Here is a 144,179-nt window from a genome sequence, read left to right as displayed (position 1 = left end):
ACATCGGAATTAAATATAAGAGACACAACGTTGAGTTAAGTACAAGAAAACTGAGTCTTCTTACGGTCTATGTTTTGAGCGTTTCCTGTGTCACCAGTTTTACATTCCGATGCACCTCTGCAGGTTTACTGTATCCATTGGACCTTCCCATGGACGACGAAACACAGAAATTGCGTCGGAATTAAATATAAGAGACACAATGCTGACTTAGGTACAGCAAGGCTGAGTCTTCCTACTGTCTATGTTTTGAGCGTGTCCTGTGTCACCAGTTTTATATTCCGATGCACCTCTGCAGGTTTACTGTATCCCTTGGACCTTCACAGTGGCGATGAAATACAGAAATTGCATCGGAATTAAATATAAAAGACACAATGCCTACTTAAGTACAAGAAAACTGAGTCTTCTTAGGGTCTATGTTATGAACGCTTCCTGTGTCACCAGTTTTACATTCCGATGCACCTCTGCAGGGTTACTCTATCCCTTGGACCTTCCCATTGACAAAAAAACACAGAAATTGCATCGGAATTAAATATATGACACAATGCTGACTTCAGTACAGGAAGACTGAGTCTTCCTACTGTCAATGTTTGAGCGTTTCCTGTGTCAACAGTTTTACATTCCGATGCACCTCTGCAGGTTTACTGTATCCATTGGACCTTACCATTGACGATGAAACACAGAAAATGCATCGAAATGAAATATAAGAGACACAATGCCGACTGAAGTACAGGAAGGCTGAGTCTTCCTACTGTCTATGTTTTGAGCGTTTCCTGTGTCACCAGTTTTACATTCCGATGCACCTCTGCATGTTTACTGTATCCCTTGGATCTTCGCATTGACGATGAACCACAGAAATAGCATCGGAATTAAATATAAGAGACACAATGCCGACTTAAGTACAGGAACATTGAGTCTTCCTACTGTCTATGTTTTGAGCGTTTCCTGCGTCACCAGTTTTACATTCCGATGCACCTCTGCAGGGTTACTGTATCCCTTGGACCTTCCCATTGACGATGAAACACAGAAATTGCATCGGAATTAAATATAAGAGACACAATGCCGACTTAAGTACAGAAAGACTGAGTCTTCCTACTGTCTATGTTTTGAACGTTTCCTGAGTCACCAGGTTTACATTCCGATGCACCTCTGCAGGTTTACTGCACCCTTTGGATTTTCACATTGACGATGAAACACAGAAATTGCATCGGAATTAAATATAACAGACACAACGCCTACTTAAGAACAGGAAGGCTGAGTCTTCCTACTGTCTATGTTTTGAGCGTCTCCTGTGTCACCACTTTTACATTCCGATGCACCTCTGCAGGTTTACTGTATCACTTGGATCTTCCCATTGACGATGAACCACAGAAATTACATCGGAATTAAATATAACAGACACAATGCCGACTTAAGTAATGGAACATTGAATCTTCCTACTGTCTATGTTTTGAGCGTTTGCTGCGTCACCAGTTTTACATTCCGATGCACCTCTGCAGGTTTACTGTATCCATTGGACCTTCCCATTGACGATGAAACACAGAAATTACATCGGAATTAAATATAAGAGACACAACGTTGACTCAGGTACAAGAAAACTGAGACTTCTTACGGTCTATGTTTTGAGCGTTTCCAGTGTCACCAGTTTTACATTCCGATGCACCTCTGCAGGTTTACTGTATCCATTGGACCTTCCCATTGATGATGAAACACAGAAATTGCATCGGAATTAAATACAAGAGACACAATTCCGACTTAGGTACAGGAAGACTGAGTCTTCCTACTGTCTATGTTTTGAGCGTGTCCTGTGTCACCAGTTTTACATTCCGATGCACCTCTGCAGTTTTACTGTATCACTTGCACCTTCACAGTGACGATGAAAGACAGAAATTGCATAGGAATTAAATATAAAAGACACAATGCCGACTTAAGTACAAGAAAACTGAGTCTTCTTAGGGTCTATGCTATGAGCGCTTCCTGTGTCACCAGTTTTACATTCCGATGCACCTCTGCAGGGTTACTGTATCCCTTGGACCTTCCCATTGACGAAAAAACACAGAAATTGCATCGGAATTAAATATATGACACAATGCCGACTTCAGTACAGGAAGACTGAGTCTTCCTACTGTCAATGTTTGAGCGTTTCCTGTGTCAACAGTTTTACATTCCGATGCACCTCTGCAGGTTTACTGCATCCATTGGACCTTGCTATTGACGATGAAACACAGAAAATGCATCGGAATTAAATATAAGAGACACAATGCCGACTGAAGTTCAGGAAGACTGAGTCTTCCTACTGTCTATGTTTTGAGCGTTTCCTGTGTCACCAGTTTTACATTCCGATCCACCTCTGCAGGTTTACTGTATCCATTGGACCTTCCCATTGACGATGAAACACAGAAATATCATCGGAATTAAATATAAGAGACACAATGCCGACTAAGTACAGGAAGACTGAGCCTTCCTACTGTCTATGTTTTGTGCGTTTCCTGTGTCACCAGTTTTACATTCCGATGCACGTCTGCAGGTTTACTGTATCCATTGGACCTTCCCATGGACGATGAAACACAGAAATTGCATCGGAATTAAATATAAAAGACACAATGCCGACTTAAGTACAGGAAGACTGAGCCTGCCTACTGTCTATGCTTTGTGCGTTTCCTGTGTCACCAGTTTTACATTCCGATGCACGTCTGCAGGTTTCCTGTATGCCTTGGACCTTCAAAGTGACGATGAAACACAGAAATTGAATCGGAATTAAATATAAGAGACACAATGCCGACTTAAGTACAGGAAGACTGAGCCTTCCTACTGTCTATGTTTTGTGCGTTTCCTGTGTCACCAGTTTTACATTCCGATGCACCTCTGCAGGTATGCTGTTTCCCTTCGACTTTCCCATTGACGATGAAACACAGAAATTGCATCGGAATGAAATATAAGAGACACAATGCCGACTTAAGAACAGGAAGACTGAGCCTTCCTACTGTCTATGTTTTGTGCGTTTCCTGTGTCACCAGTTTTACATTCCGATGCACCTCTGCAGGTATACTGTTTCACTTCGACTTTCCCATTGACGATGAAACACAGAAATTGCATCGGAATTAAATATAAGAGACACAATGCCGACTTAAGTACAGGAAGACTGAGTCTTTCTACTGTCTATGTTTTGAGCGTTTCCTGTGTCACCAGTTTTACTTTCCGATGCACCTCTGCAGCTTTACTGTATCCATTGGACCTTCCCATGGACGATGAAACACAGAAATTGCATCGGATTTAAATGTAAGAGTCACAATTCTGACTTAGGTACAGGAAGACTGAGTGTTCCTACTGTCTATGTTTTGAGCGTGTCCTGTGTCACCAGTTTTACATTCCGACGCACCTCTGCAGGGTTACTGTATCCCTTGGACCTTCACAGTGACGATGAAACACAGATATTGCATCGGAATAAATATAAAAGACACAATGCCGACTTAAGTACAAGAAAACTGAGTCTTCTTAGGGTCTATGTTATGAGCGGTTCCTGTGTCACCAGCTTTACATTCCGATGCACCTCTGCAGGGTTACTGTATCCATTGGACCTTCCCATTGACAATGAAACACAGAAATTGCATTGGAATTAAATATAAGAGACACAATGCCGACTTAAGTACAGAAAGACTGAGTCTTCCTACTGTCTATGTTAGAGCGTGTCCTGAGTCACCAGGTTTACATTCCGATGCACCTCTGCATGTTTACTGTATCCCTTGGATGTTCGCATTGACGATGAACCACAGAAATTGCATCGGAATTAAATATAAGAGACACAATGCCGACTTAAGTACAGGAACATTGAGTCTTAATACTGTCTATGTTTTGAGCGTTTCCTGCGTCACCAGTTTTACATTCCGATGCACCTCTGCAGGGTTACTGTATCCCTTGGACCTTCCCATTGACGATGAAACACAGAAATTGCATCGGAATTAAATATAAGAGACATAATGCCGACTTAAGTACAGAAAGACTGAGTCTTCCTACTGTCTATGTTTTGAACGTTTCCTGAGTCACCAGGTTTACATTCCGATGCACCTCTGCAGGTTTACTGCACCCATTGGATTTTCACATTGACGATGAAACACAGAAATTGCATCGGAATTAAATATAACAGACACAACGCCTACTTAAGAACAGGAAGGCTGAGTCTTCCTACTGTCTATGTTTTGAGCGTCTCCTGTGTCACCACTTTTACATTCCGATGCACCTCTGCAGGTTTACTGTATCCCTTGGATCTTCCCATTGACGATGAACCACAGAAATTGCATCGGAATTAAATATAACAGACACAATGCCGACTTAAGTAATGGAACATTGAATCTTCCTACTGTCTATGTTTTGAGCGTTTGCTGCGTCACCAGTTTTACATTCCGATGCACCTCTGCAGGTTTACTGTATCCATTGGACCTTCCCATTGACGATGAAACACAGAAATTACATCGGAATTAAATATAAGAGACACAACGTTGACTCAAGTACAAGAAAACTGAGACTTCTTACGGTCTATGTTTTGAGCGTTTCCAGTGTCACCAGTTTTACATTCCGATGCACCTCTGCAGGTTTACTGTATCCATTGGACCTTCCCATTGATGATGAAACACAGAAATTGCATCGGAATTAAATACAAGAGACACAATTCCGACTTAGGTACAGGAAGACTGAGTCTTCCTACTGTCTATGTTTTGAGCGTGTCCTGTGTCACCAGTTTTACATTCCGATGCACCTCTGCAGTTTTACTGTATCACTTGCACCTTCACAGTGACGATGAAAGACAGAAATTGCATAGGAATTAAATATAAAAGACACAATGCCGACTTAAGTACAAGAAAACTGAGTCTTCTTAGGGTCTATGCTATGAGCGCTTCCTGTGTCACCAGTTTTACATTCCGATGCACCTCTGCAGGGTTACTGTATCCCTTGGACCTTCCCATTGACGAAAAAACACAGAAATTGCATCGGAATTAAATATATGACACAATGCCGACTTCAGTACAGGAAGACTGAGTCTTCCTACTGTCAATGTTTGAGCGTTTCCTGTGTCAACAGTTCTACATTCCGATCCACCTCTGCAGGTTTACTGTATCCATTGGACCTTCCCATTGACGATGAAACACAGAAATAGCATCGGAATTAAATATAAGAGACACAATGCCGACTTAAGTACAGGAAGACTGAGACTTCCTACTGTCTATGTTTTGTGCGTTTCCTGTGTCACCAGTTTTACATTCCGATGCACCTCTGCAGGTATACTGTTTCCCTTCGACTTTCCCATTGACGATGAAACACAGAAATTGCATCGGAATGAAATATAAGAGACACAATGCCGACTTAAGAACAGGAAGACTGAGCCTTCCTACTGTCTATGTTTTGTGCGTTTCCTGTGTCACCAGTTTTACATTCCGATGCACCTCTGCAGGTATACTGTTTCACTTCGACTTTCCCATTGACGATGAAACACAGAAATTGCATCGGAATTAAATATAAGAGACACAATGCCGACTTAAGTACAGGAAGACTGAGTCTTTCTACTGTCTATGTTTTGAGCGTTTCCTGTGTCACCAGTTTTACTTTCCGATGCACCTCTGCAGCTTTACTGTATCCATTGGACCTTCCCATGGACGATGAAACACAGAAATTGCATCGGAATTAAATGTAAGAGACACAATTCTGACTTAGGTACAGGAAGACTGAGTGTTCCTACTGTCTATGATTTGAGCGTGTCCTGTGTCACCAGTTTTACATTCCGACGCACCTCTGCAGGGTTACTGTATCCCTTGGACCTTCACAGTGACGATGAAACACAGATATTGCATCGGAATAAATATAAAAGACACAATGCCGACTTAAGTACAAGAAAACTGAGTCTTCTTAGGGTCTATGTTATGAGCGCTTCCTGTGTCACCAGCTTTACATTCCGATGCACCTCTGCAGGGTTACTGTATCCATTGGACCTTCCCATTGACAATGAAACACAGAAATTGCATTGGAATTAAATATAAGAGACACAATGCCGACTTAAGTACAGAAAGACTGAGTCTTCCTACTGTCTATGTTAGAGCGTGTCCTGAGTCACCAGGTTTACATTCCGATGCACCTCTGCAGGTTTACTGTATCCCTTGGATCTTCGCATTGACGATGAACCACAGAAATTGCATCGGAATTAAATATAAGAGACACAATGCCGACTTAAGTAATAGAACATTGAGTCTTGCTACTGTCTATGTTTTGAGCGTTTCCTGCGTCACCAGTTTTACATTCCGATGCACCTCTGCAGGTTTACTGTATACATTGGACCTTCCCATTGACAATGAAACACAGAAATTACATCGGAATTAAATATAAGAGGCACAACGTTCACTTAAGTACTAGAAAACTGAGTCTTCTTAAGGTCTATGTTTTGAGCGTTTCCAGTGTCACCAGTTTTACATTCCGATGCACCTCTGCAGTTTTACTGTATCACTTGCACCTTCACAGTGACTATGAAACACAGTAATTGCATCGGAATTAAATATAAGAGACACTATTCACTCTTAGGTACAGGAAGACTGAGTCTTCCTACTGTCTATGCTTTGAGCTTGTCCTGTGTCACCAGTTTTACATTCCGATGCACCTCTGCAGGTTTACTGTATGCCTTGGACCTTCACAGTGACGATGAAACACAGAAATTGCATCTAAATTAAATATAAGAGACACAATGCCGACTTCAGTACAATGAAACTGAGTCTTCTTAGTGTCTATCTTTTGACCGCTTCCTGTGTCACCAGTTTTACATTCCAATGCACCTCTGCAGGTACACACTATCCCTTGGACCCTCCCATTGACGATGAAACACAGAAATTGCATCGGATTTAAATATAAGAGACACAATGCCGACTTAAGTACAGGAAGACTGAGCCTTCCTACTGTCTATGTTTTGAGCGGTTCCTGTGTCACCAGTTTTATATTCTGATGCACCTCTGCAGGTATACTGTTTCCCTTCGACTTTCCCATTGACGATGAAACACAGAAATTGCATCGGAATTAAATATAAGAGACACAATGCCGACTTAAGTACAGGAAGACTGAGCCTTCCTACTGTCTATGTTTTGAGCGTTTCCTGTGTCACCAGTTTTATATTCCGATGCACCTCTGCAGGTTTACTGTATCCATTGGACCTTCCCATTGACGATGAAACACAGAAAATGCATCGGAATTAAATATAAGAGACCCAATGCCGACTGAAGTACAGGAAGACTGAGTCTTCCTACTGTCTATGTTTTGGGCGTTTCCTGTGTCACCAGTTTTACATTCCGATCCACCTCTGCAGGTTTACTGTATCCATTGGATTTTCACATTGACGATGAAACACAGAAATTGCATCGGAATTAAATATAAGAGACACAATGCCGACTTAAGTACAGGAAGATTGAGTCTTCCTACTGTGTATGTTTTGAGCGTTTCCTGCGTCACCAATTTTACATTCCGATGCACTTCTGCAGGTTTACTGTATCCATTGGACCTTCCCATTGACGATGAATCACAGAAATAGCATCGGAATTAAATATTAGAGACACAACGCCTACTTAAGAACAGGAAGGCAGAGTCTTCCTACTGTCTATGTTTTGAGCGTCTCCTGTGTCACCACTTTTACATTCCGATGCACCTCTGCAGGTTTACTGTATCCCTTCATTCTTCCCATTGACGATGACCCACAGAAATTGCATCGGAATTAAATATAAGAGACACAATGCCGACTTGAGTAATGGAACATTGAGTCTTCCTACTGTCTATGTTTTGAGCGTTTCCTGCGTCAGCAGTTTTACATTCCGATGCACCTCTGCAGGTTCTCTATATCCATTGGACCTTCCCATTGACGATGAAACACAGAAATTACATCGGAACTAAATATAAGTGACACAACGTTCACTTAAGTACAAGAAAACTAAGTCTTCTTACGGTCTATGTTTTGAGCGTTTCCAGTGTCACCAGTTTTACATTCCGATGCACCTCTGCAGGCTTACTGTATCCATTGGACCTTCCCATTGACGATGAAACACAGAAATTACATCGGAATTAAATATAAGAGACACAACTTTGACATAAGTACAAGAAAACTGAGTCTTCTTACGATCTATGTTTTGAGCTTTTCCGGTGTCACCAGTTTTACATTCCGATGCACCTCTGCAGGTTTTCTGTATCCCTTGGACCTTCCCATTGACGATGAAACACAGAAATTGCATCGGAATTAAATATAAGAGACACAACGTTGAGTTAAGTACAAGAAAACTGAGTCTTCTTACGGTCTATGTTTGAGCGTTTCCTGCGTCACCAGTTTTACATTCCGATGCACCTCTGCAGGTTTACTGTATCCATTGGACCTTCCCATGGACGACGAAACACAGAAATTGCGTCGGAATTAAATATAAGAGACACAATGCTGACTTAGGTACAGGAAGTCTGAGTCTTCCTACTGTCTATGTTTTGAGCGTGTCCTGTGTCACCAGTTTTACATTCTGATGCACCTCAGCAGTTTTACTGTATCCCTTGCTCCTTCACAGTGACGATGAAACACAGAAATTGCATCGGAATTAAATATAAAAGACACAATGCCGACTTAATTATAAGAAAACTGAGTCTTCTTAGGGTCTATGTTATGAGCGCTTCCTGTGTCACCAGTTTTACATTCCGATGCACCTCTGCAGGTTACTGTATCCCTTGGACCTTCCCATTGACAAAAAAACACAGAAATTGCATCGGAATTAAATATATGACACAATGCTGACTTCAGTACAGGAAGACTGAGTCTTCCTACTGTCTATGTTTTGAGCGTTTCCTGTGTCACCAGTTTTACATTCCGATCCACGTCTGCAGGTTTACTGTATCCATTGGACCCTCCCATTGACGATGAAACACAGAAATACCATCGGAATTAAATATAAGAGACACAATGCCGACTTAAGTACAGGAAGGCTGAGTCTTCCTACTGTCTATGTTTTGAGCGTTTCCTGTGTCACCAGTTTTACATTCCGATGCACCTCTGCATGTTTACTGTATCCCTTGGATCTTCGCATTGACGATGAACCACAGAAATTGCATCGGAATTAAATATAAGAGACACAATGCCGACTTAAGTACAGGAACATTGAGTCTTCCTACTGTCAATGTTTGAGCGTTTCCTGTGTCAACAGTTTTACATTCCGATGCACCTCTGCTGGTTTACTGCATCCATTGGACCTTGCCATTGACGATGAAACACAGAAAATGCATCGGAATTAAATATAAGAGACACAATGCCGACTGAAGTACAGGAAGACTGAGTCTTCCTACTGTCTATGTTTTGAGCGTTTCCTGTGTCACCAGTTTTACATTCCGATGCACCTCTGCAGGTATACTGTTTCACTTCGACTTTCCCATTGACGATGAAACACAGAAATTGCATCGGAATTAAATATAAGAGACACAATGCCGACTTAAGTACAGGAAGACTGAATCTTTCTACTGTCTATGTTTTGAGCGTTTCCTGTGTCACCAGTTTTACTTTCCGATGCACCTCTGCAGCTTTACTGTATCCATTGGACCTTCCCATGGACGATGAAACACAGAAATTGCATCGGAATTAAATATAAGAGACACAATTCTGACTTAGGTACAGGAAGACTGAGTGTTCCTACTGTCTATGTTTTGAGCGAGTCCTGTGTCACCAGTTTTACATTCCGATGCACCTCTGCAGGTTTACTGTATCCCTTGGACCTTTACAGTGACGATGAAACACAGAAATTGCATCGGAATTAAATATAAAAGACATAATGCGACTTAAGTACAAGAAAACTGAGTCTTCTTAGGGTCTATGTTATGAGCGTTTCCTGTGTCACCAGTTTTACATTCCGATGCACCTCTGCAGGTTTACTGTATCCATTGGACCTTCCCATGGACGACGAAACACAGAAATTGCGTCGGAATTAAATATAAGAGACACAATGCTGACTTAGGTACAGCAAGGCTGAGTCTTCCTACTGTCTATGTTTTGAGCGTGTCCTGTGTCACCAGTTTTATATTCCGATGCACCTCTGCAGGTTTACTGTATCCCTTGGACCTTCACAGTGGCGATGAAATACAGAAATTGCATCGGAATTAAATATAAAAGACACAATGCCTACTTAAGTACAAGAAAACTGAGTCTTCTTAGGGTCTATGTTATGAGCGCTTCCTGTGTCACCAGTTTTACATTCCGATGCACCTCTGCAGGGTTACTCTATCCCTTGGACCTTCCCATTGACAAAAAAACACAGAAATTGCATCGGAATTAAATATATGACACAATGCTGACTTCAGTACAGGAAGACTGAGTCTTCCTACTGTCAATGTTTGAGCGTTTCCTGTGTCAACAGTTTTACATTCCGATGCACCTCTGCAGGTTTACTGTATCCATTGGACCTTACCATTGACGATGAAACACAGAAAATGCATCGAAATGAAATATAAGAGACACAATGCCGACTGAAGTACAGGAAGGCTGAGTCTTCCTACTGTCTATGTTTTGAGCGTTTCCTGTGTCACCAGTTTTACATTCCGATGCACCTCTGCATGTTTACTGTATCCCTTGGATCTTCGCATTGACGATGAACCACAGAAATTGCATCGGAATTAAATATAAGAGACACAATGCCGACTTAAGTACAGGAACATTGAGTCTTCCTACTGTCTATGTTTTGAGCGTTTCCTGCGTCACCAGTTTTACATTCCGATGCACCTCTGCAGGGTTACTGTATCCCTTGGACCTTCCCATTGACGATGAAACACAGAAATTGCATCGGAATTAAATATAAGAGACACAATGCCGACTTAAGTACAGAAAGACTGAGTCTTCCTACTGTCTATGTTTTGAACGTTTCCTGAGTCACCAGGTTTACATTCCGATGCACCTCTGCAGGTTTGCTGCACCCTTTGGATTTTCACATTGACGATGAAACACAGAAATTGCATCGGAATTAAATATAACAGACACAACGCCTACTTAAGAACAGGAAGGCTGAGTCTTCCTACTGTCTATGTTTTGAGCGTCTCCTGTGTCACCACTTTTACATTCCGATGCACCTCTGCAGGTTTACTGTATCCCTTGGATCTTCCCATTGACGATGAACCACAGAAATTGCATCGGAATTAAATATAACAGACACAATGCCGACTTAAGTAATGGAACATTGAATCTTCCTACTGTCTATGTTTTGAGCGTTTGCTGCGTCACCAGTTTTACATTCCGATGCACCTCTGCAGGTTTACTGTATCCATTGGACCTTCCCATTGACGATGAAACACAGAAATTACATCGGAATTAAATATAAGAGACACAACGTTGACTCAAGTACAAGAAAACTGAGACTTCTTACGGTCTATGTTTTGAGCGTTTCCAGTGTCACCAGTTTTACATTCCGATGCACCTCTGCAGGTTTACTGTATCCATTGGACCTTCCCATTGATGATGAAACACAGAAATTGCATCGGAATTAAATACAAGAGACACAATTCCGACTTAGGTACAGGAAGACTGAGTCTTCCTACTGTCTATGTTTTGAGCGTGTCCTGTGTCACCAGTTTTACATTCCGATGCACCTCTGCAGTTTTACTGTATCACTTGCACCTTCACAGTGACGATGAAAGACAGAAATTGCATAGAAATTAAATATAAAAGACACAATGCCGACTTAAGTACAAGAAAACTGAGTCTTCTTAGGGTCTATGCTATGAGCGCTTCCTGTGTCACCAGTTTTACATTCCGATGCACCTCTGCAGGGTTACTGTATCCCTTGGACCTTCCCATTGACGAGAAAACACAGAAATTGCATCGGAATTAAATATATGACACAATGCCGACTTCAGTACAGCAAGACTGAGTCTTCCTACTGTCAATGTTTGAGTGTTTCCTGTGTCAACAGTTTTACATTCCGATGCACCTCTGCAGGTTTACTGCATCCATTGGACCTTGCTATTGACGATGAAACACAGAAAATGCATCGGAATTAAATATAAGAGACACAATGCCGACTGAAGTTCAGGAAGACTGAGTCTTCCTACTGTCTATGTTTTGAGCGTTTCCTGTGTCACCAGTTTTACATTCCGATCCACCTCTGCAGGTTTACTGTATCCATTGGACCTTCCCATTGACGATGAAACACAGAAATATCATCGGAATTAAATATAAGAGACACAATGCCGACTAAGTACAGGAAGACTGAGCCTTCCTACTGTCTATGTTTTGTGCGTTTCCTGTGTCACCAGTTTTACATTCCGATGCACGTCTGCAGGTTTACTGTATCCATTGGACCTTCCCATGGACGATGAAACACAGAAATTGCATTGGAATTAAATATAAGAGACACTATTCACTCTTAGGTACAGGAAGACTGAGTCCTCCTACTGTCTATGTTTTGAGCGTTTCCTGTGTCACCAGTTTTACATTCTGATCCACCTCTGCAGGTTTACTGTATCCATTGGACCTTCCCATTGACGATGAAACACAGAAATAGCATCGGAATTAAATATAAGAGACACAATGCCGACTTAAGTACAGGAAGACTGAGCCTTCCTACTGTCTATGTTTTGTGCGTTTCCTGTGTCACCAGTTTTACATTCCGATGCACCTCTGCAGGTATACTGTTTCACTTCGACTTTCCCATTGACGATGAAACACAGAAATTGCATCGGAATTAAATATAAGAGACAGAATGCCGACTTAAGTACAGGAAGACTGAGCCTTCCTACTGTCTATGTTTTGTGCGTTTCCTGTGTCACCAGTTTTACATTCCGATGCACCTCTGCAGGTATACTGTTTCCCTTCGACTTTCCCATTGACGATGAAACACAGAAATTGCATCGGAATGAAATATAAGAGACACAATGCCGACTTAAGAACAGGAAGACTGAGCCTTCCTACTGTCTATGTTTTGTGCGTTTCCTGTGTCACCAGTTTTACATTCCGATGCACCTCTGCAGGTATACTGTTTCACTTCGACTTTCCCATTGACGATGAAACACAGAAATTGCATCGGAATTAAATATAAGAGACACAATGCCGACTTAAGTACAGGAAGACTGAGTCTTTCTACTGTCTATGTTTTGAGCGTTTCCTGTGTCACCAGTTTTACTTTCCGATGCACCTCTGCAGCTTTACTGTATCCATTGGACCTTCCCATGGACGATGAAACACAGAAATTGCATCGGAATTAAATGTAAGAGACACAATTCTGACTTAGGTACAGGAAGACTGAGTGTTCCTACTGTCTATGATTTGAGCGTGTCCTGTGTCACCAGTTTTACATTCCGACGCACCTCTGCAGGGTTGCTGTATCCCTTGGACCTTCACAGTGACGATGAAACACAGATATTGCATCGGAATAAATATAAAAGACACAATGCCGACTTAAGTACAAGAAAACTGAGTCTTCTTAGGGTCTATGTTATGAGCGCTTCCTGTGTCACCAGCTTTACATTCCGATGCACCTCTGCAGGGTTACTGTATCCATTGGACCTTCCCATTGACAATGAAACACAGAAATTGCATTGGAATTAAATATAAGAGACACAATGCCGACTTAAGTACAGAAAGACTGAGTCTTCCTACTGTCTATGTTAGAGCGTGTCCTGAGTCACCAGGTTTACATTCCGATGCACCTCTGCAGGTTTACTGTATCCCTTGGATCTTCGCATTGACGATGAACCACAGAAATTGCATCGGAATTAAATATAAGAGACACAATGCCGACTTAAGTAATAGAACATTGAGTCTTGCTACTGTCTATGTTTTGAGCGTTTCCTTCGTGACCAGTTTTACATTCCGATGCACCTCTGCAGGTTTACTGTATACATTGGACCTTCCCATTGACGATGAAACACAGAAATTACATCGGAATTAAATATAAGAGGCACAACGTTCACTTAAGTACAAGAAAACTGAGTCTTCTTAAGGTCTATGTTTTGAGCGTTTCCAGTGTCACCAGTTTTACATTCCGATGCACCTCTGCAGTTTTACTGTATCACTTGCACCTTCACAGTGACTATGAAACACAGTAATTGCATCGGAATTAAATATAAGAGACACTATTCACTCTTAGGTACAGGAAGACTGAGTCTTCCTACTGTCTATGCTTTGAGCTTGTCCTGTGTCACCAGTTTTACATTCCGATGCACCACTGCAGGTTTACTGTATGCCTTGGACCTTCACAGTGACGATGAAACACAGAAATTGCATCTAAATTAAATATAAGAGACACAATGCCGACTTCAGTACAATGAAACTGAGTCTTCTTAGTGTCTATCTTTTGACCGCTTCCTGTGTCACCAGTTTTACATTCCAATGCACCTCTGCAGGTACACACTATCCCTTGGACCCTCCCATTGACGATGAAACACAGAAATTGCATCGGATTTAAATATAAGAGACACAATGCCGACTTAAGTACAGGAAGACTGAGCCTTCCTACTGTCTATGTTTTGAGCGGTTCCTGTGTCACCAGTTTTATATTCTGATGCACCTCTGCAGGTATACTGTTTCCCTTCGACTTTCCCATTGACGATGAAACACAGAAATTGCATCGGAATTAAATATAAGAGACACAATGCCGACTTAAGTACAGGAAGACTGAGTCTTTCTACTGTCCATGTTTTGAGCGTTTCCTGTGTCACCAGTTTTATATTCCGATGCACCTCTGCAGGTTTACTGTATCCATTGGACCTTCCCATTGACGATGAAACACAGAAAATGCATCGGAATTAAATATAAGAGACCCAATGCCGACTGAAGTACAGGAAGACTGAGTCTTCCTACTGTCTATGTTTTGGGCGTTTCCTGTGTCACCAGTTTTACATTCCGATCCACCTCTGCAGGGTTACTGTATCCATTGGATTTTCACATTGACGATGAAACACAGAAATTGCATGGGAATTAAATATAAGAGACACAATGCCGACTTAAGTACAGGAAGATTGAGTCTTCCTACTGTGTATGTTTTGAGCGTTTCCTGCGTCACCAATTTTACATTCCGATGCACCTCTGCAGGTTTACTGTATCCATTGGACCTTCCCATTGACGATGAATCACAGAAATAGCATCGGAATTAAATATTAGAGACACAACGCCTACTTAAGAACAGGAAGGCAGAGTCTTCCTACTGTCTATGTTTTGAGCGTCTCCTGTGTCACCACTTTTACATTCCGATGCACCTCTGCAGGTTTACTGTATCCCTTCATTCTTCCCATTGACGATGACCCACAGAAATTGCATCGGAATTAAATATAAGAGACACAATGCCGACTTGAGTAATGGAACATTGAGTCTTCCTACTGTCTATGTTTTGAGCGTTTCCTGCGTCACCAGTTTTACATTCCGATGCACCTCTGCAGGTTCACTATATCCATTGGACCTTCCCATTGACGATGAAACACAGAAATTACATCGGAACTAAATATAAGTGACACAACGTTCACTTAAGTACAAGAAAACTAAGTCTTCTTACGGTCTATGTTTTGAGCGTTTCCAGTGTCACCAGTTTTACATTCCGATGCACCTCTGCAGGCTTACTGTATCCATTGGACCTTCCCATTGACGATGAAACACAGAAATTACATCGGAATTAAATATAAGAGACACAACTTTGACATAAGTACAAGAAAACTGAGTCTTCTTACGATCTATGTTTTGAGCTTTTCCAGTGTCACCAGTTTTACATTCCGATGCACCTCTGCAGGTTTACTGTATCCATTGGACCTTCCCATTGACGATGAAACACAGAAATTGCATCGGAATTAAATATAAGAGACACAACGTTGAGTTAAGTACAAGAAAACTGAGTCTTCTTACGGTCTATGTTTGAGCGTTTCCTGCGTCACCAGTTTTACATTCCGATGCACCTCTGCAGGTTTACTGTATCCATTGGACCTTCCCATGGACGACGAAACACGGAAATTGCGTCGGAATTAAATATAAGAGACACAATGCTGACTTAGGTACAGGAAGTCTGAGTCTTCCTACTGTCTATGTTTTGAGCGTGTCCTGTGTCACCAGTTTTACATTCTGATGCACCTCAGCAGTTTTACTGTATCCCTTGCTCCTTCACAGTGACGATGAAACACAGAAATTGCATCGGAATTAAATATAAAAGACACAATGCCGACTTAATTACAATAAAACTGAGTCTTCTTAGGGTCTATGTTATGAGCGCTTCCTGTGTCACCAGTTTTACATTCCGATGCACCTCCACAGGTTACTGTATCCCTTGGACCTTCCCATTGACAAAAAAACACAGAAATTGCATCGGAATTAAATATATGACACAATGCTGACTTCAGTACAGGAAGACTGAGTCTTCCTACTGTCTATGTTTTGAGCGTTTCCTGTGTCACCAGTTTTACATTCCGATCCACGTCTGCAGGTTTACTGTATCCATTGGACCCTCCCATTGACGATGAAACACAGAAATACCATCGGAATTAAATATAAGAGACACAATGCCGACTTAAGTACAGGAAGGCTGAGTCTTCCTACTGTCTATGTTTTGAGCGTTTCCTGTGTCACCAGTTTTACATTCCGATGCACCTCTGCATGTTTACTGTATCCCTTGGATCTTCGCATTGACGATGAACCACAGAAATTGCATCGGAATTAAATATAAGAGACACAATGCCGACTTAAGTACAGGAACATTGAGTCTTCCTACTGTCAATGTTTGAGCGTTTCCTGTGTCAACAGTTTTACATTCCGATGCACCTCTGCTGGTTTACTGCATCCATTGGACCTTGCCATTGACGATGAAACACAGAAAATGCATCGGAATTAAATATAAGAGACACAATGCCGACTGAAGTACAGGAAGACTGAGTCTTCCTACTGTCTATGTTTTGAGCGTTTCCTGTGTCACCAGTTTTACATTCCGATCCACCTCTGCAGGTTTACTGTATCCATTGGACCTTCCCATTGACGATGAAACACAGAAATAGCATCGGAATTAAATATAAGAGACACAATGCCGACTTAAGTACAGGAAGACTGAGCCTTCCTACTGTCTATGCTTTGTGCGTTTCCTGTGTCACCAGTTTTACATTCCGATGCACGTCTGCAGGTTTCCTGTATGCCTTGGACCTTCAAAGTGACGATGAAACACAGAAATTGCATCGGAATTAAATATAAGAGACACAATGCCGACTTAAGTACAGGAAGACTGAGCCTTCCTACAGTCTATGTTTTGTGCGTTTCCTGTGTCACCAGTTTTACATTCCGATGCACCTCTGCAGGTATACTGTTTCCCTTCGACTTTCCCATTGACGATGAAACACAGAAATTGCATCGGAATTAAATATAAGAGACACAACGTTGAGTTAAGTACAAGAAAACTGAGTCTTCTTACGGTCTATGTTTGAGCGTTTCCTGCGTCACCAGTTTTACATTCCGATGCACCTCTGCAGGTTTACTGTATCCATTGGACCTTCCCATGGACGACGAAACACGGAAATTGCGTCGGAATTAAATATAAGAGACACAATGCTGACTTAGGTACAGGAAGTCTGAGTCTTCCTACTGTCTATGTTTTGAGCGTGTCCTGTGTCACCAGTTTTACATTCTGATGCACCTCAGCAGTTTTACTGTATCCCTTGCTCCTTCACAGTGACGATGAAACACAGAAATTGCATCGGAATTAAATATAAAAGACACAATGCCGACTTAATTACAATAAAACTGAGTCTTCTTAGGGTCTATGTTATGAGCGCTTCCTGTGTCACCAGTTTTACATTCCGATGCACCTCCACAGGTTACTGTATCCCTTGGACCTTCCCATTGACAAAAAAACACAGAAATTGCATCGGAATTAAATATATGACACAATGCTGACTTCAGTACAGGAAGACTGAGTCTTCCTACTGTCTATGTTTTGAGCGTTTCCTGTGTCACCAGTTTTACATTCCGATCCACGTCTGCAGGTTTACTGTATCCATTGGACCCTCCCATTGACGATGAAACACAGAAATACCATCGGAATTAAATATAAGAGACACAATGCCGACTTAAGTACAGGAAGGCTGAGTCTTCCTACTGTCTATGTTTTGAGCGTTTCCTGTGTCACCAGTTTTACTTTCCGATGCACCTCTGCAGCTTTACTGTATCCATTGGACCTTCCCATGGACGATGAAACACAGAAATTGCATCGGAATTAAATGTAAGAGACACAATTCTGACTTAGGTACAGGAAGACTGAGTGTTCCTACTGTCTATGATTTGAGCGTGTCCTGTGTCACCAGTTTTACATTCCGACGCACCTCTGCAGGGTTGCTGTATCCCTTGGACCTTCACAGTGACGATGAAACACAGATATTGCATCGGAATAAATATAAAAGACACAATGCCGACTTAAGTACAAGAAAACTGAGTCTTCTTAGGGTCTATGTTATGAGCGCTTCCTGTGTCACCAGCTTTACATTCCGATGCACCTCTGCAGGGTTACTGTATCCATTGGACCTTCCCATTGACAATGAAACACAGAAATTGCATTGGAATTAAATATAAGAGACACAATGCCGACTTAAGTACAGAAAGACTGAGTCTTCCTACTGTCTATGTTAGAGCGTGTCCTGAGTCACCAGGTTTACATTCCGATGCACCTCTGCAGGTTTACTGTATCCCTTGGATCTTCGCATTGACGATGAACCACAGAAATTGCATCGGAATTAAATATAAGAGACACAATGCCGACTTAAGTAATAGAACATTGAGTCTTGCTACTGTCTATGTTTTGAGCGTTTCCTTCGTGACCAGTTTTACATTCCGATGCACCTCTGCAGGTTTACTGTATACATTGGACCTTCCCATTGACGATGAAACACAGAAATTACATCGGAATTAAATATAAGAGGCACAACGTTCACTTAAGTACAAGAAAACTGAGTCTTCTTAAGGTCTATGTTTTGAGCGTTTCCAGTGTCACCAGTTTTACATTCCGATGCACCTCTGCAGTTTTACTGTATCACTTGCACCTTCACAGTGACTATGAAACACAGTAATTGCATCGGAATTAAATATAAGAGACACTATTCACTCTTAGGTACAGGAAGACTGAGTCTTCCTACTGTCTATGCTTTGAGCTTGTCCTGTGTCACCAGTTTTACATTCCGATGCACCACTGCAGGTTTACTGTATGCCTTGGACCTTCACAGTGACGATGAAACACAGAAATTGCATCTAAATTAAATATAAGAGACACAATGCCGACTTCAGTACAATGAAACTGAGTCTTCTTAGTGTCTATCTTTTGACCGCTTCCTGTGTCACCAGTTTTACATTCCAATGCACCTCTGCAGGTACACACTATCCCTTGGACCCTCCCATTGACGATGAAACACAGAAATTGCATCGGATTTAAATATAAGAGACACAATGCCGACTTAAGTACAGGAAGACTGAGCCTTCCTACTGTCTATGTTTTGAGCGGTTCCTGTGTCACCAGTTTTATATTCTGATGCACCTCTGCAGGTATACTGTTTCCCTTCGACTTTCCCATTGACGATGAAACACAGAAATTGCATCGGAATTAAATATAAGAGACACAATGCCGACTTAAGTACAGGAAGACTGAGTCTTTCTACTGTCCATGTTTTGAGCGTTTCCTGTGTCACCAGTTTTATATTCCGATGCACCTCTGCAGGTTTACTGTATCCATTGGACCTTCCCATTGACGATGAAACACAGAAAATGCATCGGAATTAAATATAAGAGACCCAATGCCGACTGAAGTACAGGAAGACTGAGTCTTCCTACTGTCTATGTTTTGGGCGTTTCCTGTGTCACCAGTTTTACATTCCGATCCACCTCTGCAGGGTTACTGTATCCATTGGATTTTCACATTGACGATGAAACACAGAAATTGCATGGGAATTAAATATAAGAGACACAATGCCGACTTAAGTACAGGAAGATTGAGTCTTCCTACTGTGTATGTTTTGAGCGTTTCCTGCGTCACCAATTTTACATTCCGATGCACCTCTGCAGGTTTACTGTATCCATTGGACCTTCCCATTGACGATGAATCACAGAAATAGCATCGGAATTAAATATTAGAGACACAACGCCTACTTAAGAACAGGAAGGCAGAGTCTTCCTACTGTCTATGTTTTGAGCGTCTCCTGTGTCACCACTTTTACATTCCGATGCACCTCTGCAGGTTTACTGTATCCCTTCATTCTTCCCATTGACGATGACCCACAGAAATTGCATCGGAATTAAATATAAGAGACACAATGCCGACTTGAGTAATGGAACATTGAGTCTTCCTACTGTCTATGTTTTGAGCGTTTCCTGCGTCACCAGTTTTACATTCCGATGCACCTCTGCAGGTTCACTATATCCATTGGACCTTCCCATTGACGATGAAACACAGAAATTACATCGGAACTAAATATAAGTGACACAACGTTCACTTAAGTACAAGAAAACTAAGTCTTCTTACGGTCTATGTTTTGAGCGTTTCCAGTGTCACCAGTTTTACATTCCGATGCACCTCTGCAGGCTTACTGTATCCATTGGACCTTCCCATTGACGATGAAACACAGAAATTACATCGGAATTAAATATAAGAGACACAACTTTGACATAAGTACAAGAAAACTGAGTCTTCTTACGATCTATGTTTTGAGCTTTTCCAGTGTCACCAGTTTTACATTCCGATGCACCTCTGCAGGTTTACTGTATCCATTGGACCTTCCCATTGACGATGAAACACAGAAATTGCATCGGAATTAAATATAAGAGACACAACGTTGAGTTAAGTACAAGAAAACTGAGTCTTCTTACGGTCTATGTTTGAGCGTTTCCTGCGTCACCAGTTTTACATTCCGATGCACCTCTGCAGGTTTACTGTATCCATTGGACCTTCCCATGGACGACGAAACACGGAAATTGCGTCGGAATTAAATATAAGAGACACAATGCTGACTTAGGTACAGGAAGTCTGAGTCTTCCTACTGTCTATGTTTTGAGCGTGTCCTGTGTCACCAGTTTTACATTCTGATGCACCTCAGCAGTTTTACTGTATCCCTTGCTCCTTCACAGTGACGATGAAACACAGAAATTGCATCGGAATTAAATATAAAAGACACAATGCCGACTTAATTACAATAAAACTGAGTCTTCTTAGGGTCTATGTTATGAGCGCTTCCTGTGTCACCAGTTTTACATTCCGATGCACCTCCACAGGTTACTGTATCCCTTGGACCTTCCCATTGACAAAAAAACACAGAAATTGCATCGGAATTAAATATATGACACAATGCTGACTTCAGTACAGGAAGACTGAGTCTTCCTACTGTCTATGTTTTGAGCGTTTCCTGTGTCACCAGTTTTACATTCCGATCCACGTCTGCAGGTTTACTGTATCCATTGGACCCTCCCATTGACGATGAAACACAGAAATACCATCGGAATTAAATATAAGAGACACAATGCCGACTTAAGTACAGGAAGGCTGAGTCTTCCTACTGTCTATGTTTTGAGCGTTTCCTGTGTCACCAGTTTTACATTCCGATGCACCTCTGCATGTTTACTGTATCCCTTGGATCTTCGCATTGACGATGAACCACAGAAATTGCATCGGAATTAAATATAAGAGACACAATGCCGACTTAAGTACAGGAACATTGAGTCTTCCTACTGTCAATGTTTGAGCGTTTCCTGTGTCAACAGTTTTACATTCCGATGCACCTCTGCTGGTTTACTGCATCCATTGGACCTTGCCATTGACGATGAAACACAGAAAATGCATCGGAATTAAATATAAGAGACACAATGCCGACTGAAGTACAGGAAGACTGAGTCTTCCTACTGTCTATGTTTTGAGCGTTTCCTGTGTCACCAGTTTTACATTCCGATCCACCTCTGCAGGTTTACTGTATCCATTGGACCTTCCCATTGACGATGAAACACAGAAATAGCATCGGAATTAAATATAAGAGACACAATGCCGACTTAAGTACAGGAAGACTGAGCCTTCCTACTGTCTATGCTTTGTGCGTTTCCTGTGTCACCAGTTTTACATTCCGATGCACGTCTGCAGGTTTCCTGTATGCCTTGGACCTTCAAAGTGACGATGAAACACAGAAATTGCATCGGAATTAAATATAAGAGACACAATGCCGACTTAAGTACAGGAAGACTGAGCCTTCCTACAGTCTATGTTTTGTGCGTTTCCTGTGTCACCAGTTTTACATTCCGATGCACCTCTGCAGGTATACTGTTTCCCTTCGACTTTCCCATTGACGATGAAACACAGAAATTGCATCGGAATTAAATATAAGAGACACAACGTTGAGTTAAGTACAAGAAAACTGAGTCTTCTTACGGTCTATGTTTGAGCGTTTCCTGCGTCACCAGTTTTACATTCCGATGCACCTCTGCAGGTTTACTGTATCCATTGGACCTTCCCATGGACGACGAAACACGGAAATTGCGTCGGAATTAAATATAAGAGACACAATGCTGACTTAGGTACAGGAAGTCTGAGTCTTCCTACTGTCTATGTTTTGAGCGTGTCCTGTGTCACCAGTTTTACATTCTGATGCACCTCAGCAGTTTTACTGTATCCCTTGCTCCTTCACAGTGACGATGAAACACAGAAATTGCATCGGAATTAAATATAAAAGACACAATGCCGACTTAATTACAATAAAACTGAGTCTTCTTAGGGTCTATGTTATGAGCGCTTCCTGTGTCACCAGTTTTACATTCCGATGCACCTCCACAGGTTACTGTATCCCTTGGACCTTCCCATTGACAAAAAAACACAGAAATTGCATCGGAATTAAATATATGACACAATGCTGACTTCAGTACAGGAAGACTGAGTCTTCCTACTGTCTATGTTTTGAGCGTTTCCTGTGTCACCAGTTTTACATTCCGATCCACGTCTGCAGGTTTACTGTATCCATTGGACCCTCCCATTGACGATGAAACACAGAAATACCATCGGAATTAAATATAAGAGACACAATGCCGACTTAAGTACAGGAAGGCTGAGTCTTCCTACTGTCTATGTTTTGAGCGTTTCCTGTGTCACCAGTTTTACATTCCGATGCACCTCTGCATGTTTACTGTATCCCTTGGATCTTCGCATTGACGATGAACCACAGAAATTGCATCGGAATTAAATATAAGAGACACAATGCCGACTTAAGTACAGGAACATTGAGTCTTCCTACTGTCAATGTTTGAGCGTTTCCTGTGTCAACAGTTTTACATTCCGATGCACCTCTGCTGGTTTACTGCATCCATTGGACCTTGCCATTGACGATGAAACACAGAAAATGCATCGGAATTAAATATAAGAGACACAATGCCGACTGAAGTACAGGAAGACTGAGTCTTCCTACTGTCTATGTTTTGAGCGTTTCCTGTGTCACCAGTTTTACATTCCGATCCACCTCTGCAGGTTTACTGTATCCATTGGACCTTCCCATTGACGATGAAACACAGAAATAGCATCGGAATTAAATATAAGAGACACAATGCCGACTTAAGTACAGGAAGACTGAGCCTTCCTACTGTCTATGCTTTGTGCGTTTCCTGTGTCACCAGTTTTACATTCCGATGCACGTCTGCAGGTTTCCTGTATGCCTTGGACCTTCAAAGTGACGATGAAACACAGAAATTGCATCGGAATTAAATATAAGAGACACAATGCCGACTTAAGTACAGGAAGACTGAGCCTTCCTACAGTCTATGTTTTGTGCGTTTCCTGTGTCACCAGTTTTACATTCCGATGCACCTCTGCAGGTATACTGTTTCCCTTCGACTTTCCCATTGACGATGAAACACAGAAATTGCATCGGAATTAAATATAAGAGACACAATGCCGACTTAAGAACAGGAAGACTGAGCCTTCCTACTGTCTATGTTTTGTACGTTTCCTGTGTCACCAGTTTCACATTCCGATGCACCTCTGCAGGTATACTGTTTCACTTCGACTTTCCCATTGACGATGAAACACAGAAATTGCATCGGAATTAAATATAAGAGACACAATGCCGACTTAAGTACAGGAAGACTGAGTCTTTCTACTGTCTATGTTTTGAGCGTTTCCTGTGTCACCAGTTTTACTTTCCGATGCACCTCTGCAGCTTTACTGTATCCATTGGACCTTCCCATGGACGATGAAACACAGAAATTGCATCGGAATTAAATATAAGAGACACAATTCTGACTTAGGTACAGGAAGACTGAGTGTTCCTACTGTCTATGTTTTGAGCGAGTCCTGTGTCACCAGTTTTACATTCCGATGCACCTCTGCAGGTTTAGTGTATCCCTTGGACCTTCACAGTGACGATGAAACACAGAAATTGCATCGGAATTAAATATAAAAGACACAATGCGACTTAAGTACAAGAAAACTGAGTCTTCTTAGGGTCTATGTTATGAGCGCTTCCTGTGTCACCAGCTTTACATTCCGATGCACCTGTGCAGGGTTACTGTATCCATTGGACCTTCCCATTGACAATGAAACACAGAAATTGCATCGGAATTAAATATAAGAGACACAATGCCGACTTAAGTACAGAAAGACTGAGTCTTCCTACTGTCTATGTTTGAGCGTTAACTGAGTCACCAGGTTTACATTCCGATGCACCTCTGCAGGTTTACTGTATCCCTTGGAACTTCGCATTGACGAGGAACCACAGAAATTGCATCGGAATTAAATATAAGAGACACAATGCCGACTTAAGTAATAGAACATTGAGTCTTCCTACTGTCTATGTTTTGAGCGTTTCCTGCGTCACCAGTTTTACATTCCGATGCACCTCTGCAGGTTTACTGTATACATTGGACCTTCCCATTGACGATGAAACACAGAAATTACATCGGAATTAAATATAAGAGACACAACGTTCACTTAAGTACAAGAAAACTGAGTCTTCTTAAGGTCTATAATTTGAGCGTTTCCAGTGTCACCAGTTTTACATTCCGATGCACCTCTGCAGTTTTACTGTATCACTTGCACCTTCACAGTGACGATGAAACACAGAAATTGCATAGGAATTAAATATAAAAGACACAATGCCGACTTAAGTACAAGAAAACTGAGTCTTCTTAGGGTGTATGTTATGAGCGCTTCCTGTGTCACCAGTTTTACATTCCGATGCACCTCTGCAGGGTTACTGTATCCCTTGGACCTTCCAATTGACGAAAAAACACAGAAATTGCATCGGAATTAAATATATGACACAATGCCGACTTCAGTACAGGAAGACTGAGTCTTCCTACTGTCAATGTTTGAGCGTTTCCTGAGTCAACAGTTTTACATTCCGATGCACCTCTGCAGGTTTACTGTATCCATTGGACCTTCCCATTGACGATGAAACACAGAAAATGCAGCGGAATTAAATATAAGAGACACAATGCCGACTGAAGTACAGGAAGACTGAGTCTTCCTACTGTCTATGTTTTGAGCTGTTTCCTGTGTCACCAGTTTTACATTCTGATCCACCTCTGCAGGTTTACTGTATCCATCGGACCTTCCCATTGACATTGAAACACAGAAATAGCATCGGAATTAAATGTAAGAGACACAATGCCGACTTAAGTACAAGAAGGCTGAGTCTTCCTACTGTCTATGTTTTGAGCGTTTCCTGTGTCACCAGTTTTACATTCCGATGCACCTCTGCAGGTTTACTGTATCCCTTGGATCTTCGCATTGACGATGAACCACAGAAATTGCATCGCAATTAAATATAAGAGACACAATGCCGACTTAAGTACAGGAACATTGAGTCTTCCTACTGTCTATGTTTTGAGCGTTTCCTGCGTCACCAGTTTTACATTCCGATGCACCTCTGCAGGTTTACTCTATCCATTGGACCTTATCATGGACGATGAAACACAGAAATTACATCGGAATTAAATATAAGAGACACAACGTTGAGTTATGTACAAGAAAACTGAGTCTTCTTACGGTCTATGTTTTGAGCGTTTCCTGTGTCACCAGTTTTACATTCCGATGCACCTCCGCAGGTTTACTGTATCCATTGGACCTTCCCATGGACGATGAAACACAGAAATTGCATCGGAATTAAATATAAGAGACACTATTCACTCTTAGGTACAGGAAGACTGAGTCTTCCTACTGTCTATGTTTTGAGCGTGTCCTGTGTCACCATTTTTACATTCCGATGCACCTCTGCAGGTTTACTGTAACCCCTGGACCTTCACAGTGGCGATGAAACACAGAAATTGCATCGGAATTACATATAAAAGACACAATGCCGACTTACGTACAAGAAAACAGATTTTTCTTAGGGTCTATGTTATGAGCTCTTCCTGTGTCACCTGTTTTACATTCCGATGCACCTCTGCAGGGTTACTGTATCCCTTAGACGTTCCCATTGGCGATGAAACACAGAAATTGCATCGGAATTAAATTTAAGAGACGCAATGACGTCTTAAGTACAGGAAGACAAAGTCTTCCAACTGTCTATGTTTTGAGCGTTTCCTGTGTCACCAGTTTTACATTCCCATGCACCTCTGCAGGTTTCCTGTATGCCTTGGACCTTCACAGTGACGATGAATCACAGAAATTGCATCTAAATTAAATATAAGAGACACAATGCCGACATCAGTACAAGAAAACTGAGTCTTCTTAGGGTCTATCTTTTGACCGCTTCCTGTGTCACCAGTTTTACATTCCAATGCACCTCTGCAGGTACACACTATCCCTTGGACCCTCCCATTGACGATGAAACACAGAAATTGCATCGGATTTAAATATAACAGACACAATGCCGACTTAAGTACAGGAAGACTGAGCCTTCCTACTGTCTATGTTATGAGCGCTTCCTGTGTCACCAGCTTTACATTCCGATGCACCTGTGCAGGGTTACTGTATCCATTGGACCTTCCCATTGACAATGAAACACAGAAATTGCATCGGAATTAAATATAAGAGACACAATGCCGACTTAAGTACAGAAAGACTGAGTCTTCCTACTGTCTATGTTTGAGCGTTTCCTGAGTCACCAGGTTTACATTCCGATGCACCTCTGCAGGTTTACTGTATCCCTTGGATCTTCGCATTGACGATGAACCACAGAAATATCATCGGAATTAAATATAAGAGACACAATGCCGACTTAAGTAATAGAACATTGAGTCTTCCTACTGTCTATGTTTTGAGCGTTTCCTGCGTCACCAGTTTTACATTCCGATGCACCTCTGCAGGTTTACTGTATACATTGGACCTTCCCATTGACGATGAAACACAGAAATTACATCGGAATTAAATATAAGAGACACAACGTTCACTTAAGTACAAGAAAACTGAGTCTTCTTAAGGTCTATGTTTTGAGCGTTTCAAGTGTCACCAGTTTTACATTCCGATGCACCTCTGCAGTTTTACTGTATCACTTGCACCTTCACAGTGACGATGAAACACAGAAATTGCATAGGAATTAAATATAAAAGACACAATGCCGACTTAAGTACAAGAAAACTGAGTCTTCTTAGGGTCTATGTTATGAGCGCTTCCTGTGTCACCAGTTTTACATTCCGATGCACCTCTGCAGGGTTACTGTATCCCTTGGACCTTCCCATTGACGAAAAAACACAGAAATTGCATCGGAATTAAATATATGACACAATGCTGACTTCAGTACAGGAAGACTGAGTCTTCCTACTGTCAATGTTTGAGCGTTTCCTGAGTCAACAGTTTTACATTCCGATGCACCTCTGCAGGTTTACTGTATCCATTGGACCTTCCCATTGACGATGAAACACAGAAAATGCAGCGGAATTAAATATAAGAGACACAATGCCGACTGAAGTACAGGAAGACTGAGTCTTCCTACTGTCTATGTTTTGAGCTGTTTCCTGTGTCACCAGTTTTACATTCTGATCCACCTCTGCAGGTTTACTGTATCCATCGGACCTTCCCATTGACATTGAAACACAGAAATAGCATCGGAATTAAATGTAAGAGACACAATGCCGACTTAAGTACAAGAAGGCTGAGTCTTCCTACTGTCTATGTTTTGAGCGTTTCCTGTGTCACCAGTTTTACATTCCGATGCACCTCTGCAGGTTTACTGTATCCCTTGGATCTTCGCATTGACGATGAACCACAGAAATTGCATCGCAATTAAATATAAGAGACACAATGCCGACTTAAGTACAGGAACATTGAGTCTTCCTACTGTCTATGTTTTGAGCGTTTCCTGCGTCACCAGTTTTACATTCCGATGCACCTCTGCAGGTTTACTCTATCCATTGGACCTTATCATGGACGATGAAACACAGAAATTACATCGGAATTAAATATAAGAGACACAACGTTGAGTTATGTACAAGAAAACTGAGTCTTCTTACGGTCTATGTTTTGAGCGTTTCCTGTGTCACCAGTTTTACATTCCGATGCACCTCCGCAGGTTTACTGTATCCATTGGACCTTCCCATGGACGATGAAACACAGAAATTGCATCGGAATTAAATATAAGAGACACTATTCACTCTTAGGTACAGGAAGACTGAGTCTTCCTACTGTCTATGTTTTGAGCGTGTCCTGTGTCACCATTTTTACATTCCGATGCACCTCTGCAGGTTTACTGTAACCCCTGGACCTTCACAGTGGCGATGAAACACAGAAATTGCATCGGAATTACATATAAAAGACACAATGCCGACTTACGTACAAGAAAACAGATTTTTCTTAGGGTCTATGTTATGAGCTCTTCCTGTGTCACCTGTTTTACATTCCGATGCACCTCTGCAGGGTTACTGTATCCCTTAGACGTTCCCATTGGCGATGAAACACAGAAATTGCATCGGAATTAAATTTAAGAGACGCAATGACGTCTTAAGTACAGGAAGACAAAGTCTTCCAACTGTCTATGTTTTGAGCGTTTCCTGTGTCACCAGTTTTACATTCCCATGCACCTCTGCAGGTTTCCTGTATGCCTTGGACCTTCACAGTGACGATGAATCACAGAAATTGCATCTAAATTAAATATAAGAGACACAATGCCGACATCAGTACAAGAAAACTGAGTCTTCTTAGGGTCTATCTTTTGACCGCTTCCTGTGTCACCAGTTTTACATTCCAATGCACCTCTGCAGGTACACACTATCCCTTGGACCCTCCCATTGACGATGAAACACAGAAATTGCATCGGATTTAAATATAACAGACACAATGCCGACTTAAGTACAGGAAGACTGAGCCTTCCTACTGTCTATGTTATGAGCGCTTCCTGTGTCACCAGCTTTACATTCCGATGCACCTGTGCAGGGTTACTGTATCCATTGGACCTTCCCATTGACAATGAAACACAGAAATTGCATCGGAATTAAATATAAGAGACACAATGCCGACTTAAGTACAGAAAGACTGAGTCTTCCTACTGTCTATGTTTGAGCGTTAACTGAGTCACCAGGTTTACATTCCGATGCACCTCTGCAGGTTTACTGTATCCCTTGGAACTTCGCATTGACGAGGAACCACAGAAATTGCATCGGAATTAAATATAAGAGACACAATGCCGACTTAAGTAATAGAACATTGAGTCTTCCTACTGTCTATGTTTTGAGCGTTTCCTGCGTCACCAGTTTTACATTCCGATGCACCTCTGCAGGTTTACTGTATACATTGGACCTTCCCATTGACGATGAAACACAGAAATTACATCGGAATTAAATATAAGAGACACAACGTTCACTTAAGTACAAGAAAACTGAGTCTTCTTAAGGTCTATAATTTGAGCGTTTCCAGTGTCACCAGTTTTACATTCCGATGCACCTCTGCAGTTTTACTGTATCACTTGCACCTTCACAGTGACGATGAAACACAGAAATTGCATAGGAATTAAATATAAAAGACACAATGCCGACTTAAGTACAAGAAAACTGAGTCTTCTTAGGGTGTATGTTATGAGCGCTTCCTGTGTCACCAGTTTTACATTCCGATGCACCTCTGCAGGGTTACTGTATCCCTTGGACCTTCCAATTGACGAAAAAACACAGAAATTGCATCGGAATTAAATATATGACACAATGCCGACTTCAGTACAGGAAGACTGAGTCTTCCTACTGTCAATGTTTGAGCGTTTCCTGAGTCAACAGTTTTACATTCCGATGCACCTCTGCAGGTTTACTGTATCCATTGGACCTTCCCATTGACGATGAAACACAGAAATTACATCGGAATTAAATATAAGAGACACAACGTTGAGTTAAGTACAAGAAAACTGAGTCTTCTTACGGTCTATGTTTTGAGCGTTTCCTGTGTCACCAGTTTTACATTCCGATGCACCTCTGCAGGTTTACTGTATCCATTGGACCTTCCCATGGACGATGAAGCACAGAAATTGCATCGGAATTAAATATAAGAGACACTATTCACTCTTAGGTACAGGAAGACTGAGTCTTCCTACTGTCTATGTTTTGAGCGTGTCCTGTGTCACCAGTTTTACATTCCGATGCAACTCTGCAGGTTTACTGTAACCCTTGGACCTTCACAGTGGCGATGAAACACAGAAATTGCATCGGAATTAAATATAAAAGACACAATGCCGACTTACGTACAAGAAAACAGATTTTTCTTAGGGTCTATGTTATGAGCTCTTCCTGTGTCACCTGTTTTACATTCCGATGCACATCTGCAGGGTTACTGTATCCCTTAGACGTTCCCATTGGCGATGAAACACAGAAATTGCATCTAAATTAAATATAAGAGACACAATGCTGACTTCAGTACAAGAAAACTGAGTTTTCTTAGGGTCTATCTTTTGACCGCTTCCTGTGTCACCAGTTTTACATTCCAATGCACCTCTGCAGGTACCCACTATCCCTTGGACCCTCCCATTGACGATGAAACACAGAAATTGCATCGGTTTTAAATATAAGAGACACAATGCCGACTTAAGTACAGGAAGACTGAGCCTTCCTACTGTCTATGTTTTGAGCGTTTCCTGTGTCACCAGTTTTATATTCCGATCCACCTCTGCAGGTTTACTGTATCCATCGGACCTTCCCATTGACGATGAAACACAGAAATAGCATCGGAATTAAATTTAAGAGACACAATGCCGACTTAAGTACAAGAAGGCTGAGTCTTCCTACTGTCTATGTTTTGAGCGTTTCCTGTGTCACCAGTTTTACATTCCGATGCACCTCTGCAGGTTTACTGTATCCCTTGGATCTTCGCATTGACGATGAACCACAGAATTTGCCTCGGAATTAAATATAAGAGACACAATGCCGACTTAAGTACAGGAACATTGAATCTTCCTACTGTCTATGTTTTGAGCGTTTCCTGCGTCACCAGTTTTACATTCCGATGCACCTCTGCAGGTTTACTGTATCCATTGGACCTTATCATGAACGATGAAACACAGAAATTACATCGGAATTAAATATAAGAGACACAACGTTGAGTTATGTACAAGAAAACTGAGTCTTCTTACGGTCTATGTTTTGAGCGTTTCCTGTGTCACCAGTTTTACATTCCGTTGCACCTCCGCAGGTTTACTGTATCCATTGGACCTTCCCATGGACGATGAAACACAGAAATTGCATCGGAATTAAATATAAGAGACACTATTCACTCTTAGGTACAGGAAGACTGAGTCTTCGTACTGTCTATGTTTTGAGCGTGTCCTGTGTCACCATTTTTACATTCCGATGAACCTCTGCAGGTTTACTGTAACCCTTGGACCTTCACAGTGGCGATGAAACACAGAAATTGCATCGGAATTACATATAAAAGACACAATGCCGACTTCAGTACAAGAAAACTGAGTCTTCTTAGGGTCTATCTTTTGACCGCTTCCTGTGTCACCAGTTTTACATTCCAATGCACCTCTGCAGGTACACACTATCCCTTGGACCCTCCCATTGACGATGAAACACAGAAATTGCATCGGATTTAAATATAAGAGACACAATGCCGACTTAAGTACAGGAAGACTGAGCCTTCTTACTGTCTATGTTTTGAGCGTTTCCTGTGTCACCAGTTTTATATTCCGATGCACCTCTGCAGGTATACTGTTTCCCTTCGACTTTCCCATTGACGATGAAACACAGAAAATGCATCGGAATTAAATATATAGACACACTGCCGACTGAAGTACAGGAAGACTGAGTCTTCCTACTGTCTATGTTTTGAGCGTTTCCTGTGTCACCAGTTTTACATTCCGATCCACCTCTGCAGGTTTACTGTATCCATTGGATTTTCACATTGACGATGAAACACAGAAATTGCATCGGAATTAAATATAAGAGACACAATGCCGACTTAAGTACAGGAAGATTGAGTCTTCCTACTGTGTATGATTTGAGCGTTTTCTGCGTCACCAATTTTACATTCCGATGCACCTCTGGAGGTTTACTGTATCCATTGGACCTTCGCATTGACGATGAAACACAGAAATAGCATCGGAATTAAATATTAGAGACACAACGCCTACTTAAGTACAGGAAGGCTGTGTCTTCCTACTGTCTATGTTTTGAGCGTCTCCTGTGTCACCACTTTTACATTCCGATGCACCTCTGCAGGTTTACTGTATCCCTTCATTCTTCCCATTGACGATGAACCACAGAAATTGCATCGGAATTAAATATAAGAGACACAATGCCGACTTGAGTAATGGAACATTGAGTCTTCCTACTGTCTATGTTTTGAGCGTTTCCTGCGTCACCAGTTTTACATTCCGATGCACCTCTGCAGGTTTACTGTAACCCTTGGACCTTCACAGTGACGATGAAACATAGAAATTGCATCGGAATTAAATATAAAAGACACAATGCCGACTTAAGTACAAGAAAACTGATTCTTCTTAGTGTCTATGTTATGAGCGCTTCCTGTGTCACCTGTTTTACATTCCGATGCACCTCTGCAGGGTTACTGTATACCTTGGACCTTCCCATTGGCGATGAAACACAGAAATTGCATCGGAATTAAATATAAGAGACGCAATGACGTCTTAAGTACAGGAAGACAAAGTCTTCCAACTGGCTATGTTTTGAGCGATTCCTGTGTCACCAGTTTTACATTCCCATGCACCTCTGCAGGTTTCCTGTATGCCTTGGACCTTCAAAGTGACGATGAAACACAGAAATTGCATCGGAATTAAATATAAGAGACACAATGCCGACTTAAGTACTGGAAGACTGAGCCTTCCTACTGTCTATGCTTTGAGAGTTTCCTGTGTCACCAGTTTTACATTCCGATGCACCTCTGCAGGTATACTGTTTCCCTTCGACTTCCCCATTGACGATGAAACACAGAAATTGCATCGGAATTAAATATAAGAGACACAACGCCTACTTAAGAACAGGAAGGCTGAGTCTTCCTACTGTCTATGTTTTGAGCGTCTCCTGTGTCACCACTTTTACATTCCGATGCACCTCTGCAGGTTTACTGTATCCCTTCGTTCTTCCCATTGACGATGAACCACAGAAATTGCATCGGAATTAAATATAAGAGACACAATGCTGACTTGAGTAATGGAACATTGAGTCTTCCTACTGTCTATGTTTTGAGCGTTTCCTGCGTCACCAGTTTTACAGTCCGATGCACCTCTGCAGGTTTACTGTTTCAATTGGACCTTCCCATTGACGATGAAACACAGATATTACATCGGAATTAAATATAAGTGACACAACGTTCACTTCAAGAAAACTGAGTCTTCTTACGGTCTATGTTTTGAGCGTTTCAAGTGTCACGAGTTTTACATTCCGATGCACCTCTGCAGGCTTACTGTATCCATTGGACCTTCCCATTGACGATGAAACACAGAAATTACATCGGAATTAAATATAAGAGACACAACGTTGACATAAGTACAAGAAAACTGAGTCTTCTTACGGTCTATGTTTTGAGCGTTTCCAGTGTCACCAGTTTTACGTTCCGATGCACCTCTGCAGGTTTACTGTATCCATTGGACCTTCCTATTGACGAAAAAACACAGAAATTGCATCGGAATTAAATATATGACACAATGCCGACTTCAGTACAGGAAGACTGAGTCTTCCTACTGTCTATGTTTGAGCGTTTCCTGTGTCAACAGTTTTACATTCCGATGCACCTCTGCAGGTTTACTGTATTCATTGGACCTTCCCATTGACGATGAAACACAGAAATAGCATCGGAATTAAATATAAGAGACACAACGCCTACTTAAGAACAGGAAGGCTGAGTCTTCCTACTGTCTATGTTTTGAGCGTCTCCTGTGTGACCACTTTTACTTTCCGATGCACCTCTGCAGGTTTACTGTATCCCTTTATTCTTCCCATTGACGATGAACCACAGAAATTGCATCGGAATTAAATATAAGAGACACAATGCCGACTTGAGTAATGGAACATTGAGTCTTCCTACTGTCTATGTTTTGGGCGTTTCCTGCGTCACCAGTTTTACATTCCGATGCACCTCTGTAGGCTTACTGTATCCATTGGACCTTCCCATTGACGATGAAACACAGATATTACATCGGAATTAAATATAAGAGACACAACGTTGACATAAGTACAAGAAAACTGAGTCTTCTTACGGTCTATGTTTTGAGCGTTTCCAGTGTCACCAGTTTTACATTCCGATGCACCTCTGCGGGTTTACTGTATCCATTGGACCTTCCCATTGACGAAAAAAGCACAGAAATTGCATCGGAATTAAATATATGACACAATGCCGACATCAGTACAGGAAGACTGAGTCTTCCTACTGTCAATGTTTGAGTGTTTCCTGTGTCAACAGTTTTACATTCCGATGCACCTCTGCAGGTTTACTGTATCCATTGGACCTTCCCATTGACGATGAAACACAGAAATAGCATCGGAATTAAATATAAGAGACACAATGCCGACTGAAGTACAGTAAGACTGAGTCTTCCTACTGTCTATGTTTTGAGCGTTTCCTGTGTCACTAGTTTTACATTCCGATCCACCTCTGCAGGTTTACTGTATCCCTTGGATTTTCACATTGACGATGAAACACAGAAATTGCATCGGAATTAAATATAAGAGACACAATGCCGACTTAAGTACAGGAAGATTGAGTCTTCCTACTGTGTATGTTTTGAGCTTTTCCTGCGTCACCAATTTTACATTCCGATGCACCTCTGCAGGTTTACTGTATCCATTGGACCTTCCCATTGACGATGAAACACAGAAATAGCATCGGAATTAAATATAAGAGACACAACGCCTACTTAAGAACAGTAAGGCTGAGTCTTCCTACTGTCTATGTTTTGAGCGTCTCCTGTGTCACCACTTTAACATTCCGATGCTCCTCTGCAGGTTTACTGTATCCCTTGGATCTTCCCATTGACGATGAACCACAGAAATTGTATCGGAATTAAATATAAGATACACAATTCCGACTTAGGTACAGGAAGACTGAGTCTTCCTACTGTCTATCTTTTGAGCGTGTCCTGTGTCACCAGTTTTACATTCCGATGCACCTCTGCAGTTTTACTGTATCACTTGCACCTTCACAGTGACGATGAAACACAGAAATTGCATAGGAATTAAATATAATAGACACAATGCCGACTTAAGTACAAGAAAACTGAGTCTTCTTAGGGTCTATGTTATGAGCGCTACCTGTGTCACCAGTTTTACATTCCGATGCACCTCTGCAGGGTTACTGTATCCCTTGGACCTTCCCATTGACGAAAAAACACAGAAATTGCATCGGAATTAAATATAAGACACAATGCCGACTTCAGTACAGAAAGACTGAGTCTATCTACTGTCAATGTTTGAGCGTTTCCTGTGTCAACAGTTTTACATTCGGATGCACCTCTGCAGGTTTACTGTATCCATTGGACCTTCCCATTGACGATGAAACACAGAAAATGCATCGGAATTAAATATAAGAGACACAATGCCGACTGAAGTACAGGAAGACTGAGTCTTCCTACTGTCTATGTTTTGAGCGTTTCCTGTGTCACCAGTTTTACATTCCGATGCACCTCTGCAGGTTTACTGTATCCATAGGACCTTCCCATTGACGATGAAACACAGAAATAGCATTGGAATTAAATATAAGAGACACAATGCCGACTTAAGTACAGGAAGGCTGAGTCTTCCTACTGTCTAAGGTTTGAGCGTTTCCTGCGTCACCAGTTTTACATTCCGATGCACCTCTGCAGGTTTACTGTATCCCTTGGATCTTCGCATTGACGATGAACCACAGAAATTGCATCGGAATTAAATATAAGAGACACAATGCTAACTTAAGTACAGGAAGACTGAGTCTTCCTACTGTCTATGTTTTGAGCGTTTCCTGTGTCATCAGTTCTACATTCCGATGCACCTCTGCAGGTTTACTTTATAAATTGGACCTTCACAGTGACGATGAAACACAGAAATTGCATCGGAATTAAATATAAGAGACACAATGCCGACTTAGGTACAGGAAGACTGAGTCTTCCTACTGTCTATGTTTTGAGCGTGTCCTGTGTCACCAGTTTTACATTCCGATGCACCTCTGCAGAATTAATGTAACCCTAGGACCTTCACAGTGCCGATGAAACACAGAAATTGCATCGGAATTAAATATAAAAGGCACAATGCCGACTTAAGTACAAGAAAACTGATTCTTCTTAGGGTCAATGTTATGAGCGCTTCCTGTGTCACCTATTTTACATTCCGATGCACCTCTGCAGGGTTACTGTATCCCTTGGACCTTCCCATTGACAATGAAACACAGAAAATGCATCGGAATTAAATATAAGAGACCCAATGCCGGCTGAAGTACAGGAAGACTGAGTCTTCCTACTGACTATGTTTTGAGCGTTTCCTGTGTCACCAGTTTCACATTCCGATCCACCTCTGCAGGTTTACTGTATCCATTGGATTTTCACATTGACGATGAAACACAGAAATTGCATCGGAATTAAATATAAGAGACACAATGCCGACTTAAGTACAGGAAGATTGAGTCTTCCTACTGTGTATGTTTTGAGCGTTTCCTGCGTCACCAATTTTACATTCCGATGCACCTCTGGAGGATTACTGTATCCATTGGACCTTCCCATTGACGATGAAACACAGAAATTGCATCGGAATGAAATATAACAGACACAATGCCGACTTAAGTACAGGAAGACTGAGTCTTTCTACTGTCTATGTTTTGAGCGTTTCCTGTGTCACCAGTTTTACTTTCCGATGCACCTCTGCAGCTTTACTGTATCCATTGGACCTTCCCATTGACGATGAAACACAGAAATTGCATCGGAATTAAATATAAGAGACACAATTCTGACTTACATACAGGAAGACTGAGTGTTCCTACTGTCTATGTTTTGAGCGTGTCCTGTGTCACCAGTTTTACATTCCGATGCACCTCTGCAGGTTTACTGTATCCCTTGGACCTTCACAGTGACGATGAAACACAGAAATTGCGTCGGAATTAAATATAAAAGACACAATGCCGACTTAAGTACAAGAAAACTGAGTCTTCTTAGGGTCTATGTTATGAGCGCTTCCTGTGTCACCAGCTTTACATTCCGATGCACCTCTGCAGGGTTACTGTATCCATTGGACCTTCCCATTGACAATGAAACACAGAAATTGCATCGGAATTAAATATAAGAGACACAATGCCGACTTAAGTACAGAAAGACTGAGTCTTCCTACTGTCTATGTTTGAGCGTTTCCTGAGTCACCAGGTTTACATTCCGATGCACCTCTGCAGGTTTACTGAATCCCTTGGATCTTCGCATTGACGATGAACCACAGAAATTGCATCGGAATTAAATATAAGAGACACAATGCCGACTTAAGTAATAGAACATTGAGTCTTCCTACTGTCTATGTTTTGAGCGTTTCCTGCGTCACCAGTTTTACATTCCGATGCACCTCTGCAGGTTTACTGTATACATTGGACCTTCCCATTGACGATGAAACACAGAAATTACATCGGAATTAAAAATAAGAGACACAACGTTCACTTAAGTACAAGAAAACTGAGTCTTCTTAAGGTCTATGTTTTGAGCGTTTCCAGTGTCACCAGTTTTACATTCCGATGCACCTCTGCAGTTTTACTGTATCACTTGCACCTTCACAGTGACGATGAAACACAGAAATTGCATAGGAATTAAATATAAAAGACACAATGCCGACTTAAGTACAAGAAAACTGAGTCTTCTTAGGGTCTATGTTATGAGCGCTTCCTGTGTCACCAGTTTTACATTCCGATGCACCTCTGCAGGGTTACTGTATCCCTTGGACCTTCCAATTGACGAAAAAACACAGAAATTGCATCGGAATTAAATATATGACACAATGCCGACTTCAGTACAGGAAGACTGAGTCTTCCTACTGTCAATGTTTGAGCGTTTCCTGAGTCAACAGTTTTACATTACGATGCACCTCTGCAGGTTTACTGTATCCATTGGACCTTCCCATTGACGATGAAACACAGAAAATGCATCGGAATTATATATAAGAGACACAATGTCGTCTTAAGTACAGGAAGACAAAGTCATCCAACTGTCTATGTTTTGAGCGTTTCCAGTGTCACCAGTTTTACATTCCGATGCACCTCTGCAGGTTTACTGTATCCATTGGACCTTCCCATGGACGATGAAACACAGAAATTACATCGGAATTAAATATAAGAGACACAACGTTGAGTTAAGTACAAGAAAACTGAGTCTTCTTACGGTCTAAGTTTTGAGCGTTTCCTGTGTCACCAGTTTTACATTCCGATGCACCTCAGCAGGTTTACTGTATCCATTGGACCTTCCCATGGACGATGAAACACAGAAATTGCATCGGAATTAAATATAAGAGACACTATTCACTCTTAGGTACAGGAAGACTGAGTCTTCCTACTGTCTATGTTTTGAGCGTGTCCTGTGTCACCAGTTTTACATTCCGATGCAACTCTGCAGGTTTACTGTAACTCTTGGACCTTCACAGTGCCGATGAAACACAGAAATTGCATCGGAATTAAATATAAAAGGCACAATGCCGACTTAAGTACAAGAAAACTGATTCTTCTTAGGGTCTATGATATGAGCGCTTCCTGTGTCACCTATTTTACATTCCGATGCACCTCTGCAGGGTTACTGTATCCCTTGGACCTTCCCATTGACGATGAAACACAGAAAATGCATCGGAATTAAATATAAGAGACTCAATGCCGACTGAAGTACAGGAAGACTGAGTCTTCCTACTGTCTATGTTTTGAGCGTTTCCTGTGTCACCAGTTTTACATTCCGATCCACCTCTGCAGGTTTACTGTATCCATTGGATTTTCACATTGACGATGAAACACAGAAATTGCATCGGAATTAAATATAAGAGACACAATGCCGACTTAAGTACAGGAAGATTGAGTCTTCCTACTGTGTATGTTTTGAGCGTTTCCTGCGTCACCAATTTTACATTCCGATGCACCTCTGGAGGTTTACTGTATCCATTGGACCTTCCCATTGACGGTGAAACACAGAAATTGCATCGGAATGAAATATAAGAGACACAATGCCGACTTAAGTACAGGAAGACTGAGTCTTTCTACTGTCTATGTTTTGAGCGTTTCCTGTGTCACCAGTTTTACTTTCCGATGCACCTCTGCAGCTTTACTGTATCCATTGGACCTTCCCATTGACGATGAAACACAGAAATTGCATCGGATTTAAATATAAGAGACACAATTCTGACTTAGATACAGGAAGACTGAGTGTTCCTACTGTCTATGTTTTGAGCGTGTCCTGTGTCACCAGATTTACATTCCGATGCACCTCCGCATGTTTACTGTATCCCTTGGACCTTCACAGTGACGATGAAACACAGAAATTGCATCGGAATTAAATATAAAAGACACAATGCCGACTTAAGTACAAGAAAACTGAGTCTTCTTAGGGTCTATGTTATGAGCGCTTCCTGTGTCACCAGTTTTACATTCCGATGCACCTCTGCAGGGTTACTGTATCCCTTGGACCTTCCAATTGACGAAAAAACACAGAAATTGCATCGGAATTAAATATATGACACAATGCCGACTTAAGTACAGAAAGACTGAGTCTTCCTACTGTCTATGTTTGAGCGTTTCCTGAGTCACCAGGTTTACATTCCGATGCACCTCTGCAGGTTTACTGTATCCCTTGGATCTTCGCATTGACGATGAACCACAGAAATTGCATCGGAATTAAATATAAGAGACACAATGCCGACTTAAGTAATAGAACATTGAGTCTTCCTACTGTCTATGTTTTGAGCGTTTCCTGCGTCACCAGTTTTACATTCCGATGCACCTCTGCAGGTTTACTGTATACATTGGACCTTCCCATTGACGATGAAACACAGAAATTACATCGGAATTAAATATAAGAGACACAACGTTCACTTAAGTACAAGAAAACTGAGTCTTCTTAAGGTCTATGTTTTGAGCGTTTCCAGTGTCACCAGTTTTACATTCCGATGCACCTCTCCAGTTTTACTGTATCACTTGCACCTTCACAGTGACGATGAAACACAGAAATTGCATAGGAATTAAATATAAAAGACACAATGCCGACTTAAGTACAAGAAAACTGAGTCTTCTTAGGGTCTATGTTATGAGCGCTTCCTGTGTCACCAGTTTTACATTCCGATGCACCTCTGCAGGGTACTGTATCCCTTGGACCTTCCAATTGACGAAAAAACACAGAAATTGCATCGGAATTAAATATATGACACAATGCCGGCTTCAGTACAGGAAGACTGAGTCTTCCTACTGTCAATGTTTGAGCGTTTCCTGAGTCAACAGTTTTACATTACGATGCACCTCTGCAGGTTTACTGTATCCATTGGACCTTCCCATTGACGATGAAACACAGAAAATGCATCGGAATTATATATAAGAGACACAATGTCGTCTTAAGTACAGGAAGACAAAGTCATCCAACTGTCTATGTTTTGAGCGTTTCCAGTGTCACCAGTTTTACATTCCGATGCACCTCTGCAGGTTTACTGTATCCATTGGACCTTCCCATGGACGATGAAACACAGAAATTACATCGGAATTAAATATAAGAGACACAACGTTGAGTTAAGTACAAGAAAACTGAGTCTTCTTACGGTCTAAGTTTTGAGCGTTTCCTGTGTCACCAGTTTTACATTCCGATGCACCTCTGCAGGTTTACTGTATCCATTGGACCTTCCCATGGACGATGAAACACAGAAATTGCATCGGAATTAAATATAAGAGACACTATTCACTCTTAGGTACAGTAAGACTGAGTCTTCCTACTGTCTATGTTTTGAGCGTGTCCTGTGTCACCAGTTTTACATTCCGATGCAACTCTGCACGTTTACTGTAACCCTTGGACCTTCACAGTGGCGATGAAACACAGAAATTGCATCGGAATTAAAGATAAAAGACACAATGCCGACTTACGTACAAGAAAACAGATTTTTCTTAGGGTCTATGTTATGAGCTCTTCCTGTAACACCTGTTTTACATTCCGATGCACCTCTGCAGGGTTACTGTATCCCTTAGACGTTCCCATTGGCGATGAAACACAGAAATTGCATCTAAATTAAATATAAGAGACACAATGCCGACTTCAGTACAAGAAAACTGAGTTTTCTTAGGGTCTATCTTTTGACCGCTTCCTGTGTCACCAGTTTTACATTCCAATGCACCTCTGCAGGTACACACTATCCCTTGGACCCTCCCATTGACGATGAAACACAGAGATTGCATCGGATTTAAATATAAGAGACACAATGCCGACTTAAGTACAGGAAGACTGAGCCTTCCTACTGTCTATGTTTTGAGCGTTTCCTGTGTCACCAGTTTTATATTCCGATGCACCTCTGCAGGTATACTGTTTCCCTTCGACTTTCCCATTGACGATGAAACACAGAAAATGCATCGGAATTAAATATAAGAGACCCAATGCCGACTGAAGTACAGGAAGACTGAGTCTTCCTACAGTCTATGTTTTGAGCGTTTCCTGTGTCACCAGTTTTACATTCCGATCCACCTCTGCAGGTTTACTGTATCCATTGGATTTTCACATTGACGATGAAACACAGAAATTGCATCGGAATTAAATATAAGAGACACAATGCCGACTTAAGTACAGGAAGATTGAGTCTTCCTACTGTGTATGTTTTGAGCGTTTCCTGCGTCACCAATTTTACATTCCCATGCACCTCTGGAGGTTTACTGTATCCATTGGACCTTCGCATTGACGATGAAACACAGAAATAGCATCGGAATTAAATATTAGAGACACAACGACTACTCAAGTACAGGAAGGCTGAGTCTTCCTACTGTCTATGTTTTGAGCGTCTCCTGTGTCACCACTTTTACATTCCGATGCACCTCTGCAGGTTTACTGTATCCCTTCATTCTTCCCATTGACGATGAACCACAGAAATTGCATCGGAATTAAATATAAGAGACACAATGCCGACTTGAGTAATGGAACTTTGAGTCTTCCTACTGTCTATGTTTTGAGCGTTTCCTGCGTCACCAGTTTTACATTCCGATGCACCTCTGCAGGTTCACTGTATCCATTGTACCTTCCCATTGACGATGAAACACAGAAATTACATCGGAATTAAATATAAGTGACACAACGTTCACTTAAGTAGAAGAAAACTAAGTCTTCTTACGGGCTATGTTTTGAGCGTTTCAAGTGTCACGAGTTTTACATTCCGATGCACCTCTGCAGGCTTACTGTATCCATTGGACCTTCCCATTGACGATGAAACACAGAAATTACATCGGAATTAAATATGAGAGACACAACGTTGACATAAGTACAAGAAAACTGAGTCTTCTTACGGTCTATGTTTTGAGCGTTTCCAGTGTCACCAGTTTTACGTTCCGATGCACCTCTGCAGGTTTACTGTATCCATTGGACCTTCCTATTGACGAAAAAACACAGAAATTGCATCGGAATTAAATATATGACACAATGCCGACTTCAGTACAGGAAGACTGAGTCTTCCTACTGTCTATGTTTGAGCGTTTCCTGTGTCAACAGTTTTACATTCCGATGCACCTCTGCAGGTTTACTGTATTCATTGGACCTTCCCATTGACGATGAAACACAGAAATAGCATCGGAATTAAATATAAGAGACACAACGCCTACTTAAGAACAGGAAGGCTGAGTCTTCCTACTGTCTATGTTTTGAGCGTCTCCTGTGTGACCACTTTTACTTTCCGATGCACCTCTGCAGGTTTACTGTATCCCTTTAGTCTTCCCATTGACGATGAACCACAGAAATTGCATCGGAATTAAATATAAGAGACACAATGCCGTCTTCGGTAATGGAACATTGAGTCTTCCTACTGTCTATGTTTTGAGCGTTTCCTGCGTCACCAGTTTTACATTCCGATGCACCTCTGTAGGCTTACTGTATCCATTGGACCTTCCCATTGACGATGAAACATAGAAATTGCATCGGAATTAAATATAAGAGACACTATTCACTCTTAGGTACAGGAAGACTGAGTCTTCCTACTGTCTATGTTTTGAGCGTGTCCTGTGTCACCAGTTTTACATTCCGATGCTCCTCTGCAGGTTTACTGTAACCCTTGGACCTTCACAGTGACGATGAAACATAGAAATTGCATCGGAATTAAATATAAAAGACACAATGCCGACTTAAGTACAAGAAAACTGATTCTTCTTAGTGTCTATGTTATGAGCGCTTCCTGTGTCACCTGTTTTACATTCCGATGCACCTCTGCAGGGTTACTGTATCCCTTGGACCTTCCCATTGGCGATGAAACACAGAAATTGCATCGGAATTAAATATAAGAGACGCAATGACGTCTTAAGTACAGGAAGACAAAGTCTTCCAACTGGCTATGTTTTGAGCGATTCCTGTGTCACCAGTTTTACATTCCCATGCACCTCTGCAGGTTTCCTGTATGCCTTGGACCTTCAAAGTGACGATGAAACACAGAAACTGCATCGGAATTAAATATAAGAGACACAATGCCGACTTAAGTACAGGAAGACTGAGCCTTCCTACTGTCTATGCTTTGAGAGTTTCCTGTGTCACCAGTTTTACATTCCGATGCACCTCTGCAGGTATACTGTTTCCCTTCGACTTCCCCATTGACGATGAAACACAGAAATTGCATCGGAATTAAATATAAGAGACACAACGCCTACTTAAGAACAGGAAGGCTGAGTCTTCCTACTGTCTATGTTTGAGCGTCTCCTGTGTCACCACTTTTACATTCCGATGCACCTCTGCAGGTTTACTGTATCCCTTCATTCTTCCCATTGACGATGAACCACAGAAATTGCATCGTAATTAAATATAAGAGACACAATGCCGACTTAAGTACAGGAAAATTGAGTCTTCCTACTCTGTATGTTTTGAGCTTTTCCTGTGTCACCAATTTTACATTCCGATGCACCTCTGCAGGTTTACTGTATCCATTGGACCTTCCCATTGACGATGAAACACAGAAATAGCATCGGAATTAAATATAAGAGACACAACGCCTACTTAAGAACAGTAAGGCTGAGTCTTCCTACTGTCTACGTTTTGAGCGTCTCCTGTGTCACCACTTTTACATTCCGATGCACCTCTGCATGTTTACTGTATCCCTTGGATCTTCCCATTGACGATGAACCACAGAAATTGCATCGGAATTAAATATAAGAGACACAATGCCGACTTAAGTAATGGAACATTGAGTCTTCCTACTGTCTATGTTTTGAGCGTTTCCTGCGTCACCAGTTTTACATTCCGATGCACCTCTGCAGGTTTACTGTATCCATTGGACCTTCCCATTGACGATGAAACACATAAATTACATCGGAATTAAATATAAGAGACACTATTCACTCTTAGGTACAGGAAGACTGAGTCTTCCTACTGTCTATGTTTTGAGCGTGTCCTGTGTCACCAGTTTTACATTCCGATGCACCTCTGCAGGTTTACTGTAACCCTTGCACCTTCACAGTGACGATGAAACATAGAAATTGCATCGGAATTAAATATAAAAGACACAATGCCGACTTAAGTACAAGAAAACTGATTCTTCTTAGTGTCTATGTTATGAGCGCTTCCTGTGTCACCTGTTTTACATTCCGATGCACCTCTGCAGGGTTACTGTATCCCTTGGACCTTCCCATTGGCGATGAAACACAGAAATTGCATCGGAATTAAATATAAGAGACGCAATGACGTCTTAAGTACAGGAAGACAAAGTCTTCCAACTGGCTATGTTTTGAGCGATTCCTGTGTCACCAGTTTTACATTCCCATGCACCTCTGCAGGTTTCCTGTATGCCTTGGACCTTCAAAGTGACGATGAAACACAGAAATTGCATCGGAATTAAATATATGAGACACAATGCCGACTTAAGTACAGGAAGACTGAGCCTTCCTACTGTCTATGCTTTGAGAGTTTCCTGTGTCACCAGTTTTACATTCCGATGCACCTCTGCAGGTATACTGTTTCCCTTCGACTTCCCCATTGACGATGAAACACAGAAATTGCATCGGAATTAAATATAAGAGACACAACGCCTACTTAAGAACAGGAAGGCTGAGTCTTCCTACTGTCTATGTTTTGAGCGTCTCCTGTGTCACCACTTTTACATTCCGATGCACCTCTGCAGGTTTACTGTATCCCTTCATTCTTCCCATTGACGATGAACCACAGAAATTGCATCGTAATTAAATATAAGAGACACAATGCCGACTTGAGTAATGGAACATTGAGTCTTCCTACTGTCTATGTTTTGAGCGTTTCCTGCGTCACCAGTTTTACAGTCCGATGCACCTCTGCAGGTTTACTGTATCAATTGGACCTTCCCATTGACGATGAACCACAGATATTACATCGGAATTAAATATAAGTGACACAACGTTCACTTAAGTACAAGAAAACTGAGTCTTCTTACGGTCTATGTTTTGAGCGTTTCAAGTGTCACGAGTTTAACATTCCGATGCACCTCTGCAGGCTTACCGTATCCATTGGACCTTCCCATTGACGATGAAACACAGAAATTACATCGGAATTAAATATAAGAGACACAACGTTGACATAAGTACAAGAAAACTGAGTCTTCTTACGGTCTATGTTTTGAGCGTTTCCAGTGTCACCAGTTTTACGTTCCCATGCACCTCTGCAGGTTTACTGTATCCATTGGACCTTCCTATTGACGAAAAAACACAGAAATTGCATCGGAATTAAATATATGACACAATGCCGAATTCAGTACAGGAAGACTGAGTCTTCCTACTGTCAATGTTTGAGCGTTTCCTGTGTCATCAGTTTTACATTCCGATGCACCTCTGCAGGTTTACTGTATTCATTGGACCTTCCCATTGACGATGAAACACAGAAATAGCATCGGAATTAAATATAAGAGACACAACGCCTACTTAAGAACAGGAAGGCTGAGTCTTCCTACTGTCTATGTTTTTAGCGTCTCCTGTGTGACCACTTTTACTTTCCGATGCACCTCTGCAGGTTTACTGTATCCCTTTATTCTTCCCATTGACGATGAACCACAGAAATTGCATCGGAATTAAATATAAGAGACACAATGCCGACTTGGGTAATGGAACATTGAGTCTTCCTACTGTCTATGTTTTGAGCATTTCCTGCGTCACCAGTTTTACATTCCGATGCACCTCTGCAGGTTTAATGTATCCATTGGACCTTCCCATTGACGATGAAATACAGAAATTACATCGGAATTAAATATAAGTGACACAACGTTCACTTAAGTACAAGAAAACTGAGTCTTCTTACGGTCTATGTTTTGAGCGTTTCCAGTGTCACCAGTTTTACATTCCGATGCACCTCTGCAGGCTTACTGTATCCATTGGACCTTCCCATTGACGATGAAACACAGAAATTACATCGGAATTAAATATAAGAGACACAACGTTGACATAAGTACAAGAAAACTGAGTCTTCTTACGGTCTATGTTTTGAGCGTTTCCAGTGTCACCAGTTTTACATTCCGATGCACCTCTGCAGGTTTACTGTATCCATTGGACCTTCCCATTGACGAAAAAACACAGAAATTGCATCGGAATTAAATATATGACACAATGCCGACTTCAGTACAGGAAGACTGAGTCTTCCTACTGTCAATGTTTGAGCGTTTCCTGTGTCAACAGTTTTACATTCCGATGCACCTCTGCAGGTTTACTGTATCCATTGGACCTTCCCATTGACGATGAAACACAGAAATAGCATCGGAATTCAATGTAAGAGACACAATGCCGACTGAAGTACAGTAAGACTGAGTCTTCCTACTGTCTATGTTTTGAGCGTTTCCTGTGTCACCAGTTTTACATTCCGATCCACCTCTGCAGGTTTACTGTATCCCTTGGATTTTCACATTGACAATGAAACACAGAAATTGCATCGGAATTAAATATAAGAGACACAATGCCGACTTAAGTACAGGAAGATTGAGGCTTCCTACTGTGTATGTTTTGAGCTTTTCCTGCGTCACCAATTTTACATTCCGATGCACCTCTGCAGGTTTACTGTATCCATTGGACCTTCCCATTGAAGATGAAACACAGAAATAGCATCGGAATTAAATATAAGAGACACAACGCCTACTTAAGAACAGTAAGGCTGAGTCTTCCTACTGTCTATGTTTTGAGCGTCTCCTGTGTCACTACTTTTACATTCCGATGCACCTCTGCAGGGTTACTGTATCCCTTGGATCTTCCCATTGACGATGAACCACAGAAATTGCATCGGAATTAAATATAAGAGACACAATGCCGACTTAAGTAATGGAACATTGAGTCTTCCTACTGTCTATGTTTTGAGCGTTTTCTGCGTCACCAGTTTTACATTCCGATGCACCTCTGCAGGTTTACTGTATCCATTGGACCTTCCCATTGACGATGAAACACATAAATTACATCGGAATTAAATATAAGAGACACAACGTTCACTTAAGTACAAGAAAACTGAGTCTTCTTACGGTCTATGTTTTGAGCGTTTCCAGTGTCACCAGTTTTACATTCCGATGCACCTCTGCAGTTTTACTGTATCACTTGCACCTTCACAGTGACGATGAAACACAGAAATTGCATAGGAATTATATATAAAAGACACAATGCCGACTTAAGTACAAGAAAACTGAGTCTTCTTAGGGTCTATGTTATGAGCGCTTCCTGTGTCACCAGTTTTACATTCGGATGCACCTCTGCAGGGTTACTGTATCCCTTGGACCTTCTCATTGACGAAAAAACACAGAAATTGCATCGGAATTAAATATAAGACACAATGCCGACTTCAGTACAGAAAGACTGAGTCTTCCTACTGTCAATGTTTGAGCGTTTCCTGTGTCAACAGTTTTACATTCGGATGCACCTCTGCAGGTTTACTGTATCCATTGGACCTTCCCATTGACGATGAAACACAGAAAATGCATCAGAATTAAATGTAAGAGACACAATGCCGACTGAAGTACAGGAAGACTGAGTCTTCCTACTGCCTATGTTTGGAGCGTTTCCTGTGTCACCAGTTTTACATTCCGATCCACCTCTGCAGGTTTACTGTATCCATTGGACCTTCCCATTGACGATGAAACACACAAATAGCATCGGAATTAAATATAAGAATCACAATGCCGACTTAAGTACAGGAAGGCTAAGTCTTCCTACTGGCTAAGGTTTGAGCGTTTCCTGTGTCACCAGTTTTACATTCCGATGCACCTCTGCAGGTTTAGTGTATCCCTTGGATCTTCGCATTGACGATGAACCACAGAAATTGCATCGGAATTAAATATAAGAGACACAATGCCGACTTAAGTACAGGAACATTGAGTCTTCCTACTGTCTATGTTTTGAGCGTTTCCTGCGTCACCAGTTTTACATTCCGATGCACCTCTGCAGGTTTACTGTATCCATTGGACCTTCCCATGGACGATGAAACACAGAAATTGCATCGTAATTAAATATAAGAGACACTATTCACTCTTAGGTACAGGAAGACTGAGTCTTCCTACTGTCTATGTTTTGAGCGTGTCCTGTATCACCAGTTTTACATTCCGATGCACCTCTGCAGGTTTACTGTAACCCTTGGACCTTCACAGTGACGATGAAACACAGAAATTGCATCGGAATTAAATATAAGTGTCACAATGCCGACTTAGGTACAAGAAAACTGTTTCTTCTTGGGGTCTATGTTATGAGCGCTTCCTGTGTCAGCTGTTTTACATTCCGATGCACCTCTGCAGGGTACTGTATCCCTTGGATCTTCCCATTGGCGATGAAACACAGAAATTGCATCGGAATTAAATATAAGAGACGCAATGACGTCTTAAGTACAGGAAGACAACGTCTTCCAACTGTCTATGTTTTGAGCGTTTCCTGTGTCACCAGTTTTACATTCCGATGCACCTCTGCAGGTATACTATTTCCCTTCGACTTTCCCATTGACGATGTAAGGCAGAAATTGCATCGGAATTAAATATAAGAGACACAATGCCGACTTAAGTACAGGAAGACTGAGTCTTTCTACTGTCTATGTTTTGAGCGTTTCCTGAGTCACCACTTTTACATTCCGATGTACCTCTGCAGGTTTACTGTATCCCTTGGATCTTCCCATTGACGATGAACCACAGAAATTGCATCGGAATTAAATATAAGAGACACAATGTCGACTTAAGTAATGGAACATTGAGTCTTCCTACTGTCTTTGCTTTGAGCGTTTCCTGCGTCACCAGTTTTACATTCCGATGTACCTCTGCTGGTTTACTGTATCCATTGGACCTTCCCATTGACGATGAAACACAGAAATTACATCGGAATTAAATATAAGGGACACAACGTTGACTTAAGAACAAGAAAACTGAGTCTTCCTAGGGTCTATGTTATGAGCGCTTCCTGTGTCACCAGTTTCACATTCCGATGCACCTCTGCAGGGTTACTGTATCCCTTGACCTTCCCATTGATGAAAAAACACAGAAATTGCATCGGAATTAAATATATGAGACAATGCCGACTTCAGTACAGGAAGACTGAGTCTTCCTACTGTCAATGTTTGAGCGTTTCTTGTGTCACCAGTTTTACATTCCGATGCACCTCTGCAGGTTTACTGTATCCATTGGACCTTCCCATTGACGATGAAACACAGAAAATGCATCGGAATTAAATATAAGAGAAACAATGCCGACAGAAGTACAGGAAGACTGAGTCTTCCTACTGTCTATGTTTTGAGCGTTTCCTGTGTCACCAGTATTTCTTTCCGATCCACCTCTGCAGGTTTACTGTATCCATTGGACCTTCCCATTGACGATGAAACACAGAAATAGCATCGGAATTAAATATAAGAGACACAATGCCGTCTTAAGTACGGGAAGGCTGAGTCTTCTTACTGTCTATGTTTTGAGCGTTTCCTGTGTCACCAGTTTTACATTCCGATGCACATCTGCAGGTTTACTGTATCCCTTGGATCTTCGCATTGACGATGAACCACAGAAATTGCATCGGAATTAAATATAAGAGACACAATGCCGACTTAAGTACAGGAACATTGAGTCTTCCTACTGTCTATGTTTTGCGCGTTTCCTGCGTCACCAGTTTAGCATTCCGATGCACCTCTGCAGGTTTACTGTATCCATTGGACCTTCCCATTGACGATCAAACACAGAAATTACATCGGAATTAAATATAAGCGACACGACGTTGAGTTAAGTAGAAGAAAACTGAGTCTTCTTATGGTCTATGTTTTGAGCGTTTCCTGTGTCACCAGTTTTACATTCCGATTCACCTCTGCAGGTTTACTGTATCCCTTGGACCTTCCCATGGACGATGAAACACAGACATTGCATCGGAATTAAATATAAGAGACACTATTCACTCATAGGTACAGGAAGACTGAGTCTTCCTACTGTCTATGTTTTGAGCGTGTCGTGTGTCACCAGTTTTACATTCTGATGCACCTCTGCAGGTTTAGTGTAACACTTGGACCTTCGCAGTGACGATGAAACACAGAAAATGCATCGGAATTAAATATAAAAGACACAATGCCGACTTAAGTACAAGAAAAGTGAGTCTTCCTACGGTCTATGTTATGAGTGCTTCCTGTGTCACCTGTTTTACATTCCGATGCACCTCTGCAGTGTTACTGTATCCCTTGGACCTTCCCATTGGCGATGAAACACAGAAATTGCATCGGAATTAAATATAAGAGACACAATGACGTCTTAAGTACAGGAAGACAAAGTCTTCCAACTGTCTATGTTTTGAGCGTTTCCTGTGTCACCAGTTTTACATTCCGATGCACCTCTGCATGTTTCCTGTATCCCTTGGACCTTGAAAGTGACGATGAAACACAGAAATTGCATCGGAATTAAAGATAAGGGACACAATGCCGACTTAAGTACAGGAAGACTGAGCCTTCCTACTGTCTATGATTTGAGCGTTTCCTGTGTCACCAGTTTTACATTCCGATGCACCTCTGCAGGTATACTGTTTCCCTTCGACTTTCCCATTGCCGATGAAACACAGAAATTGCATCGGAATTAAATATAAGAGACACAATACCGACTTAAGTACAGGAAGACTGAGTCTTCCTACTGTCTATGTTTTGAGCGTTTCCTGTGTCATCAGTTCTACATTCCGATGCACCTCTGCAGGTTTACTGTATCCCTTGGAGCTTCACAGTGACGATGAAACACAGAAATTGCATAGGAATTATATATAAAAGACACAATGCCGACTTAAGTACAAGAAAACTGAGTCTTCTTAGGGTCTATGTTATGAGTGCTTCCTGTGTCACCAGCTTTACATTCCGATGCACCTCTGCAGGGTTACTGTATCCCTTGGACCTTCCCATTGACGATGAGACACAGATATTACATCGGAATTAAATATAAGAGACACAATGCCGACTTAAGTACAGAAAGACTGAGTCTTCCTACTGTCTATGTTTTGAGCGTTTCCTGAGTCACCAGGTTTACATTCCGATGCACCTCTGCAGGTTTACTTTATCCCTTGGATTTTCACATTGACGATGAAACACAGAAATTGCATCGGAATAAAATATAAGAGACACAATGCCGACTTAAGTACAGGAAGATTGAGTCTTCCTACTGTGTATGCTTTGAGCATTTCCTGCTTCACCAATTTTACATTCCGATAGACTTCTGCAGGTTTACTGTATCCATTAGACCTTCCCATTGACGAGGAAACACAGAAATAGCATCGGAATTAAATATAAGAGACATAACGCCGACTTAAGAACAGGAAGGCTGAGTCTTCCTACTGTCTATGCTTTGAGCATCTCCTGTGTCACCACTTTTACATTCCGATGCACCTCTGCAGGTTTACTGTATCCCTTGGATCTTCCCATTGACGATGAAACACAGAAATAGCATCGGAATTAAATATAAGAGACGCAATGACGTCTTAAGTACAGGAAGACAACTTCTTCCTACTGTCTATGTTTTGAGCGTTTCCTGTGTCACTAGTTTTACATTCCGATGCACCTCTGCAGGTTTCCTGTATGCCTTGGACCTTCAAAGTGACGATGAAACACAGAAATTGCATCGGAATTAAATATAAGAGACACAATGCCGACTTAAGTACAGGAAGACTTAGCCTTCCTACTGTCTATGTTTTGAGCGTTTCCTGTGTCACCAGTTTTACATTCCGATGCACCTCTGCGGGTATACTATTTCCCTTCGACTTTCCCATTGACGATGAAACACAGAAATTGCATCGGAATTAAATATAAGAGACACAATGCCGACTGAAGTACAGGAAGACTGAGTCTTTCTACTGTCTATGTTTTGAGCGTTTCATGTGTCACCAGTTTTACATTCGGATGCACCTCTGCAGCTTTACTTTATCCCTTGGATCTTCCCATTGACGATGAACCACAGAAATTGCATCGGAATTAAATATAAGAGACACCATACCGACTTAAGTAATGGAACATTGAGTCTTCCTACTGTCTATGCTTTGAGCGTTTCCTGTGTCACCAGTTTTACATTCCGATGTACCTCTGCAGGTTTACTGTATCCATTGGACCTTCCCATTGACGATGAAACACAGAAATTGAATCGGAATTAAATATAAGAGACACAATTCCGACTTAGGTACAGGAAGACTGAGTCTTCCTACTGTCTATGTTTTGAGCGTGTCCTGTGTCACCAGTTTTACATTCCGATGCACCTCTGCAGTTTTACTGTATCACTTGCACCTTCACAGTGACGATGAAACACAGAAATTGCATAGGAATTATATATAAAAGACACAATGCCGACTTAAGTACAAGAAAACTGAGTCTTCTTAGGGTCTATGTTATGAGCGCTTCCTGTGTCACCAGTTTTACATTCGGATGCACCTCTGCAGGGTTACTGTATCCCTTGGACCTTCTCATTGACGAAAAAACACAGAAATTGCATCGGAATTAAATATAAGACACAATGCCGACTTCACTACAGAAAGACTGAGTCTTCTTACTGTCAATGTTTGAGCGTTTCCTGTGTCAACAGTTTTACATTCGGATGCACCTCTGCAGGTTTACTGTATCCATTGGACCTTCCCATTGACGATGAAACACAGAAAATGCATCAGAATTAAATGTAAGAGACACAATGCCGACTGAAGTACAGGAAGACTGAGTCTTCCTACTGCCTATGTTTTGAGCGTTTCCTGTGTCACCAGTTTTACATTCCGATCTACCTCTGCAGGTTTACTGTATCCATTGGACCTTCCCATTGACGATGAAACACACAAATAGCATCGGAATTAAATATAAGAGACACAATGCCGACTTAAATACAGGAAGGCTAAGTCTTCCTACTGGCTAAGGTTTGAGCGATTCCTGTGTCACCAGTTTTACATTCCGATGCACTTCTGCAGGTTTAGTGTATCCCTTGGATCTTCGCATTGACGATGAACCACAGAAATTGCATCGGAATTAAATATAAGAGACACAATGCCGACTTAAGTACAGGAACATTGAGTCTTCCTACTGTCTATGTTTTGAGCGTTTCCTGCGTCACCAGTTTTACATTCCGATGCACCTCTGCAGGTTTACTGTATCCATTGGACCTTCCCATGGACGATGAAACACAGAAATTGCATCGTAATTAAATATAAGAGACACTATTCACTCTTAGGTACAGGAAGACTGAGTCTTCCTACTGTCTATGTTTTGAGCGTGTCCTGTATCACCAGTTTTACATTCCGATGCACCTCTGCAGGTTTACTGTAACCCTTGGACCTTCACAGTGACGATGAAACACAGAAATTGCATCGGAATTAAATATAAGAGTCACAATGCCGACTTAGGTACAAGAAAACTGTTTCTTCTTGGGGTCTATGTTATGAGCGCTTCCTGTGTCACCTGTTTTACATTCCGATGCACCTCTGCAGGGTTACTGTATCCCTTGGATCTTCCCATTGGCGATGAAACACAGAAATTGCATCGGAATTAAATATAAGAGACGCAATGACGTCTTAAGTACAGGAAGACAACGTCTTCCAACTGTCTATGTTTTGAGCGTTTCCTGTGTCACCAGTTTTACATTCCGATGCACCTCTGCAGGTTTCCTGTATGCCTTGGACCTTCAAAGTGACGATGAAACACAGAAATGGCATCGGAATTAAATATAAGAGACAAAATGCCGACTTAAGTACAGGAAGACTGAGCCTTCCTACTGTCTATGTTTTGAGCGTTTCCTCTGTCACCAGTTTTACATTCCGATGCACCTCTGCAGGTATACTATTTCCCTTCGACTTTCCCATTGACGATGAAAGGCAGAAATTGCATCGGAATTAAATATAAGAGACACAATGCCGACTTAAGTACAGGAAGACTGAGTCTTTCTACTGTCTATGTTTTGAGCGTTTCCTGAGTCACCACTTTTACATTCCGATGTACCTCTGCAGGTTTACTGTATCCCTTGGATCTTCCCATTGACGATGAACCACAGAAATTGCATCGGAATTAAATATAAGAGACACAATGCCGACTTAAGTAATGGAACATTGAGTCTTCCTACTGTCTTTGTTTTGAGCGTTTCCTGCGTCACCAGTTTTACATTCCGATGTACCTCTGCTGGTTTACTGTATCCATTGGACCTTCCCATTGACGATGAAACACAGAAATTACATCGGAATTAAATATAAGAGACACAACGTTGACTTAAGAACAAGAAAACTGAGTCTTCCTAGGGTCTATGTTATGAGCGCTTCCTGTGTCACCAGTTTCACATTCCGATGCACCTCTGCAGGGTTACTGTATCCCTTGACCTTCCCATTGATGAAAAAACACAGAAATTGCATCGGAATGAAATATATGAGACAATGCCGACTTCAGTACAGGAAGACTGAGTCTTCCTACTGTCAATGTTTGGGCGTTTCCTGTGTCACCAGTTTTACATTCCGATGCACCTCTGCAGGTTTACTGTATCCATTGTACCTTCCCATTGACGATGAAACACAGAAAATGCATCGGAATTAAATATAAGAGAAACAATGCCGACTGAAGTACAGGAAGACTGAGTCTTCCTACTGTCTATGTTTTGAGCGTTTCCTGTGTCACCAGTATTACTTTCCGATCCACCTCTGCAGGTTTACTGTATCCATTGGACCTTCCCATTGACGATGAAACACAGAAATAGCATCGGAATTAAATATAAGAGACACAATGCCGTCTTAAGTACGGGAAGGCTGAGTCTTCTTACTGTTTATGTTTTGAGCGTTTCCTGTGTCACCAGTTTTACATTCCGATGCACATCTGCAGGTTTACTGTATCCCTTGGATCTTCGCATTGACGATGAACCACAGAAATTGCATCGGAATTAAATATAAGAGACACAATGCCGACTTAAGTACAGGAACATTGAGTCTTCCTACTGTCTATGTTTTGAGCGTTTCCTGCGTCACCAGTTTAGCATTCCGATGCACCTCTGCAGGTTTACTGTATCCATTGGACCTTCCCATTGACGATCAAACACAGAAATTACATCGGAATTAAATATAAGCGACACGACGTTGAGTTAAGTACAAGAAAACTGAGTCTTCTTATGGTCTATGTTTTGAGCGTTTCCTGTGTCACCAGTTTTACATTCCGATTCACCTCTGCAGGTTTACTGTATCCCTTGGACCTTCCCATGGACGATGAAACACAGACATTGCATCGGAATTAAATATAAGAGACACTATTCACTCATAGGTACAGGAAGACTGAGTCTTCCTACTGTCTATGTTTTGAGCGTGTCGTGTGTCACCAGTTTTACATTCCGATGCACCTCTGCAGGTTTAGTGTAACACTTGGACCTTCGCAGTGACGATGAAACACAGAAAATGCATCGGAATTAAATATAAAAGACACAATGCCGACTTAAGTACAAGTGAGTCTTCCTACGGTCTATGTTATGAGTGCTTCCTGTGTCACCTGTTTTATATTCCGATGCACCTCTGCAGTGTTACTGTATCCCTTGGACCTTCCCATTGGCGATGAAACACAGAAATTGCATCGGAATTAAATATAAGAGACACAATGACGTCTTAAGTACAGGAAGACAAAGTCTTCCAACCGTCTATGTTTTGAGCGTTTCCTGTGTCACCACTTTTACATTCCGATGCACCTCTGCATGTTTCCTGTATCCCTTGGACCTTCAAAGTGACAATGAAACACAGAAATTGCATCGGAATTAAAGATAAGGGACACAATGCCGACTTAAGTACAGGAAGACTGAGCCTTCCTACTGTCTATGATTTGAGCGTTTCCTGTGTCACCAGTTTTACATTCCGATGCACCTCTGCAGGTATACTGTTTCCCTTCGACTTTCCCATTGCCGATGAAACACAGAAATTGCATTGGAATTAAATATAAGAGACACAATACCGACTTAAGTACAGGAAGACTGAGTCTTCCTACTGTCTATGTTTTGAGCGTTTCCTGTGTCTTCAGTTCTACATTCCGATGCACCTCTGCAGGTTTACTGTATCCCTTGGACCTTCACAGTGACGATGAAACACAGAAATTGCATCGGAATTAAATATAAAAGACACAATGCCGACTTAAGTACAAGAAAACTGAGTCTTCTTAGGGTCTATGCTATGAGCGCTTCCTGTGTCACCAGCTTTACATTCCGATGCACCTCTGCAGGGTTACTGTATCCCTTGGACCTTCCCATTGACGATGAAACACAGAAATTACATCGGAATTAAATATAAGAGACACAATGCCGACTTAAGTACAGAAAGACTGAGTCTTCCTACTGTCTATGTTTTGAGCGTTTCCTGAGTCACCAGGTTTACATTCCGATGCACCTCTGCAGGTTTACTGTATCCCTTGGATTTTCACATTGACGATGAAACACAGAAATTGCATCGGAATTAAATATAAGAGACACAATGCCGACTTAAGTACAGGAAGATTGAGTCTTCCTACTGTGTATGCTTTGAGCATTTCCTGCTTCACCAATTTTACATTCCGATAGACTTCTGCAGGTTTACTGTATCCATTAGACCTTCCCATTGACGAGGAAACACAGAAATAGCATCGGAATTAAATATAAGAGACATAACGCCGACTTAAGAACAGGAAGGCTGAGTCTTCCTACTGTCTATGCTTTGAGCATCTCCTGTGTCACCACTTTTACATTCCGATGCACCTCTGCAGGTTTACTGTATCCCTTGGATCTTCCCATTGACGATGAAACACAGAAATCGCATCGGAATTAAATATAAGAGACGCAATGACGTCTTAAGTACAGGAAGACAACTTCTTCCTACTGTCTATGTTTTGAGCGTTTCCTGTGTCACTAGTTTTACATTCCGTTGCACCTCTGCAGGTTTCCTGTATGCCTTGGACCTTCAAAGTGACGATGAAACACAGAAATTGCATCGGAATTAAATATAAGAGACACAATGCCGACTTAAGTACAGGAAGACTTAGCCTTCCTACTGTCTATGTTTTGAGCGTTTCCTGTGTCACTAGTTTTACATTCCGTTGCACCTCTGCAGGTTTCCTGTATGCCTTGGACCTTCAAAGTGTCGATGAAACACAGAAATTGCATCGGAATTAAATATAAGAGACACAATGCCGACTTAAGTACACGAAGACTTAGCCTTCCTACTGTCTATGTTTTGAGCGTTTCCTGTGTCACCAGTTTTACATTCCGATGCACCTCTGCGGGTATACTATTTCCCTTCGACTTTCCCATTGACGATGAAACACAGAAATTGCATCGGAATTAAGTATAAGAGACACAATCCCGACTGAAGTACAGGAAGACTGAGTCTTTCTACTGTCTATGTTTTGAGCGTTTCATGTGTCACCAGTTTTACATTCCGATGCACCTCTGCAGCTTTACTGTATCCCTTGGACCTTCACATTGACGATGAAACACAGAAATTGCATCGGAATTAAATATAAGAGACACAATGCCGACTTAAGTACAGGAAGATTGAGTCTTCCTACTGTGTATGTTTTGAGCGTTTCCGGCGTCACCAATTTTACATTCCGATGCACCTCTGCAGGTTTACTGTATCCATTGGACCTTCCCATTGACGATGTAACACAGAAATAGCATCGGAATTAAATATAAGAGACACAACGCCGACTTAAGAACAGAAAGGCTGAGTCTTCCTACTGTCTTTGTTTTGAGCGTCTCCTGTGTCACCACTTTTACATTCCGATGCACCTCTGCAGGTTTACTTTATCCCTTGGATCTTCCCATTCACGATGAACCACAGAAATTGCATCGGAATTAAATATAAGAGACACCATACCGACTTAAGTAATGGAACATTGAGTCTTCCTACTGTCTATGCTTTGAGCGTTTCCTGTGTCACCAGTTTTACATTCCGATGTACCTCTGCAGGTTTACTGTATCCATTGGACCTTCCCATTGACGATGAAACACAGAAATTACATCGGAATTAAATATAAAAGACACAACGTTGACTTAAGTACAAGAAAACTGAGTCTTCCTACTGTCAATGTTTGAGCGTTTCCTGTGTCAACAGTTTTACATTCCGATGCACCTCTGCGGGATGACTGTATCCATTGGACCTTCCCATTGACGATGAAACTCAGAAAATGCATCGGAATTAAATATAAGAGAAACAATGTCGACTGAAGTACAGGAAGACTGAGTCTTCCTACTGTCTATGTTTTGAGCGTTTCCTGTGTCACCAGTTTTACTTTCCGATCCACCTCTGCAGGTTTACTGTATCCATTGGACCTTCCCATTGACGATGAAACACAGAAATAGCATCGGAATTAAATATAAGAGACACAATGCCGACTTAAGTACAGGAAGGCTGAGTCTTCCTACTGTCTATGTTTTGAGCGTTTCCTGTGTCACCAGTTTTACATTCCGATGCACATCTGCAGGTTTACTGTATCCATTGGACCTTCCCATTGACGATGAAACACAGAAATTGAATCGGAATTAAATATAAGAGACACAATTCCGACTTAGGTACAGGAAGACTGAGTCTTCCTACTGTCTATGTTTTGAGCGTGTCCTGTGTCACCAGTTTTACATTCCGATGCACCTCTGCAGTTTTACTGTATCACTTGCACCTTCACAGTGACGATGAAACACAGAAATTGCATAGGAATTAAATATAAAACACACTGTGCCGACTTAAGTACAAGAAAACTGAGTCTTCTTAGGGTCTATGTTATGAGCGCTTCCTGTGTCACCAGTTTTACGTTCGGATGCACCTCTGCAGGGTTACTGTATCCCTTGGACCTTCCCATTGGCGATGAAACACAGAAATTGCATCGGAATTAAATATAAGAGACACAATGACGTCTTAAGTACAGGAAGACAAAGTCTTCCAACTGTCTATGTTTTGAGCGTTTCCTGTGTCACCAGTTTTACATTCCGATGCACCTCTGCATGTTTCCTGTATCCCTTGGACCTTCAAAGTGACGATGAAACACAGAAATTGCATCGGAATTAAAGATAAGGGACACAATGCCGACTTAAGTACAGGAAGACTGAGCCTTCCTACTGTCTATGATTTGAGCGTTTCCTGTGTCACCAGTTTTACATTCCGATGCACCTCTGCAGGTATACTGTTTCCCTTCGACTTTCCCATTGACGATGAAACACAGAAATTGCATCGGAATTAAATATAAGAGACACAATGCCGTCTTAAGTACGGGAAGGCTGAGTCTTCTTACTGTCTATGCTTTGAGCGTTTCCTGTGTCACCAGTTTTACATTCCGATGCACATCTGCAGGTTTACTGTATCCCTTGGATCTTCGCATTGACGATGAACCACAGAAATTGCATCGAAATTAAATATAAGAGACACAATGCCGACTTAAGTACAGGAACATTGAGTCTTCCTACTGTCTATGTTTTGAGCGTTTCCTGCGTCACCAGTTTAGCATTCCGATGCACCTCTGCACGTTTACTGTATCCCTTGGACCTTCCCATGGACGATGAAACACAGACATTGCATCGGAATTAAATATAAGAGACACTATTCACTCATAGGTACAGGAAGACTGAGTCTTCCTACTGTCTATGTTTTGAGCGTGTCGTGTGTCACCAGTTTTACATTCCGATGCACCTCTGCAGGTTTAGTGTAACTCTTGGACCTTCACAGTGACGATGAAACACAGAAAATGCATCGGAATTAAATATAAAAGACACAATGCCGACTTAAGTACAAGAAAAGTGAGTCTTCCTACGGTCTATGTTATGAGTGCTTCCTGTGTCACCTGTTTTACATTCCGATGCACCTCTGCAGTGTTACTGTATCCCTTGGACCTTCCCATTGGCGATGAAACACAGAAATTGCATCGGAATTAAATATAAGAGACACAATGACGTCTTAAGTACAGGAAGACAAAGTCTTCCAACTGTCTATGTTTTGAGCGTTTCCTGTGTCACCAGTTTTACATTCCGATGCACCTCTGCATGTTTCCTGTATCCCTTGGACCTTCAAAGTGACGATGAAACACAGAAATTGCATCGGAATTAAAGATAAGGGACACAATGCCGACTTAAGTACAGGAAGACTGAGCCTTCCTACTGTCTATGATTTGAGCGTTTCCTGTGTCACCAGTTTTACATTCCGATGCACCTCTGCAGGTATACTGTTTCCCTCCGACTTTCCCATTGACGATGAAACACAGAAATTGCATCGGAATTAAATATAAGAGACACAATACCGACTTAAGTACAGGAAGACTGAGTCTTCCTACTGTCTATGTTTTGAGCGTTTCCTGTGTCATCAGTTCTACATTCCGATGCACCTCTGCAGGTTTACTGTATCCCTTGGACCTTCACAGTGACGATGAAACACAGAAATTGCATCGGAATTAAATATAAAAGACACAATGCCGACTTAAGTACAAGAAAACTGAGTCTTCTTAGGGTCTATGTTATGAGCGCTTTCTGTGTCACCAGCTTTACATTTCGATGCACCTCTGCAGGGTTACTGTATCCCTTGGACCTTCCCATTGACGATGAAACACAGAAATTACATCGGAATTAAATATAAGAGACACAATGCCGACTTAAGTACAGAAAGACTGAGTCTTCCTACTGTCTATGTTTTGAGCGTTTCCTGAGTCACCAGGTTTACATTCCGATGCACCTCTGCAGGTTTACTGTATCCCTTGGATTTTCACATTGAGATGAAACACAGAAATTGCATCGGAATTAAATATAAGAGACACAATGCCTACTTAAGTACAGGAAGGCTGAGTCTTCCTACTGTCTATGTTTTGAGCGTTTCCTGTGTCACCAGTTTTACATTCCGATGCACATCTGCAGGTTTACTGTATCCATTGGACCTTCCCATTGACGATGAAACACAGAAATTGAATCGGAATTAAATATAAGAGACACAATTCCGACTTAGGTACAGGAAGACTGAGTCTTCCTACTGTCTATGTTTTGAGCGTGTCCTGTGTCACCAGTTTTACATTCCGATGCACCTCTGCAGTTTTACTGTATCACTTGCACCTTCACAGTGACGATGAAACACAGAAATTGCATAGGAATTAAATATAAAACACACTGTGCCGACTTAAGTACAAGAAAACTGAGACTTCTTAGGGTCTATGTTATGAGCGCTTCCTGTGTCACCAGTTTTACATTCGGATGCACCTCTGCAGGGTTACTGTATCCCTTGGACCTTCTCATTGACGAAAAAACACAGAAATTGCATCGGAATTAAATATAAGACACAATGCCGACTTCAGTACAGAAAGACTGAGTCTTCCTACTGTCAATGTTTGAGCGTTTCCTGTGTCAACAGTTTTACATTCGGATGCACCTCTGCAGGTTTACTGTATCCATTGGACCTTCCCATTGACGATGAAACACAGAAAATGCATCAGAATTAAATATAAGGGACACAATGCCGACTGAAGTACAGGAAGACTGAGTCTTCCTACTGCCTATGTTTTGAGCGTTTCCTGTGTCACCAGTTTTACATTCCGATCCACCTCTGCAGGTTTACTGTATCCATTGGACCTTCCCATTGACGATGAAACACACAAATAGCATCGGAATTAAATATAAGAGACACAATGCCGACTTAAGTACAGGAAGGCTAAGTCTTCCTACTGTCTAAGGTTTGAGCGTTTCCTGTGTCACCAGTTTTACATTCCGATGCACCTCTGCAGGTTTAGTGTATCCCTTGGATCTTCGCATTGACGATGAACCACAGAAATTGCATCGGAATTAAATATAAGAGACACAATGCCGACTTAAGTACAGGAACATTGAGTCTTCCTACTGTCTATTTTTTGAGCGTTTCCTGCGTCACCAGTTTTACATTCCGATGCACCTCTGCAGGTTTACTGTATCCATTGGACCTTCCCATGGACGATGAAACACAGAAATTGCATCGTAATTAAATATAAGAGACACTATTCACTCTTAGGTACAGGAAGACTGAGTCTTCCTACTGTCTATGTTTTGAGCGTGTCCTGTATCACCAGTTTTACATTCCGATGCACCTCTGCAGGTTTACTGTAACCCTTGGACCTTCACAGTGACGATGAAACACAGAAATTGCATCGGAATTAAATATAAGAGTCACAATGCCGACTTAGGTACAAGAAAACTGTTTCTTCTTGGGGTCTATGTTATGAGCGCTTCCTGTGTCACCTGTTTTACATTCCGATGCACCTCTGCAGGGTTACTGTATCCCTTGGATCTTCCCATTGGCGATGAAACACAGAAATTGCATCGGAATTAAATATAAGAGACGCAATGACGTCTTAAGTACAGGAAGACAACGTCTTCCAACTGTCTATGTTTTGAGCGTTTCCTGTGTCACCAGTTTTACATTCCGATGCACCTCTGCAGGTTTCCTGTATGCCTTGGACCTTCAAAGTGACGATGAAACACAGAAATTGCATCGGAATTAAATATAAGAGACAAAATGCCGACTTAAGTACAGGAAGACTGAGCCTTCCTACTGTCTATGTTTTGAGCGTTTCCTCTGTCACCAGTTTTACATTCCGATGCACCTCTGCAGGTATACTATTTCCCTTCGACTTTCCCATTGACGATGAAAGACAGAAATTGCATCGGAATTAAATATAAGAGACACAATGCCGACTTAAGTACAGGAAGACTGAGTCTTTCTACTGTCTATGTTTTGAGCGTTTCCTGAGTCACCACTTTTACATTCCGATGTACCTCTGCAGGTTTACTGTATCCCTTGGATCTTCCCATTGACGATGAACCACAGAAATTGCATCGGAATTAAATATAAGAGACACAATGCCGACTTAAGTAATGGAACATTGAGACTTCCTACTGTCTTTGTTTTGAGCGTTTCCTGCGTCACCAGTTTTACATTCCGATGTACCTCTGCTGGTTTACTGTATCCATTGGACCTTCCCATTGACGATGAAACACAGAAATTACATCGGAATTATATATAAGAGACACAACGTTGACTTAAGTACAAGAAAACTGAGTCTTCCTAGGGTCTATGTTATGAGCGCTTCCTGTGTCACCAGTTTCACATTCCGATGCACCTCTGCAGGGTTACTGTATCCCTTGACCTTCCCATTGATGAAAAAACACAGAAATTGCATCGGAATTAAATATATGAGACAATGCCGACTTCAGTACAGGAAGACTGAGTCTTCCTACTGTCAATGTTTGAGCGTTTCCTGTGTCAACAGTTTTACATTCCGATGCACCTCTGCAGGTTTACTGTATCCATTGGACCTTCCCATTGACGATGAAACACAGAAAATGCATCGGAATTAAATATAAGAGAAACAATGCCGACTGAAGTACAGGAAGACTGAGTCTTCCTACTGTCTATGTTTTGAGCGTTTCCTGTGTCACCAGTATTACTTTCCGATCCACCTCTGCAGGTTTACTGTATCCATTGGACCTTCCCATTGACGATGAAACACAGAAATAGCATCGGAATTAAATATAAGAGACACAATGCCGTCTTAAGTACGGGAAGGCTGAGTCTTCTTACTGTCTATGCTTTGAGCGTTTCCTGTGTCACCAGTTTTACATTCCGATGCACATCTGCAGGTTTACTGTATCCCTTGGATCTTCGCATTGACGATGAACCACAGAAATTGCATCGAAATTAAATATAAGAGACACAATGCCGACTTAAGTACAGGAACATTGAGTCTTCCTACTGTCTATGTTTTGAGCGTTTCCTGCGTCACCAGTTTAGCATTCCGATGCACCTCTGCACGTTTACTGTATCCATTGGACCTTCCCATTGACGATCAAACACAGAAATTACATCGGAATTAAATATAAGAGACACGACGTTGAGTTAAGTACAAGAAAACTGAGTCTTCTTATGGTCTATGTTTTGAGCGTTTCCTGTGTCACCAGTTTTACATTCCGATTCACCTCTGCAGGTTTACTGTATCCCTTGGACCTTCCCATGGACGATGAAACACAGACATTGCATCGGAATTAAATATAAGAGACACTATTCACTCATAGGTACAGGAAGACTGAGTCTTCCTACTGTCTATGTTTTGAGCGTGTCGTGTGTCACCAGTTTTACATTCCGATGCACCTCTGCAGGTTTAGTGTAACTCTTGGACCTTCACAGTGACGATGAAACACAGAAAATGCATCGGAATTAAATATAAAAGACACAATGCCGACTTAAGTACAAGAAAAGTGAGTCTTCCTACGGTCTATGTTATGAGTGCTTCCTGTGTCACCTGTTTTACATTCCGATGCACCTCTGCAGTGTTACTGTATCCCTTGGACCTTCCCATTGGCGATGAAACACAGAAATTGCATCGGAATTAAATATAAGAGACACAATGACGTCTTAAGTACAGGAAGACAAAGTCTCCCAACTGTCTATGTTTTGAGCGTTTCCTGTGTCACCAGTTTTACATTCCGATGCACCTCTGCATGTTTCCTGTATCCCTTGGACCTTCAAAGTGACGATGAAACACAGAAATTGCATCGGAATTAAAGATAAGGGACACAATGCCGACTTAAGTACAGGAAGACTGAGCCTTCCTACTGTCTATGATTTGAGCGTTTCCTGTGTCACCAGTTTTACATTCCGATGCACCTCTGCAGGTATACTGTTTCCCTTCGACTTTCCCATTGACGATGAAACACAGAAATTGCATCGGAATTAAATATAAGAGACACAATACCGACTTAAGTACAGGAAGACTGAGTCTTCCTACTGTCTATGTTTTGAGCGTTTCCTGTGTCATCAGTTCTACATTCCGATGCACCTCTGCAGGTTTACTGTATCCCTTGGACCTTCACAGTGACGATGAAACACAGAAATTGCATCGGAATTAAATATAAAAGACACAATGCCGACTTAAGTACAAGAAAACTGAGTCTTCTTAGGGTCTATGTTATGAGCGCTTCCTGTGTCACCAGCTTTACATTTCGATGCACCTCTGCAGGGTTACTGTATCCCTTGGACCTTCCCATTGACGATGAAACACAGAAATTACATCGGAATTAAATATAAGAGACACAATGCCGACTTAAGTACAGAAAGACTGAGTCTTCCTACTGTCTATGTTTTGAGCGTTTCCTGAGTCACCAGGTTTACATTCCGATGCACCTCTGCAGGTTTACTGTATCCCTTGGATTTTCACATTGAGATGAAACACAGAAATTGCATCGGAATTAAATATAAGAGACACAACGCCGACTTAAGAACAGGAAGGCTGAGTCTTCCTACTGTCTATGCTTTGAGCATCTCCTGTGTCACCACTTTTACATTCCGATGCACCTCTGCCGGTTTACTGTATCCCTTGGACCTACCCATTGACGATGAAACACAGAAATCGCATCGGAATTAAATATAAGAGACGCAATGACGTCTTAAGTACAGGAAGACAACTTCTTCCTACTGTCTATGTTTTGAGCGTTTCCTGTGTCACCAGTTTTACATTCCGATGCACCTCTGCAGGTTTCCTGTATGCCTTGGACCTTCAAAGTGACGATGAAACACAGAAATTGCATCGGAATTAAATATAAGAGACACAATGCCGACTTAAGTACAGGAAGATTAGCCTTCCTACAGTCTATGTTTTGAGCGTTTCCTGTGTCACCAGTTTTACATTCCGATGCACCTCTGCGGGTATACTATTTCCCTTCGACTTTCCCATTGACGATGAAACACAGAAATTGCATCAGAATTAAATATAAGAGACACAATGCCGACTGAAGTACAGGAAGACTGAGTCTTTCTACTGTCTAAGTTTTGAGCGTTTCATGTGTCACCAGTTTTACATTCCGATGCACCTCTGCAGCTTTACTGTATCCCTTGGACCTTCACATTGACGATGAAACACAGAAATTGCATCGGAATTAAATATAAGACACAATGCCGACTTAAGTACAGGAAGATTGAGTCTTCCTACTGTGTATGTTTTGAGCGTTTCCGGCGTCACCAATTTTACATTCCGATGCACCTCTGCAGGTTTACTGTATCCATTGGACCTTCCCATTGACGATGAAACACAGAAATAGCATCGGAATTAAATATAAGAGACACAACGCCGACTTAAGGACAGAAAGGCTGAGTCTTCCTACTGTCTATGTTTTGAGCGTCTCCTGTGTCACCACTTTTACATTCCGATGCACCTCTGCAGGTTTACTTTATCCCTTGGATCTTCCCATTGACGATGAACCACAGAAATTGCATCGGAATTAAATATAAGAGACACCATACCGACTTAAGTAATGGAACATTGAGTCTTCCTACTGTCTATGCTTTGAGCGTTTCCTGTGTCACCAGTTTTACATTCCGATGTACCTCTGCAGGTTTACTGTATCCATTGGACCTTCCTATTGACGATGAAACACAGGAATTACATCGGAATTAAATATAAAAGACACAACGTTGACTTAAGTACAAGAAAACTGAGTCTTCCTACTGTCAATGTTTGAGCGTTTCCTGTGTGAACAGTTTTACATTCCGATGCACCTCTGCAGGATTACTGTATCCATTGGACCTTCCCATTGACGATGAAACTCAGAAAATGCATCGGAATTAAATATAAGAGAAACAATGTCGACTGAAGTACAGGAAGACTGAGTCTTCCTACTGTCTATGTTTTGAGCGTTTCCTGTGTCACCAGTTTTACTTTCCGATCCACCTCTGCAGGTTTACTGTATCCATTGGACCTTCCCATTGACGATGAAACACAGAAATAGCATCGGAATTAAATATAAGAGACACAATGCCGACTTAAGTACAGGAAGGCTGAGTCTTCCTACTGTCTATGTTTTGAGCGTTTCCTGTGTCACCAGTTTCACATTCCGATGCACATCTGCAGGTTTACTGTATCCATTGGACCTTCCCATTGACGATGAAACACAGAAATTACATCGGAATTAAATATAAGAGACACGACGTTGAGTAAAGTACAAGAAAACTGAGTCTTCTTCCGTTCTATGTTTTGAGCGTTTCCTGTGTCACCAGTTTTACTTTCCGATTCACCTCTGCAGGTTTACTGTATCCCTTGGACCTTCCCATGGACGATGAAACACAGACATTGCATCAGAATTAAATATAAGAGACACTGTTCACACATAGGTACAGGAAGACTGAGTCTTCCTACTGTCTATGTTTTGAGCGTTTCCTGTGTCTCAAGTTTTACTTTCCGATCCACCTCTGCAGGTTTACTGTGTCCATTAGACCTTCCCATTGACGATGAAACACAGAAATAGCATCGGAATTAAATATAAGAGACACAACGCCGACTTAAGAACAGGAAGGCTGAGTCTTCCTACTGTCTATGTTTTGAGCATCTCCTGTGTCACCACTTTTACATTCCGATGCACCTCTGCAGGTTTACTGTATCCCTTGGATCTTCCCATTGACGATGAACCACAGAAATTGCATAGGAATTAAATATAAGAGACACAATGCCGACTTAAGTAATGGAACATTGAGTCTTCCTACTGTCTATGTTTTGAGCGTTTCCTGCGTCACCAGTTTTACATTTCGATGCACCTCTGCAGGTTTACTGTATCCATTGGACCTTCCCATTGACGATGAAACACAGAAATTACATCGGAATTAAATATAAGAGACACAACGTTGAGTTAAGTACAAGAAAACTGAATCTTCTTACGGTCTATGTTTTGAGCGTTTCCAGTGACACCAGTTTTACATTCCGATGCACCTCTGCAGGTTTCCTGTATGCCTTGGACCTTCAATGTGACGATGGAACACAGAAATTGCATCGGAATTAAATATAAGAGACACAATGCCGACTTAAGTACAGGAAGACTGAGCCTTCCTACTGTCTATGTTTTGAGCGTTTCCTGTGTCACCAGTTTTACATTCCGATGCACCTCTGCAGGTATACTATTTCCCTTCGACTTTCCCATTGACGATGAAACACAGAAATTGCATCGGAATTAAATATAAGAGACACAATGCCGACTTAGGTACAGGAAGACTGAGTCTTTCTACTGTCTATGTTTTGAGCGTTTCCTGTGTCACCAGTTTTACATTCCGATGCACCTCTGCAGATTTACTGTATCCATTGGACCTTCCCATGGACGATGAAACACAGAAAATGCATCGGAATTAAATATAAGAGATACAATTCTGACTTAGGTACAGGAAGACTGAGTCTTCCTACTGTCTATGTTTTGAGCGTGTCCTGTGTCACCAGTTTTACATTCCGATGCACCTCTGCAGGTTTACTGTATCCATTGGACCTTCACAGTGACGATGAAACACAGAAATTGCATCGGAATTAAATATAAGAGTCACAATGCCGACTTAGGTACAAGAAAAATGTTTCTTCTTGGGGTCTATGTTATGAGCGCTTCCTGTGTCACCTGTTTTACATTCCGATGCACCTCTGCAGGGTTACTGTATCCCTTGGATCTTCCCATTGGCGATGAAACACAGAAATTGCATCGGAATTAAATATAAGAGACGCAATGACGTCTTAAGTACAGGAAGACAACGTCTTCCAACTGTCTATGTTTTGAGCGTTTCCTGTGTCACCAGTTTTACATTCCGATGCACCTCTGCAGGTTTCCTGTATGCCTTGGACCTTCAAAGTGACGATGAAACACAGAAATTGCATCGGAATTAAATATAAGAGACAAAATGCCGACTTAAGTACAGGAAGACTGAGCCTTCCTACTGTCTATGTTTTGAGCGTTTCCTCTGTCACCAGTTTTACATTCCGATGCACCTCTGCAGGTATACTATTTCCCTTCGACTTTCCCATTTACGATGAAAGACAGAAATTGCATCGGAATTAAATATAAGAGACACAATGCCGTCTTAAGTACAGGAAGACTGAGTCTTTCTACTGTCTATGTTTTGAGCGTTTCCTGAGTCACCACTTTTACATTCCGATGTACCTCTGCAGGTTTACTGTATCCCTTGGATCTTCCCATTGACGATGAACCACAGAAATTGCATCGGAATTAAATATAAGAGACACAATGCCGACTTAAGTAATGGAACATTGAGTCTTCCTACTGTCTTTGTTTTGAGCGTTTCCTGCGTCACCAGTTTTACATTCCGATGTACCTCTGCTGGTTTACTGTATCCATTGGACCTTCCCATTGACGATGAAACACAGAAATTACATCGGAATTAAATATAAGAGACACAACGTTGACTTAAGTACAAGAAAACTGAGTCTTCCTAGGGTCTATGTTATGAGCGCTTCCTGTGTCACCAGTTTCACATTCCGATGCACCTCTGCAGGGTTACTGTATCCCTTGACCTTCCCATTGATGAAAAAACACAGAAATTGCATCGGAATTAAATATATGAGACAATGCCGACTTCAGTACAGGAAGACTGAGTCTTCCTACTGTCAATGTTTGAGCGTTTCCTGTGTCAACAGTTTTACATTCCGATGCACCTCTGCAGGTTTACTGTATCCATTGGACCTTCCCATTGACGATGAAACACAGAAAATGCATCGGAATTAAATATAAGAGAAACAATGCCGACTGAAGTACAGGAAGACTGAGTCTTCCTACTGTCTATGTTTTGAGCGTTTCCTGTGTCACCAGTATTACTTTCCGATCCACCTCTGCAGGTTTACTGTATCCATTGGACCTTCCCATTGACGATGAAACACAGAAATAGCATCGGAATTAAATATAAGAGACACAATGCCGTCTTAAGTACGGGAAGGCTGAGTCTTCTTACTGTCTATGTTTTGAGCGTTTCCTGTGTCACCAGTTTTACATTCCGATGCACATCTGCAGGTTTACTGTATCCCTTGGATCTTCGCATTGACGATGAACCACAGAAATTGCATCGGAATTAAATATAAGAGACACAATGCCGACTTAAGTACAGGAACATTGAGTCTTCCTACTGTCTATGTTTTGAGCGTTTCCTGCGTCACCAGTTTAGCATTCCGATGCACCTCTGCACGTTTACTGTATCCATTGGACCTTCCCATTGACGATCAAACACAGAAATTACATCGGAATTAAATATAAGAGACACGACGTTGAGTTAAGTACAAGAAAACTGAGTCTTCTTATGGTCTATGTTTTGAGCGTTTCCTGTGTCACCAGTTTTACATTCCGATTCACCTCTGCAGGTTTACTGTATCCCTTGGACCTTCCCATGGACGATGAAACACAGACATTGCATCGGAATTAAATATAAGAGACACTATTCACTCATAGGTACAGGAAGACTGAGTCTTCCTACTGTCTATGTTTTGAGCGTGTCGTGTGTCACCAGTTTTACATTACGATGCACCTCTGCAGGTTTAGTGTAACTCCTGGACCTTCACAGTGACGATGAAACACAGAAAATGCATCGGAATTAAATATAAAAGACACAATGCCGACTTAAGTACAAGAAAAGTGAGTCTTCCTACGGTCTATGTTATGAGTGCTTCCTGTGTCACCTGTTTTACATTTCGATGCACCTCTGCAGTGTTACTGTATCCCTTGGACCTTCCCATTGGCGATGAAACACAGAAATTGCATCGGAATTAAATATAAGAGACACAATGACGTCTTAAGTACAGGAAGACAAAGTCTTCCAACTGTCTATGTTTTGAGCGTTTCCTGTGTCACCAGTTTTACATTCCGATGCACCTCTGCATGTTTCCTGTATCCCTTGGACCTTCAAAGTGACGATGAAACACAGAAATTGCATCGGAATTAAAGATAAGGGACACAATGCCGACTTAAGTACAGGAAGACTGAGCCTTCCTACTGTCTATGATTTGAGCGTTTCCTGTGTCACCAGTTTTACATTCCGATGCACCTCTGCAGGTATACTGTTTCCCTTCGACTTTCCCATTGACGATGAAACACAGAAATTGCATCGGAATTAAATATAAGAGACACAATACCGACTTAAGTACAGGAAGACTGAGTCTTCCTACTGTCTATGTTTTGAGCGTTTCCTGTGTCATCAGTTCTACATTCCGATGCACCTCTGCAGGTTTACTGTATCCCTTGGACCTTCACAGTGACGATGAAACACAGAAATTGCATCGGAATTAAATATAAAAGACACAATGCCGACTTAAGTACAAGAAAACTGAGTCTTCTTAGGGTCTATGTTATGAGCGCTTCCTGTGTCACCAGCTTTACATTTCGATGCACCTCTGCAGGGTTACTGTATCCCTTGGACCTTCCCATTGACGATGAAACACAGAAATTACATCGGAATTAAATATAAGAGACACAATGCCGACTTAAGTACAGAAAGACTGAGTCTTCCTACTGTCTATGTTTTGAGCGTTTCCTGAGTCACCAGGTTTACATTCCGATGCACCTCTGCAGGTTTACTGTATCCCTTGGATTTTCACATTGAGATGAAACACAGAAATTGCATCGGAATTAAATATAAGAGACACAATGCCGACTTAAGTACAGGAAGATTGAGTCTTCCTACTGTGTATGCTCTGAGCATTTCCTGCTTCACCAATTTTACATTCCGATGGACTTCTGCAGGTTTACTGTATCCATTAGACCTTCCCATTGACGAGGAAACACAGAAATAGCATCGGAATTAAATATAAGAGACACAACGCCGACTTAAGAACAGGAAGGCTGAGTCTTCCTACTGTCTATGCTTTGAGCATCTCCTGTGTCACCACTTTTACATTCCGATGCACCTCTGCCGGTTTACTGTATCCCTTGGACCTACCCATTGACGATGAAACACAGAAATCGCATCGGAATTAAATATAAGAGACGCAATGACGTCTTAAGTACAGGAAGACAACTTCTTCCTACTGTCTATGTTTTGAGCGTTTCCTGTGTCACCAGTTTTACATTCCGATGCACCTCTGCAGGTTTCCTGTATGCCTTGGACCTTCAAAGTGACGATGAAACACAGAAATTGCATCGGAATTAAATATAAGAGACACAATGCCGACTTAAGTACAGGAAGATTAGCCTTCCTACAGTCTATGTTTTGAGCGTTTCCTGTGTCACCAGTTTTACATTCCGATGCACCTCTGCGGGTATACTATTTCCCTTCGACTTTCCCATTGACGATGAAACACAGAAATTGCATCAGAATTAAATATAAGAGACACAATGCCGACTGAAGTACAGGAAGACTGAGTCTTTCTACTGTCTAAGTTTTGAGCGTTTCATGTGTCACCAGTTTTACATTCCGATGCACCTCTGCAGCTTTACTGTATCCCTTGGACCTTCACATTGACGATGAAACACAGAAATTGCATCGGAATTAAATATAAGACACAATGCCGACTTAAGTACAGGAAGATTGAGTCTTCCTACTGTGTATGTTTTGAGCGTTTTCCGGCGTCACCAATTTTACATTCCGATGCACCTCTGCAGGTTTACTGTATCCATTGGACCTTCCCATTGACGATGAAACACAGAAATAGCATCGGAATTAAATATAAGAGACACAACGCCGACTTAAGGACAGAAAGGCTGAGTCTTCCTACTGTCTATGTTTTGAGCGTCTCCTGTGTCACCACTTTTACATTCCGATGCACCTCTGCAGGTTTACTTTATCCCTTGGATCTTCCCATTGACGATGAACCACAGAAATTGCATCGGAATTAAATATAAGAGACACCATACCGACTTAAGTAATGGAACATTGAGTCTTCCTACTGTCTATGCTTTGAGCGTTTCCTGTGTCACCAGTTTTACATTCCGATGTACCTCTGCAGGTTTACTGTATCCATTGGACCTTCCCATTGACGATGAAACACAGGAATTACATCGGAATTAAATATAAAAGACACAACGTTGACTTAAGTACAAGAAAACTGAGTCTTCCTACTGTCAATGTTTGAGCGTTTCCTGTGTGAACAGTTTTACATTCCGATGCACCTCTGCAGGATTACTGTATCCATTGGACCTTCCCATTGACGATGAAACTCAGAAAATGCATCGGAATTAAATATAAGAGAAACAATGTCGACTGAAGTACAGGAAGACTGAGTCTTCCTACTGTCTATGTTTTGAGCGTTTCCTGTGTCACCAGTTTTACTTTCCGATCCACCTCTGCAGGTTTACTGTATCCATTGGACCTTCCCATTGACGATGAAACACAGAAATAGCATCGGAATTAAATATAAGAGACACAATGCCGACTTAAGTACAGGAAGGCTGAGTCTTCCTACTGTCTATGTTTTGAGCGTTTCCTGTGTCACCAGTTTCACATTCCGATGCACATCTGCAGGTTTACTGTATCCATTGGACCTTCCCATTGACGATGAAACACAGAAATTACATCGGAATTAAATATAAGAGACACGACGTTGAGTAAAGTACAAGAAAACTGAGTCTTCTTCCGTTCTATGTTTTGAGCGTTTCCTGTGTCACCAGTTTTACTTTCCGATTCACCTCTGCAGGTTTACTGTATCCCTTGGACCTTCCCATGGACGATGAAACACAGACATTGCATCAGAATTAAATATAAGAGACACTGTTCACACATAGGTACAGGAAGACTGAGTCTTCCTACTGTCTATGCTTTGAGCGTTTCCTGTGTCTCAAGTTTTACTTTCCGATCCACCTCTGCAGGTTTACTGTGTCCATTAGACCTTCCCATTGACGATGAAACACAGAAATAGCATCGGAATTAAATATAAGAGACACAACGCCGACTTAAGAACAGGAAGGCTGAGTCTTCCTACTGTCTATGTTTTGAGCATCTCCTGTGTCACCACTTTTACATTCCGATGCACCTCTGCAGGTTTACTGTATCCCTTGGATCTTCCCATTGACGATGAACCACAGAAATTGCATAGGAATTAAATATAAGAGACACAATGCCGACTTAAGTAATGGAACATTGAGTCTTCCTACTGTCTATGTTTTGAGCGTTTCCTGCGTCACCAGTTTTACATTTCGATGCACCTCTGCAGGTTTACTGTATCCATTGGACCTTCCCATTGACGATGAAACACAGAAATTACATCGGAATTAAATATAAGAGACACAACGTTGAGTTAAGTACAAGAAAACTGAATCTTCTTACGGTCTATGTTTTGAGCGTTTCCAGTGACACCAGTTTTACATTCCGATGCACCTCTGCAGGTTTCCTGTATGCCTTGGACCTTCAATGTGACGATGGAACACAGAAATTGCATCGGAATTAAATATAAGAGACACAATGCCGACTTAAGTACAGGAAGACTGAGCCTTCCTACTGTCTATGTTTTGAGCGTTTCCTGTGTCACCAGTTTTACATTCCGATGCACCTCTGCAGGTATACTATTTCCCTTCGACTTTCCCATTGACGATGAAACACAGAAATTGCATCGGAATTAAATATAAGAGACACAATGCCGACTTAGGTACAGGAAGACTGAGTCTTTCTACTGTCTATGTTTTGAGCGTTTCCTGTGTCACCAGTTTTACATTCCGATGCACCTCTGCAGATTTACTGTATCCATTGGACCTTCCCATGGACGATGAAACACAGAAAATGCATCGGAATTAAATATAAGAGATACAATTCTGACTTAGGTACAGGAAGACTGAGTCTTCCTACTGTCTATGTTTTGAGCGTGTCCTGTGTCACCAGTTTTACATTCCGATGCACCTCTGCAGGTTTACTGTATCCATTGGACCTTCACAGTGACGATGAAACACAGAAATTGCATCGGAATTAAATATAAGAGTCACAATGCCGACTTAGGTACAAGAAAAATGTTTCTTCTTGGGGTCTATGTTATGAGCGCTTCCTGTGTCACCTGTTTTACATTCCGATGCACCTCTGCAGGGTTACTGTATCCCTTGGATCTTCCCATTGGCGATGAAACACAGAAATTGCATCGGAATTAAATATAAGAGACGCAATGACGTCTTAAGTACAGGAAGACAACGTCTTCCAACTGTCTATGTTTTGAGCGTTTCCTGTGTCACCAGTTTTACATTCCGATGCACCTCTGCAGGTTTCCTGTATGCCTTGGACCTTCAAAGTGACGATGAAACACAGAAATTGCATCGGAATTAAATATAAGAGACAAAATGCCGACTTAAGTACAGGAAGACTGAGCCTTCCTACTGTCTATGTTTTGAGCGTTTCCTCTGTCACCAGTTTTACATTCCGATGCACCTCTGCAGGTATACTATTTCCCTTCGACTTTCCCATTTACGATGAAAGACAGAAATTGCATCGGAATTAAATATAAGAGACACAATGCCGTCTTAAGTACAGGAAGACTGAGTCTTTCTACTGTCTATGTTTTGAGCGTTTCCTGAGTCACCACTTTTACATTCCGATGTACCTCTGCAGGTTTACTGTATCCCTTGGATCTTCCCATTGACGATGAACCACAGAAATTGCATCGGAATTAAATATAAGAGACACAATGCCGACTTAAGTAATGGAACATTGAGTCTTCCTACTGTCTTTGTTTTGAGCGTTTCCTGCGTCACCAGTTTTACATTCCGATGTACCTCTGCTGGTTTACTGTATCCATTGGACCTTCCCATTGACGATGAAACACAGAAATTACATCGGAATTAAATATAAGAGACACAACGTTGACTTAAGTACAAGAAAACTGAGTCTTCCTAGGGTCTATGTTATGAGCGCTTCCTGTGTCACCAGTTTCACATTCCGATGCACCTCTGCAGGGTTACTGTATCCCTTGACCTTCCCATTGATGAAAAAACACAGAAATTGCATCGGAATTAAATATATGAGACAATGCCGACTTCAGTACAGGAAGACTGAGTCTTCCTACTGTCAATGTTTGAGCGTTTCCTGTGTCAACAGTTTTACATTCCGATGCACCTCTGCAGGTTTACTGTATCCATTGGACCTTCCCATTGACGATGAAACACAGAAAATGCATCGGAATTAAATATAAGAGAAACAATGCCGACTGAAGTACAGGAAGACTGAGTCTTCCTACTGTCTATGTTTTGAGCGTTTCCTGTGTCACCAGTATTACTTTCCGATCCACCTCTGCAGGTTTACTGTATCCATTGGACCTTCCCATTGACGATGAAACACAGAAATAGCATCGGAATTAAATATAAGAGACACAATGCCGTCTTAAGTACGGGAAGGCTGAGTCTTCTTACTGTCTATGTTTTGAGCGTTTCCTGTGTCACCAGTTTTACATTCCGATGCACATCTGCAGGTTTACTGTATCCCTTGGATCTTCGCATTGACGATGAACCACAGAAATTGCATCGGAATTAAATATAAGAGACACAATGCCGACTTAAGTACAGGAACATTGAGTCTTCCTACTGTCTATGTTTTGAGCGTTTCCTGCGTCACCAGTTTAGCATTCCGATGCACCTCTGCACGTTTACTGTATCCATTGGACCCTCCCATTGACGATCAAACACAGAAATTACATCGGAATTAAATATAAGAGACACGACGTTGAGTTAAGTACAAGAAAACTGAGTCTTCTTATGGTCTATGTTTTGAGCGTTTCCTGTGTCACCAGTTTTACATTCCGATTCACCTCTGCAGGTTTACTGTATCCCTTGGACCTTCCCATGGACGATGAAACACAGACATTGCATCGGAATTCAATATAAGAGACACTATTCACTCATAGGTACAGGAAGACTGAGTCTTCCTACTGTCTATGTTTTGAGCGTGTCGTGTGTCACCAGTTTTACATTACGATGCACCTCTGCAGGTTTAGTGTAACACTTGGACCTTCACAGTGACGATGAAGCACAGAAAATGCATCGGAATTAAATATAAAAGACACAATGCCGACTTAAGTACAAGAAAAGTGAGTCTTCCTACGGTCTATGTTATGAGTGCTTCCTGTGTCACCTGTTTTACATTCCGATGCACCTCTGCAGTGTTACTGTATCCCTTGGACCTTCCCATTGGCGATGAAACACAGAAATTGCATCGGAATTAAATATAAGAGACACAATGACGTCTTAAGTAGAGGAAGACAAAGTCTTCCAACTGTCTATGTTTTGAGCGTTTCCTGTGTCACCAGTTTTACATTCCGATGCACCTCTGCATGTTTCCTGTACCCCTTGGACCTTCAAAGTGACGATGAAACACAGAAATAGCATCGGAATTAAAGATAAGGGACACAATGCCGACTTATGTACAGGAAGACTGAGCCTTCCTACTGTCTATGATTTGAGCGTTCCCTGTGTCACCAGTTTTACATTCCGATGCACCTCTGCAGGTATACTGTTTCCCTTCGACTTTCCCATTGACGATGAAACACAGAAATTGCATCGGATTTAAATATAAGAGACACAATACCGACTTAAGTACAGGAAGACTGAGTCTTCCTACTGTCTATGTTTTGAGCGTTTCCTGTGTCATCAGTTCTACATTCCGACGCACCTCTGCAGGTTTACTGTATCCCTTGGACCTTCACAGTGACGATGAAACACAGAAATTGCATCGGAATTAAATATAAAAGACACAATGCCGACTTAAGTACAAGAAAACTGAGTCTTCTTAGGGTCTATGTTATGAGCGCTTCCTGTGTCACCAGCTTTACATTCCGATGCACCTCTGCAGGGTTACTGTATCCCTTGGACCTTCCCATTGACGATGAAACACAGAAATTACATCGGAATTAAATATAAGAGACACAATGCCGACTTAAGTACAGAAAGACTGAGTCTTCCTACTGTCTATGTTTTGAGCGTTTCCTGAGTCACCAGGTTTACATTCCGATGCACCTCTGCAGGTTTACTGTATCCCTTGGATTTTCACATTGACGATGAAACACAGAAATTGCATCGGAATTAAATATAAGAGACACAATGCCGACTTAAGTACAGGAAGATTGAGTCTTCCTACTGTGTATGCTTTGAGCATTTCCTGCTTCACCAATTTTACATTCCGATAGTCTTCTGCAGGTTTACTGTATCCATTAGACCTTCCCATTGACGAGGAAACACAGAAATAGCATCGGAATTAAATATAAGAGACACAACGCCGACTTAAGAACAGGAAGGCTGAGTCTTCCTACTGTCTATGCTTTGAGCATCTCCTGTGTCACCACTTTTACAATCCGATGCACCTCTGCAGGTTTACTGTATCCCTTGGATCTTCCCATTGACGATGAAACACAGAAATCGCATCGGAATTAAATATAAGAGACGCAATGACGTCTTAAGTACAGGAAGACAACTTCTTCCTACTGTCTATGTTTTGAGCGTTTGCTGTGTCACCAGTTTTACATTCCGATGCACCTCTGCAGGTTTCCTGTATGCCTTGGACCTTCAAAGTGACGATGAAACACAGAAATTGCATCGGAATTAAATATAAGAGACACAATGCCGACTTAAGTACAGGAAGACTTAGCCTTCCTACTGTCTATGTTTTGAGCGTTTCCTGTGTCACCAGTTTTACATTCCGATGCACCTCTGCGGGTATACTATTTCCCTTCGACTTTCCCATTGACGATGAAACACAGAAATTGCATCGGAATTAAATATAAGAGACACAATGCCGACTGAAGTACAGGAAGACTGAGTCTTTCTACTGTCTATGTTTTGAGCGTTTCATGTGTCACCAGTTTTACATTCCGATGCACCTCTGCAGCTTTACTGTATCCCTTGGACCTTCACATTGACGATGAAACACAGAAATTGCATCGGAATTAAATATAAGAGACACAATGCCGACTTAAGTACAGGAGGATTGAGTCTTCCTACTGTGTATGTTTTGAGCGTTTCCGGCGTCACCAATTTTACATTCCGATGCACCTCTGCAGGTTTACTGTATCCATTGGACCTTCCCATTGACGATGAAACACAGAAATAGCATCGGAATTAAATATAAGAGACACAACGCCGACTTAAGAACAGAAAGGCTGAGTCTTCCTACTGTCTATGTTTTGAGCGTCTCCTGTGTCACCACTTTTACATTCCGATGCACCTCTGCAGGTTTACTTTATCCCTTGGATCTTCCCATTGACGATGAACCACAGAAATTGCATCGGAATTAAATATAAGAGACACCATACCGACTTAAGTAATGGAACATTGAGTCTTCCTACTGTCTATGCTTTGAGCGTTTCCTGTGTCACCAGTTTTACATTCCGATGTAAATCTGCAGGTTTACTGTATCCATTGGACCTTCCCATTGACGATGAAACACAGAAATTACATCGGAATTAAATATAAAAGACACAACGTTGACTTAAGTACAAGAAAACTGAGTCTTCCTACTGTCAATGTTTGAGCGTTTCCTGTGTCAACAGTTTTACATTCCGATGCACCTCTGCAGGATTACTGTATCCATTGGACCTTCCCATTGACGATGAAACTCAGAAAATGCATCGGAATTAAATATAAGAGAAACAATGTCGACTGAAGTACAGGAAGACTGAGTCTTCCTACTGTCTATGTTTTGAGCGTTTCCTGTGTCACCAGTTTTACTTTCCGATCCACCTCTGCAGGTTTACTGTATCCATTGGACCTTCCCATTGACGATGAAACACAGAAATAGCATCGGAATTAAATATAAGAGACACAATGCCGACTTAAGTACAGGAAGGCTGAGTCTTCCTACTGTCTATGTTTTGAGCGTTTCCTGTGTGCACCAGTTTTACATTCCGATGCACATCTGCAGGTTTACTGTATCCATTGGACCTTCCCATTGACGATGAAACACAGAAATTGAATCGGAATTAAATATAAGAGACACAATTCCGACTTAGGTACAGGAAGACTGAGTCTTCCTACTGTCTATGTTTTGAGCGTGTCCTGTGTCACCAGTTTTACATTCCGATGCACCTCTGCAGTTTTACTGTATCACTTGCACCTTCACAGTGACGATGAAACACAGAAATTGCATAGGAATTAAATATAAAAGACACAATGCCGACTTAAGTACAAAAAACTGAGTCTTCTTAGGGTCTATGTTATGAGCGCTTCCTGTGTCACCAGTTTTACATTCGGATGCACCTCTGCAGGGTTACTGTATCCCTTGGACCTTCTCATTGACGAAAAAACACAGAAATTGCATCGGAATTAAATATAAGACACAATGCCGACTTCAGTACAGAAAGACTGAGTCTTCCTACTGTCAATGTTTGAGCGTTTCCTGTGTCAACAGTTTTACATTCGGATGCACCTCTGCAGGTTTACTGTATCCATTGGACCTTCCCATTGACGATGAAACACAGAAAATGCATCAGAATTAAATATAAGAGACACAATGCCGACTGAAGTACAGGAAGACTGAGTCTTCCTACAGCCTATGTTTTGAGCGTTTTCTGTGTCACCAGTTTTACATTCCGATCCACCTCTCCAGGTTTACTGTATCCATTGGACCTTCCCGTTGACGATGAAACACACAAATAGCATCGGAATTAAATATAAGAGACACAATGCCGACTTAAGTACAGGAAGGCTAAGTCTTTCTACTGTCTAAGGTTTGAGCGTTTCCTGTGTCACCAGTTTTACATTCCGATGCACCTCTGCAGGTTTAGTGTATCCCTTGGATCTTCGCATTGACGATGAACCACAAAAATTGCATCGGAATTAAATATAAGAGACACAATGCCGACTTCAGTACAGGAACATTGAGTCTTCCTACTGTCTATTTTTTGAGCGTTTCCTGCGTCACCAGTTTTACATTCCGATGCACCTCTGCAGGTTTACTGTATCCATTGGACCTTCCCATGGACGATGAAACACAGAAATTGCATCGTAATTAAATATAAGAGGCACTATTCACTCTTAGGTACAGGAAGACTGAGTCTTCCTACTGTCTATGTTTTGAGCGTGTCCTGTATCACCAGTTTTACATTCCGATGCACCTCTGCAGGTTTACTGTAACCCTTGGACCTTCACAGTGACGATGAAACACAGAAATTGCATCGGAATTAAATATAAGAGTCACAATGCCGACTTAGGTACAAGAAAACTGTTTCTTCTTGGGGTCTATGTTATGAGCGCTTCCTGTGTCACCTGTTTTACATTCCGATGCACCTCTGCAGGGTTACTGTATCCCTTGGATCTTCCCATTGGCGATGAAACACAGAAATTGCATCGGAATTAAATATAAGAGACGCAATGACGTCTTAAGTACAGGAAGACAACGTCTTCCAACTGTCTATGTTTTGAGCGTTTCCTGTGTCACCAGTTTTACATTCCGATGCACCTCTGCAGGTTTCCTGTATCCATTGGACCTTCCCATTGACGATGAAACACAGAAAATGCATCGGAATTAAATATAAGAGAAACAATGCCGACTGAAGTACAGGAAGACTGAGTCTTCCTACTGTCTATGTTTTGAGCGTTTCCTGTGTCACCAGTATTACTTTCCGATCCACCTCTGCAGGTTTACTGTATCCATTGGACCTTCCCATTGACGATGAAACACAGAAATTACATCGGAATTAAATATAAGAGACACAATGCCGTCTTAAGTACGGGAAGGCTGAGTCTTCTTACTGTCTATGCTTTGAGCGTTTCCTGTGTCACCAGTTTTACATTCCGATGCACTTCTGCAGGTTTACTGTATCCCTTGGATCTTCGCATTGACGATGAACCACAGAAATTGCATCGAAATTAAATATAAGAGACACAATGCCGACTTAAGTACAGGAACATTGAGTCTTCCTACTGTCTATGTTTTGAGCGTTTCCTGCGTCACCAGTTTAGCATTCCGATGCACCTCTGCACGTTTACTGTATCCATTGGACCTTCCCATTGACGATCAAACACAGAAATTACATCGGAATTAAATATAAGAGACACGACGTTGAGTTAAGTACAAGAAAACTGAGTCTTCTTATGGTCTATGTTTTGAGCGTTTCCTGTGTCACCAGTTTTACATTCCGATTCACCTCTGCAGGTTTACTGTATCCCTTGGACCTTCCCATGGACGATGAAACACAGACATTGCATCGGAATTAAATATAAGAGACACTATTCACTCATAGGTACAGGAAGACTGAGTCTTCCTACTGTCTATGTTTTGAGCGTGTCGTGTGTCACCAGTTTTACATTCCGATGCACCTCTGCAGGTTTAGTGTAACTCTTGGACCTTCACAGTGACGATGAAACACAGAAAATGCTTCGGAATTAAATATAAAAGACACAATGCCGACTTAAGTACAAGAAAAGTGAGTCTTCCTACGGTCTATGTTATGAGTGCTTCCTGTGTCACCTGTTTTACATTCCGATGCACCTCTGCAGTGTTACTGTATCCCTTGGACCTTCCCATTGGCGATGAAACACAGAAATTGCATCGGAATTAAATATAAGAGACACAATGACGTCTTAAGTACAGGAAGACAAAGTCTTCCAACTGTCTATGTTTTGAGCGTTTCCTGTGTCACCAGTTTTACATTCCGATGCACCTCTGCATGTTTCCTGTATCCCTTGGACCTTCAAAGTGACGATGAAACACAGAAATTGCATCGGAATTAAAGATAAGGGACACAATGCCGACTTAAGTACAGGAAGACTGAGCCTTCCTACTGTCTATGATTTGAGCGTTTCCTGTGTCACCAGTTTTACATTCCGATGCACCTCTGCAGGTATACTGTTTCCCTTCGACTTTCCCATTGACGATGAAACACAGAAATTGCATCGGAATTAAATATAAGAGACACAATACCGACTTAAGTACAGGAAGACTGAGTCTTCCTACTGTCTATGTTTTGAGCGTTTCCTGTGTCATCAGTTCTACATTCCGATGCACCTCTGCAGGTTTACTGTATCCCTTGGACCTTCACAGTGACGCGTAAACACAGAAATTGCATCGGAATTAAATATAAAAGACACAATGCCGACTTAAGTACAAGAAAACTGAGTCTTCTTAGGGTCTATGTTATGAGCGCTTCCTGTGTCACCAGCTTTACATTTCGATGCACCTCTGCAGGGTTACTGTATCCCTTGGACCTTCCCATTGACGATGAAACACAGAAATTACATCGGAATTAAATATAAGAGACACAATGCCGACTTAAGTACAGAAAGACTGAGTCTTCCTACTGTCTATGTTTTGAGCGTTTCCTGAGTCACCAGGTTTACATTCCGATGCACCTCTGCAGGTTTACTGTATCCCTTGGATTTTCACATTGAGATGAAACACAGAAATTGCATCGGAATTAAATATAAGAGACACAATGCCGACTTAAGTACAGGAAGATTGAGTCTTCCTACTGTGTATGCTCTGAGCATTTCCTGCTTCACCAATTTTACATTCCGATGGACTTCTGCAGGTTTACTGTATCCATTAGACCTTCCCATTGACGAGGAAACACAGAAATAGCATCGGAATTAAATATAAGAGACACAACGCCGACTTAAGAACAGGAAGGCTGAGTCTTCCTACTGTCTATGCTTTGAGCATCTCCTGTGTCACCACTTTTACATTCCGATGCACCTCTGCAGGTTTACTGTATCCCTTGGATCTACCCATTGACGATGAAACACAGAAATCGCATCGGAATTAAATATAATAGTGCAATGACGTCTTAAGTACAGGAAGACAACTTCTTCCTACTGTCTATGTTTTGAGCGTTTCCTGTGTCACCAGTTTTACATTCCGATGCACCTCTGCAGGTTTCCTGTATGCCTTGGACCTTCAAAGTGACGATGAAACACAGAAATTGCATCGGAATTAAATATAAGAGACACAATGCCGACTTAAGTACAGGAAGATTAGCCTTCCTACAGTCTATGTTTTGAGCGTTTCCTGTGTCACCAGTTTTACATTCCGATGCACCTCTGCGGGTATACTATTTCCCTTCGACTTTCCCATTGACGATGAAACACAGAAATTGCATCAGAATTAAATATAAGAGACACAATGCCGACTGAAGTACAGGAAGACTGAGTCTTTCTACTGTCTAAGTTTTGAGCGTTTCATGTGTCACCAGTTTTACATTCCGATGCACCTCTGCAGCTTTACTGTATCCCTTGGACCTTCACATTGACGATGAAACACAGAAATTGCATCGGAATTAAATATAAGACACAATGCCGACTTAAGTACAGGAAGATTGAGTCTTCCTACTGTGTATGTTTTGAGCGTTTCCGGCGTCACCAATTTTACATTCCGATGCACCTCTGCAGGTTTACTGTATCCATTGGACCTTCCCATTGACGATGAAACACAGAAATAGCATCGGAATTAAATATAAGAGACACAACGCCGACTTAAGGACAGAAAGGCTGAGTCTTCCTACTGTCTATGTTTTGAGCGTCTCCTGTGTCACCACTTTTACATTCCGATGCACCTCTGCAGGTTTACTTTATCCCTTGGATCTTCCCATTGACGATGAACCACAGAAATTGCATCGGAATTAAATATAAGAGACACCATACCGACTTAAGTAATGGAACATTGAGTCTTCCTACTGTCTATGCTTTGAGCGTTTCCTGTGTCACCAGTTTTACATTCCGATGTACCTCTGCAGGTTTACTGTATCCATTGGACCTTCCCATTGACGATGAAACACAGGAATTACATCGGAATTAAATATAAAAGACACAACGTTGACTTAAGTAGAAGAAAACTGAGTCTTCCTACTGTCAATGTTTGAGCGTTTCCTGTGTCAACAGTTTTACTTTCCGATCCACCTCTGCAGGTTTACTGTATCCATTGGACCTTCCCATTGACGATGAAACACAGAAATAGCATCGGAATTAAATATAAGAGACACAATGCCGACTTAAGTACAGGAAGGCTGAGTCTTCCTACTGTCTATGTTTTGAGCGTTTCCTGTGTCACCAGTTTCACATTCCGATGCACATCTGCAGGTTTACTGTATCCATTGGACCTTCCCATTGACGATGAAACACAGAAATTACATCGGAATTAAATATAAGAGACACGACGTTGAGTAAAGTACAAGAAAACTGAGTCTTCTTCCGTTCTATGTTTTGAGCGTTTCCTGTGTCACCAGTTTTACATTCCGATTCACCTCTGCAGGTTTACTGTATCCCTTGGACCTTCCCATGGACGATGAAACACAGACATTGCATCAGAATTAAATATAAGAGACACTGTTCACACATAGGTACAGGAAGACTGAGTCTTCCTACTGTCTATGTTTTGAGCGTTTCCTGTGTCTCCAGTTTTACTTTCCGATCCACCTCTGCAGGTTTACTGTGTCCATTAGACCTTCCCATTGACGATGAAACACAGAAATAGCATCGGAATTAAATATAAGAGACACAACGCCGACTTAAGAACAGGAAGGCTGAGCCTTCCTACTGTCTATGTTTTGAGCATCTCCTGTGTCACCACTTTTACATTCCGATGCACCTCTGCAGGTTTACTGTATCCCTTGGATCTTCCCATTGACGATGAACCACAGAAATTGTATAGGAATTAAATATAAGAGACACAATGCCGACTTAAGTAATGGAACATTGAGTCTTCCTACTGTCTATGTTTTGAGCGTTTCCTGCGTCACCAGTTTTACATTTCGATGCACCTCTGCAGGTTTACTGTATCCATTGGACCTTCCCATTGACGATGAAACACAGAAATTACATCGGAATTAAATATAAGATACACAACGTTGAGTTAAGTACAAGAAAACTGAATCTTCTTACGGTCTATGTTTTGAGCGTTTCCAGTGACACCAGTTTTACATTCCGATGCACCTCTGCAGGTTTCCTGTATGCCTTGGACCTTCAATGTGACGATGGAACACAGAAATTGCATCGGAATTAAATATAAGAGACACAATGCCGACTTAAGTACAGGAAGACTGAGCCTTCCTACTGTCTATGTTTTGAGCGTTTCCTGTGTCACCAGTTTTACATTCCGATGCACCTCTGCAGGTATACTATTTCCCTTCGACTTTCCCATTGACGATGAAACACAGAAATTGCATCGGAATTAAATATAAGAGACACAATGCCGACTTAGGTACAGGAAGACTGAGTCTTTCTACTGTCTATGTTTTGAGCGTTTCCTGTGTCACCAGTTTTACATTCCGATGCACCTCTGCAGATTTACTGTATCCATTGGACCTTCCCATGGACGATGAAACACAGAAAATGCATCGGAATTAAATATAAGAGTTACAATTCTGACTTAGGTACAGGAAGACTGAGTCTTCCTACTGTCTATGTTTTGAGCGTGTCCTGTGTCACCAGTTTTACATTCCGATGCACCTCTGCAGGTTTACTGTATCCATTGGACCTTCCCATTGACAATGAAACACAGGAATTGCATCGGAATTAAATATAAGAGACACAATGCCGACTTAAGTACAAGAAAACTGAGTCTTCTTAGGGTCTATGTTATGAGCGCTTCCTGTGTCACCAGCTTTACATTCCGATGCACCTCTGCAGGGTTACTGTATCCATTGGACCTTCCCATTGACAATGAAACACAGAAATTGCATCGGAATTAAATATAAGAGACACAATGCCGACTTAAGTACAGAAAGACTGAGTCTTCGTACTGTCTATGTTTTGAGCGTTTCCTGAGTCACCAAGTTAACATTCCGATGCACCTCTGCAGGTTTACTGTATCCCTTGGATTTTCACATTGACGATGAAACACAGAAATTGCATCGGAATTAAATATAAGAGACACAATGCCGACTTAAGTACAGGAAGATTGAGTCTTCCTACTGTGTATGTTTTGAGCGTTTCCTGCGTCACCAATTTTACATTCCGATGCACCTCTGCAGGTTTACTGTATCCATTGGACCTTCCCATTGACGATGAAACACAGAAATAGAATCGGAATTAAATATAAGAGACACAACGCCGACTTAAGAACAGAAAGGCTGAGTCTTCCTACTGTCTATGTTTTGAGCGTCTCCTGTGTCACCACTTTTACATTCCGTTGCACCTCTGCAGGTTTACTTTATCCCTTGGATCTTGCCATTGACGATGAACCACAGAAATTCCATCGGAATTAAATATAAGAGACACAATGCCGACTTAAGTAATGGAACATTGAGTCTTCCTACTGTCTATGTTTTGAGCGTTTCCTGCGTCACCAGTTTTACATTCCGATGTACCTCTGCAGGTTTACTGTATCCATTGGACCTTCCCATTGACGATGAAACACTGACATTACATCGGAATTAAATATAAGAGACACAATGCCGACTTAAGTACAGGAAGGATGAGTCTTCCTACTGTCTATGTTTTGAGCGTTTCCTGTGTCACCAGTTTAACATTGCGATGCACATCTGCAGGTTTACTGTATCCATTGGACCTTCCCATTGACGATGAAACACAGAAATTACATCGGAATTAAATATAAGAGATACGACGTTGAGTAAGGTACAAGAAAACTGAGTCTTCTTACGGTCTATGTTTTGAGCGTTCCCTGTGTCACCAGTTTTACATTCCGATTCACCTCTGCAGGTTTACTGTATCCCTTGGACATCCCATGGACGATGAAACACAGACATTGCATCAGAATTAAATATAAGAGACACTATTCACTCATAGGTACAGGAAGACTGAGTCTTCCTACTGTCTATGTTTTGAGCGTGTCGTGTGTCACCAGTTTTACATTCCGATGCACCTCTGCTGGTTTACTGTAACACTTGGACCTTCACAGTGACGATGAAACACAGAAATTGCATCGGAATTAAATATAAAAGACACAATGCCGACTTAAGTACAAGAAAACTGAGTCATCTTAGGGTCTATGTTATGAGCGCTTCCTGTGTCACCTGTTTTACATTCCGATGCACCTCTGCAGGTTTACTGTATCCCTTGGACCTTCATATTGGCGATGATACACAGAAATTGCATCGGAATTAAATATAAGAGACACAATGACGTCTTAAGTACAGGAAGACAAAGTCTTCCAACTGTCTATGTTTTGAGCGTTTCCTGTGTCACCAGTTTTACATTCCGATGCACCTCTGCAGGTTTCCTGTATCCCTTGGACCTTCAAAGTGACGATGAAACACAGAAATTGCATCGGAATTAAACATAAGAGACACAATGCCGATTTAAGTACAGGAAGACTGAGCCTTCCTACTGTCTATGTTTTGAGCGTTTCCTGTGTCACCAGTTTTACATTCCGATGCACCTCTGCAGGTATACTGTTTCCCTTCGACTTTCCCATTGACGATGAAACACAGAAATTGCATCGGAATTAAATATAAGAGACACAATACCGACTTAAGTACAGGAAGACTGAGTCTTCCTACTGTCTATGTTTTGAGCGTTTCCTGTGTCATCAGTTCTATATTCCGATACACCTCTGCAGGTTTACTGTATCCCTTGGACCTTCACAGTGACGATGAAACACCGAAATTGCATCGGAATTAAATATAAAAGACACAATGCCGACTTAAGTACAAGAAAACTGAGTCTTCTTAGGGTCTATGTTATGAGCGCTTCCTGTGTCACCAGCTTTACATTCCGATGCACCTCTGCAGGGTTACTGTATCCCTTGGACCTTCCCATTGACGATGAAACACAGAAATTGCATCGGTATTAAATATAAGAGACACAATGCCGACTTAAGTACAGAAAGACTGAGTCTTCCTACTGTCTATGTTTTGAGCGTTTCCTGAGTCACCAGGTTTACATTCCGATGCACCTCTGCAGGTTTACTGTATCCCTTGGATTTTCACATTGACGATGAAACACAGAAATTGCATCGGAATTAAATATAAGAGACACAATGCCGACTTAAGTACAGGGAGATTGAGTCTTTCTACTGTGTGTGCTTTGAGCGCTTCCTGCGTCACCAATTTTACATTCCGATGCACCTCTGCAGGGTTACTGTATCCCTTGGACCTTCCCATTGACAATGAAACACAGAAATTGCATCGGAATTAAATGTAAGAGACACAATGCCGACTTAAGTACAGGAAGACTGGGTCATTCTACTGTCTATGATTTGAGCGTGTCCTGTGTCACCAGTTTTACATTCCAATGCACCTCTGCAGGTTTACTGTATCCCTTGGACCTTCACGGTGACGATGAAACACAGAAATTGCATCGGAATTAAATATAAAAGACACAATGCCGACTTAAGTACAAGAAAACTGAGTCTTCTTAGGGTATATGTTATAAGCGCTTCCTGTGTCACCAGCTTTACATTCCGATGCACCTCTGCAGGGTTACTGTATCCATTGGACCTTCCCATTGACAATGAAACACAGAAATTGGATCGGAATTAAATATAAGAGACACAATGCCGACTTAAGAACAGAAAGGCTGAGTCTTCCTACTGTCTATGTTTTGAGCGTCTCCTGTGTCACCACTTTTACATTCCGTTGCACCTCTGCAGGTTTACTTTATCCCTTGGATCTTCCCATTGACGATGAACCACAGAAATTGCATCGGAATTAAATATAAGAGACACAATGCCGACTTAAGTAATGGAACATTGAGTCTTCCTACTGTCTATGTTTTGAGCGTTTCCTGCGTCACCAGTTTTACATTCCGATGTACCTCTGCAGGTTTACTGTATCCATTGGACCTTCCCATTGACGATGAAACACTGAAATTACATCGGAATTAAATATAAGAGACACAACGTTGACTTAAGTACAAGAAAACTGAGTCTTCTTACGGTCTATGATTTGACCGTTTCCAGTGTCACCAGTTTTACATTCCGATGCACCTCTGCAGGTTTACTGTATCCATTGGACCTTCCCATTGACGATGAAACACAGAAATTGCATCGGAATTAAATATAAGAGACACAATTCCGACTTAGGTACAGGAAGACTGAGTCTTCCTACTGTCTATGTTTTGAACGTGTCCTGTGTCACCAGTTTTACATTCCGATGCACCTCTGCAGTTTTACTGTATCCCTTGCACCTTCACAGTGACGATGAAACACAGAAATTGCATCGGAATTAAATATAAAAGACACAATGCCGACTTAAGTACAAGAAAACTGAGTCTTCTTAGGGTCTATGTTATGAGCGCTTCCTGTGTCACCAGTTTTACATTCCGATGCACCTCTGCAGGGTTACTGTATCCCTTGACCTTCCCATTGACGAAAAACCACAGAAATTGCATCGGAATTAAATATATGACACAATGCCGACTTCAGTACAGGAAGGCTGAGTCTTCCTACTGTCAATGTTTGAGCGTTTCCTGTGTCAACAGTTTTACATTCCGATGCACCTCTGCAGGTTTACTGTATCCCTTGGATTTTCACATTGACGATGAAACACAGAAATTGCATCGGAATTAAATATAAGAGACACAATGCCGACTTAAGTACAGGAAGATTGAGTCTTCCTACTGTGTATGTTTTGAGCGTTTCCTGCGTCACCAATTTTACATTCCAATGCACCTCTGCAGGTTTACTGTATCCATTGGACCTTCCCATTGACGATGAAACACAGAAAATGCATCGGAATTAAATATAAGAGAAACAATGCCGACTGAAGTACAGGAAGAATGAGTCTTCCTACAGTCTATGTTTTGAGCGTTTCCTGTGTCACCAGTTTTACTTTCCGATCCACCTCTGCAGGTTTACTGTATCCATTGGACCTTCCCATTGACGATGAAACACAGAAATTACATCGGAATTAAATATAAGAGACACGACGTTGAGTAAGGTACAAGAAAACTGAGTCTTCTTACGGTCTATGTTTTGAGCGTTTCCTGTGTCACCAGTTTTACATTCCGATTCACCTCTGCAGGTTTACTGTATCCCTTGGACCTTCCCATGGACGATGAAACACAGACATTGCATCAGAATTAAATATAAGAGACACTATTCACTCATAGGTACAGGAAGACTGAGTCTTCCTACTGTCTATGTTTTGAGCGTGTCGTGTGTCACCAGTTTTACATTCCGATGCACCGCTGCAGGTTTACTGTAACACTTGGACCTTCACAGTGACGTTGAAACACAGAAATTGAATCGGAATTAAATATAAAAGACACAATGCCGACTTAAGTACAAGAAAACTGAGTCTTCTTAGGGTCTATGTTATGAGCGCTTCATGTGTCACCTGTTTTACATTCCGATGCACCTCTGCAGGTTTACTGTAACCCTTGGACCTTCCCATTGGCGATGAGACACAGAAATTGCATCGGAATTAAATATAAGAGACACAATGACGTCTTAAGTACAGGAAGACAAAGTCTTCCAACTGTCTATGTTTTGAGCGTTTCCTGTGTCACCAGTTTTACATTCCGATGCACCTCTGCAGGTTTCCTGTATCCCTTGGACCTTCAAAGTGACGATGAAACACAGAAATTGCATTGGAATTAAACATAAGAGACACAATGCCGACTTAAGTACAGGAAGACTGAGCCTTCCTACTGTCTATGTTTTGAGCGTGTCGTGTGTCACCAATTTTACATTCCGATGCACCTCTGCAGGTTTACTGTATCCATTGGACCTTCCCATTGACGATGAAAAACAGAAATAGCATCGGAATTAATATAAGAGACACAACGCCGACTTAAGAGCAGGAAGGCGGAGTGTTCCTACTGTCTATGTTTTGAGCATCTCCTGTGTCACCACTTTTACATTCCGATGCACCTCTGCAGGTTTACTGTATCCCTTGGATCATCCCATTGACGATGAACCACAGAAATTGCATCGGAATTAAATATAAGAGACACAATGCCGACTTAAGTAATGGAACATTGAGTCTTCCTGCTGTCTATGTTTTGAGCGTTTCCTGCGTCACCAGTTTTACATTTCGATGCACCTCTGCAGGTTTACTGTATCCATTGGACCTTCCCATTGACGATGAAACACAGAAATTACATCGGAATTAAATATAAGAGACACAACGTTGAGTTAAGTACAAGAAAACTGAGTCTTCTAACGGTCTATGTTTTGAGCGTTTCCAGTGTCACCAGTTTTACATTCCGATGCACCTCTGCAGGTTTACTGTATCCATTGGACCTTCCCATTGACGATGAAACACAGAAATTGCATCGGAATTAAATATAAGAGACACAATTCCGACTTAGGTACAGGAAGACTGAGTCTTCCTACTGTCTATTTTGAGCGTGTCCTGTGTCACCTGTTTTACATTCCGATGCACCTCTGCAGTTTTACTGTATACCTTGCACCTTCACAGTGACGATGAAACACAGAAATTCCATCGGAATTAAATATAAAAGACACAATGCCGACTTAAGTACAAGAAAACTGAGTCTTCTTCGGGTCTAAGATATGAGCGCTTCCTGTGTCACCAGTTTTACATTTCGATGCACCTCTGCCGGTTTACTGTATCCCTTGGACCTTCCCATTGACGGTGAAACACAGAAAATGCATCGGAATTAAATATAAGAGACACAATGCCGACTGAAGTACAGGGAGACTGAGTCTTCCTACTGTCTATGTTTTGAGCGTTTCCTGTGTCTCCAGTTTTACATTCCGATCCACCTCTGCAGGTTTACTGTATCCATTGGACCTTCCCATTGACGATGAAACACAGAAATAGCATCGGAATTAAATATAAGAGACACAATGCCGACTTAAGTACAGGAAGGCTGAGTCTTCCTACTGTCTATGTTTTGAGCGTTTCCTGTGTCCCCAGTTTTACATTCCGATGCACCTCCGCAGGTTTACTGTATCCCTTGGATATTCGCATTGACGATGAAACACAGAAATTGCATCGGAATTAAATATAAGAGACACAATGCCGACTTAAGTACAGGAACATTGAGTCTTCCTACTGTCTATGTTTCGAGCGTTTCCTGTGTCACCAGTTTTACATTCCGATGCACCTCTGCAGGTATACTGTTTCCCTTCGACTTTCCCATTGACGATGAAACACAGAAATTGCATCGGAATTAAATATAAAAGACACAATTCCGACTTAAGTACAAGAAAACTGAGTCTTCTTAGGGTCTATGCTATGAGCGCTTCCTGTGTCACCAGCTTTACATTCCGATGCACCTCTGCAGGGTTACTGTATCCATTGGACCTTCCCATTCACAATGAAACACAGAAATTGCATCAGAATTAAATATAAGAGACACAATGCCGACTTAAGTACAGAAAGACTGAGTCTTCCTACTGTCTATGTTTTGAGCGTTTCCTGAGTCACCAGGTTTACATTCCGATGCACCTCTGCAGGTTTACTGTATCCCTTGGATTTTCACATTGACGATGGAACACAGAAATTGCATCGGAATTAAATATAAGAGACACAATGCCGACTTAAGTACAGGAAGATTGAGTCTTCCTACTGTGTATGTTTTGAGCGTTTCCTGCGTCACCAATTTTACATTCCGATGCACCTCTGCAGGTTTACTGTATCCATTGGACCTTCCCATTGACGATGAAACACAGAAATAGCATCGGAATTAAATATAAGAGACACAACGCCGACTTAAGAACAGAAAGGCTGAGTCTTCCTACTGTCTATGTTTTGAGCGTCTCCTGTGTCACCGCTTTTACATTCCGTTGCACCTCTGCAGGTTTACTTTATCCCTTGGATCTTCCCATTGACGATGAACCACAGAAATTGCATCGGAATTAAATATAAGAGACACAACGTTGACTTAAGTACAAGAAAACTAAGTCTTCTTACGGTCTATGATTTGAGCGTTTCCAGTGTCACCAGTTTTACATTCCGATGCACCTCTGCAGGTTTACTGTATCCATTGGACCTTCCCATTGACGATGAAACACAGAAATAGCATCGGAATAAAATATAAGAGACACAATGCCGATTTAAGTACAGGAAGGCTGAGTCTTCCTACTGTCTATGTTTTGAGCGTTTCCTGTGTCCCCAGTTTTACATTCCGATGCACCTCCGCAGGTTTGCTGTATCCCTTGGATATTCGCATTGATGATGAAACACAGAAATTATATCGGAATTAAATATAAGAGACACAATGCCGACTTAAGTACAGGAACATTGAGTCTTCCTACTGTCTATGTTTTGAGCGTTTCCTGCGTCACCAGTTTTACATTCCGAAGCACCTCTGCAGGTTTACTGTATCCATTGGACCTTCCCATTGAGTATGAAACACAGAAATTACATCGGAATTAAATATAAGAGACACAATTCCGACTTAAGAACAGGAAGGCTGAGTCTTCCTACTGTCAATGTTTGAGCGTTTCCTGCGTCACCAGTTTTACATTCCGATGCACCTCTGCAGGTTTACTGTATCCATCGGACCGTCCCATTGACGATGAAACACAGAAATTACATCGGAATTAAATATAAGAGACACAACGCCGACTTAAGGACAATAAAACTGAGTCTTCTTACGGTCTATGTTTTGAGCGTTTCCACTGTCACCAGTGTTACATTCCGATGCACCTCTGCAGGTTTACTGTGTCCCTTGGACCTTCCTATTTGCGATGAAACACAGAAATTGCACCACAATTAAATATAAGAGACACAATGACGTCTTAAGTAGAGGAAGACTGAGTCTTCCTACTGTCTATGTTTTGAGCGTTTCCTGTGTCACCAGTTTTACATTCCGATGCACCTCTGCAGGTTTACTGTATCCCTTGGACCTTCACAGTGACGACGAAACACAGAAATTCAATCGGAATTAAATATAAGAGACACAATGCCGACTTAAGTACAGGAAGACTGAGTCTTCCTACTGTCTATGTTTTGAGCGTCTCCTGTGGCACCAGTTTTACATTCCGATGCACCTCTGCAGGGTTACTGTATCCCTTGGACCTTCCCATTGATGACGAAACACAGAAATTGCATCGGAATTAAATATAAGAGACACAATGCCGACGTAAGTACAGAGGGACTGAGTCTTCCTACTGTCTACGCTTTGAGCGTTTCCTGCGTCACCAGTTTTACATTCCGATGCACCTCAGCATGTTTACTGTATCCATCGGACCTTCTCATTGACGATGAAACACAGAAATTACATCGGAATTAAATATAAGAGACACAACGCCGACTTAAGTACATGAAAACAGAGTCTTCTTACGGTCTACGTTTTGAGCGTTTCCAGTGTCAACAGTTTTACATTCCGATGCACCTCTGCAGGTTTACTGTGTCCCTTGGTCCTTCCCATTTGCGATGAAACACAGAAATTGCATCGGAATTAAATATAAGAGACACAATGACGTCTTAAGTACAGGAAGACAGAGTCTTCCAACTGTCTATGTTTTGAGCGTTTCCTGTGTCACCAGTTTTACATTCCCATGCACCTCTGCAGGTTTTCCTGTATCACTTGGACCATCAAAGTGACGATGAAACACAGAATTTGCATCGGAATTAAATATAAGAGACACAATGCCGACTTAAGTACAGGAAGAATGAGTCTTCCTACTGTCTATGTTTTGAGCGTTTCCTGTGTCACCAGTTTTACATTTCGATGCACCTCTGCAGGTATACTGTTACCCTTCGACTTTCCCATTGACGATGAAATACAGAAATTGCATCGGAATTAAATATAAGAGACAGAATGTCGACTTAAGTACAGGAAGACTGATTCTTCCTACTGTCAATGTTTGAGCGTTTCCTGTGTCAACAGTTTTAAATTCCGATGCACCTCTGCAGGTTGACTGTATCCATTGGACCTTCCCAAACACAGAAAATGCATCGGAATTAAATATAAGAGACACAATGCCGACTTAAGTACAGGAAGGCTGAGTATTCCTGCTCTCTATGTTTTGATCGTTCTTGTGTCATCAGTTTTCCATTCCGATCCACATCTGCAGGTTTACTGTATCCATTGGACCTTCCCTTTGACGACGAAGCACTGAAATTGCATCGGAATTAAATATAAGAGACACAACGCCGACTTAAGTAAAACAAAACTGAGTCATCTTACGGTCTATGATTTGAGCGTTTCCTGTGTGACCATTTTTACATTCCAATGCACCTCTGCAGGTTTACTATATACCTTGGACCTTCCCATTGACGAAAAAACACAGAAATTGCATCGGAATTAAATATAAGAGACACAATGCCGAATTCAGTATAAGAAAACTGAGTCTTCTTAGGGTCTATGTTTTGACCGCTTCCTGTGTCACCAGTTTTACATTCCAATGCACCTCTGCAGGTTTACTCTATCCCTTGGACCTTCCCATTGACGACGAAATACAGAAATTGCATCGGATTTAAATATAAGAGACACAATATTGACTTAAGTACAGGAAGACTGAGTATTCATACTGTCTATGTTTTGAACGTTTCCTGTGTCACCAGTTTTTCATTCCGATTCACCTCTGCATGTTTACTGTATCCATTGGACCTTCCCATTGACGAAGAAACACAGACATTGCATCGGAATTAAATATAAGAGACACAATGCCGACTTAAGTACAGGAGCATTGAGTCTTCCTACTGTCTATGTTTTGAGCGTTTCCTGCGTCACCAGTTTTACATTCCGATGCACCTCTGCAGGTTTACTGTATCCATTGGACCTTCCCATTGACGATGAAACACAGAAATTACATCGGAATTAAATATAAGAGACACAATGTCGACTTAAGTACAGGAAAAGTGTGTCTTTCTATTGTATATGTTTTGAGCGTTTCCTGTGTCACCAGTTTTACATTCCGATGCCCCCCTGCAGGTTTGCTGTATCCCTTGCACCTTCCCATTGACAATGAAACACAGAAATTACATCGGAATTAAATATAACAAACACAATGCCGACTTAAGTACAGGAAGACTGAGTCTTACTACTGTCTATGTTTTGAGCGTTCCCTGTGTCACCAGTTTTACATTCCGATGCACCTCTGCAGGTTTACTGTGTCCCTTTGACCTTCCCATTGACGATGAATCACAGAAATTGCTTCGGAATTAAATATAAGAGACACGATGCCGACATAAGTACAGGAAGATTGAGTCTTCCTACTGTCTATTTTTTGAGCGTTTCCTGTGTCACCAGTTTTACATTCCCATGCACCTCTGCAGATTTCCCTGTATCCCTTGGACCTTCAAAGTGACGATGAAACACAGAAATTGCATCGGAATTAAATATAAGAGACACAATTCCGACTTTAGTACAGGAAGACTGAGTCTTCCTACTGTCTATGTTTTGAGCGTTTCCTGTGTCACCAGTTTTACATTCCGATGCACCTCTGCAGGTTTACTGTATCCATTGGACCTTCCCATTGACGACGAAATACAGAAATTGCATCGGATTTAAATATAAGAGACACAATATCAACTTAAGTACAGGAAGACTGAGTATTCATACTGTCTATGTTTTGATCGTTTCCTGTGTCACCAGTTTTTCATTCCGATTCACCTCTGCACGTTTACTGTATCCATTGGACCTTCCCATTGACGATGAAACACAGAAATTCCATCGGAATTAAATATAAGAGACACAATGCCGACTTAAGTACAGGAACATTGAGTCTTCCTACTGTCTATGTTTTGAGCGTTTCCTGCGTCACCAGTTTTACATTCCGATGCACCTCTGCAGGTATACTGTTTTCCTTCGTCATTCCCATTGACGATGAAACACAGAAATTGCATCGGAATTAAATATAAGAGACACAATGGCGACTTAAGTACAGGAAGACTGAGTCTTCCTACTGTCTATGTTTTTGAGCGTCTCCTGTGTCATCAGTTCTACATTCCGATGCACCTCTGCAGGTTTACTGTATCGATTGGACCCCCCCCCCCCCCCCCCCATTGACGATGAAACACAGAAATTGCATCGGAATTAAATATAAAAGACAATATGCCGACTTAAGTACAGGAAGACTGAGTCTTTCTACTGTCTATGTTTTGAGCGTTTCCTGTGTCACCAGTTTTACATGCCGATGCACCTCTGCAGTTTTACTGTGTCCATTGGACCTTCACAGTGACGATGAAACACAGAAATTGCATCGGAATGAAATATAAGAGATACAATGCCGACTTAAGTACAGGAAAAGTGTGTCTTTCTATTGTATATGTTCTGAGCGTTTCCTGTGTCACCAGTTTTACATTCCGATGCACCTCTGCAGGTTTACTGTATCCATTGGATCTTCCCATTGACGATTAAACACAGAAATTGCATCGGAATTAAATATAAGAGACACAATGCCGACTTAGGTACAGGAAGACTGAGTCTTCCTACTGTCTATGTTTTGAGCGTTTCCTGTGTCATCAGTTTTCCATTTGATGCACCTCTGCAGGTTTACTGTATCCCTTGCACCTTCACATTGACGATGAAACACAGAAATTACATCGGAATTAAATATAAGGGACACAATGCCGACTTAAGTACAGGAAGACTGAGTCTTCCTACTGTCTATGATTTGAGCGTTTCCTGTGTCACCAGTTTTACATTCCGATGCACCTCTGCAGGTATACTGTTTCCTTTCGACTTTCACATTGACGATGAAACACAGAAATTGTCTCCGAATTAAATATAAGAGACACAATGCCGACTTAAGTACAGGAAGACTGAGTCTTCCTACTGTCTATGTTTTGAGCGTTTCCTGTGTCATCAGTTTTACATTCCGATGCACCTCTGCAGGTTTACTGTATCCATTTGACCTTCCCATTGACGATGAAACACAGAAATTGCAGCGGAATTAAATAAAAGAGACACAATGCCAACTTAAGTACAGGAAGACTGAGTCTTCCTACTGTCTATGCTTTGAGCGTTTCCTGTGTCATAAGTTTTACATTCCGATGCACCTCTGCAGGTTTATTGTATCCATTGGACTTTCTCAGTGACGATGAGACACAGAAAATGCATCGGAATGAAATATAAGAGACACAATGCGACTTAAGTACAGGAAGAGTGTGTCTTTCAATTGTCTATGTTTTGAGCGTTTCCTGTGTCACCAGTTTTACATTCCGATGCACCTCTGCTGGTTTACTGTATCCATTGGACCTTCCCATTGACGTTGAAACACAGAAATCGCATCGCAATTAAATATAAGATACACAACGCCGACTTAAGTACAAGATAACTGAGTCTTCTTACGGTCTTTGATTTGAGCGTTTCCTGAGTCACCAGTTTTACATTCCAATTCACCTCTTCAGGTTTACTGTATCCCATTGACCTTCCCATTGATGAAAAAACACAGAAATTGCATCGGAATTAAATATAAGAGACACAATGCCGACTTAGGTACAGGAAGACTGAGTCTTCCTACTGTCTATGTTTTGAGCGTTTCCTGTGTCACCAGTTTTACATTCCGATGCACCTCTGCAGGTTTGCTGTATCCCTTTCACCTTCCCATTGACGATGGAACACAGAAATTGCATCGGATTTAAATATAAGAGACACAATGCCGTCTTAAGTACAGGAAGACTGCGTATTCCTACTGTCTATTTGTTTAGCGTTTCCTGTGTCTCTAGTTTTACATTCCGATGCACCTCTGCAGGTTTACTGTGTCCCTTGGACCTTCCTATTTGCGATGAAACACAGAAATTGCACCGCAATTAAATATAAGAGACACAATGACGTCTTAAGTAGAGGAAGACTGAGTCTTCCTACTGTCTATGTTTTGAGCGTTTCCTGTGTCACCAGTTTTACATTCCGATGCACCTCTGCAGGTTTACTGTATCCCTTGGACCTTCACAGTGACGACGAAACACAGAAATTCAATCGGAATTAAATATAAGAGACACAATGCCGACTTAAGTACAGGAAGACTGAGTCTTCCTACTGTCTATGTTTTGAGCGTCTCCTGTGGCACCAGTTTTACATTCCGATGCACCTCTGCAGGGTTTCTGTATCCCTTGGACCTTCCCATTGATGACGAAACACAGAAATTGCATCGGAATTAAATATAAGAGACACAATGCCGACGTAAGTACAGAGGGACTGAGTCTTCCTACTGTCTACGGTTTGAGCGTTTCCTGCGTCACCAGTTTTACATTCCGATGCACCTCTGCATGTTTACTGTATCCATCGGACCTTCTCATTGACGATGAAACACAGAAATTACATCGGAATTAAATATAAGAGACACAACGCCGACTTAAGTACATGAAAACAGAGTCTTCTTACGGTCTACGTTTTGAGCGTTTCCAGTGTCAACAGTTTTACATTCCGATGCACCTCTGCAGGTTTACTGTGTCCCTTGGTCCTTCCCATTTGCGATGAAACACAGAAATTGCATCGGAATTAAATATAAGAGACACAATGACGTCTTAAGTACAGGAAGACAGAGTCTTCCAACTGTCTATGTTTTGAGCGTTTCCTGTGTCACCAGTTTTACATTCCCATGCACCTCTGCAGGTTTTCCTGTATCACTTGGACCTTCAAAGTGACGATGAAACACAGAATTTGCATCGGAATTAAATATAAGAGACACAATGCCGACTTAAGTACAGGAAGACTGAGTCTTCCTACTGTCTATGTTTTGAGCGTTTCCTGTGTCACCAGTTTTACATTTCGATGCACCTCTGCAGGTATACTGTTACCCTTCGACTTTCCCATTGACGATGAAATACAGAAATTGCATCGGAATTAAATATAAGAGACAGAATGTCGACTTAAGTACAGGAAGACTGATTCTTCCTACTGTCAATGTTTGAGCGTTTCCTGTGTCAACAGTTTTAAATTCCGATGCACCTCTGCAGGTTGACTGTATCCATTGGACCTTCCCAAACACAGAAAATGCATCGGAATTAAATATAAGAGACACAATGCCGACTTAAGTACAGGAAGGCTGAGTATTCCTGCTCTCTATGTTTTGATCGTTCTTGTGTCATCAGTTTTCCATTCCGATCCACATCTGCAGGTTTACTGTATCCATTGGACCTTCCCTTTGACGACGAAGCACTGAAATTGCATCGGAATTAAATATAAGAGACACAACGCCGACTTAAGTAAAACAAAACTGAGTCATCTTACGGTCTATGATTTGAGCGTTTCCTGTGTGACCATTTTTACATTCCAATGCACCTCTGCAGGTTTACTATATACCTTGGACCTTCCCATTGACGAAAAAACACAGAAATTGCATCGGAATTAAATATAAGAGATACAATGCCGAGATAGGTACAGGAAGACTGAGTCTTCCCACTGTCTATGTTTTGAGCGTTTCCTATGTCATCAGTTTTACATTTTGATGCACCTCTGCAGGTTTACTGTATCCCTTGGACCTTCACAGTGACGATGAAACACAGAAATTGCATCCAAATTAATTATAAGAGACACAATGCCGAATTCAGTATAAGAAAACTGAGTCTTCTTAGGGTCTATGTTTTGACCGCTTCCTGTGTCACCAGTTTTACATTCCAATGCACCTCTGCAGGTTTACTCTATCCCTTGGACCTTCCCATTGACGACGAAATACAGAAATTGCATCGGATTTAAATATAAGAGACACAATATTGACTTAAGTACAGGAAGACTGAGTATTCATACTGTCTATGTTTTGAACGTTTCCTGTGTCACCAGTTTTTCATTCCGATTCACCTCTGCATGTTTACTGTATCCATTGGACCTTCCCATTGACGAAGAAACACAGACATTGCATCGGAATTAAATATAAGAGACACAATGCCGACTTAAGTACAGGAGCATTGAGTCTTCCTACTGTCTATGTTTTGAGCGTTTCCTGCGTCACCAGTTTTACATTCCGATGCACCTCTGCAGGTTTACTGTATCCATTGGACCTTCCCATTGACGATGAAACACAGAAATTACATCGGAATTAAATATAAGAGACACAATGTCGACTTAAGTACAGGAAAAGTGTGTCTTTCTATTGTATATGTTTTGAGCGTTTCCTGTGTCACCAGTTTTACATTCCGATGCCCCCCTGCAGGTTTGCTGTATCCCTTGCACCTTCCCATTGACAATGAAACACAGAAATTACATCGGAATTAAATATAACAAACACAATGCCGACTTAAGTACAGGAAGACTGAGTCTTACTACTGTCTATGTTTTGAGCGTTCCCTGTGTCACCAGTTTTACATTCCGATGCACCTCTGCAGGTTTACTGTGTCCCTTTGACCTTCCCATTGACGATGAATCACAGAAATTGCTTCGGAATTAAATATAAGAGACACGATGCCGACATAAGTACAGGAAGACTGAGTCTTCCTACTGTCTATGTTTTGAGCGTTTCCTGTGTCATCAGTTTTACATTCCGATGCACCTCTGCAGGTTTACTGTATCCATTTGACCTTCCCATTGACGATGAAACACAGAAATTGCAGCGGAATTAAATAAAAGAGACACAATGCCAACTTAAGTACAGGAAGACTGAGTCTTCCTACTGTCTATGCTTTGAGCGTTTCCTGTGTCATAAGTTTTACATTCCGATGCACCTCTGCAGGTTTATTGTATCCATTGGACTTTCTCAGTGACGATGAGACACAGAAAATGCATCGGAATGAAATATAAGAGACACAATGCGACTTAAGTACAGGAAGAGTGTGTCTTTCAATTGTCTATGTTTTGAGCGTTTCCTGTGTCACCAGTTTTACATTCCGATGCACCTCTGCTGGTTTACTGTATCCATTGGACCTTCCCATTGACGTTGAAACACAGAAATCGCATCGCAATTAAATATAAGATACACAACGCCGACTTAAGTACAAGATAACTGAGTCTTCTTACGGTCTTTGATTTGAGCGTTTCCTGAGTCACCAGTTTTACATTCCAATTCACCTCTTCAGGTTTACTGTATCCCATTGACCTTCCCATTGATGAAAAAACACAGAAATTGCATCGGAATTAAATATAAGAGACACAATGCCGACTTAGGTACAGGAAGACTGAGTCTTCCTACTGTCTATGTTTTGAGCGTTTCCTGTGTCACCAGTTTTACATTCCGATGCACCTCTGCAGGTTTGCTGTATCCCTTTCACCTTCCCATTGACGATGGAACACAGAAATTGCATCGGATTTAAATATAAGAGACACAATGCCGTCTTAAGTACAGGAAGACTGCGTATTCCTACTGTCTATTTGTTTAGCGTTTCCTGTGTCTCTAGTTTTACATTCCGATGCACCTCTGCAGGTTTACTGTGTCCCTTGGACCTTCCTATTTGCGATGAAACACAGAAATTGCACCGCAATTAAATATAAGAGACACAATGACGTCTTAAGTAGAGGAAGACTGAGTCTTCCTACTGTCTATGTTTTGAGCGTTTCCTGTGTCACCAGTTTTACATTCCGATGCACCTCTGCAGGTTTACTGTATCCCTTGGACCTTCACAGTGACGACGAAACACAGAAATTCAATCGGAATTAAATATAAGAGACACAATGCCGACTTAAGTACAGGAAGACTGAGTCTTCCTACTGTCTATGTTTTGAGCGTCTCCTGTGGCACCAGTTTTACATTCCGATGCACCTCTGCAGGGTTTCTGTATCCCTTGGACCTTCCCATTGATGACGAAACACAGAAATTGCATCGGAATTAAATATAAGAGACACAATGCCGACGTAAGTACAGAGGGACTGAGTCTTCCTACTGTCTACGGTTTGAGCGTTTCCTGCGTCACCAGTTTTACATTCCGATGCACCTCTGCATGTTTACTGTATCCATCGGACCTTCTCATTGACGATGAAACACAGAAATTACATCGGAATTAAATATAAGAGACACAACGCCGACTTAAGTACATGAAAACAGAGTCTTCTTACGGTCTACGTTTTGAGCGTTTCCAGTGTCAACAGTTTTACATTCCGATGCACCTCTGCAGGTTTACTGTGTCCCTTGGTCCTTCCCATTTGCGATGAAACACAGAAATTGCATCGGAATTAAATATAAGAGACACAATGACGTCTTAAGTACAGGAAGACAGAGTCTTCCAACTGTCTATGTTTTGAGCGTTTCCTGTGTCACCAGTTTTACATTCCCATGCACCTCTGCAGGTTTTCCTGTATCACTTGGACCTTCAAAGTGACGATGAAACACAGAATTTGCATCGGAATTAAATATAAGAGACACAATGCCGACTTAAGTACAGGAAGACTGAGTCTTCCTACTGTCTATGTTTTGAGCGTTTCCTGTGTCACCAGTTTTACATTTCGATGCACCTCTGCAGGTATACTGTTACCCTTCGACTTTCCCATTGACGATGAAATACAGAAATTGCATCGGAATTAAATATAAGAGACAGAATGTCGACTTAAGTACAGGAAGACTGATTCTTCCTACTGTCAATGTTTGAGCGTTTCCTGTGTCAACAGTTTTAAATTCCGATGCACCTCTGCAGGTTGACTGTATCCATTGGACCTTCCCAAACACAGAAAATGCATCGGAATTAAATATAAGAGACACAATGCCGACTTAAGTACAGGAAGGCTGAGTATTCCTGCTCTCTATGTTTTGATCGTTCTTGTGTCATCAGTTTTCCATTCCGATCCACATCTGCAGGTTTACTGTATCCATTGGACCTTCCCTTTGACGACGAAGCACTGAAATTGCATCGGAATTAAATATAAGAGACACAACGCCGACTTAAGTAAAACAAAACTGAGTCATCTTACGGTCTATGATTTGAGCGTTTCCTGTGTGACCATTTTTACATTCCAATGCACCTCTGCAGGTTTACTATATACCTTGGACCTTCCCATTGACGAAAAAACACAGAAATTGCATCGGAATTAAATATAAGAGATACAATGCCGAGATAGGTACAGGAAGACTGAGTCTTCCCACTGTCTATGTTTTGAGCGTTTCCTATGTCATCAGTTTTACATTTTGATGCACCTCTGCAGGTTTACTGTATCCCTTGGACCTTCACAGTGACGATGAAACACAGAAATTGCATCCAAATTAATTATAAGAGACACAATGCCGAATTCAGTATAAGAAAACTGAGTCTTCTTAGGGTCTATGTTTTGACCGCTTCCTGTGTCACCAGTTTTACATTCCAATGCACCTCTGCAGGTTTACTCTATCCCTTGGACCTTCCCATTGACGACGAAATACAGAAATTGCATCGGATTTAAATATAAGAGACACAATATTGACTTAAGTACAGGAAGACTGAGTATTCATACTGTCTATGTTTTGAACGTTTCCTGTGTCACCAGTTTTTCATTCCGATTCACCTCTGCATGTTTACTGTATCCATTGGACCTTCCCATTGACGAAGAAACACAGACATTGCATCGGAATTAAATATAAGAGACACAATGCCGACTTAAGTACAGGAGCATTGAGTCTTCCTACTGTCTATGTTTTGAGCGTTTCCTGCGTCACCAGTTTTACATTCCGATGCACCTCTGCAGGTTTACTGTATCCATTGGACCTTCCCATTGACGATGAAACACAGAAATTACATCGGAATTAAATATAAGAGACACAATGTCGACTTAAGTACAGGAAAAGTGTGTCTTTCTATTGTATATGTTTTGAGCGTTTCCTGTGTCACCAGTTTTACATTCCGATGCCCCCCTGCAGGTTTGCTGTATCCCTTGCACCTTCCCATTGACAATGAAACACAGAAATTACATCGGAATTAAATATAACAAACACAATGCCGACTTAAGTACAGGAAGACTGAGTCTTACTACTGTCTATGTTTTGAGCGTTCCCTGTGTCACCAGTTTTACATTCCGATGCACCTCTGCAGGTTTACTGTGTCCCTTTGACCTTCCCATTGACGATGAATCACAGAAATTGCTTCGGAATTAAATATAAGAGACACGATGCCGACATAAGTACAGGAAGATTGAGTCTTCCTACTGTCTATTTTTTGAGCGTTTCCTGTGTCACCAGTTTTACATTCCCATGCACCTCTGCAGATTTCCCTGTATCCCTTGGACCTTCAAAGTGACGATGAAACACAGAAATTGCATCGGAATTAAATATAAGAGACACAATTCCGACTTTAGTACAGGAAGACTGAGTCTTCCTACTGTCTATGTTTTGAGCGTTTCCTGTGTCACCAGTTTTACATTCCGATGCACCTCTGCAGGTTTACTGTATCCATTGGACCTTCCCATTGACGACGAAATACAGAAATTGCATCGGATTTAAATATAAGAGACACAATATCAACTTAAGTACAGGAAGACTGAGTATTCATACTGTCTATGTTTTGATCGTTTCCTGTGTCACCAGTTTTTCATTCCGATTCACCTCTGCACGTTTACTGTATCCATTGGACCTTCCCATTGACGATGAAACACAGAAATTCCATCGGAATTAAATATAAGAGACACAATGCCGACTTAAGTACAGGAAGAATGAGTCTTCCTACTGTCTATGTTTTGAGCGTTTCCTGCGTCACCAGTTTTACATTCCGATGCACCTCTGCAGGTATACTGTTTTCCTTCGTCATTCCCATTGACGATGAAACACAGAAATTGCATCGGAATTAAATATAAGAGACACAATGGCGACTTAAGTACAGGAAGACTGAGTCTTCCTACTGTCTATGTTTTTGAGCGTCTCCTGTGTCATCAGTTCTACATTCCGATGCACCTCTGCAGGTTTACTGTATCGATTGGACCCCCCCCCCCCCCCCATTGACGATGAAACACAGAAATTGCATCGGAATTAAATATAAAAGACAATATGCCGACTTAAGTACAGGAAGACTGAGTCTTTCTACTGTCTATGTTTTGAGCGTTTCCTGTGTCACCAGTTTTACATTCCGATGCACCTCTGCAGTTTTACTGTGTCCATTGGACCTTCACAGTGACGATGAAACACAGAAATTGCATCGGAATGAAATATAAGAGATACAATGCCGACTTAAGTACAGGAAAAGTGTGTCTTTCTATTGTATATGTTCTGAGCGTTTCCTGTGTCACCAGTTTTACATTCCGATGCACCTCTGCAGGTTTACTGTATCCATTGGATCTTCCCATTGACGATTAAACACAGAAATTGCATCGGAATTAAATATAAGAGACACAATGCCGACTTAGGTACAGGAAGACTGAGTCTTCCTACTGTCTATGTTTTGAGCGTTTCCTGTGTCATCAGTTTTCCATTTGATGCACCTCTGCAGGTTTACTGTATCCCTTGCACCTTCACATTGACGATGAAACACAGAAATTACATCGGAATTAAATAAAAGAGACACAATGCCGACTTAAGTACAGGAAGACTGAGTCTTCCTACTGTCTATGATTTGAGCGTTTCCTGTGTCACCAGTTTTACATTCCGATGCACCTCTGCAGGTATACTGTTTCCTTTCGACTTTCACATTGACGATGAAACACAGAAATTGTCTCCGAATTAAATATAAGAGACACAATGCCGACTTAAGTACAGGAAGACTGAGTCTTCCTACTGTCTATGTTTTGAGCGTTTCCTGTGTCATCAGTTTTACATTCCGATGCACCTCTGCAGGTTTACTGTATCCATTTGACCTTCCCATTGACGATGAAACACAGAAATTGCAGCGGAATTAAATAAAAGAGACACAATGCCAACTTAAGTACAGGAAGACTGAGTCTTCCTACTGCCTATGCTTTGAGCGTTTCCTGTGTCATAAGTTTTACATTCCGATGCACCTCTGCAGGTTTATTGTATCCATTGGACTTTCTCAGTGACGATGAGACACAGAAAATGCATCGGAATGAAATATAAGAGACACAATGCGACTTAAGTACAGGAAGAGTGTGTCTTTCAATTGTCTATGTTTTGAGCGTTTCCTGTGTCACCAGTTTTACATTCCGATGCACCTCTGCTGGTTTACTGTATCCATTGGACCTTCCCATTGACGTTGAAACACAGAAATCGCATCGCAATTAAATATAAGATACACAACGCCGACTTAAGTACAAGATAACTGAGTCTTCTTACGGTCTTTGATTTGAGCGTTTCCTGAGTCACCAGTTTTACATTCCAATTCACCTCTTCAGGTTTACTGTATCCCATTGACCTTCCCATTGATGAAAAAACACAGAAATTGCATCGGAATTAAATATAAGAGACACAATGCCGACTTAGGTACAGGAAGACTGAGTCTTCCTACTGTCTATGTTTTGAGCGTTTCCTGTGTCACCAGTTTTACATTCCGATGCACCTCTGCAGGTTTGCTGTATCCCTTTCACCTTCCCATTGACGATGGAACACAGAAATTGCATCGGATTTAAATATAAGAGACACAATGCCGTCTTAAGTACAGGAAGACTGCGTATTCCTACTGTCTATTTGTTTAGCGTTTCCTGTGTCTCTAGTTTTACATTCCGATGCACCTCTGCAGGTTTACTGTGTCCCTTGGACCTTCCTATTTGCGAAGAAACACAGAAATTGCACCGCAATTAAATATAAGAGACACAATGACGTCTTAAGTAGAGGAAGACTGAGTCTTCCTACTGTCTATGTTTTGAGCGTTTCCTGTGTCACCAGTTTTACATTCCGATGCACCTCTGCAGGTTTACTGTATCCCTTGGACCTTCACAGTGACGACGAAACACAGAAATTCAATCGGAATTAAATATAAGAGACACAATGCCGACTTAAGTACAGGAAGACTGAGTCTTCCTACTGTCTATGTTTTGAGCGTCTCCTGTGGCACCAGTTTTACATTCCGATGCACCTCTGCAGGGTTTCTGTATCCCTTGGACCTTCCCATTGATGACGAAACACAGAAATTGCATCGGAATTAAATATAAGAGACACAATGCCGACGTAAGTACAGAGGGACTGAGTCTTCCTACTGTCTACGGTTTGAGCGTTTCCTGCGTCACCAGTTTTACATTCCGATGCACCTCTGCATGTTTACTGTATCCATCGGACCTTCTCATTGACGATGAAACACAGAAATTACATCGGAATTAAATATAAGAGACACAACGCCGACTTAAGTACATGAAAACAGAGTCTTCTTACGGTCTACGTTTTGAGCGTTTCCAGTGTCAACAGTTTTACATTCCGATGCACCTCTGCAGGTTTACTGTGTCCCTTGGTCCTTCCCATTTGCGATGAAACACAGAAATTGCATCGGAATTAAATATAAGAGACACAATGACGTATTAAGTACAGGAAGACAGAGTCTTCCAACTGTCTATGTTTTGAGCGTTTCCTGTGTCACCAGTTTTACATTCCCATGCACCTCTGCAGGTTTTCCTGTATCCCTTGGACCTTCAAAGTGACGATGAAACACAGAATTTGCATCGGAATTAAATATAAGAGACACAATGCCGACTTAAGTACAGGAAGACTGAGTCTACCTACTGTCTATGTTTTGAGCGTTTCCTGTGTCACCAGTTTTACATTTCGATGCACCTCTGCAGGTATACTGTTACCCTTCGACTTTCCCATTGACGATGAAATACAGAAATTGCATCGGAATTAAATATAAGAGACAGAATGTCGACTTAAGTACAGGAAGACTGATTCTTCCTACTGTCAATGTTTGAGCGTTTCCTGTGTCAACAGTTTTAAATTCCGATGCACCTCTGCAGGTTGACTGTATCCATTGGACCTTCCCAAACACAGAAAATGCATCGGAATTAAATATAAGAGACAGAATGCCGACTTAAGTACAGGAAGGCTGAGTATTCCTGCTCTCTATGTTTTGATCGTTCTTGTGTCATCAGTTTTCCATTCCGATCCACATCTGCAGGTTTACTGTATCCATTGGACCTTCCCTTTGACGACGAAGCACAGAAAATGCATCGGAATTAAATATAAGAGACACAACGCCGACTTAAGTAAAACAAAACTGAGTCATCTTACGGTCTATGATTTGAGCGTTTCCTGTGTGACCATTTTTACATTCCGATGCACCTCTGCAGGTTTACTATATACCTTGGACCTTCCCATTGACGAAAAAACACAGAAATTGCATCGGAATTAAATATAAGAGATACAATGCCGAGATAGGTACAGGAAGACTGAGTCTTCCCACTGTCTATGTTTTGAGCGTTTCCTATGTCATCAGTTTTACATTTTGATGCACCTCTGCAGGTTTACTGTATCCCTTGGACCTTCACAGTGACGATGAAACACAGAAATTGCATCTAAATTAAATATAAGAGACACAATGCCGACTTCAGTATAAGAAAACTGAGTCTTCTTAGGGTCTATGATTTGACCGCTTCCTGTGTCACCAGTTTTACATTCCAATGCACCTCTGCAGGTTTACTCTATCCCTTGGACCTTCCCATTGACGACGAAATACAGAAATTGCATCGGATTTAAATATAAGAGACACAATATCGACTTAAGTACAGGAAGACTGAGTATTCATACTGTCTATGTTTTGATCGTTTCCTGTGTCACCAGTTTTTCATTCCGATTCACCACTGCACGTTTACTGTATCCATTGGACCTTCCCATTGACGATGAAACACAGAAATTCCATCGGAATGAAATATAAGAGATACAATGTCGACTTAAGTACAGGAAAAGTGTGTCTTTCTATTGTATATGTTCTGAGCGTTTCCTGTGTCACCAGTTTTACATTCCGATGCACCTCTGCAGGTTTACTGTATCCATTGGATCTTCCCATTGACGATGAAACACAGAAATTGCATCGGAATGAAATATAAGAGACACAATGTCGACTTAAGTACAGGAAAAGTGTGTCTTTCTATTGTATATGTTTTGAGCGTTTCCTGTGTCACCAGTTTTACATTCCGATGCACCTCTGCAGGTTTACTGTATCCATTGGATCTTCCCATTGACGATTAAACACAGAAATTGCATCGGAATTAAATATAAGAGACACAATGCCGATTTAGGTACAGGAAGACTGAGTCTTCCTACTGTCTAAGTTTTGAGCATTTCCTGTCATCAGTTTTACATTTTGATGCACGTCTGCAGGTTTACTGTCTCCCTTAGGATCTTCACAGTGACGATGAAACACAGAAACTGCATCGGAATTAAATATAAGAGACACAATGCCGACTTAGGTACAGGGAGACTAGGTCTTCCGACTGTCTACGTTTTTAGCGTTTCCTGTGTCATCAGTTTTCCATTTGATGCACCTCTGCAGGTTTACTGTATCCCTTGCACCTTCACATTGACGATGAAACACAGAAATTACATCGGAATTAAATATAAGAGACACAATGCCGACTTAAGTACAGGAAGACTGAGTCTTCCTACTGTCTATGATTTGAGCGTTTCCTGTGTCACCAGTTTTACTTTCCGATGCACCTCTGCAGGTATACTGTTTCCTTTCGACTTTCCCATTGACGATGAAACACAGAAATTGTCTCGGAATTAAATATAAGAGACACAATGCCAACTTAAGTACAGGAAGACTGAGTCTTCCTACTGTCTATGTTTTGAGCGTTTCCTGTGTCATCAGTTTTACATTCCCATGCACCTCTGCAGGATTACTGTATCCATTTGACCTTCCCATTGACGATGAAACACAGAAATTGCAGCGGAATTAAATAAAAGAGACACAATGCCAACTTAAGTACAGGAAGACTGAGTCTTCCTACTGTCCATGCTTTGAGCGTTTCCTGTGTCATAAGTTTTACATTCCGATGCACCTCTGCAGGTTTATTGTATCCATTGGACTTTCTCAGTGACGATGAGACACAGAAAATGCATCGGAATGAAATATAAGAGACACAATGCGACTTAAGTACAGGAAGAGTGTGTCTTTCAATTGTCTATGTTTTGAGCGTTTCCTGTGTCACCAGTTTTACATTCCGATGCACCTCTGCTGGTTTACTGTATCCATTGGACCTTCCCATTGACGTTGAAACACAGAAATCGCATCGCAATTAAATATAAGATACACAACGCCGACTTAAGTACAAGATAACTGAGTCTTCTTACGGTCTTTGATTTGAGCGTTTCCTGAGTCACCAGTTTTACATTCCAATTCACCTCTTCAGGTTTACTGTATCCCTTTGACCTTCCCATTGATGAAAAAACACAGAAATTGCATCGGAATTAAATATAAGAGACACAATGCCGACTTAGGTACAGGAAGACTGAGTCTTCCTACTGTCTATGTTTTGAGCGTTTCCTGTGTCACCAGTTTTACATTCCGATGCACCTCTGCAGGTTTGCTGTATCCCTTTCACCTTCCCATTGACGATGGAACACAGAAATTGCATCGGATTTAAATATAAGAGACACAATGCCGTCTTAAGTACAGGAAGACTGCGTATTCCTACTGTCTATTTTTTTAGCGTTTCCTGTGTCTCCAGTTTTACATTCCGATGCACCTCTGCAGGATTACAGTATCCCTTGGATCTTTCCATTGACGATGAATCACAGAAATTGCATCGGAATTAAATATAAGAGACACAATGCCGACTTAAGTACAGGAAGACTGAGTCTTCCTACTGTCTATGTTTGAGCGTTTCCTGTGTCATCAGTTTTACATTCCGATGCACCTCTGCAGGTTTACTGTATCCATTGGACCATCCCATTGACGACGAAACACAGAAAATGCATAGGAATTAAATATGAGAGACACAATGATGACTTAAGTACAGGAAGAATGAGTCTTCCTACTGTCTATGTTTTGAGCGTTTCCTGTGTTACCAGTTTTACATTCCGATCCACCTCTGCAGGTTTACTGTATCCACTGGACCTTCCCATTGACGATGAAACACAGAAATTACATCGGAATTAAATATAAGAGACACAACGTTGACTTAAGTACAAGAAAACTGAGTCTTCTTACGGTCTATGTTTTGAGCGTTTCCAGTGTCACCAGTTTTACATTCCGATGCTCCTCTGCAGGTTTACTGTATCCATTGGACCTTCCCATGGACGATGAAACACAGATATTGCATCGGAATTAAATGTAAGAGACACAATGCCGACTAAGGTACAGGAAGACTGAGTCTTCCTACTGTCTATGTTTTGAGCGTGTCCTGTGTCACCAGTTTTACATTCTGATGCAATTCTGCAGGTTTACTGTATCCCTTGCACCTTCACAGTGACGATGAAACACAGAAATTGCATCGGAATTAAATATAAGAGACACAATGCCGACATAAGTACAGGAAGACTGAGTCTTCCTACTGTCTATGATTTGAGCGTTTCCTGTGTCACCAGTTTTACATTCCGATGCACCTCTGCAGGTATACTGTTTCCTTTCGACTTTCCCATTGACGATGAAACACAGAAATTGCCTCGGAATTAAATATAAGAGACACAATGCCGACTTAAGTACAGGAAGACTGAGTCTTCCTACTGTCTATGTTTTGAGCGTCTCCTGTGTCATCAGTTTTACATTCCGATACACCTCTGCAGGTTTACTGTATCCATTGGACCTTCCCATTGACGATGAAACACAGAAAATGCATCGGAATTAAATATAAGAGACACAATGCCGACTTAGGTACAGGAAGACTGAGTCTTCCTACTGTCTATGTTTTGAGCGTTTCCTCTGTCATCAGTGTTACATTTTGATGCACCTCTGCAGGTTTACTGTATTCCTTGGACCTTCACAGTGACGATGAAACACAGAAATTGTATCGGAATTAAATATAAGAGACGCAATGCCGACTTAAGTACAGGAAGACTGAGTCTTCCTACTGTCTATGTTTCGAGCGTTTCCTGTATCGCCAGTTTTACATTCAGATGCACCTCTGCAGGTTTACTGTATCCCTTGGACCTTCCCATTAACGATGAAACACAGAAATTGCATCGGATTTAAATATAAGAGACACAATGCCGACTTAAGTACAGGAACAATGAGTCTTCCTACTGTCTATGTTTGAGCGTTTCCTGTGTCACCAGTTTTACATTCCGATACACCTCTGCAGGTTTACTGTATCCATTGGACTTTCCCATTGCGGATGAAACACAGAAAATGCATGGGAATTAAATATAAGAGACACAATACCGACTTAAGTACAGGAAGAATGAGTCTTCCTACTGTCTATTTTTTGAGCGTTTCCTTTGTCACCAGTTTTACATTCCAATCGACCTCTGCAGCTTTACTGTATCCCTTGGATCTTCCAATTGACGAAGAAACACAGAAATTGCATCGGAATTAAATATAAGAGACACAATGCCGACTTAAGTACAGGAAGACTGAGTCTTCCTATTGTCTATGTTTTGAGCGTCTCCTGTGTCACCAGTTTTGCATTCGGATGCACCTCTGCAGGGTTACTGTATCCCTTGGACCTTCCCATTGACGATGAAACACAGAAATTGCGTCGGAATTATATATAAGAGACACAATGTAGTCTTAAGTACAGGAAGACAAAGTCATCCACCTGTCTATGCTTTGAGCGTTTCCTGTGTCACCAGTTTTACATTCCGATGCACCTCTGCAGGTTTGCTGTATCACTTTCACCTTCCCATTGACGACGGAACACAGAAATTGCATCGTATTTAAATATAAGAGACACAATGCCGTCTTAAGTATAGGAAGACTGAGTATTCCTACTGTCTATTTTTTGAGCGTTTCCTGTGTCTCCAGTTTTACATTCCGATGCACCTCTGCAGGTTTACAGTATCCCTTGGATCTTCCCATTGACGATGAATCACAGAAATTGCATCAGAATTAAATATAAGAGACACAATGCCGACTTACGTACAGGAAGACTGAGTCTTCCTACTGTCTATGTTTGAGCGTTTCCTGTGTCATCAGTTTTACATTCCGATGCACCTCTGCAGGTTTACTGTATCCATTGGACCATCCCATTGACGATGAAACACAGAAAATGCATAGGAATTAAATATAAGAGACACAATGCCGACTTAAGTACAAGAACACTGAGTCTTCTTAGGGTCTATGTTTTGAACGCTTCCTGTGTCACCAGTTTTACATTCCGATGCACCTCTGCAGGTTTACTGTATCCCTTTGACCTTCCCATTGACGACAAGGCACAGAAATTGCATCGGATTTAAATATAAGAGACACAATGCCGACTTAAGTACAGGAAGACTGAGTATTCCTAATGTCTACGTTATGAGCGTTTCCTGTGTCACCAGTTTTACATACCGATGCACCTCTGCAGGTTTACTGTATCTCTTGGATCTTCCCATTGACGATGATTCACAGAAATTGCATCGGAATTAAATATAAGAGAAACAATGCCGACTTAAGTACAGGAAGGCTGAGTCTTCCTACTGTCTATGTTTTGAGCGTTTCCTGTGTCACCAGTTTTACATTCCGATGCACCTCTGCAGGTTTACTGTATCCCTTGGATCTTCCCATTGACGATGAAACACAGAAATTGCATCGAAATTAAATATAAGAGACACAATGCCGATTTAAGTACAGAAACATTGAATCTTCCTACTGTCTATGTTTGAGCGTTTCCTTCGTCACCAGTTTTACATTCCGATGCACCTCTGCAGGTTTACTGTATCCATTGGACCTTCCCATTGACGAAGAAACACAGAAATTGCATCGGAATTAAATATAAGAGACACAATGCCGACTTAAGTACAGCAAGACTGAGTCTTCCTATTGTCTATGTTTTGAGTGTCTCCTGTGTCACCAGTTTTACATTCCGATGCACCTCTGCAGGTTTACTGTATCCATTGGACCTTCACAGTGACAATGAAACACAGAAATTGCATCGGAATTAAATATAACAGACACAATGCCGACTTAAGTACAGGAAGACTGAGTCTTCCTACTGTCTGTGTTTTGAGCGTTTCCTGTGTCACCAGTTTTACATTCCGATGCACCTCTGCAGGTTTACTGTATCCCTTTGATCTTCCCATTGACGATGAACTACAGATATTGCATCGGAATTAAATATAAGAGTCACAATGCCGACTTAAGTACAAGAAGGCTGAGTCTTCCTACTGTCTATGTTTTGAGCGTTTCCTGTGTCATCAGTTTTACATTCCGATGCACCTCTGCCGGTTTACTATAACCATTGGACCTTCACAGTGACAATGAAACACAGAAATTGCATCGGAATTAAATATAACAGACACAATGCCGACTTAAGTACAGGAAGAATGAGTCTTCCTACTGTCTATGCTTTGGGCGTTTCCTGTGTCACCAGTTTTACATTCCGATGCACCTCTGCAGGTTTACTGTATCCCTTGGACCTTCCCATTAACGATGAAACACAGAAATTGCATCGGAATTAAATATAAGAGACACAATGCCGACCTAAGTACAGGAAGAATGAGTCTTCCTACTGTCTATGTTTGAGCGTTTCCTGTGTCACCAGTTTTACATTCCGATGCACCTCTGCAGGTTTACTGTATCCATTGGACTTTCCCATTGACGATGAACCACAGAAATAGCATCGGAAATAAATATAAGAGACACAATGCCGACTTAAGTACAGGAAGACTGAGTCTTGCTATTGTCTATGTTTTGAGCGTCTCCTGTGTCACCAGTTTTACATTCGGATGCAGCTCTGCAGGTTTACTGTATTCCTTGGACCTTCACAGTGACGATGAAACACAGAAATTGCATCGGAATTAAATATAAGAGACGCAATGCCGACTTAAGCACAGGAAGACTGAGTCTTCCTACTGTCTATGTTTCGAGCGTTTCCTGTGACGCCAGTTTTACATTCCGATGCACCTCTGCAGGTTTACTGTATCCATTGGACTTTCCCATTGACGATGAAACACAGAAAATGCATAGGAATTAAATATAAGAGACACAATACCGACTTAAGTACAGGAAGAATGAGTCTTCCTACTGTCTATTTTTTGAGCGTTTCCTTTGTCACCAGTTTTACATTCCAATCGACCTCTGCAGCTTTACTGTATCCCTTGGATCTTCCAATTGACGAAGAAACACAGAAATTGCATCGGAATTAAATATAAGAGACACAATGCCGACTTAAGTACAGGAAGACTGAGTCTTCCTATTGTCTATGTTTTGAGCGTCTCCTGTGTCACCAGTTTTGCATTCGGATGCACCTCTGCAGGGTTACTGTATCCCTTGGACCTTCCCATTGACGATGAAACACAGAAATTGCGTCGGAATTATATATAAGGGACACAATGTAGTCTTAAGTACAGGAAGACAAAGTCATCCACCTGTCTATGCTTTGAGCGTTTCCTGTGTCACCAGTTTTACATTCCGATGCACCTCTGCAGGTTTGCTGTATCACTTTCACCTTCCCATTGACGACGGAACACAGAAATTGCATCGGATTTAAATATAAGAGACACAATGCCGTCTTAAGTATAGGAAGACTGAGTATTCCTACTGTCTATTTTTTGAGCGTTTCCTGTGTCTCCAGTTTTACATTCCGATGCACCTCTGCAGGTTTACAGTATCCCTTGGATCTTCCCATTGACGATGAATCACGGAAATTGCATCAGAATTAAATATAAGAGACACAATGCCGACTTACGTACAGGAAGACTGAGTCTTCCTACTGTCTATGTTTGAGCGTTTCCTGTGTCATCAGTTTTACATTCCGATGCACCTCTGCAGGTTTACTGTATCCATTGGACCATCCCATTGACGATGAAACACAGAAAATGCATAGGAATTAAATATAAGAGACACAATGCCGACTTAAGTACAAGAACACTGAGTCTTCTTAGGGTCTATGTTTTGAACGCTTCCTGTGTCACCAGTTTTACATTCCGATGCACCTCTGCAGGTTTACTGTATCCCTTTGACCTTCCCATTGACGACAAGGCACAGAAATTGCATCGGATTTAAATATAAGAGACACAATGCCGACTTAAGTACTGGAAGACTGAGTATTCCTAATGTCTACGTTATGAGCGTTTCCTGTGTCACCAGTTTTACATACCGATGCACCTCTGCAGGTTTACTGTATCTCTTGGATCTTCCCATTGACGATGATTCACAGAAATTGCATCGGAATTAAATATAAGAGAAACAATGCCGACTTAAGTACAGGAAGGCTGAGTCTTCCTACTGTCTATGTTTTGAGCGTTTCCTGTGTCACCAGTTTTACATTCCGATGCACCTCTGCAGGTTTACTGTATCCCTTGGATCTTCCCATTGACGATGAAACACAGAAATTGCATCGAAATTAAATATAAGAGACACAATGCCGATTTAAGTACAGAAACATTGAATCTTCCTACTGTCTATGTTTGAGCGTTTCCTGCGTCACCAGTTTTACATTCCGATGCACCTCTGCAGGTTTACTGTATCCATTGGACCTTCCCATTGACGAAGAAACACAGAAATTGCATCGGAATTAAATATAAGAGACACAATGCCGACTTAAGTACAGCAAGACTGAGTCTTCCTATTGTCTATGTTTTGAGCGTCTCCTGTGTCACCAGTTTTACATTCCGATGCACCTCTGCAGGTTTACTGTATCCATTGGACCTTCACAGTGACAATGAAACACAGAAATTGCATCGGAATTAAATATAACAGACACAATGCCGACTTAAGTACAGGAAGACTGAGTCTTCCTACTGTCTGTGTTTTGAGCGTTTCCTGTGTCACCAGTTTTACATTCCGATGCACCTCTGCAGGTTTACTGTATCCCTTTGATCTTCCCATTGACGATGAACTACAGATATTGCATCGGAATTAAATATAAGAGTCACAATGCCGACTTAAGTACAAGAAGGCTGAGTCTTCCTACTGTCTATGTTTTGAGCGTTTCCTGTGTCATCAGTTTTACATTCCGATGCACCTCTGCCGGTTTACTATAACCATTGGACCTTCACAGTGACAATGAAACACAGAAATTGCATCGGAATTAAATATAACAGACACAATGCCGACTTAAGTACAGGAAGAATGAGTCTTCCTACTGTCTATGCTTTGGGCGTTTCCTGTGTCACCAGTTTTACATTCCGATGCACCTCTGCAGGTTTACTGTATCCCTTGGACCTTCCCATTAACGATGAAACATGGAAATTGCATCGGAATTAAATATAAGAGACACAATGCCGACCTAAGTACAGGAAGAATGAGTCTTCCTACTGTCTATGATTTGAGCGTTTCCTGTGTCACCAGTTTTACATTCCGATGCACCTCTGCAGGTTTACTGTATCCATTGGACTTTCCCATTGACGATGAACCACATAAATAGCATCGGAAATAAATATAAGAGACACAATGCCGACTTAAGTACAGGAAGACTGAGTCTTGCTATTGTCTATGTTTTGAGCGTCTCCTGTGTCACCAGTTTTATATTCGGATGTAGCTCTGCAGGTTTACTGTATTCCTTGGACCTTCACAGTGACGATGAAACACAGAAATTGCATCGGAATTAAATATAAGAGACGCAATGCCGACTTAAGCACAGGAAGACTGAGTCTTCCTACTGTCTATGTTTCGAGCGTTTCCTGTGTCGCCAGTTTTACATTCCGATGCACCTCTGCAGGTTTACTGTATCCCTTGGACCTTCCCATTAACGATGAAACACAGAAATTGCATAGGAATTAAATATAAGAGACAAAATACCGACTTAAGTACAGGAAGAATGAGTCTTCCTACTGTCTATTTTTTGAGCGTTTCCTTTGTCACCAGTTTTACATTCCAATCGACCTCTGCAGCTTTACTGTACCCCTTGGATCTTCCAATTGACGAAGAAACACAGAAATTGCATCGGAATTAAATATAAGAGACACAATGCCGACTTAAGTACAGGAAGACTGAGTCTTCCTACTGTCTATTTTTTGAGCGTTTCCTGTATCACCAGTTTTACATTCCGATGCACCTCTGCAGGTTTTTGTGTCCCTTGGACCTTCCCATTTGCGATGAAACACAGAAATTGCATCGGAATTAAATATAAGAGACACAATGACGTCTTAAGTACAGGAAGACAGAGACTTCCAACTGTCTATGCTTTGAGCGTTTCCTGTGTCACCAATTTTACATTCCCATGCACCTCTGCAGGTTTTCCTGTATCCCTTGGACCTTCAAAGTGACGATGAATCACAGAAATTGCATCGGAATTAAATATAAGAGACACAATGCCGACTTAAGTACAGGAAGACTGAGTCTTCCTACAGTCTATGTTTTGAGCGTTTCCTGTGTCATCAGTTCTACATTCCGATGCACCTCTGCAGGTTTACTGTATCCATTGGACACCCCCATTGACGATGAAACACAGAAATTGCATCGGAATTAAATATAAGAGACACAATGCCGACTTAAGTACAGGGAGACTGATTCTTCCTACTGTCAATGTTTGAGCGTTTCCTGTGTCAGCAGTTTTACATTCCGATGCACCTCTGCAGGTTTACTGTATCCATTGGACCTTCCCATTGACGATGAAACACAGAAAATGCATCGGAATTAAATATAAGAGACACAATGCCGACAAAAGTACAGGAAGACTGAGTATTCCTACTCTCTAAGTTTTGATCGTTTCCTGTGTCACCAGTTTTACATTCCAATGCACCTCTGCAGGTTTACTATATACCTTGGACCTTCCCATTGACGAAAAAACACAGAAATTGCATCGGAATTAAATATAAGTGATACAATGCCGATTTAGGTACAGGAAGACTGAGTCTTCCTACTGTCTATGTTTTGAGCGTTTCCTATGTCATCAGTTTTACATTTTGATGCACCTCTGCAGGTTTACTGTATCCCTTGGACCTTCACAGTGACGATTGAACACAGAAATTGCATCTAAATTAAATATAAGAGACACAATGCCGACTTCAGTATAAGAAAACTGAGTCCTCTTAGGGTCTATGTTTTAACCGCTTCCTGTGTCACCAGTTTTACATTCCAATGCACCTCTGCAGGTTTACTCTATCCCGTGGACCTTCCCATTGACGACGAAATACAGAAATTGCATCGGATTTAAATATAAGACACACAACGCCGACTTAAGTACAGGAAGACTGAGTATTCCTACTGTCTATGTTTTGATCGTTTCCTGTGTCACCGGTTTTTCATTCCGATGCACCTCTGCACGTTTACTGTATCCATTGGACCTTCCCATTGACGATGAAACACAGAAATTGCATCGGAATTAAATATAAGAGACACAATGCCGACATAAGAACAGGAACGCTGAGTCTTCCTACTGTCTATGGTTTGAGCATTTCCTGTGTCACCAGTTTTACATTCCGATGCACCTCTGCAGGTTTACTGTATCCCTTAGATCTTCCCATTGACGATGAAACACAGAAATTTTATCGGAATTAAATATATGAGACACAATGCCGACTTAAGTACAGGAACATTGAGTCTTCCTACTGTCTATGTTTTGAGCGTTTCCTGCGTCACCAGTTTTACATTCCGATGCACCTCTGCAGGTTTACTGTATCCATTGGACGTTCCCATTGACGATGAAACACAGAAATTACATCGGAATTAAATATAAGAGACACAACGCCGACTTAAGTACAAGAAAACTGAGTCTTCTTATGGTCTATGTTTGAGCGTTTCCAGTGTCACCTGTGTTACATCCCGATGCACCTCTGCAGGTTTCCTGTGTTCCTTGGACCTTCCCATTGGCGATGAAACACAGAGATTGCACCGCAATTAAACATAAGAGACTCAATGACGTCTTAAGTAGAGGAAGACTGAGTCTTCCTACTGTCTATGTTTTGAGCGTATCCTGTGTCTCCAGTTTTACATTCCGATGCACCTCTGCAGGTTTACTGTATCCCTTGGACCTTCACAGTGACGAAGAAACACAGAAATTGCATCGGAATTAAATATAAGAGACACAATGTCGACTTAAGAACAGAAGGACTGAGTCTTCCTACTGTCTATGTTTTGAGCGTATCCTGTGTCTCCAGTTTTACATTCCGATGCACCTCTGCAGGTTTACTGTATCCCTTGGACCTTCACAGTGACGAAGAAACACAGAAATTGCATCGGAATTAAATATAAGAGACACAATGTCAACTTAAGTACAGAAAGACTGAGTCTTCCTCTTCTCTATGTTTTGAGCGTTTCCTGTGTCACCAGTTTTACATTCCGATGCACCTCTGCAGGTTTGCTGTATCCCTTGCTCCTTCCCATTGACAATGAAACACAGAAATTACATCGGAATTAAATATAACAGACACAATGCCGACTTAAGTACAGGAAGACTGAGTCTTACGACTGTCTATGTTTTGAGCGTTTCCTGTGTCACCAGTTTTACATTCCGATGCACCTCTGCAGGTTTACTGTATCCATTGGACCCCCCCCCCTCCCCCCATTGACGGTGAAACACAGAAATTGCATCGGAATGAAATATAAGAGACACAATGTCGTCTTAAGTACAGGAAAAGTGTGTCTTTCTATTGTATATGTTTTGAGCGTTTCCTGTGTCACCAGTTTTACATTCCGATGCACCTCTGCAGGTTTGCTGTATCCATTGGATCTTCCCATTGACGATGAAACACAGAAATTGCATCGGAATGAAATATAAGAGACACAATGTCGACTTAAGTACAGGAAAAGTGTGTCTTTCTATTGTATACGTTTTGAGCGTTTCCTGTGTCACCAGTTTTACAATCCGATGAACCTCTGCAGGTTTACTGTATCCATTGGATCTTCCCATTGACGATGAAACACAGAAATTGCATCGGAATTAAATATAAGAGACACAATGCCGACTTAGGTACAGGAAGACAGAGTCTTCCTACTGTCTACGTTTTGAGCGTTTCCTGTGTCATCAGTTTTCCATTTTGATGCACCTCTGCAGGTTTACTGTATCCCTTGCACCTTCACAGTGACGATGAAACACAGAAATTGCATCGGAATTAAATAAAAGAGACACAATGCCGACTTAAGTACAGGAAGACTGAGTCTTCCTACTGTCTATGATTTGGGCGTTTCCTTTGTCACCAGTTTTACATTCCGATCCACCTCTGCAAGTTTACTGTATCCATTGAACCTTCACAGTGGCGATGAAACACAGAAATTGCATCCGAATTATATATAAGAGACACAATGCCGACTTAGGTACAGGAAGAATGAGTCTTCCTACTGTCTATTTTTTGAGCGTTTCCTTTGTCACCAGTTTTACATTCCGATCCACCTCTGCAGGTTTACTGTATCCATTGGACCTTCCCATTGACGATGAAACACAGAAAATGCATAGGAATTAAATATAAGAGACACAATGCCGACTTAAGTACAGAAAGAATGAGTCTTCCTACTGTCTATGTTTTGAGCGTTTCCTGTGTCACCAGTTTTACATTCCGATACACCTCAGCAGGTTTACTGTATCCATTGGACCTTCTCATTGACGAAGAAACACAGAAATTGCATCGGTATTAAATATAAGAGACACAACGCTGACTTAAGTACAAGAACACTGAGACTTCTTAGGGTCTATGATTTGAACGCTTCCTGTGTCACCAGTTTTACATTCCGATGCACCTTTGCAGGTTTACTGTATCCGTTTGACCTTCCCATTGACGACCAAACACAGAAATTGCATCGGATTTAAATATACGAGACACAATGCCGACTTAAGTACAGGAAGACTGAGTATTCCTAATGTCTATGTTTTGAGCGTTTCCTGTGTCACCAGTTTTACATTCCGATGCATCTCTGCCGGGTTACTGTATCCCTTGGACCTTCCGATTGACGATGAAACACAGAAATTGCATCGTAATTATATATAAGAGACACAATGTCGTCTTAAGTACAGGAAGACAAAGTCATCCAACTGTCTATGTTTTGAGCGTTTCCTGTGTCACCAGTTTTACATTCCGATGCACCTCTGCAGGTTTGCTGTATCCCTTTCACCTTCCCATTGACGACGAAACACAGAAATTGCATCGGATTTAAATATAAGAGACACAATGCCGTCTTAAGTACAGGAAGACTGAGTATTCCTACTGTCTATTTTTTGAGCGATTCCTGTGTCTCCAGTTTTACATTACGATGCACCTCTGCAGGTTTACTGTATCCCTTGGATCTTCCCATTGACGATGAATCACAGAAATTGCATCGAAATTAAATATAAGAGACACAATGCTGGCTTAAGTACAGGAAGACTGAGTCTTCCTACTGTCTATGTTTGAGCGTTTCCTGTGTCACCAGTTTTACTTTCCGATGCACCTCTGCAGGTTTACTGTATCCATTGGACCTTCCCATTGACGAAAAAACACAGAAAATGCATAGGAATTAAATATAAGAGACACAATGCCGACTTAAGTACAGGAAGAATGAGTCTTCCTACTGTCTATGTTTTGAGCGTTTCCTGTGTCACCAGTTTTACATTCCGATACACCTCTGCAGGTTTACTGTATCCATTGGACCTTCTCATTGACGAAGAAACACAGAAATTGCATCGGTATTAAATATAAGAGACACAACGCTGACTTAAGTACAAGAACACTGAGACTTCTTAGGGTCTATGATTTGAACGCTTCCTGTGTCACCAGTTTTACATTCCGATGCACCTTTGCAGGTTTACTGTATCCGTTTGACCTTCCCATTGACGACCAAACACAGAAATTGCATCGGATTTAAATATACGAGACACAATGCCGACTTAAGTACAGGAAGATTGAGTATTCCTAATGTCTATGTTTTGAGCGTTTCCTGTGTCACCAGTTTTACATTCCGATGCACCTCTGCAGGTTTACTGTATCTCTTGGATCTTCCCATTGACGATGAATCACAGAAATTGCATCGGAATTAAATATAACAGACACAATGCCGACTTAAGTACAGGAAGGCTGAGTCTTCCTACTGTCTATGTTTTGAGCGTTTCCTGTGTCACCAGTTTTACATTCCGATGCACCTCTGCAGGTTTACTGTATCCCTTGGATCTTCCCATTGACAGTGAAACACAGAAATTGAATCGAAATTAAATATAAGACACACAATGCCGACTTAAGTACAGGAACATTGAGTCTTCCTACTGTCCAAGTTTGAGCGTTTCCTGCGTCACCAGTTTTACATTCCGATGCACCTCTGCCGGTTTACTGTATCCATTGGACCTTCCCATTGACGATGAAACACAGAAATTACATCGGAATTAAATATAAGAGACAAAATGTTGACTTAAGTACAAGAAAACTGAGCCTTCTTACGGTCTATGTTTTGAGCGTTTCCAGTGTCACCAGTTTTACATTCCGATGCACCTCTGCAGGGTTACTGTATCCCCTGGACCTTCCATTGACGATGAAACACAGAAATTGCATCGGAATTAAATATAAGAGACACAATGCCGACTTAAGTACAGAAAGACTGGGTCTTCCTACTGTCTATGTTTTGAGCGTTTCCTGAGTCACCAAGTTTACATTCCGATGCACATCTGCAGGTTTACTGTATCCCTTGGATTTTTCCCATTGACGATGAATCACAGAAATTGCATCGAAATTAAATATAAGAGACACAATGCCGACTTAAGAACAGGAAGGCTGAGTCTTCCTACTGTCTATGTTTTGAGCGTTTCCTGTGTCTCCAGTTTTACATTCCGATGCACCTCTACTGGTTTACTGTATCCCTTGGATTTTCCCATTGACGATGAACCACAAAAATTGCATCGGAATTAAATATAAGAGACAAAATGCCGACTTAAGTACAGGAACATTGAGTCTTCCTACTGTCTGTGTTTTGAGCGTTTCCTGTGTCACCAGCTTTACATTCCGATGCACCTCTGCAGGTTTACTGTATCCCTTTGATCTTCCCATTGACGATGAACTACAGATATTGCATCGGAATTAAATATAAGAGTCACAATGCCGACTTAAGTACAAGAAGACTGAGTCTTCCTACTGTCTATGTTTTGAGCGTTTCCTGTGTCATCAGTTTTACATTCCGATGCACCTCTGCCGGTTTACTATAACCATTGGACCTTCACAGTGACAATGAAACACAGAAATTGCATCGGAATTAAATTTAACAGACACAATGCCGACTTAAGTACAGGAAGACTGAGTCTTCCTACTGTCTATGTTTTGGGCGTTTCCTGTGTCACCAGTTTTACATTGCGATACACCTCTGCAGGTTTACTGTATCCCTTGGACCTTCCCATTAACGATGAAACACAGAAATTGCATCGGAATTAAATATAAGAGACACAATGCCGACTTAAGTACAGGAAGAATGAGTCTTCCTACTGTCTATGTTTGAGCGTTTCCTGTGTCACCAGTTTTACATTCCGATGCACCTCTGCAGGTTTACTGTATCCATTGGACTTTCCCATTGACGATGAACCACAGAAAATGAATAGGAATTAAATATAAGAGACACAATGCCGACTTACGTACAGGAAGAATGAGTCTTCCTACTGTCTATTTTTTGAGCGTTTCCTTTGTCACCAGTTTTACATTCCGATCCACCATTGCAGGTATACTGTATCCATTGGACCTTCCCATTGACGATGAAACACAGAAATAGCATCGGAAATAAATATAAGAGACACAATGCCGACTTAAGTACAGGAAGACTGAGTCTTGCTATTGTCTATGTTTTGAGCGTCTCCTGTGTCACCAGTTTTATATTCGGATGCACCTCTGCAGGTTTACTGTATTCCTTGGACTTTCACAGTGACGATGAAACACAGAAATTGCATCGGAATTAAATATAAGAGACGCAATGCCGACTTAAGCACAGGAAGACTGAGTCTTCCTACTGTCTATGTTCGAGAGTTTCCTGTGTCGCCAGTTTTACATTCCGATGCACCTTTGCAGGTTTACTGTATCCCTTGGACCTTCCCATTAACGATGAAACACAGAAATTGCATCGGATTTAAATATAAGAGACACAATGCCGACTTAATTACAGGAACAATGAGTCTTCCTACTGTCTATGTTTGAGCGTTTCCTGTGTCACCAGTTTTACATTCCGATACACCTCTGCAGGTTTACTGTATCCATTGGACTTTCCCATTGACGATGAAACACAGAAAATGCATAGGAATTAAATATAAGAGACACAATACCGACTTAAGTACAGGAAGAATGAGTCTTCCTACTGTCTATTTTTTGAGCGTTTCCTTTGTCACCAGTTTTACATTCCAATCGACCTCTGCAGATTTACTGTATCCCTTGGATCTTCCAATTGACGAAGAAACACAGAAATTGCATCGGAATTAAATATAAGAGACACAATGCCGGCTTAAGTACAGGAAGACTGAGTCTTCGTATTGTCTATGTTTTGAGCGTCTCCTGTGTCACCAGTTTTACCTTCGGATGCACCTCTGCAGGGTTACTGTATCCCTTGGACCTTCCCATTGACGATGAAAAACAGAAATTGCGTCGGAATTATATATAAGAGACACAATGTCGTCTTAAGTACAGGAAGACAAAGTCATCCAACTGTCTATGTTTTGAGCGTTTCCTGTGTCACCAGTTTTACATTCCGATGCACCTCTGCAGGTTTGCTGTATCACTTTCACCTTCCCATTGACGACGGAACACAGAAATTGCATCGGATTTAAATATAAGAGACACAATGCCGTCTTAAGTATAGGAAGACTGAGTACTCCTACTGTCTATTTTTTGAGCGTTTCCTGTGTCTCCAGTTTTACATTCCGATGCACCTCTGCAGGTTTACAGTATCCCTTGGATCTTCCCATTGACGATGAATCACAGAAATTGCATCGGAATTAAATATAAGAGACACAATGCCGACTTACGTACAGGAAGACTGAGTCTTCTTACTGTCTATGTTTGAGCGTTTCCTGTGTCATCAGTTTTATATTCCGATGCACCTCTGCAGGTTTACTGTATCCATTGGACCATCCCATTGACGATGAAACACAGAAAATGCATAGGAATTAAATATAAGAGACACAATGCAGACTTAAGTACAAGAACACTGAGTCTTCTTAGGGTCTATGTTTTGAACGCTTCCTGTGTCACCAGTTTTACATTTCGATGCACCTATGCAGGTTTACTGTATCCCTTTGACCTTCCCATTGACGACAAGACACAGAAATTGCATCGGATTTAAATATAAGAGACACAATGCCGACTTAAGTACAGGAAGACTGAGTATTCCTAATGTCTATTTTTTGAGCGTTTCCTGTGTCACCAGTTTTACATTCCGATGCACCTCTGCAGGTTTACTGTATCTCTTGGATCTTCCCATTGACGATGATTCACAGAATTGCATCGGAATTAAATATAAGAGAAACAATGCCGACTTAAGTACAGGAAGGCTGAGTCTTCCTACTGTCTATGTTTTGAGCGTTTCCATTGTCACCAGTTTTACATTCCGATGCACCTCTGCAGGTTTACTGTATCCCTTGGATCTTCCCATTGACGATGAAACACAGAAATTGCATCGAAATTAAATATAAGAGACACTATGCCGACTCAAGTACAAGAACATTGAATCTTCCTACTGTCTATGTTTGAGCGTTTCCTGCGTCACCAGTTTTACATTCCGATGCAGCTCTGCAGGTTTACTGTACCCATTGGACCTTCCCATTGACGAAGAAACACAGAAATTGCATCGGAATTAAATATAAGAGACACAATGCCGACTTAAGTACAGGAAGACTGAGTCTTCCTATTGTCTATGTTTTGAGCGTCTCCTGTGTCACCAGTTTTACATTCCGATGCACCTCTGCAGGTTTACTGTATCCATTGGACGTTCACAGTGACAATGAAACACAGAAATTGCATCGGAATTAAATATAACAGACACAATGCCGGCTTAAGTACAGGAAGACTGAGTCTTCCTACTGTCTGTGTTTTGAGCGTTTCCTGTGTCACCAGTTTTACATTCCGATGCACGTCTGCACGTTTACCGTATCCCTTTGATCTTCCCATTGACGATGAGCCACAGATATTGCATAGGAATTAAATATAAGAGTCACAATGCCGACTTAAGTACAAGAAGACTGAGTCTTCCTACTGTCTATGTTTTGAGCGTTTCCTGTGTCATCAGTTTTACTTTCCGTTGCACCTCTGCCAGTTTACTATAACCATTGGACCTTCACAGTGACAATGAAAGACAGAAATTGCATCGGAATTAAATATAACAGACACAATACCGAGTTAAGTACAGGAAGACTGAGTCTTCCTACTGTCTATGTTTTGAGCGTTTCCTGTGTCACCAGTTTTACATTCCGATGCACCTCTGCAGGTTTACTGTATTCCTTGGACCTTCCCATTAACGATAAAACACAGAAATTGCATCGGAATTATATATAAGAGACACAATGTCGTCTTAAGTACAGGAAGACAAAGTCATCCAACTGTCTATGTTTTGAGCGTTTCCTGTGTAACCAGTTTTACATTCCGATGCACGTCTGCAGGTTTGCTGTATCCCTTTCACCTTCCCATTGACGACGAAACACAGAAATTACATCGGATTTAAATATAAGAGACACAATGCCGTCTTAAGTACAGGAAGACTGAGTATTCCTACTGTCTATTTTTTGAGCGTTTCCTGTGTCTCCAGTTTTACATTCCAATGCACCTCTGCAGGTTTACTCTATCCCTTGGACCTTCCCATTGACGACGAAATACAGAAATTGCATCGGATTTAAATATAAGAGAAACAATGCCGACTTAAGTACAGGAAGACTGAGTATTCCTACTGTCTATGTTTTGATCGTTTCCTGTGTCACCAGTTTTTCATTCCGATGCACCTCTGCACGTTTACTGTATCCATTGGACCTTCCCATTGACGATGAAACACAGAAATTGCATCGGAATTAAATATAAGAGACACAATGCCGACATAAGAACAGGAATGCTGAGTCTTCCTACTGTCTATGTTTTGAGCATTTCCTGTGTCACCAGTTTTACATTCCGATGTTCCTCTGCAGGTTTACTGTATCCCTTGGATCTTCCAATTGACGATGAAACAAAGAAATTGCATCGGAATTAAATATAACAGACACAATGCCGACTTAAGTACAGGAAGACTGAGTCTTCCTACAGTCTATGTTTTGAGCGTTTCCTGTGTCATCAGTTCTACATTCCGATGCACCTCTGCAGGTTTACTGTATCCATTGGACACCCCCATTGACGATGAAACACAGAAATTGCATCGGAATTAAATATAAGAGACACAATGCCGACTATAGTACAGGAAGACTGATTCTTCCTACTGTCAATGTTTGAGCGTTTCCTGTGTCAGCAGTTTTACATTCCGATGCACCTCTGCAGGTTTACTGTATCCATTGGACCTTCCCATTGACGATGAAACACAGAAAATGCATCGGAATTAAATATAAGAGACACAATGCCGACTTAAGTACAGGAAGATTGAGTATTCCTACTCTCTATGTTTTGATCGTTTCCTGTGTCACCAGTTTTACATTCCAATGCACCTCTGCAGGTATACTATATACCTTGGACCTTCCCATTGACGAAAAAACACAGAAATTGCATCGGAATTAAATATAAGAGATACAATGCCGATTTAGGTACAGGAAGACCGAGTCTTCCTACTGTCTATGTTTTGAGCGTTTCCTATGTCATCAGTTTTACATTTTGATGCACCTCTGCAGGTTTACTGTATCCCTTGGACCTTCACAGTGACGATTGAACACAGAAATTGCATCTAAATTATATATAAGAGACACAATGCCGACTTCAGTATAAGAAAACTGAGTCCTCTTAGGGTCTATGTTTTAACCGCTTCCTGTGTCACCAGTTTTACATTCCAATGCACCTCTGCAGGTTTACTCTATCCCTTGGACCTTCCCATTGACGACGAAATACAGAAATTGCATCGGATTTAAATATAAGACACACAACGCCGACTTAAGTACAGGAAGACTGAGTATTCCTACTGTCTATGTTTTGATCGTTTCCTGTGTCACCAGTTTTTCATTCCGATGCACCTCTGCACGTTTACTGTATCCATTGGACCTTCCCATTGACGATGAAACACAGAAATTGCATCGGAATTAAATATAAGAGACACAATGCCGACATAAGAACAGGAACGCTGAGTCTTCCTACTGTCTATGGTTTGAGCATTTCCTGTGTCACCAGTTTTACATTCCGATGCACCTCTGCAGGTTTACTGTATCTCTTAGATCTTCCCATTGACGATGAAACACAGAAATTTTATCGGAATTCAATATATGAGACACAATGCCGACTTTAGTACAGGAACATTGAGTCTTCCTACTGTCTATGTTTTGAGCGCTTCCTGCGTCACCAGTTTTACATTCCGATGCACCTCTGCAGGTTTACTGTATCCATTGGACCTTCCCATTGACGATGAAACACAGAAATTACATCGGAATTAAATATAAGAGACACAACGCCGACTTAAGTACAAGAAAACTGAGTCTTCTTACGGTCTATGTTTGAGCGTTTCCAGTGTCACCAGTGTTACATCCCGATGCACCTCTGCAGGTTTCCTGTGTTCCTTGGACCTTCCCATTGGCGATGAAACACAGAGATTGCAACACAATTAAATATAAGAGACACAATGACGTCTTAAGTAGAGGAAGACTGAGTCTTCCTACTGTCTATGTTTTGAGCGTATCCTGTGTCTCCAGTTTTACATTCCGATGCACCTCTGCAGGTTTACTGTATCCCTTGGACCTTCACAGTGACGAAGAAACACAGAAATTGCATCGGAATTAAATATAAGAGACACAATGTAGACTTAAGTACAGAAGGACTGAGTCTTCCTACTGTCTATGCTTTAAGCGTTTCCTGTGTCACCTGTTTTACTTTCCGATGCACCTACGCAGGTCTACAGTATCCCTTGGACCTTCACAGTGATGATGAAACACAGAAATTGCATCGGAATTAAATATATGAGACACAATGTCAACTTAAGTACAGAAAGACTGAGTCTTCCTCTTCTCTATGATTTGAGCGTTTCCTGTGTCACCAGTTTTACATTCCGATGCACCTCTGCAGGTTTGCTGTATCCCTTGCACTTTCCCATTGACGACGAAATACAGAAATTGCATCGGATTTAAATATAAGACACACAACGCCGACTTAAGTACAGGAAGACTGAGTATTCCTACTGTCTATGTTTTGATCGTTTCCTGTGTCACCAGTTTTTCATTCCGATGCACCTCTGCACGTTTACTGTATCCATTGGACCTTCCCATTGACGATGAAACACAGAAATTGCATCGGAATTAAATATAAGAGACACAATGCCGACATAAGAACAGGAACGCTGAGTCTTCCTACTGTCTATGGTTTGAGCATTTCCTGTGTCACCAGTTTTACATTCCGATGCACCTCTGCAGGTTTACTGTATCTCTTAGATCTTCCCATTGACGATGAAACACAGAAATTTTATCGGAATTCAATATATGAGACACAATGCCGACTTTAGTACAGGAACATTGAGTCTTCCTACTGTCTATGTTTTGAGCGCTTCCTGCGTCACCAGTTTTACATTCCGATGCACCTCTGCAGGTTTACTGTATCCATTGGACCTTCCCATTGACGATGAAACACAGAAATTACATCGGAATTAAATATAAGAGGCACAACGCCGACTTAAGTACAAGAAAACTGAGTCTTCTTACGGTCTATGTTTGAGCGTTTCCAGTGTCACCAGTGTTACATCCCGATGCACCTCTGCAGGTTTCCTGTGTTCCTTGGACCTTCCCATTGGCGATGAAACACAGAGATTGCACCGCAATTAAATATAAGAGACACAATGACGTCTTAAGTAGAGGAAGACTGAGTCTTCCTACTGTCTATGTTTTCAGCGTATCCTGTGTCTCCAGTTTTACATTCCGATGCACCTCTGCAGGTTTACTGTATCCCTTGGACCTTCACAGTGACGAAGAAACACAGAAATTGCATCGGAATTAAATATAAGAGACACAATGTCGACTTAAGTACAGAAGGACTGAGTCCTCCTACTGTCTATGTTTTGAGCGTTTCCTGTGTCACCTGTTTTACTTTCCGATGCACCTACGCAGGTCTACAGTATCCCTTGGACCTTCACAGTGATGATGAAACACAGAAATTGCATAGGAATTAAATATAAGAGACACAATGCTGACTTAAGTACAAGAACACTGAGTCTTCTTAGGGTCTATGTTTTGAACGCTTCCTGTGTCACCAGTTTTACATTTCGATGCACCTCTGCAGGTTTACTGTATCCCTTTGACCTTCCCATTGACGACAAGACACAGAAATTGCATCGGATTTAAATATAAGAGACACAATGCCGACTTAAGTACAGGAAGACTGAGTATTCCTAATGTCTATTTTTTGAGCGTTTCCTGTGTCACCAGTTTTACATTCCGATGCACCTCTGCAGGTTTACTGTATCTCTTGGATCTTCCCATTGACGATGATTCACAGAATTGCATCGGAATTAAATATAAGAGAAACAATGCCGACTTAAGTACAGGAAGGCTGAGTCTTCCTACTGTCTATGTTTTGAGCGTTTCCATTGTCACCAGTTTTACATTCCGATGCACCTCTGCAGGTTTACTGTATCCCTTGGATCTTCCCATTGACGATGAAACACAGAAATTGCATCGAAATTAAATATAAGAGACACTATGCCGACTCAAGTACAAGAACATTGAATCTTCCTACTGTCTATGTTTGAGCGTTTCCTGCGTCACCAGTTTTACATTCCGATGCAGCTCTGCAGGTTTACTGTACCCATTGGACCTTCCCATTGACGAAGAAACACAGAAATTGCATCGGAATTAAATATAAGAGACACAATGCCGACTTAAGTACAGGAAGACTGAGTCTTCCTATTGTCTATGTTTTGAGCGTCTCCTGTGTCACCAGTTTTACATTCCGATGCACCTCTGCAGGTTTACTGGATCCATTGGACGTTCACAGTGACAATGAAACACAGAAATTGCATCGGAATTAAATATGACACAATGCCGGCTTAAGTACAGGAAGACTGAGTCTTCCTACTGTCTGTGTTTTGAGCGTTTCCTGTGTCACCAGTTTTACATTCCGATGCACGTCTGCACGTTTACTGTATCCCTTTGATCTTCCCATTGACGATGAACCACAGATATTGCATCGGAATTAAATATAAGAGTCACAATGCCGACTTAAGTACAAGAAGACTGAGTCTTCCTACTGTCTATGTTTTGAGCGTTTCCTGTGTCATCAGTTTTACTTTCCGTTGCACCTCTGCCAGTTTACTATAACCATTGGACCTTCACAGTGACAATGAAACACAGAAATTGCATCGGAATTAAATATAACAGACACAATACCGACTTAAGTACAGGAAGACTGAGTCTTCCTACTGTCTATGTTTTGAGCGTTTCCTGTGTCACCAGTTTTACATTCCGATGCACCTCTGCAGGTTTACTGTATTCCTTGGACCTTCCCATTAACGATAAAACACAGAAATTGCATCGGAATTATATATAAGAGACACAATGTCGTCTTAAGTACAGGAAGACAAAGTCATCCAACTGTCTATGTTTTGAGCGTTTCCTGTGTAACCAGTTTTACATTCCGATGCACGTCTGCAGGTTTGCTGTATCCCTTTCACCTTCCCATTGACGACGAAACACAGAAATTACATCGGATTTAAATATAAGAGACACAATGCCGTCTTAAGTACAGGAAGACTGAGTATTTCTACTGTCTATTTTTTGAGCGTTTCCTGTGTCTCCAGTTTTACATTTCAATGCACCTCTGCAGGTTTACTCTATCCCTTGGACCTTCCCATTGACGACGAAATACAGAAATTGCATCGGATTTAAATATAAGAGAAACAATGCCGACTTAAGTACAGGAAGACTGAGTATTCCTACTGTCTATGTTTTGATCGTTTCCTGTGTCACCAGTTTTTCATTCCGATGCACCTCTGCACGTTTACTGTATCCATTGGACCTTCCCATTGACGATGAAACACAGAAATTGCATCGGAATTAAATATAAGAGACACAATGCCGACATAAGAACAGGAATGCTGAGTCTTCCTACTGTCTATGTTTTGAGCATTTCCTGTGTCACCAGTTTTACATTCCGATGTTCCTCTGCAGGTTTACTGTATCCCTTGGATCTTCCAATTGACGATGAAACAAAGAAATTGCATCGGAATTAAATATAACAGACACAATGCCGACTTAAGTACAGGAAGACTGAGTCTTCCTACAGTCTATGTTTTGAGCGTTTCCTGTGTCATCAGTTCTACATTCCGATGCACCTCTGCAGGTTTACTGTATCCATTGGACACCCCCATTGACGATGAAACACAGAAATTGCATCGGAATTAAATATAAGAGACACAATGCCGACTATAGTACAGGAAGACTGATTCTTCCTACTGTCAATGTTTGAGCGTTTCCTGTGTCAGCAATTTTACATTCCGATGCACCTCTGCAGGTTTACTGTATCCATTGGACCTTCCCATTGACGATGAAACACAGAAATTGCATCGGAATTAAATATAAGAGATACAATGCCGATTTAGGTACAGGAAGACCGAGTCTTCCTACTGTCTATGTTTTGAGCGTTTCCTGTGTCTCCAGTTTTACATTCCGATGCACCTCTGCAGGTTTACTGTATCCCTTGGACCTTCACAGTGACGAAGAAACACAGAAATTGCATCGGAATTAAATATAAGAGACACAATGTAGACTTAAGTACAGAAGGACTGAGTCTTCCTACTGTCTATGCTTTAAGCGTTTCCTGTGTCACCTGTTTTACTTTCCGATGCACCTACGCAGGTCTACAGTATCCCTTGGACCTTCACAGTGATGATGAAACACAGAAATTGCATCGGAATTAAATATAAGAGACACAATGTCAACTTAAGTACAGAAAGACTGAGTCTTCCTCTTCTCTATGTTTTGAGCGTTTCCTGTGTCACCAGTTTTACATTCCGATGCACCTCTGCAGGTTTGCTGTATCCATTGGATCTTCCCATTGACGATGAAACACAGAAATTGCATCGGAATGAAATATAAGAGACACAATGTCGACTTAAGTACAGGTAAAGTGTGTCTTTCTATTGTATACGTTTTGAGCGTTTCCTGTGTCACCAGTTTTACATTCCGATGCACCTCTGCAGGTTTACTGTATCCATTGGATCTTCCCATTGACGATGAAACACAGAAATTGCATCGGAATTAAATATAAGAGACACAATGCCGACTTAGGTACAGGAAGACAGAGTCTTCCTACTGTCTACGTTTTGAGCGTTTCCTGTGTCATCAGTTTTCCATTTTGATGCACCTCTGCAGGTTAACTGTATCCCTTGCACCTTCACAGTGACGATGAAACACAGAAATTGCATCGGAATTAAATATAAGAGACACAATGGCGACTTAAGTACAGGAAGATTGAGTATTCCTACTCTCTATGTTTTGATCGTTTCCTGTGTCACCAGTTTTACATTCCAATGCACCTCTGCAGGTTTACTATATACCTTGGACCTTCCCATTGACGAAAAATCACAGAAATTGCATCGGAATTAAATATAAGAGATACAATGCCGATTTAGGTACAGGAAGACCGAGTCTTCCAACTGTCTATGTTTTGAGCGTTTCCTATGTCATCAGTTTTACATTTTGATGCACCTCTGCAGGTTTACTGTATCCCTTGGACCTTCACAGTGACGATTGAACACAGAAATTGCATCTAAATTAAATATAAGAGACACAATGCCGACTTCAGTATAAGAAAACTGAGTCCTCTTAGGGTCTATTTTTTAACCGCTTCCTGTGTCACCAGTTTTACATTCCAATGCACCTCTGCAGGTTTACTCTATCCCTTGGACCTTCCCATTGACGACGAAATACAGAAATTGCATCGGATTTAAATATAAGACACACAACGCCGACTTAAGTACAGGAAGACTGAGTATTCCTACTGTCTATGTTTTGATCGTTTCCTGTGTCACCAGTTTTTCATTCCGATGCACCTCTGCACGTTTACTGTATCCATTGGACCTTCCCATTGACGATGAAACACAGAAATTGCATCGGAATTAAATATAAGAGACACAATGCCGACATAAGAACAGGAACGCTGAGTCTTCCTACTGTCTATGTTTTGAGCATTTCCTGTGTCACCAGTTTTACATTCCGATGCACCTCTGCAGGTTTACTGTATCTCTTAGATCTTCCCATTGACGATGAAACACAGAAATTTTATCGGAATTCAATATATGAGACACAATGCCGACTTTAGTACAGGAACATTGAGTCTTCCTACTGTCTATGTTTTGAGCGCTTCCTGCGTCACCAGTTTTACATTCCGATGCACCTCTGCAGGTTTACTGTATCCATTGGACCTTCCCATTGACGATGAAACACAGAAATTACATCGGAATTAAATATAAGAGACACAACGCCGACTTAAGTACAAGAAAACTGAGTCTTCTTACGGTCTATGTTTGAGCGTTTCCAGTGTCACCAGTGTTACATCCCGATGCACCTCTGCAGGTTTCCTGTGTTCCTTGGACCTTCCCATTGGCGATGAAACACAGAGATTGCACCGCAATTAAATATAAGAGACACAATGACGTCTTAAGTAGAGGAAGACTGAGTCTTCCTACTGTCTATGTTTTGAGCGTATCCTGTGTCTCCAGTTTTACATTCCGATGCACCTCTGCAGGTTTACTGTATCCCTTGGACCTTCACAGTGACGAAGAAACACAGAAATTGCATCGGAATTAAATATAAGAGACACAATGTCGACTTAAGTACAGAAGGACTGAGTCTTCCTACTGTCTATGTTTTAAGCGTTTCCTGTGTCACCTGTTTTACTTTCCGATGCACCTACGCAGGTCTACAGTATCCCTTGGACCTTCACAGTGATGATGAAACACAGAAATTGCATCGGAATTAAATATAAGAGACACAATGTCAACTTAAGTACAGAAAGACTGAGTCTTCCTCTTCTCTATGTTTTGAGCGTTTCCTGTGTCACCAGTTTTACATTCCGATGCACCTCTGCAGGTGTGCTGTATCCCTTGCACTTTCCCATTGACAATTAAACACAGAAATTACATCGGAATTAAATATAACAGACACAATGCCGACTTAAGTACAGGAAGACTGAGTCTTACGACTGTCTATGTTTTGAGCGTTTCCTGTGTCACCAGTTTTACATTCCGATGCACCTCTGCAGGTTTACTGTATCCATTGGACCCCCCCCCCCCCCCCCCCCCATTGACGGTGAAACACAGAAATTGCATCGGAATGAAATATAAGAGACACAATGTCGACTTAAGTACAGGAAAAGTGTGTCTTTCTATTGTACATGTTTTGAGCGTTTCCTGTGTCACCAGTTTTACATTCCGATGCACCTCTGCAGGTTTGCTGTATCCATTGGATCTTCCCATTGACGATGAAACACAGAAATTGCATCGGAATGAAATATAAGAGACACAATGTCGACTTAAGTACAGGTAAAGTGTGTCTTTCTATTGTATACGTTTTGAGCGTTTCCTGTGTCACCAGTTTTACATTCCGATGCACCTCTGCAGGTTTACTGTATCCATTGGATCTTCCCATTGACGATGAAACACAGAAATTGCATCGGAATTAAATATAAGAGACACAATGCCGAATTATGTACAGGAAGACAGAGTCTTCCTACTGTCTACGTTTTGAGCGTTTCCTGTGTCATCAGTTTTCCATTTTGATGCACCTCTGCAGGTTAACTGTATCCCTTGCACCTTCACAGTGACGATGAAACACAGAAATTGCATCGGAATTAAATATAAGAGACACAATGCCGACTTAAGTACAGGAAGATTGAGTATTCCTACTCTCTATGTTTTGATCGTTTCCTGTGTCACCAGTTTTACATTCCAATGCACCTCTGCAGGTTTACTATATACCTTCGACCTTCCCATTGACGAAAAAACACAGAAATTGCATCGGAATTAAATATAAGAGATACAATGCCGATTTAGGTACAGGAAGACCGAGTCTTCCTACTGTCTATGTTTTGAGCGTTTCCTATGTCATCAGTTTTACATTTTGATGCACCTCTGCAGGTTTACTGTATCCCTTGGACCTTCACAGTGACGATTGAACACAGAAATTGCATCTAAATTAAATATAAGAGACACAATGCCGACTTCAGTATAAGAAAACTGAGTCCTCTTAGGGTCTATGTTTTAACCGCTTCCTGTGTCACCAGTTTTACATTCCGATGCACCTCTGCAGGTTTACTGTATCCATTGGACCTTCCCATTGACGATGAAACACAGAAAATGCATAGGAATTAAATATAAGAACACAATGCCGACTTAAGTACAGGAAGAATGAGTCTTCCTACTGTCTATGTTTTGAGCGTTTCCTGCGTCACCAGTTTTACATTCCGATACACCTCTGCAGGTTTACTGTATCCATTGGACCTTCTCATTGACGAAGAAACACAGAAATTGCATTGGTCTTAAATATAAGAGACACAACGCTGACTTAAGTACAAGAACACTGAGACTTCTTAGGGTCTATGTTTTGAACGATTCCTGTGTCACCAGTTTTACATTCCGATGCACCTTTGCAGGTTTACTGTATCCGTTTGACCTTCCCATTGACGACCAAACACAGAAATTGCATCGGATTTAAATATACGAGACACAATGCCGACTTAAGTACAGGAAAACTGAGTATTCCTAATGCCTATGTTTTGATCGTTTCCAGTGTCACCAGTTTTATATTCCGATGCACCTCTGCAGGTTTACTGTATCCATTGGACTTTCCCATGGACGATGAAACACAGAAATTGCATCGGAATTAAATGTAAGAGACACAATGCCGACTAAGGTACAGGAAGACTGAGTCTTCCTACTGTCTATGTTTTGAGCGTGTCCTGTGTCACCAGTTTTACATTCCGATGCACCTCTGCAGGTTTACTTTATCCCATGGACCTTCACAGTGACGATGAAACACAGAAATTGCATCGGAATTAAATATAAAAGACACAATGCCGACTTGAGTACAAGAAAACTGAGACTTCTTAGGGTCTATGTTATGAGCGCTTCCTGTGTCACCAGTTTTACATTCCGAAGCACCTCTCCAGGGTTACTGTATCCCTTGGACCTTCCATTGACGATGAAACACAGAAATTGCATCGGAATTAAATATAAGAGACACAATGCCGACTTAAGTACAGAAAGACTGGGACTTCCTACTGTCTATGTTTTGAGCGTTTCCTGAGTCACCAAGTTTACATTCCGATGCACCTCTGGAGGTTTACTGTATCCCTTGGATTTTTCCCATTGACGATGGAACACAGAAATTGCATCGGAATTAAATATAAGAGACACAATGCCGACTTAAGAACAGGAAGGCTGAGTCTTCCTACTGTCTATGTTTTGAGCGTTTCCTGTGTCTCCAGTTTTACATTCCGATGCACCTCTGCTGGTTTACTGTATCCCTTGGATTTTCCCATTGACGATGAACCACAAAAATTGCATTGGAATTAAATATAAGAGACACAATGCCGACTTAAGTACAGGAACATTGAGTCTTCCTACTGTCTATGTTTGAGCGTTTCCTGCGTCATCAGTTTTACATTCCGATGCACCTCTGCCGGTTAACTATAACCATTGGACCTTCACAGTGACAATGAAACACAGAAATTGCTTCGGAATTAAATATAACGGACACAATGCCGACTTAAGTACAGGAAGAATGAGTCTTCCTACTGTCTATGTTTTGAGCGTCTCCTGTAACACCAGTTTTACATTCGGATGCATCTCTGCAGGGTTATTGTATCCCTTGGACCTTCCCATTGACGATGAAACGCAGAAATTGCTTCGGAATTATATATAAGAGACACAATTTTGTCTTAAGTACAGGAAGACAAAGTCATCCAACTGTCTATGTTTTGAGCGTTTCCTGTGTCACCAGTTTTACATTCCGATGCACCTCTGCAGGTTTGCTGTATCCCTTTCACCTTCCCATTGACGACGAAACACAGAAGTTGCATCGGATTTAAATATAAGAGACACAATGCCATCTTAAGTACAGGAAGACTGAGTATTCCTACTGTCTATTTTTTGAGCGTGTCCTGTGTCTCCAGTTTTACATTCCTATGCACCTCTGCAGTTTTACTGTATCCCTTGCATCTTTCCATTGACGATGAAACACAGATATTGCATCGGAATTATATATAAGAGACACAATGTCGTCTTAAGTACAGGAAGACAAAATCATCAAACTGTCTATGTTTTGAGCGTTTCCAGTGTCACCAGTTTTACATTCCGATGCACCTCTGCAGGTTTACTGTATCCATTGGACCTTCCCATGGACGATGAAACACAGAAATTGCATCGGAATTAAATATAAGAGTCACAATGCCGACTAAGGTACAGGAAGACTGAGTCTTCCTATTGTCTATGTTTTGAGCGTTTCCTGTGTCACCAGTTTTACATTCCGATGCACTTCTGCAGGATTACTGTATCCCATGGACCTTCACAGTGACGATGAAACGCAGAAATTGCATCGGAATTAAATATAAAAGACACAATGCCGACTTAAGTACAAGAAAACTGAGTCTTCTTAGGGTCTATTTTATGAGCGCTTCCTGTGTCACCAGTTTTACATTCCGACGCACCTGTGCAGCGTTACTGTATCCCTTGCACCTTCACAGTGACGATGAGACACAGAAATTGCATCGGAATTAAATATAAAAGACACAATGCCGACATAAGTACAAGAAAACTGAGTCTTCTTAGGGTCTATGTTATGAGCGCTTCCTGTGTCACCAGTTTTACATTTTGATGCACCTCTGCAGGTTTACTGTATCCCTTGCACCTTCACAGTGACGATGAAACACAGAAATTGCATCGGAATGAAATATAAGAGACACAATGCCGACTTAAGTACAGAAAGACTGGGTCTTCCTACTGTCTATGTTTTGAGCGTTTCCTGAGTCACCAAGTTTACATTCCGATGCACCTCTGCAGGTTTACTGTATCCCTTGGATTTTTCCCATTGACGATGAAACACAGAAATTGCATCGGAAATAAATATAAGAGACACAGTGCCGACTTAAGAACAGGAAGGCTGAGTCTTCCTACTGTCTATGTTTTGAGCGTTTCCTGTGTCTCCAGTTTTACATTCCGATGCACCTCTGCAGGGTTACTGTATCCCTTGGACCTTCCATTGACGATGAAACACAGAAATTGCAACGGAATTAAATATAAGAGACACAATGCCGACTTAAGTACAGAAAGACTGGGTCTTCCTACTGTCTATGTTTTGAGCGTTTCCTGAGTCACCAAGTTTACATTCCGATGCACCTCTGCAGGTTTACTGCATCCCTTGGATTTTTCCCATTGACGATGAAACACAGAAATTGCATCGGAATTAAATATAAGAGACACAATGCCGACTTAAGAACAGGAAGGCTGAGTCTTCCTACTGTCTATGTTTTGAGAGTTTCCTGTGTCTCCAGTTTTACATTCCGATGCACCTCTGCTGGTTTACTGTATCCCTTGGATTTTCCCATTGACGATAAACCACAAAAATTGCATCGGAATTAAATATAAGAGACACAATGCCGACTTAAGTACAGGAACATTGAGTCTTCCTACTGTCTATGTTTGAGCGTTTCCTGCGTCACCAGTTTTACATTCCGATGCACCTCTGCAGGTTTACTGTATCCATTGGACCTTCCCATTGACGATGAAACACAGAAATTACATCGGAATTAAATATAAGAGACACAATGTTGACTTAAGTACAAGAAAACTAAGTCTTCTTACGGTCTATGTTTCGAGCGTTTCCAGTGTCACCAGTTTTATATTCCGATGCACCTCTGCAGGTTTACTGTATCCATTGGACCTTCCATTGACGATGAAACACAGAAATTGCATCGGAATTAAATATAAGAGACACAATGCCGACTTAAGTACAGAAAGACTGGGTCTTCCTACTGTCTATGTTTTGAGCGTTTCCTGAGTCACCAAGTTTACATTCCGATGCACCTCTGCAGGTTTACTGTATCCCTTGCATTGTTCCCATTGACGATGAAACACAGAAATTGCATCGGAATGAAATATAAGAGACACAATGTCGACTTAAGTACAGGTAAAGTGTGTCTTTCTATTGTATACGTTTTGAGCGTTTCCTGTGTCACCAGTTTTACATTCCGATGCACCTCTGCAGGTTTACTGTATCCATTGGATCTTCCCATTGACGATGAAACACAGAAATTGCATCGGAATTAAATATAAGAGACACAATGCCGAATTATGTACAGGAAGACAGAGTCTTCCTACTGTCTACGTTTTGAGCGTTTCCTGTGTCATCAGTTTTCCATTTTGATGCACCTCTGCAGGTTAACTGTATCCCTTGCACCTTCACAGTGACGATGAAACACAGAAATTGCATCGGAATTAAATATAAGAGACACAATGCCGACTTAAGTACAGGAAGATTGAGTATTCCTACTCTCTATGTTTTGATCGTTTCCTGTGTCACCAGTTTTACATTCCAATGCACCTCTGCAGGTTTACTATATACCTTCGACCTTCCCATTGACGAAAAAACACAGAAATTGCATCGGAATTAAATATAAGAGATACAATGCCGATTTAGGTACAGGAAGACCGAGTCTTCCTACTGTCTATGTTTTGAGCGTTTCCTATGTCATCAGTTTTACATTTTGATGCACCTCTGCAGGTTTACTGTATCCCTTGGACCTTCACAGTGACGATTGAACACAGAAATTGCATCTAAATTAAATATAAGAGACACAATGCCGACTTCAGTATAAGAAAACTGAGTCCTCTTAGGGTCTATGTTTTAACCGCTTCCTGTGTCACCAGTTTTACATTCCGATGCACCTCTGCAGGTTTACTGTATCCATTGGACCTTCCCATTGACGATGAAACACAGAAAATGCATAGGAATTAAATATAAGAACACAATGCCGACTTAAGTACAGGAAGAATGAGTCTTCCTACTG

This window comes from Schistocerca nitens, chromosome 6 (assembly GCF_023898315.1).
Source record: "Schistocerca nitens isolate TAMUIC-IGC-003100 chromosome 6, iqSchNite1.1, whole genome shotgun sequence".
NCBI lineage: Eukaryota > Metazoa > Arthropoda > Insecta > Orthoptera > Acrididae > Schistocerca > Schistocerca nitens.
The sequence above is the reverse complement of the archived record's forward strand: the minus strand, read 5'-3'. Positions refer to the sequence as shown.